General features: G+C 38.8%; 2 protein-coding genes across 2 annotated transcripts; one reads left to right on the top strand and one right to left on the bottom strand.

Annotated features, from left to right (window-relative positions):
• Positions 1 to 21,878: 21,878 nt before the first annotated feature.
• Positions 21,879 to 28,256, bottom strand: LOC120771891 (protein gooseberry). Its single transcript, XM_040100160.1, has 2 exons — positions 28,202 to 28,256; positions 21,879 to 23,386 (listed from the first exon to the last, which is right to left on the bottom strand). The coding sequence occupies exons 1-2, from the start codon at positions 28,254 to 28,256 to the stop codon at positions 21,879 to 21,881; spliced, it is 1,563 nt and encodes a 520-aa protein (XP_039956094.1).
• A 33,138-nt stretch (positions 28,257 to 61,394) lies between these two features.
• LOC120772780 (protein gooseberry-neuro) lies at positions 61,395 to 141,939 on the top strand. The gene is made up of 5 exons (XM_040101558.1): positions 61,395 to 61,554; positions 88,265 to 88,578; positions 108,553 to 108,664; positions 140,079 to 140,666; positions 140,733 to 141,939. Exons 1-5 carry the CDS (start codon positions 61,539 to 61,541, stop codon positions 141,083 to 141,085), a joined length of 1,383 nt encoding a protein of 460 aa, XP_039957492.1. The 5' UTR covers positions 61,395 to 61,538; the 3' UTR covers positions 141,086 to 141,939.
• The last annotated feature ends 2,240 nt before the right edge of the window (positions 141,940 to 144,179 follow it).

The raw sequence follows: 144,179 nt of genomic DNA, 5'->3' as shown, positions 1-144,179 counted from the left end.
TGTTCGTCTGAATCGTCGCATGTTCGTGAATTGGGCTGAGCAACAACTTGAAAATGATCCGGATTTTCATCGAAAAATCATTTTCAGTGATGAGGCTCATTTCTGGCTAAATGGCTAAGTCAATAAGCAAAATATGCGTTATTGATCAGACAGCAATCCTCACGTACTGTATGGGTCATCCCGAAAAAATTACGGTGTGGTGCGGTTTATGGGGTTATATACAGTTAGGAGGTCGAAAAAAGGCATTTTTCAAGAATTTTTTCTAAGCAAACTATTTAGTTTGTTGACTTGAAACCTGGCAAGTATATTATGACAACCTTAAACTATATTCACAAATTTTTTATTGCCGAAAATAATTATCGGGAACGTTGATATTGCAAATTTTGGAGAGGTCCGCAAAAAAGGCCTCTTGCGGTGAGCACGATATCTCTGGACTGGATCATCTAAAATGCAAAAACCAAATAAATTTCATTAACATAATAAATAATCTAGCGATTGATAGAAGGAATTAGCAAAAAAAATTGTTGACAAAATGGCGGCTACTCAAAGCAAAAGGTTCGATTTTCGACCAAAATGCGGGTCTTTAATTGTTTATAAAAATAAGAAATTTTCATCGGATGGGGAAATCCTTCGATTAGTTACTAAAAAATATAGTTTAGCCGCTTCTGAGAAATCATGCTCACCGACTTTGAAAACACCGTTTCGAGAAAAACGAGTTTAAAGTTTTGAAAGCACTTTACATGTAGTCGGCGCGCCTTCACTAATGTGTCTATAACTTCGAAAATATTCGTCGGATCGACTTGAAATTTTGTGCGATATATATATATTAAGAAAACGCAAAAAAAATTATTTTTGGAAAATCTTAAATGTACTTATATAACCCCTTATGGGCCGTACTTCTTCCATGATGATACCGAATATTTTTTGACCGAATTGGATGATATGGACTTGGACAATATGTGATTTGGTGAATGCGTTATCTCACGAAATGCCACAGTCAATTGGCCGCCTTGCTGGATATCGGAAGGATCAGTGAAACCCATTTTGAAAGATCATATGGGAGTAAGAAACTTGACTGCACGATTTTTTGAAACTTATTCAGGTCAAGTGATATAACTTCCATAGCAAAGAAATATCTTTCTTGGAAAATGGACAAAAATTAATGAAATTATGGCGCACAGTTCATGGAGCAAACGCCCGCTGAGTTATTAACTACCGAAGTTGACTTTGCATATGAATTGAGAATATGTACATACATATGTATGTATTTAGTAGATTGTGCAGAGATATATGCCTGGCTTAGCTCCACTGTTTGCTCACTCCGCCGCAAAGTTAATCTACAAATCCAATAAAACCAACTAAATATTGCCAAACTGTAACGCGCTGATCTGAACTGATCCTTTTGTCTGCGCGAGGATCAGACAAGATCAGTGCGAGTTGTCAGCAAAGCAAGCAACTTATCATATACCCTCTATGTGTCTGCTTTTATTTGAGCGATTCGGTGTGTTTTCGCAGAAATCAAAAAGTCACATTTTTGCAAAAATACCACCAACAAACATTATACAGACAAACAAACCGACAAAAAGTTGCTGTCATAAAGGAAATTGTGTCAAAAATGTATTGAAATTGAATTGCGGTAAACCGGGCCGAGCTGCTGAACTTCAAAGGATGCACACTGGCAGTTTATGGACAAATCCTCGTGGCAACATGACTGGCAGGCAATGTCGTCATTTCAATGTTTGCCTTTTTGCTTGCTGTGTTTGGTGCGGTGCTGCCACCTTCTCGATTGTGCTGTTGTATTTTTCGCACTGTAGGCGTTAACTCGACTTACCAACGGCTTTGGCATGTAATCCAAATTAAATCGGATCGCAAGCGAACAACGAGCGAGCAACAAAAATATGCAATACAATAACAAAAACTAAGCATACAACAACAAAAAGGCTGGTCAGCTGACAGCGGCGAGTCAACATGACACTTGCGCGCACACATAGAAACGCACCACACATGATCGGCCGCAAGTGACGCACTTGAGCCGAACTTGTGCAATATGCAACGGCCAACGAGCAGTGATGAGTTCATTTCTTGTTGTTGCGTGAACGATCCTGGGCGAATGCGCCTGTTGCGCCACGCTAAACCTGACTTTTGTGCACTGACCGCAAGGCAAACGGGCTGCGCAAGCGCACACTCACACAGCAAGTGCCTTCAGTTGACTATAGCGAATTGTTCTTGTTGTTGTTATGCTGCTGTGCAGCTAATCCACTTGTCGCTGTTTGATGCCAAAGTGTTCTTACGCTGGATGTGTAATCGGCTTGTTGCCCGTTCACAATGCCAGCAACCTCTCGCCGCAGCCGCTCCCACATGCGCAGCCTCCTTTGCTCTACATATTCGCACGAGCAGATCCTTGTGTTGCGTCGCAAACGTAAGTTGAGTAAATAAATAAATTATTATTTTGCTGTGTGTAATTTTGTAACAAAATTGAGCCACGCCCACTTGTCGACTGGCTTTTGCCGCCGCAACTGCAGGCGCACTTAGCCGATTACCAACTTGCCTCGAACGCGCAGCTTACATAATTACATACATATGCATATGTAGTGGTGCAGGCTCCTTGTTTCAGGCGAGTATCTTGCCACTGCGATCTGCGCTGGTGTCGTCTCCGCTGTGCTGATCGCATCTCGGCGCTGATCTCATTTCAACTGCTCACTAATCTTTGACATTTTTCTGCTCTGTTTCTGTTGTTGTTGTTCTGGCCTTGGGTAATTTTTGCGAGCACATTACATTGCTGTTGTTGTTGTGCAGCTTTGATGACTTGTTTTTGTTTTGTTGACAGTCGAAATTTGCGCATTTGACTGGTGTCGGCTTAAAGTGTTAGAGTTCGTGGTCTTCTAGAATTGCGGGAAATTGCGAAAATCACCGCATAGAAGGAATTAGAAGTTGAGAATTCTTCAAATATTTTGCTTCTTTTTGATTTTTGTGACAATTTAAGGATTAATTTTGCGATTTTTCACAACTTAGTTGATGGTTTAGTTGGTTACAGGGAGCACGTGCATAAAACTGTAGAATACTACCCGTTACTCTCAAGGTATTGTGAAGGTTGGTCCATTTCGAGATTCCGTACTTTTTTTTTAAGAAAAAACATAGAAACTTCAAGTTTAATGGAGAATGTTTGTTATCATTCGAAAGAAGATACTTTGGTACTTATTTTATGATGATTATCTATTTCAAATATTGGCCGTGGCTACGTCTCTGATGGTCCATCCGCTGAGTCTAATTTTCCATGACTCGTTCGAGCATTTCGACTGGTAGCTGGCGAATGACACGCGTGATGTTTCGCTCCAAGGTCTGCATCGAAGCGAAATTGTCCGCATAGATTTTAGACTTTACATATCCCCACAAGAAAAAGTCTAAGAGTGTGATATCACACGATCTTGGTGGCCCATCGATCGGCCCAAAACGTGAAATTATCTGCTTTCCGACGTGTTCTATCAACAAATCCATAGATTGATGCGATGTGTGGGAAATGACACCGACTTGTTGAAACCTAATGTCGTCGAGATCACGAGCTTCAATTCCAGGCTTCAAATAGTCGGTTATCATTGCGCGGTAACACTCGCCATTGACGGTTACGTTCTCATCGGCATCGGCATCGGAAACATCAAACATCTTCGAAGAAATATGGACCAATGATTCCACCGGCTTACAAATCTTTTTTCTTGATGAAATGGCGGCTCTTGAATCTCTTCAGCTTGCTCTTCGTCCAAATGATTCAATTTTGCTTGTTTACATACCCATTGAGCCAGAAATGAGTCTCATCGCTGAACAAATTTTGGCTCGAAAACGTCGGATCTTCTTGGAACTTTTCAAGAGCTTATAGAACGAAGCGTTGTTGCTTGGAATGTCGAACGGCTGCAGTTCTTGCGCAACCCTTTTTTTATACGCTTTTAGTTTAGGTTCTCGACGTAAAATGCGCCAAGTCGTTCCATGTGTCAATCCGAGTTGCTGCGAACGGCGCTGAATCGACTCTCCATGGTCTTCGTGTACACTCTCTGCTATATTGCTGGCTGCTATATTTTCTTCACTGCGTGTTGGACGTGGTCTATTCGGTTGAATATTATCCGAGACTGAATGCTGGATCTCAAGATGGGTGATGGTGTTGCGAATAGTTCGCTCAGTAGGCCGTTTATGTTGATCATCAATTGAGCGAAGCACGCGAAACACATTCTTTACAGAACGTGAATTTTCATAATAAAGTTGAACGACTTGGAAACGTTGTTCGGGCGTAGCTCTTTCCATGAAGTAATGCCAAACAATACTGAAGGAAAAAAACATGTCAGTTTGCAATGACTCACGCGTGATCTGTCACATAAAGGTCATTGAAAAAGGTACCTTCACTTGGATCACCCGTGATAACTATACAAACTTAAATTTGTTGGTAGAAGCTGAGAAGACCTTGATTTGGGGTAAAAGGTCTTCATAAATTTCCACAAAAAGTTCATTAAACGCATATGCGCACAAGACACTCTGGTCTGGGAATCAAAAGTGACTCAAATTAAACTCTCGGCGTGGACTCTTACTACCACAGCCATTTCCAACAATTATTTGGATTTATTTGTGCGATTCTTGAACAACAACAAACGTTCTTAAGACCTTAAATTCACTTGTCTAAAAACATAAATAGACGAATTCTAGAAATTTTTCGGAGATTGTAGAAATAAAAAGTTACTAAAAAATCTCAATAAAGCATTATAATTTATTTTAAACATTTTTTTTATATCTTCTGCATGAAATTGCAGACAATTAATGAAGTTTGTGGTTTTTCTAAACTTCTCAAAGCCATTTTGTGCCATTTACGGAATAATAGGTCTTTAAAGCTCAACTTGCATAATTTTTCCTGAGAAAACCATTGCAACAATTAAAGTGTAAACAAATGAAAAATCGGCAACAATTCGAATAAAATAACAAATCAAACTTTAGTAGACAAAAGCATAAAAAAACTTGAAGCTTTCGTCATCAAACGCAAAGCCTGGCTTGCATTTGCAGCAGCAATTGCCAGCATTGTTATTAATTTATTGTTGTTGACTGTTATTATTGTTGTAATTTTTTATTGTTAATCGAAGAAGAAGAAAAATATTTCACAATTACAAGTCGAGTAAGTAAAATGCGCAATGACAAGAAAAATGGAAATTAAACCAAGAAAAAATAAGTAAAAAATAAAAATAAATTATTATTTAATGAAAAATTTACAAAAAAAAAAATAAAAAAAATAAACGCACAATGAAATGAAATTACAATGTCAGCGGCGGCAATTGTTGTGCGGCGAAGATCAAACGGCTCGTAAGTAGCGCGAACGCACCACAAAGCCACACAACAACACCGCAACACATACATTCAACCAGCGAAGTCTGCTCGTGGTGGGTAAAAATGGCGAAGTGGCACCAGTGCCCGCCGAGAAAAAAGCCCATTCAAGGCAACAATGCAAAACGGAGTCATTTAGAAAGAGACGCACTGGGTTCGCACTCTTCGGCCGCGCTGAGTGTTGAGCAAGCTGGCGCAATTACAAGTACAATGGTGCAAAATGGTGAGACCAGCTTGAAAGCGTAGTGTTGACACGCATGCGCAAATCGTCAAGGTTGTGTAGCAATCGAATGGTTCGAATCTATGGAGAATGTAGATTTGATGATTTGCGAAATTGATCCGTATTTGCATAATGTTTTTCATGATACTCTCGGTATTTTAATGAAGGAAATCGATAGAAAAGTTAGAGAGTAGAGGCTCGACTGCAGACTCTCTAGAAAGATCGGCGCATTAGTCTCAAATGAAAACTAGTCATTTATTCAACTCAGTCTGATTTGAAGGAATACCACTATGTTTTGGAACCCATTGCTTGGTTTACTTAAAATAACCCTTAGATCCACTAAGAGACCAAGACATTCCTTCACTGTCTTCGACGACACTGAAAAGACTTTAGTGATTTTAAAGCAGCTTGGTTAGCTATATTATCTTAGAATTATTTGCGATGTACTTTTGACAAAACCTATCACTGGATTAGTCAATAAAGTTTTGAGATCGTATCTGCGCCGGGGATCCGATTTCCAATAAGACTTCATAAAACTAAAGTAACTGGTTCCTCAGCAACATCATCTCTCTTCGACTGCATCCCTGCTAACTTGGACCACTGCGTCACGGAAATTACTACTAGTAGCTACTTCTTCGGCGCAAATACCTCCGAGAGATATGTGGGTGGAACGGAGTCGCTGGAGAAGAGGCGCAGTGAGCTCACGGATTGATCGATGCACTTCTCCGAAGAGCGGCTTCTTTTAGAAAAGCATGCATCCACTCCTCACAGTGAGCTCAAAGCTAGTCAAGGAGTGCAGGAGCCCACCAGCAGAAGCATCGAGCTACTTCCATAGAAAACTTGTCTGGGTGTCTGCCCATAGCCGAATCGTTGGCCAGCAACCAGCACTTGTGAGGTTGGAGAGGCTTTATGGTCAAGCGTGGAACGGGAAAGTTGTATTGAACTGCTATCTCTTAGCAAGGCTCACATCGCCGCAAAGATAGACATCTCAACTGGATACTGTCCCATTGACACTGACGCGGCGAGTTTAACGAGTTTTGAGGAAGATGAATTGGAAATTCGTACACACTTTCTACTCCACTGTCTAGTTTTCACTAGACTAAGGTCGAGGAAACGCTTTTGTCATTCTGTTTCGAACCCGGCGAGTCGGCTGGCATAGAATTAGTCCCCTCAATTTATTTATGGCATGCTATAGGCGGTTTGTCGATATGCTACGACCCTTTTGATCCATACTTAGCAGTTCTGGACATCACAACGGATGAGACTATCCGTGGATTCACGAGATATGAGACTTTTTATCTAACCTAGTCTATAAGCGTGAGTTACCGATTTCGAGAATCAAGCTTAGCTACGTTAAATTTCGGGAGATGGTGCTTAATAGACGAGATCGGTTAGTTCAAACATGAAACATAGTACCGAGCAGAGAAAAAATAATGGGTTGGTTTGGTAAATGTTATATGAGATTCCGTAACTTGGAACAAGTGAACAAGAAATTGAGAGCTCAGCAACGTCAGTGACAATGTTTATGATTCTAAAATCATTTTACAATTTCCTGCATACAGGAGAGAGACCTCTTTCTCCGGAATCAAATATCTGTCATCGTTATAAATACTCGTATATACCCTAGAAAAGAGTTCTCCAAAGTTACTGAATACCGAAGCAAAATCTTTGAAACTTTTTGGAATAAAATTTTTAGTAAGTACTATCTCTAGTAGATTTTTCAGGCTTTAGCAATAAAAAGAGGTTCTATCAATGATCAAGGCTGGAAGGAATTTTCAGAGCAGATCCTGTTGTTGTATCGGGTACCTTATCCTCGTTAGAACGTTAAGGATTAGATAAGTTGTCATCGACGTCATCCAACGGTAGGTCCAGGAAACGTGCTGTTTCGACGGGGTCGGTACAAAGGGAAAAGCGTGTTAAATGAGTAGAGTCAGCAAGGCATGCAAAGAGGTAGCCAGTGTCATGCGGAGACTCATTGCACGCTGGACATAATTTGGTATGTTAGGGTCTATTCTAGATATGTAAAGTTTAAACCGCTGCAGTATCAAGAACGAAAGCAACTCCCACAACAGCCGGTTCTACGTTACCGGAATTGACCCGGATTTAATCCAGCTATGGGCTGTTATTTCGGAGATCTAACCACGAAACCACCACCTGCCTTTCGCTTCAGCTTCAAGTTTCGGTTACGGAGGTTAAGCGCTGAAGGTAAGGAAGCCTGTAGATGGAAACAAATGTGAAGTTCGGCTGGATCCGCCATAACTTTGAACCATAACTGTTATAGCAGAGATTTTGCCTATATGAACGGCTCTTCAAACCACTGTGTAAATATGCTAATTTCTTTAAAAGTCAAGCCACAGCGCTAATGCGACTCTTATGCAATTCAAAGCCAGCCAGTAATATATTGCAACAAAATGTTGCATAAATGTAACAAATAATTATGCATGATTTTTAATTAAAAATAATAATAAATTAAAGCCACATAAAAATGAAAAAAAAATGGAGAAAAATTATTAAAATGTACAAATATATTCATGTAACTGTGCGTATGTACACATACATATATGCATGTAACTGTGAGTGTATGTGTGTGTGTGTGTATGCAGCTGGCTCAATATGCAACCACATGGTGCGCTGAACTTTAGCAATCACACAGCGACAAAAACAACAAACAAATAAAATAAATCTAACTAAATAATATTAAATCAAATAAAAACAACACCAACAAACATAGATAATCATACATACAAACACACATATATAAAGAGCAACATGCAGTCACACAATGCAAATCATGCTGCGGCGGCAGGCAGTTAATGTTGCCTTCGGCAAGAACAAGTGCCACAAACCAAGCGTAAAATGATCAAAGAATCTTCGCGCGCTATAGCAGCCGCTGCGCTTGCGCATGAACAGCACAGCGGCCAAGCGGCTGCCGCCAAACTAACCAATCAAGCGTATGGGTGAGCAGCAAGTGAACCTTGCAAATTACACGCCACAATCCACAAGCCGCCAGCTTGCCAGCCGATCCGGCGAGGCGCGCGGCAGTGCACATCTCCCCCAACACCGGCGTTGCAAGCGTGTTGCCAGGCGCTGCCGCTGATGACATGGTGGCATTGCATTCAATTGCCGCAGCTGGGGAAGCCTCGCCGTCGAACGCTCAACTTTGTGTGCACAGCTCGCGTACGTTTGTTCGTTGCGCATGCGCGGTATTATTAGCCACAACAGCGGCCAGCCGCACAGTCTGCCTTGCAGCAGCACCTCCGAACAGCGCGCCTCCTTTAGCTGAGCATGAGCAACGGGCCTCCATGTCAGCGCGCCGGCAAGCTGTGCCCAGCCGAGCATCGCGCGGCAATGCACTTAGTCATGAAGGCGAGCGCTGACGGCCTGCCAGCCAAGCTGTCTACGTGTGCAGTTTGCAAAATAACAATCAATTTGTGATCCCTGATCAAGCAATTTCATCATATTTCAATATAATATAATCACAGTTGTAATCGTAATCGTAATCGGAATCGGAATCACAATGGCAATGCCACTCAGCGCGGTAATGGCGCAACGGTGCAATCGCCGCAAGTGTGCGTCTGTCTGTCCAAATCAACTATTTGCTCGTTGTTGTCCTGCCATTAGTGCGCTTATTCCATTTATACACGTATTTATGGTAAATAATAAACTAAGGAATTGTAATACGTGTAATAATACCGACTTTTTTCCGCTCTCTTAGAATTCTTGCCGCATTTTAAGCGTTGGCCAGCGTCCCAGCGCCCGTTCTGCGGCATTCCATTGAACGCTTTGATGTTGTTGTTTGTTGTTGATGTTGTTGTTATTGTTGATTGGCCCGTCATTGGGTGATCTCTTCAGCTTTGGCGGCATGACATCACTGCGCTTGCCTACAGTTGCCACGAACGAACGAGCGCGTTCTCGGCAATAATTGCACGTGGACCAGGCAATTGTTGGCGTACGTTGATGACAGTTATTGGTTAGTTGGTCAGTTTCCTCTATTTCATGTTGGCACTGCAGTCAATTGGTTCTGCTATCTTTTGTATTGGCTTGTGGTGTTTGTGTATGTGGCTACGAAATTAACTCGTTATATGAGAAATGTATGCTTAAGTGAATATTAGACACGCTGAGTGCTTTTCAATTAAACGAGCTTACTTTGTGCTAGCTGCTTCTAATTCTTGTTGTGTGTTCTTTTGACATTGCTGTGGTTGTCAGGATTGTATAGAAGCTTTAAAATCAAAAACTGGACATTAGACACAATAACAAGTTGGAAAAGCCATGTCTCTAATTTCTGTTGTGCGTTCTTTTGATATTACTTTGATTGTAAGGATTGTATAGGAGCTTTAGAGTCAAGAACTGCTAACTAGAATCTATAACGAGTTGAAGAACTCATGTTTCTAATTCTTGTTGTGTGTTCTTTTGACATTGCTGTGGTTGTAAGAATTGTATAGGAGGCTTATAGTCATGAAGCGGTTATTATACATAATAATGAGTTGGAAAAGCCATGTTTCTAATTCTTGTTGTGTGTTCTTTTGACATTCCTGTGGTTGTAAGGATTGTATAGGAGCTTTAGAATCAAGAACCGGTTGTTATATTCGATAACAAACTCGAAAACCCATGTAAACATTCATTCTGCTTCATCTAACAACTTACATACATAGATGTAACTTATTTCAGTTCCTGTCTTCAACGGCAAAAAGTCTTTGACAACTTTCTTCCAAGTCGAGCGTAAACGAATATAGTTTGTATTGTCTGTCTTAAAATTTTTTTGTGTGTTCTTTTCATATTGCTCGCGTTGAAAGGATTGTAAAGAAAGTTCAGAGTTAAGAACCAGTCGTTAGACTCTATAGCGAGTTCGAAAAATTATATTAATATTCAACCTACATCATCTAACAACTTAGAAGTAGCTTATTTCCTTTCCTGTCTCCAAACGGCAGTAAGTTCTTTACAACCGCATCTCGAGTTTTGTGTCTTCTTGTAAATGTAAGGTCTACTCGTATAGCTCGTTTTTTCTCAAGTCGAACGGAAACTAATATACTTTTGTTATCTGTTTCTTATTCTTGTTGTGTGTTCTTTTGATGTTAGCTGCGTTGAAAGGACTGTAATTGAAGTTTAGATTTAAGAACCGGTCGTTAGATTCTACAAAGAGTTTGAAAACTCCTGTTATTATTATTCTACCAACGTAAATGCAGCTTGTTTTCTATCTCCACCGGTAGCAGGCACTTGACAGCCGCAGCTAGAGCTTTTAGTCAACTCTTATAGCTGTTCTTTCTCTCTCCTCTATCAATCAGATCTCTGATTTTTGACTTCTCCGTTCTTCATTGATATTTTTAACAGTTCCTTAAAATAGTTTTCATGGAAAAGTTCATCAGAAGTTGGTCAACGAGTCTCCATCTGTAACACTAAATAAGGTGTCTGGTCGAGGACGGCGAGCTTTTTCCATTTTTTATTTTTATATAAGAAGTCCAACACTACCAGGATTGTCCTCTCGCAGCTCGCTCGCTAAGTGGTGGGGTGGTTATCTGCACTTTCCGGAAGCCATGCTGATGGTTTGTTTGGAGAAATTGTTCAGATCCATTCCCTATAGCATATAGCTGCCATACAAACCGCACAGATAACTACAAAAAGTGAAAGTCCAGCATTTAGCAATAAACGATTGATAGTATGATGGAAATTGATTAAAAAATTATAATAAAATTGAAAACCGAAAGCGTGTTCGCCCTTCAAAAATTATTTGCCATAAAATTTTTAATATGCGAGAATAAAAATTAAATAGTTTTCAAATGATAAATTCTACGAAATTAGTTAAATACGAAGACTAATTGATTTTCACTAATTCCGTGTTAAGTGGCATCCACACTTTCACTTCGCGTCAAGGAAATTTTTACGCATTAAGAAGGAAACCGAATAATTATCGACGAAAATTTTGAACGCCCATTTCGACGATGATTTAAGCACAAGCGCAACTAAAAAGCAAAAAACAACAATACAAATGTACATAAATACATACACATATATACTCGTATATTTGTATCTAAAACAAGCAATCAAACAATAATAATTATGCACATTAACGCGCTGGCAAGAATTTGGTGTAAAAATATGCTCTGAGCAGCGCAACAGGAAGTACACGCACACACACACACAGCGCAAATAGGATTGTGGCATGAAAAAACACGCATGCTCACACACACACACAGCGGCGGCGCTCGCTCGCCTTTCGTTTGCCCGTTTCGACGCACAAAATGAAGCGTTGATAAAACAACACGACCAATCTGATAAGGAACGCTTTAAATTCCATTACGTAACGCGAATTTAGAGCGTTAAATTGTGGCGTGGCACATGTGACGAAACGCACTCGCGCAGGAATCGCCGCACGGAAACGGGCCGCCGTACGGACATTGCCGACGCAACGCAAGGCAAAGTCGTGCAAATAAGACAGTGTTGTTGATATTGTTGTTGTAATGCATGTGCGTGTCGCCGGCAGCAGCGGAAATTCGCAGTGCATCGAATGTGGCAGAAGGTGCACTTATATGCATATTATTTAGATGTGTTTGTGGCCACTTTTTGCAAACTTTTAGCTAATTTGAAGCTTTGTTGTTGTACAAAAAAATTTGATTATGTGTCTGGCAGTTATGCATATTTTAGGGTGATTATTCATGCCATACTTTTCGAGTATTTACAGTTAAATTTATTAGCTCAGCAACTCACTTCGTGACCTTGAAGTTGTGAGAGAGGCGAAAGCCGACTTTTGGCTGTAGCAAAAACAGAGGTGAGCTTGTCAAAATTGCAACAAAATTCATGATTTTCAATGTATATTGTGAGTCATGTTGTGAATTCAAACGGCAGAGCATTTTTTGTTGCAAAACTGCATTGGTTTCAATGCCCGACGCTCAAAAACCGTTTCTCTTTCTGATTACACAATTCTTCTACCAAAACTTAGGAACCCAGAAGAAGACCGCTTTGGAATATAAATCGTACTTTGGAGCTTATATTCGAAGGCTTAGCTACGGGCAGACATGGAATGATGACTACATGGGACTCCGTAGAAGACTGGTACGTTAAGGCTTATAATAATCTAGAGCAAACAACTTTAATGTTTCCAAAACTTCAGGCAAATCTGTAAAAAAATAACCTGAAATTTTTCATATAAAAAATGGTAGCTCAGGACTCTCAGAAAGAACGGCCACGGGTTAAGTACGTTAGCTTTGTTATTAAGGAGAAGACAGTCGATTATATTCACTAACTGGACGAAGGAGTGCAGATTTAACCTTAATATTGCAGTCGATGAGATAAGACACTAGATAGCCTCTGCTTCTACACTCCTTACACCACCACAATTATTGTCAAAGTACAGAGACGCTACAAAATTCTCACGCGCTAGCCGGAAACATATGTGAAAAATACAAAGAAACGTTGTTGAGAACATACAAGGTAATCGGCTAGCCAGTTCTTAACTATGTCGCACCAATATGGTCACCTGGATGCAGTGAGACGCAGAGGAGGAAGCTACAGACATTTCATTACACTGCAATCCGGAATCCCGGATGTCTTCCATCAAGCACCTACCCAGTGAGGCTCGTATGCTTTCGCAGAAATAATCCCTGCTGTTATCTGCTTGGAATGGTACCACTTCCTAGAAGCATCAAATGAAAAGGCAGATGGGCTGTCACCATCTTACCATCCTTGAAACACAATTCCGCTAAACTGTCCCAGGCTATTCGGCTCCGGTCATGGAGCACAAACAACACAGGGCATACTACAAAGTCACTTTGGGGTAGTGTCGATGTGGGACAACGCAAAACGCTTCTACGTTTAGGCAGGGAGCTTAGTAACATTGTAGAGATCATCACCGGGCACCTACGCTTAAGAACCCTCATTCAGAAACTGGGAAAAGTGGATTAGGCGGAATTGGGAGCTTGCGCGGAGGATAATGAAACGCTGGAACATTAACTATGCGAATGCTCAGTTTTCAGTCGGTTGGGACGGAATATCTTCCCCGTTTTCACTTAAGAGACAGCAGCATTTGTGGAAAATAATTTGGTTATTTTTTACGAAATCCATCGAGTTGCTGGATAAGACTTAATTTGCCATCTGGGAGCAGAATAGGCCTTTTTTAAAGTAGGAAGAAGCGTCAAAAGCCGGAGTGTGGAACTTTAATCCGCTAAACCTAAGCTACGCTCAACTCATATCTGTCCCATGGAACCACCGGATTAAGTATTACTTCATTGGACTAATGATGGCCTAAATGTGGCCTCCAGCGGTCTGGCCCTCATGCGACTCCCTTTTCGAGCAACCATCCAACGATGCTTTCCAATAGATCGCAAGCTTCATGTTCTGCAAGATATATTGGGCTCGAGAAATCTCTAGGCGCATTCTCCGTTTACTCAATACAGATAACAGGTAAATCTGCGAGACGACTGCGCTGTAGTGTTTGACGAAGTTGAACTGAAATTCGAACGAGTTTCTGCGGCATTTCTTGGCCGCCATGGATGAATTGGCACTCATCAGAGCCTAAGCAACTGTGAGAAACATTTGACTTCATCCTGCGAACCAACTCCGAAGTAGATGAATACTGTTCTATCAACCAAAAATATTCCCAGACCCATAACCCAGAAGGTAATGACGGACGCACTGTAAAAGAGATCGTATTGAGGCATAAATGATCAGTCTGCAAGTATATATCCGAAATAGTAACTCAGTCTTTGAGTTATCAAACTGAAATTTTCCACACGTTCTTTATTTACTACGAAGCTGTTTATTTGTTGGAGCTGCTGATATCGGACTACAATAGCACATAGCTGCCATATGTACAAGCCGATCGTTCGAAATCAAGTTTTTATATGGAAAACTTTTTCATTTGAAAAGATATATTCATGAAATTTGGCACGGATTATTGCCTAAGGTAATAGTGTAATCTGTGAAGAAATTGTTCAGATCGGATCACTATAGCATATAGCTGCCATACAAACTGATTGGTAAAAATCAAGTCCTTGTACGGAAAACTTTTTTAGTTGACAAGTTACCCATGCGAAATTTGGTGTAGATTATTATCTATGGTAAGGGTATCATCTTCGAAAAAATGGTTGAGATCGGAACACTATAGCATATAGCTGCCATACAAACTAACTCATCAAAAAACCGTTTTTTAAGGAAACTGTTATTTTGCTTTTGTTTTTGTTTTGTTTTAGACTCTACTGGAATCATTTGTCATATTGAGCATTCTTCTTCTTCTTTTGCTACAATGTATATACATACCAAGTTTATATACCAAGTAGCTTCTTCAAGTCATCGATCACTTAGCCCTCCGCCGAAATTTGCTACCGAAATACCCAATATTCAGGGCTGCACTTCAACCACAAAATCATGCCACACACGCTGCTTAGAATTGCAACAATTAAGAAAGGCGAAATACAAGACAAGAAGTCAAAAGATTTTCGCATACACACACACACAGGCAAACACACACACACATGCAGTGGCCGAGAGGAAGTCGAACTATCAAAAACGAATAAATCAAACGAGCAGACAAAAGTGGCAAATCAACAATCGGCAGCCTTTCGACGGCTTTTTCAAACAACAACTAGCAGCTAGAGCAAGACAATAAAGTGGCTGCCACATAAATTTAATTTCTATAAAAATATCAAAGTTGGTGGCCAAAGATTACTCATTGAGGGCACCGAATATAAAAAGGCATTCAAAAAAAATACTGAAATAGACAGTTAAGCTGCTACTGTGTGTGCGTGAGTGTGCAACAACAACAAGAACAGTGTTGACAAAGTGACAAAACCGACAAGCGTTGAAAACGAAGCAGAGGACATGTAGTATATGCGCCACAGGAAGTGGCAAGATGGCAAGTTGCAAGCAAAACGCACGCACACAAATCCATTGAAATCTTGCAGGCGATCAATTACGTGCGTCCAGCTTCTTTTTATGTTGTTCCTCGTGTTTTTTTGTTTTTGGTTTTGTACTAGCAACGCCGTTGACATTCTATTATCGCGCGCCGCATGAGGATGCAAAGGACCTGTCCACACTACAGATAACTAATTGATGATTTTATTACAATACAATGCATGTCTATCTGCTACATGCCACACACTGCCAGCGTTGCAACAGTAGACAGTGTGCATGTGGAACTCTGCCGCCGTTGCTCCTGTTGTTGTTGTTGCCATTGCATGGCAGGGCTCATCATCATAGGTGGTAAGTATGACGCCCGCTGTGAACAAATAATTGCTACGCTCTCGGCGTTGCTCCCGTCCCATTGCCAAGTGCTTGTAGGCAGGCCCCTGAGCCTAAACGCATCTATCTTCATATCTTGCTATAGGCTCGCACACTATGATGAGCGCGATACTTGTAGATGCCGAAAGCTGATACTTATGTTACATCTAGCGACAAGTACTAGTTTCGAGTCGCCCAGAGATAACTATTTCAACTATTTGTGTTGCTTTTGTTATTGCTGGGCTTAAACGTTACAGTTACACCTACTTCGTAGCTGTTGTGTAGGTTGTACCTGCCAATTATACATTCTATTAGCACATGGAATCGTTGGAATGTCTTTCATAAAGTAAAGTCAGAAGCTGCTAGAATGAACTCAGTTTGGCTTGATTTTGTAGAGAAATATTCAATATACAGTTATATTAACTCCAAATGAGTTATATAACACTCGTATGAGACTAGATATTAGACTTAGAGGCTCAGTTCTTTTGTAAACTGCTAAGAAATTATTTGCTAGTTGCGAGTACAACCGGATGAAGAAAGAGGAGGAAACGCCGGAACGAACGCAGATTTTTATTCCGGGTTCAACCGGACGCTCCACAGTCGGTTCGAAGTAACCTGAACGAAATCTTATTTTTACTTCGGGGCCAACCAGTCGAAGAAAGATGAGGTTAGCTTGGAAGGGCATACAATGCGTGCCACGACAGTCTGGTCTAAGTACTAAGACAGTCCGGAAGGAACACTGGTTTTTATTCAGTGTCCAACCAGACGAAGAAAGAGGAGAAGAGGTTAGCTTGGGCTACAAAACAAAATGGTGGAAGGCACGGTGTATTATGCGTCCGACGGCAGTCTGGTCTAAGTAACCAAAACGAACCCTGATTTTTATCCGAGTCCAACCGGATGTAAAAAGAGAAGGAGAGGTTAGCTTGAGCTAAAGAAAAAAAGGTGAAAGGCCAGACGTACCATGTGTCCCACCACAGTCGGATTCATGTAAGCGGAACCAACCTTAATTTTTATTCCGGGTCCAACCGGACGAAGAAAGAAAAAGTGAAGTTAGCTTGGGCTACTGAAGAAAATAGTGGAAAGTAAAGCGTACTATGCATCCCACGATAGTCGGATCTAAGTAAATGGAGCGAACCCGTACTTTTATCCAACCAAGGATTGTTAACTCGCCACGTTTCTTTGAAATTACTTCGTGATTGTTTTCTGTCACTACAACAACAACAACATACTATCCGCTGAAAGCTAAACAGCGGGACCGGCAAATCGACCGAAGCGAAAGGACGAAAGTAGGACACTGTAAGGTCAAGCGACGAGCTCGAGTAAGAGAAATCCCCGTCGCCCTTGCCGGCAGCAATGGCCAGCGGGGTAGCCAAGAAGCACTTAATTATGGCGCACATTCGCTGGATCAGATTACGCAGGAGCAATGGAAAGCAGTGGAATTTGTGCTGTTAGATGCGCTCTTCGCTGAAATGGCTGACTGAAGGGAGCCAAAATCCTAAAATGTAAAAACTACTTCTCGAAGCTATGGATAAAGGAGGTAGTTGTGAAGCTTCAACATCTGTGAGAGGTCATCCCGAAAGCGAAGGTGCTAATACCTCGCACGGCGATTGCACTGTGACTCCTTCAAAGGTAAAATACTGATATACCGACGATAGACTGGAACCTTACCTATTAAAGTTCAATCCTTGAAAATACATGTATGAGCACTAAAGAGTTCTTGGTATATGTCTCTAGCCCGATAAGCCGACCTTAAGAGAGTTGTATTGTCTGTAAATACCACAAAATGGTCTTCCTGTACTCAAGGCAGTTACATCCAGTGCTCAAGACAGTTACATATCTACTAGTATATCGAATTAAATACGACGGGAAAAACAGATTCGTCTCATTATTAGCAACAAACTTGATTTACACACTCGAAGTATTGAAAATTTGTAAATGAATCGAAAGAACTTGAAATGTTTTCAGAACTTTTACCAAAGAGAAACCGAGCGAGGAGGAGAGAGTCACTGAATTCAAAAGGCATTTAAAAACGATCTTTGAATCTATCATAGTTCCAACTGTCTTGTGGTCCATTGTAACGTTGCGAGTTAGACAGTCTATTTTCTCTCCACTGCGACGCGGCACTCCTCATCGTTCCAGCAGTTTTTTTGCATATTCTGAAAACCAATGGTTTCCTGTGCAGCTGTACGCAATGAGCTTGAAATGCCGTCCCTCAGTTTCCTTATACCGAGTTGCTGGTCAGAGAACAGGAGTGCAAGTTGAGCAGAAAATCGTTCGGCTGTCTGTTGTGATTGCAAATTCTCGACGTGGAACCTTTCTTGAGTTTGTTGACGTTTGTTTTTTACTGCAGAGGGGCGTGCACGTATCTTCGGTGCAACAAGATTGTGGTCAGAGTCAATGCCAGAACTTCTACGTATAGGCACGTCTAAATTACTGGAGATGTGTCTTCCGTCTATCATAATATTTTCGACTTTTCGATCCGGAACCAGCCAGCTAGCTTGATGAATTTCCCTACGCTAGAATCTAGTACTACCGATAACCATACTTCGGAACACGGCGAAGTCGATCAGCTTTAATCCATTTGGGAAAGTTGCCTTATGGAGGCTGTGTTTACCAACCCAGAGACTGCTTTTCTAAAGCGATGAAGCTTTCATGCCGCAAGAGATCAGACTTCATAAACAATATTGCAATAAGAATATGTTTTGAGAAAAACTTAGCTCAATTTAATCTGAAGATAGCTTGATAAACTTCAAAGTTTCAAGTCGGCAACTTCAGCAGATTTGAGTTATATTGCTTAGAAGCAGTACAGAAGATGTAAAGAAGTCGCAAAACATGCAAATAAAATGCATTCTCTTCAACATAGTAGGATACATAAATCATTAATAGAGTCTCCGAAGCGGAAGAAAAGAGCAAATCTTTATAAAGGGTTACGAAGCACTGTGAGAAATATTTAAATTATATAAGATTTTAAATTAACCGCAAACTCATGCAATTTGGTTTAGAGGGGATTGAAATATAAATGTCATGTCTTCGTATAAGGCTTATGGCCATTTAAGGGTTTCCTAAATACCATTTTATCCCCATTTGATTATATAGAACCTCAAATGGTGTCTTATAAAGAAGATGACATCAAATATGACAAGTGCAAAACCCAGCATACAAGTTCACCACATCCAACCCCAGCAACTTGGGTGTTCCATGAGTGTTGTATTTTCCAAAAGACTAGCGCTCGCTTGGTACAAAAAACAAAAAAAAATTATGAAAAAACCAACAACAATGCCAACAAGATGATGCGCACACCAAAATGTCGTGTTAAAGCGAGCAAGAAACAATAAAATAATGACGAACAATTGGCAATTGTTGAAGGCACGTTTTCCAGGCATTTCGAAATTTTCCCACAAACAACAACACCAACTAAATAGAATTAGAAATAGAGTGGGAACAAGATTTGGCCCACATTGTTGTCGAAGAAAAACTGCTTTGTCAACAGATAGACGCGGCCAACCCCCAGCACACAATGCAACGCAGACACGATGGCTAAGGACCGATCGAACTCAAGCAACCGACAGTTCAATGATTATGAGAGAGGAGAGTCGCAATGTAGAGCACCGGGCCGATAATATGAAAATAATTTTCACCAAAATGCCATACAACTTGCTTAATTGTGTGTGTGTAATGGAATATGTTTTGTGAAAAGTTAAATAGACAACAACAAAAGGTGGCATAGGTGTGTCTGTGTGTGTGTGTGAAGCCAATTACAAAGAGCCTAAATACTTAGGCAGCTAATAACGGACGAGTGTGTGCTGTTGGAGGCGGAGAGCGATGTGCAAAAACAATATGACGACCACCAACGTATTTGTTGTTTGATCTTCGCCGCCTACGGCGAGTAGGAACCTTAGATGTGAGATGTGTGTATGCGCACTAGGTGTAAGTAGGCGGTAGGTGAAGTCGATATAGTACTTATTGTCGGCGCTCAATTGGGCAAAACGAATTAGTTTGATAAGTAAGTGAGTTAGCACTTCAATCGTTGCTTATAGACACAAGTGTTGATTTGATTATGTGAGAAATGTATATAAAGGAAGATAAATGAAAGATATGTGTATAAACATATGCATATATAGACTGAGTTAGATATATAGTATATGGCTCATAAAAAATATACATTTTTGTTTCTCAACAATCCCTCACAGATTTCCCTTAAATATCTTTTTCCTCAGAAATCTGAGGTTTATCAGACAGACTCAGACCAAAGGTATGAAGGAATGCCTCCATGAAGCCCCAAAATGGTCATTGCGACTAAAATTCTTATAGGTTTGTATAATATTGATAGAATTGAAATTATCGCTTTTGACTGATTGAGCTGGGCTGGCTAATAGTATGACCGAAGCGAAAGGATGAAGCTGTAGGACTCAATGGCAAGCTCAATCGTGAGAAATTCTCAAGGTGAGAGCAACTTCCATGGCCAAGAAGCACTGAATGGTGTCGCTAATTGACCGGATCAACACCCCCGATCAAAGCTGGAGTCGTGGAATAGATGCTGCTAGATCCGCTTCCCACAAAAGTGTTTGGAAACCTGTACATGCCAACATACGATGCTGCGGGCTGGCTGAAGGGGGTCAAAATCAAATGTAAAGTTGACTCCTCACAGCTATGGGTGAAGAAAGTGATTGTGAACCTTCAAGGCCTGTGGGGGACACTTAATTGTGGCGCTCACTGACCGGATCAACTCTCTGAGGTAGCACCAATTGAAAGCTATGGAATAGAAGCTGCTAGAACCGCTTTCCGAGACTTTTCAAGGCCTGTGGGAGAGTGAGATTTTGTTTTGCTCTGAAAGCTTTGCCCCACGAAAGGTTGCTTTACCTAGTGACTATGTGAGTAAAATTCTTTTTTCGGAAAGCTATGATGTGTGAAAGTTTGCTTTATTTAGAAAGCTTCGAAAGTTTCTTCGAAGTAACCATGCGGGAAAAAGTGGTTATTGTGAAAGTTTCGAGCATTGAAAGCTTGCTATACTCAGTGACTATGATTTTATTATGAAATCTTAGAGCGTTTAAAGCTGGCTTTAGCTACTAGCTATGTGAGATAAGTGGTTATGGAGAAATCTTCGATTTGTATAGTTTGCTTTACCTCAAATTTATGCCAGAATAAATTTTTATGAAAGCTTCAAAAACTCTACTCAAATTATTTGAGAAGAAGTTTTTAATATGAAAGCCTCGAGTATCCAAAGCTTGATTTACCTAGTGACCATGCGAAAACAAATTTTATTATGAAAGTTGCGTGCTTCAAAAGCTTACTTTACCTACTTTACCTAAGTAATATGCAGAAAAATTTTGTTCAAAAAAGCGTGGAAAATTTGTTATACTCAGTTACTAAGCAAGTTTTTATTATGAAAGTTTTGAGCTTTAAAAGTTTCTTACTATGTATGTGGAAGAGAGTTGTTATTATGACAGTTTCGAGCTTCAAAAGCTTCCACTAATGATGCGGAAGAGAGTCGTTATTATGAAAGCATCTAGCTTTGAAATTTTGCTTCAATTCAGAATATAAAATATGTGATTCTATGATCCGCAGTCCAGAGTCTCAGAGAAAGATTTAAATAGGAAAAATTTTGGTTAGAATATACAGAGGAAATATGTGTACTTCAAAATATATTCTGGGGACATTTGATTTCCAAAGTTAGAAAAGCAAAAAGTGAGATTGTTTACCCCTGAGATTTGACAAGTAAAAAGAGAACTAATACATGAATTTTATTTTTCAAAATTGATTTTATTGGTTTGACGAAATTTTCATAACTAAACAACCATTAATTACTTAAAATCTAATTAACTTAAATAGTAAATATCTTAAGAAATAACTAATACCAAAATAATTATAAAAAATACAACAAAAGTACTCAGTCTTGAGCTCTACAAAATGCCCATACTTCATATATATATTCAGATTGTCGAGGCACAGGTATAATTTAACAATTCAACTGGATGAGTGGTCCCGTAGTTTCTACACTATAATAATTATATAAGTTCTTAACTGATTTAGAGATGCTACAGTCTTACAATATAATTGCTAGAACTTCTTTGTTGCAGGATTTCCATTTATTTTCGACTTAGAAACCGAAATACGGATAGGCTGCTGCGCTGGCTGCCGTTTTGTGCTCGCTCATACCCTGCGTATAGCCACCCATGTGATTTGCGCCCGACGAGAAGAACGAGCCGGGGAAGTTGTACGAGTCCCATGACGACATAGCCGGATGATGGGAGCCCGAAGCAGCAGCCGAAGCGAATTGCGAGCGCAGCTGCTCAGCTGAAGTGGCAGCGGTGAAATTGCTGCTGGCGCCCAAGCCATAAGCTGTGGAGGATGTGGCATAAGCCGCCGAGTTGGTTGCGGCGGTGGCTGCTGCCGAGCTGCTATTGACAGCCGCCGATGTAGCTGAGCTGGTTGCGGTGGACGATGGCATGCCATAACTCGAGCTGTGGCTGTAATTGTTGTTGCCGACATCGTTGTTGTTGTTGCTGCTGACGGTAGCGCCTGCCTGATGCGCTGGACTCAGTGAAGCCGAACTGGCGGCGCTACTTGTTGGCGACATGGACGCCACCGAACCGCTTGAGTGAGCAAAATTCTGATGCGGTTCAAAGACATTGGTGGCGGCAGCAACGGCTGCGGCTTGTGTGGCAGCGCTACTGCCAAATGTATTCCAAGCTTGACTGTATAAGCCCATTTGATGCGTGTGATTGTGCGACAGCGCAGCGGCCGAAGCGGACATGGTGTGTGCAGCAGCAGCGGCGGCGGCATGGTGATGGTGATGCGCATGATGATGTGGATGATATGGTGAAGCAACGGCGGCGGCGCTAGCAAACCCGGCCGAGCTGAGTCCACTCGCGGTGCTAGCGGCAAAGCTTGATACTTGCTGTGTGGTGTTCAATTGTTTGCGCAAACGCGCACGTCTATTCGAGAACCACACCTGTACGCGCGCCTCTGTCAAGCCGGTGCTCTGAGCCAACTCTTCACGCGTATAAACATCTGGATATTGCGTGCGCGCAAATATGCGCTCCAATGCGTCGATCTGATCGTTCGAGAAGGTTGTGCGCGAACGACGCTGCTTGCGCTTCAACTGTACGCCCGGCTCGGCATCATCGTCACTCTCATCGCCAGAGCCATTCGATAAACCGCCAGCGCCGAGTATGCCATCTATGGAATGCGCTGAGCTACCGGACTCAGAGTGTGCGCCACTATGGCCGCCACGTAGCAAGCGACTGATTGAGCTTACGGAAGGCGCGGTATTCTTATCGCATAGACCGCACTCAATGAGCTTAGCGCGTATTTCCCAGCTGAAAATGTCGGGATTGGCATTACGCATCTCCTCAATTTTCGACTCAATATCCGGTGTGGCGACGCGCGGCTTGCTACCGCCAATAACGCCTGGACGTATGGAGCCGGTTTCCTGGTAGCGGTTCAGTATTTTCGAGACGCAGCCATGTGAGACGCGCAATTGGCGTGAGATGACGCACGGCCGTACGCCGGCAGCGGCCATTTCGACAATTTGACGACGTATGTGATTGGGTAGCGGGCGACCATTGATGAAGACCCCGCCAAGTTGGTTGACGCGTCCTTGTCCTGCAAGTAATGGTAGAGAAAATGTTTAAATTAGTTTTGTGATGAGTTTGGTGGGTATAATTGTTAGAGTGGTGTGTTTTAGTAAGCGTTACGGGCTGTAGAGATATGTTTAAATATTATTTGTTTACATTTTTTTATCGGTTTTATTATTGCTTTTGTTGTCTAAAGAAATCGTTAGCGTGTGGTGAGTTTGAGGTGAATTTTTTTTTTTCATTATGGGCGCAGCACTGTTGCCAGCGCGTTTAAGCAATTCATCTAACTATACGTTCATTTTGGTCATCTAATATTGAGTTATACAATGTGCTCAGGGCTTGCGCAAGCGCATGTGTGGTAGCCTGTCATGCCTTCCGTAGTTCAAGCACACAATGCAGCCAACTTAAGCGCGTTCATTTGCTTTGTGTGTGTGCTCTATTTACCATATGTTTAGACAGAGGCTATTACCTTTGTACCTTTGAACACGCCGCTAAGAGAATTGGACTTAGTGAGCGCGCTTACTGAAATTTCTGCTCAAACAAGCGACGCGCTCAGCAATGCTCTTAGACTTATGAGGCAATTGTGGCAACTCAATTAGTTGTGAAGTGGAGCATAACGGTATAATGCAATTATTTGCAAGACAATGCGAAATTTTCCTAGACAATCTGTCTGGTTTTGTTCTGCATATTTCTAATATTTTTCTTTATTTTTATTATTATTGTAGCAGCTCATCCGTGTGAGCGCGTGTGCTTTTGCACGAAATCTTAATACTCATTTATGCTATTGTGACGGCATAGGATTACTTTAAGCGCACTTGAGTGCCAGCGCATGCGTGTTTGCGTTTTCACGTGTGTATGCGCACGCTTGAGTCTATGATGCGATCAGTTCGCACGATCGAATTTAAATGCTAAAATGAATGCAAATTTCGCATTGTAAAATAATAATATTTGAATAATTTGCCAGGCGCACAGACAACAACAATTACAATACAAAAACAAATGCGGCAATGTAAGCCGCAAACAAAAAGCCAATTGCTGTGGTTACAGCGCGCGCCGGTGTAGTTGTTTATGCAACGCGCCAAGCGTATGCGAAAAACAAATCGAAATGAGCAACAAATTTAAATTGTATGGAAGTTAATGCGGCAGAGTGAAATCAAACGTGAACGAAATGCAAATGTAGTTTTGTTAAACCGACAGGCACAAGTTGTGAGCGTTTGACCAGCTGCGCGGTTGAGCGCTAATAACGAATGCGAAAATATAAGAAAATCATGCCACAAAAAAAATGTAAAATAAAGCAGCCGCAGATGCAGCGCTCATGTCAGAGGATCACTCAAACAAAGCGCGCTGCTTCCAAGTGACGTTAAAGCGCAGACTTGAAGGCTGCCTGCAAGGTGGGACTAATAACTCAAGCGCGGCCTGGCAGGTCTGCAGCGGTCGCTATGACTGCGCTACAATAAGCTTACAAAGCAAACTAATAAGTCGCGCGCCGCGCGCCGCCCGAAAAATTAAAGCGCTGCGCCGGTGCGTTTTGTTCTTTCACACTCCACACACTTTCAGCTCCAGCTGTGCGCACTAATAAAAATCCAGAAGAGCGCGCAAGCGACGCGCAACCACGCGAAATAAAAGTAAAAATCATAAAAAATATGAAAAACGGACAGCGCAAGCGCAAAAACGGCACAAATATTGGTAAATAAAAGTAAAAATAATGAAAAAAATTTACGAAAAAAATCAAAGTAAAAGCAATGCGGAAAAATATGGGCAAGCGCGGGCAATACATGCACACACGCGCGCGGTAATGTAGCTGAAGGCGCAGCCAACGCCACTGCTCTTGCTGATGAACGTGCTGGGCTGTTGCTATACACAACAACAGCAGCAGCAACAACACCAGCAAAAGCGTTGCAGCGTTGCTGGGGATCATTGCAAGTGTCGGCGGCATAGGCGACGCAAGAGCGCGCGATCGCTAGATCAAAGACTTTGCCGACGCGCCAAAACGTCTGCGTTGTACGCAAAGCAAAGAGCAAATCGTGTGGCACAACTTGCCAGCAACAGCTTAAGTTGGTGAAGAAAGCTGCCAGCACACGGTAGGTGCCAGTGGCGGAGGTTGTTGCTATGACAGGCCGGCGCAGACGCGGAACGGCAGCATGGCACAGCTGTGCGCGGCTAAATTGTTCTGTAGCCGCTGTGTCTTCTTACACTCATTTGATTTTTGATTTTCTCTCTTTGTGGTTCGTTTTTTCGACTTTGCTGCTGTTGTTGTTGTTGCGATCGCAATCAATAAGCCACAAAGCTGATCATGATTATTGGAATTTTAGTTGCTTCGCTGCGCTCGGCAAGCCACGCGCACCCACCGTATTGAGTGGTGTTGCTGGACAGCGGCAAAGCGGCGTAATGACGAACTGACTGCTAGTTGGCAGGTAAATTGCGTGTGTGTAGTAGTGTGGCGTAGTGTAGCGCGCTTGTCGGTAACTTGTCGCCGGCAAGAACGTATGAGTTTGTATGTGTTGCTTTCTGTTGTAGTTGTTTTGTTATCTGACTGAATTGGAGCGCATTTGCGCTGTTTGAGTTTTTTCGATTTTTTCGATTCTTTTTTCTCTTTTTTTTTAATTTTTTTCTATTTATTATTTTTCTCTGCTTTTTGTTGTTTAATGAAAATCGGTGTTTTAAGCTGCTCGCCTTTGCTATTGAAAAGCGACTTTCTTGAATGGTCGCAGCAGTGACTTGTCTAAAATTTTCTTCTACGATTACTCTTTGTTGCGCTTGTTGTTGTTGCTGTTATTATTATTACCCTTTTTTTGTTGCGTACATTCACTTGTATGGCATGAGTTGTGAAATAATAATGAAAATTAGTTAAAAATTGTTTATAATTGGAAATGGATGTTCACACCAGACCATTTGGCGCTGAGTATCGTCTGTGTATGCATGTGTGTGTGTGCGTAACTCTTTTGCAAAGCAGCCTTAGCACGAAAAAGTATTAAGTTTGACTTGTTGGTAAGTGCCATTGCTGGCTATGAAGCAGGTTTTTGAAGTGTAATAGAAAAAATTGTGTGTGTATTCAGCAAATTTTAGAATTATTTGAAGATTTTCGAAAATATTTGAATATCGTGAAATTAATTTTGACTTTTTTGACAAATAATTCAATATAATTTTTTTGTGTTTTAGTTGAGTTGTATGCATAAATTATTTTTTTTTATGTATAGGAAATATTTTTATTAGATTTGAGAGCATATAGATTTTAGGTTTCAAGCATTTTTTAAAGAATTAGAAATTTTCAAAAGAATTTTAGTAAACTTTTTTGAAGAAAATTTTCTTTCATATGCATTTTTGAGTTGAAAATATTTTTGTTTTAAGATTTATTTAAATTTTTTTTTTTTTCAAATTTATTTGTTGTTGTTTATTTTTGTTGTTTATTTTGATTTTCAGTTTTTTTTTTAATAATTTTTTTAATTTATTAATTATTAACTATTTGTAATTTTAATAAAATATTTTAATTTAAATTTTTATTAAAATATTCTTTTTTTAATTTTTTCTTAATGACCCATTTTAATTTATTATTTTTTATAACATTAAATGATTTTTTATTTTGAATATATATTATATAATATTTAATCAATTACTTAGAAAAAAATATTAGTTTTAATAAAAAAAAAAATATTAGAAAATATGTAGTCTTTTTCAAGAATTTTTATTTTAAAATTGAAAAAATATTTTTTTTTTCATTTAATTTTTTTTTAATTTTAAGTTTAAAAATATTTTTTTCGTTAACTTTACATCCAAAAATTTTGTTTTTTTTTTGTAATTTCTCATATATTATTTTTTTATATTATTTTTATGGAAAATGAATATCAGAAAATATTAAATTTATATGCAAGAAAATTGGTTGTGAGTATTGAAAAGTTATTATCTTTTCTATTTTAAACAATTAAAAATGAAAGAGAATTCTTTACTTTACGTTTCAAAATATTTTTTCTTTATTTTTTCCTTAATTATTATTTATTAAATTATTTGATATTCTAAATAAATATTTTTATGAAACTGAAAAAAAATTAATAAAACCAAAAACATGGCAAATTGTATTTTTTTTAATTAAACGAAAATAGATATTAGAAAATATGCGATTTTATATACATGAAATTTTGTTTTAAATATTGAAAAAAAAATTTTATTTTAAGTTTATTTATTTAAAATATTTTTTTTTTAATTTATATTAAAACATGATAGTATTTATTAGAAAATAGATCGGAAGAGCACATTTTTATTCAAGATATTTTGTTTTAAATATTTATTTTTTAATAAAACATTTTTTTTATTTAAATTAATTTTTATAAAAAGAAATTTCTTGCATATTACGAACAAAAATTTATTTATTTTTTTTTATTATTATTTGTTAAAATTAACGTCTTCCTTATTATTACTTAAGTTAAATTGAAAAAAAACTCATAACGTTATATTTTTAAATTAATAGTAGAAAAAATAAAAATTTTAAGTCAATATTTTTTAAGAGTATTAAAATTTTTTCGTATTAAATTTAGTTTTTTCATAAGTTTTTAGAAATATTGAAATTTTTTTTGTATCAAATTTAGTTTTTTCTTAATTTTTTAGGAATATTTAATTTTTTTATTTTATTTAGTTTTTTTTTAAATATTTTAAGTAAAAAAATCTGTTTTTATTTTATATTAATATAAATTTTTTAAATAGTATATTTTTTTATAAATTTTTTATTTTTCTTTAAATTTTTGTCTTATTTATTTAATTTTTTCTTTCAAAATTGCTACCACAACCGGCTTCGCTCACAACCAATAAAATTAATTTTTTAAAAAATAATAATAAAAACACGCATAATTACCTTGAAAGGGATATCCAGCAAAGTACGGTGTCATATTCAATGTTGAGACTGTCATTTTCTTATATTTCTCCAAATGTTTTTGTTTGTGTTAAATTTACTTAACAAAAATCACTCGCTTCAAGCAAAGTTGCGCATAAAATCTCCAAAAATTTATTATTTTTTTATCACTAAGTTTTTTCTTTTGTTTTTGTTGTACACAACACAATTTGTTAGCGGATTTTAGTACAAAAACGTTTTTTCGACTGTTATTTACAACAACTCACAACTTAAACGAGCGCAGAGTTCGTTTTATTTCGCCAAATCGAACACGTCACGTGCGCCACCCAATAAGCGTTTATATCAAATATTTGCACAGAAATTTCCAAAGCGAATTAGAGCAACAGACGACACTTTTCCTACGAACATATAAATTGTACTTTGATCTGCAGTCTATATATATATAACTATGTTTTTCCTAAGCTACTGAGAGCGTCGCAGTTGACTCGTGTGTGTTACTTGCTGAAAATTCACTACATCAAGTGTGTGACTCGTACGATTGCCAGCTTGAAACTGATTTTGAAACGGTCAGTCCGAGCACCAGCACGCTTTCTTGAGATTCTCAGACGCAGTTGTGCGCGGCCAGAAGACAGCAAACACACAATTTACAATGAGAAAGCAACAAGAGCTACGTGTGAAGCAATGAGCGGCCACTAAAGCAGCGCTTGTTGCTGTTGTACGCCAAACAGGTAAGTCAACACTCGCTCGCACTCAAACGCTCTCTGATGGTAGTTTGAGCGAGTGAGTGAGCAATAGTTTATGTTGTGCAACAACTACCAGTTAACCACAAGCAATTATATGGATGTGAAATCAACCCTGAAATGCATTCGTCGCACTGCGCGCTCAGTTCGCATGCTTGTTGTTGCTCACTTGCTTGCCGGCCGATCGTTGCACCCACCCACTGCGTAAAGTAACGGCGCATTGTGCAGACAGTGGAGTGGTGTATATGCTTGCTGTATGTGTGTATGTGTGTGTATGGGTTGCAAAAACAAATATACAACAGCCAATTGCCGCTCTCGGCAGTGAAAGCATTTATTGCTCTTAGCTGGCGCTCGTGTGTGGGGAAAAGAGCGCGCGCGATCGGCTATTGGCGCGCTGCTCGCACCACAATGGCTGCTTTTCGACGGAAATTTCTACAGCGATCCGGCTTATAGGCCACGCCCCTTGCTTGTAATTTCTGTATGTTTGCGCGTGCAACCGCTTGCGCCTTCACTGCCAGACTTGCTGGTGTCTCAGCGCTACTTTTGCTATACTTTCGTGCAACTACTTTGCTGTTGTTGTTTTTTTGTTTGGTTGTGTTAAAAAGCCTGCGCATTTGCATTTGCCGGCAAATCTAGTTTGCGTAAAAAAGTTGAGTTTGTTCACCATTCTTATGCATTGCCGCCGCGCTCCCCAGCGCTGCTGATTGCACACGCTAATCGCCGATCAGCGATCGCCGCGTTGCCTGGCGATAGGAAAATTGAGAAAATCTTTTCCATGCCATTCGCCACAGTTGCTTAACGTTTTGCCTGTCTTTTGATCTTGAGCCGCCAATATTTTGATTTAATTTTAATACTCCGTTTTGCTGTTATTTATCGCCTCGCGGTTGGCCCCGCGCGTTCGGCGATTTCTTCCAGAGCTTTTTTATTCATTTTGTTATATATTTCATTATTATTTGTTATTATTGTTGTTGTTGTTGTGTTGCAATCTATTCTGATTAGCTACTGCAGCGCGTCAGGCCGACCGACAATGAGCGCCTTTTGGGTTCGTGTGAAATTGAGGCGGTTGTATTGAGCCCTGGCTGCTTGGGAAATCCTTAAGCTTAACAAGAGTGAGGAATGAATATTGTTAGATTTTTGTTTGGTAAAATATTAAAAATTAATAAGTTAGTGTGAGATTGTTTTGAGCAATCGTTCGCCTCTTGTTAGACAACACCGAATTTCTAAACACATACAACATATATTTATGAGCTCTTCACAAAATCCAATACCTATTCAGAATATAGTTGTAGGCCTCACCAATTATCCGATACACACAGTACAGAACAAACGGGAGAAGATACCCGCTTGAAGTCCAGCAATATACCAAGCACTATTAGTATGTATGTATGTATGAAAAAACATAAAAATGTTGTTTTTCGTAGATACTTATCACATTTATTTACTATTTTCAATACAATTTTTATTTAAAAAATTTGTGTTGGTTCACGTAATTCATTCAAATACACAAAATATGTAAAGGAAACATTTTTGAGAATCTTTAATCCAACGTTGAGAATGTATCGTCCCTTAAAATGCAAAACAATGCATCTTCAGTAAAATCGAAATTGAGTTTTTTATTGCTTAAAATTCACTAAATCATACTACTTATATGTAGCTCAAAACTTTCAGCTGCCACTGCCAGATATATTTAATATATAACCATTTGATAACCAAAATTCAAACTTTGGTTTCAATATGAGTGGTTTCGATTATATCGTTTCATTACATCATATTACATTTATGTAGCATAAAATTTTCAGCTGCTGCTGTCAGATATATCTAATATATAACCATTTTATAACCAAAACTCAAATTGTGTTTCAATATGAGTTATTTCTATTATATCCTTTTTTCTAACTTATGATATGTGATGTGACATTATTTTGCATTTTAGGTGACGATATGTAAATATCTCCTATATATATTAGTAAGGTTTCTACATATAATCTCAATTAAGAATCCAGCACGGAATGGCAGGCTAAAATATGCATACAGATCCAATCGTTGTTAAAAGTGACAGCTGTCGAATTGATTAGAGAGCCTTAGCCAAGTCTAAACCAAGTTCTATCGATCATGACTGCAGAAAATGTCAAGGGAAACAAAGAGCATTTCGTGTACGATTGTCCCAAACTAACGAGACAACGGCATAAAACACAGGAAGAGTAGTCGATATTGAAACCGTGGAACTTGTTGAAATACACATCAAGCGCTGGAAGCTACTTTTCAAAAACTACGTAACGGCACTCCAACGGGCATCACTAGTTACCAAAACTGAACCCTACCTAAACTATACAGATATCAAAGACAACTGAAAACTTAAGAGAAAATTGTCTGAGTTTCAAATGTAAGGATTAAACTAAAAGTTTCAACGATGCCAGTAAGATCTCTGACTGTTATCGGCGATCCTCAAGCACCGATTCCTTATTTTATTGACGTATCGATCATCAGTTGATCTTGATGGCCGTCCTAGATATGATTTTTTGTCAGCGCGTTCTCGACTCTTTCTGAATGATTTGTAACAATTAAAAACAGTGGATCGCGACAAACAATTATCACCGAAGGCCAATATTCTGAACGTTTCGGCACCAGAAAATAGTAGTATATGACAAGTTAAAGTTGAGAAAAATAAATTTTCGTTCAAAGAATCTGCTCCTTTAGGGCGATAGAGACGCTTATGATTACATAGTCGTTAACTAAACAGGAAATGACTGCTCGGTTTTGATATATGTGTGTATATTGGTAGAGTATGCTACGAGTGATTCATGAGAGGAAGGTTGTGAGTGGCGTAAATATGTATATAAGAATGCCACTTTTGGATAAAAGGCTCCTATAAGAGTTTCGATATGATTACGAAAGTGTTTTCATACGCAGAAATATATCAATTGAGTATATTATAAAGCTCTAGAGATCATAGACTATACGATAAATATATATAGTATTTTCGCCTGGAGCGTAGGAACAAATCAACAATATCTTTTTTTCTCTGACACGAAGTCTTAGAGCCTTTTAAGTATCGGTAGTTAATAGTGTAAGAAGTAGAGTTCAAGCACGATAAAAGTTTCAATCCACAGAAAAATCAGTCATGTCGCAAATGGTTGAAAAAGTCCGCAAAGTATGCCGAAAGAATTTAAGGCAAATGTTTCAGACCACAAAATTCCGTACTCCAGCTTCATTAGCAGGTGCTGAAAGAGCTGAAAAAAAGCTTAACAGTTTCGAAACAGATTTTGGACAAAAACTGGTGATTTTGACAGGAAATGTTTCAATATTTCAACACTAAAGTACAGTGAAGTGCAGGATATGGTGCTTGAAAATCGCCAGGAAAGTGTTAGAAATAAGGCAAGGGAGCTCGACATATCTCGCGTTGATTTGGTGAATATTTTGGGTATGAGACACGTTCTTGCACAACTCATCACGATATTGCTGATTTTTTTTTCCAAAAAGAGCACAGTAAACAAGTCTCTTTGGGCATCATTAATCGCGCGATGAGGCATGAGTTTTTGAGTTTGACAGATAAACAAGTCAAGAGTCATCGGAATGGAACCGGCATTCATTCGATCGAAGAGATAAAACAAAATTCGCTAAAGAAGCTGAAAAAGTGCTTATGAAAAGTGTTTCGAGGAGTAGAACACATTTTTAAGGAAAAGTGTCTATGAATAAACTTATCAAACTGTTCTCGTGTGTATTTAAGTTTGAGATGTGGTTTAACAATCTTCTAAATACATGTCTAATCTATCATATTGACTAAACGCTTGTCAGGCAAATTGAAGAATTGATTATGTATTAATTTTCTTATGCTCAAGCGCTTGACACTTAAGATCAAATTTGACCCGGACTGGTCTATTTAAATAAATTTTTTTGTATATTTTTAACCATGTATCGGGTGATTTTTTAAGAGCTTGATAACTTTTTTTTAAAAAAAAACGCATAAAATTTGCAAAATCTCATCGGTTCTTTATTTGAAACGTTAGATTGGTTCATGACATTTACTTTTTGAAGATAATTTCATTTAAATGTTGACCGCGGCTGCGTCTTAGGTGGTCCATTCGGAAAGTCCAATTTTGGGCAACTTTTTCGAGCATTTCGGCCGGAATAGCCCGAATTTCTTCGGAAATGTTGTCTTCCAAAGCTGGAATAGTTGCTGGCTTATTTCTGTAGACTTTAGACTTGACGTAGCCCCACAAAAAATAGTCTAAAGGCGTTAAATCGCATGATCTTGGTGGCCAACTTACGGGTCCATTTCTTGAGATGAATTGTTCTCCGAAGTTTTCCCTCAAAATGGCCATAGAATCGCGAGCTGTGTGGCATGTAGCGCCATCTTGTTGAAACCACATGTCAACCAAGTTCAGTTCTTCCATTTTTGGCAACAAAAAGTTTGTTAGCATCGAACGATAGCGATCGCCATTCACCGTAACGTTGCGTCCAACAGCATCTTTGAAAAAATACGGTCCAATGATTCCACCAGCGTACAAACCACACCAAACAGTGCATTTTTCGGGATGCATGGGTAAGTTGGCCACCAAGATCATGCGATTTAACGCCTTTAGACTATTTTTTGTGGGGCTACGTCAAGTCTAAAGTCTACAGAAATAAGCCAGCAACTATTCCAGCTTTGGAAGACAACATTTCCGAAGAAATTCGGGCTATTCCGGCCGAAATGCTCGAAAAAGTTGCCCAAAATTGGACTTTCCGAATGGACCACCTAAGACGCAGCCGCGGTCAACATTTAAATGAAATTATCTTCAAAAAGTAAATGTCATGAACCAATCTAACGTTTCAAATAAAGAACCGATGAGATTTTGCAAATTTTATGCGTTTTTTTTTTAAAAAAAGTTATCAAGCTCTTAAAAAATCACCCGATATATATGCATACATATATGTATGTGTACATGCATTTAAGTACCAGGATCTGCTATAAATATTTATAAATATACTCTTAACTGCTGCTTCTGCAGCCACTTCTACATTCTATAGTTCTTCTATAGTTCCCTTGCCAGCACCTTTACTTCGTCAACTCGAGGCAAATCAATGCGAGAGTAGCCGCAGAAACTTTCGCTCAACCCTTTCGAAATACAGTTAATCACAATTTAAATATCACTAATTTGACATTGAGTTATGGCAGCGGTGGCAACAATGGCGTGGCGCGTGAGTTCATCATTTTCACACAAATAAGCGCGGCGAAGCTTAGGAATACGCTGCAGCTAGAGATGTAAGCGTATGTGTATTATAAATAATGCTATATGTGTTAAGATTTGTATACATACATGTGTATTTCTATGTGTGTGTGTATTGCTTGTAACGAATTCTATTAGTAAATACAGTAAAAATCCGATTGAAGTGCAGCGCTTGTGCTTACACACTGATACTATGTGGCTACTACATTGCTTCTATGCATTAAACGCTAAACATGCACATGTGTTTATGTGTGTGTCTCTAGCATTTCGAGTCATAAATAATAATGATGGTGTGCATTTTGGCTTCTAAACATTTTTGATTTATTCTCCAAAGCAAATGCAATTTCGTAATGCCTTTTAGTTATGCACAAACACACACAGTGATAGGAAAAACTGAGTGACAACAAGGCACACACAGGCAAACACATATACATACATACATATGGAGACATGTAAATAGTGTTAAATATGTATCTGGCTATAGATATGGGCACAAGTAGTGGTTAGGCAAACAATTTATTGAAATTTGGTTGGTTGTTGCAAGCCAAGCAGTGGAAAGTATGCGCATATGTATGTATATTTGTTTTCACTTATTTTTCTGCATATACATATGTGTGTGTCGTTGCATATGTGTAGCTGAAAGCACTTATTTGAGTAGAAAAGGCAGCGCTTGTAATATAAATATTCAAAGTGGAAAGTTGCATATGTAAGTATGTGTTAAAAAGCATATATACGTGTGTGCGTGTTGTTGCAGCGAGCGCAAGCCAAGTGAACGGCTTCTAAGTGTGATTAATACAACAAAAAAAGTTGATAACTAATAAATACCCTACACAGTTGCGTTTGTTTTAGCATAAAAAGGTGTAAAAATATTTTTTTTCATGATTTTCAGCGCTCAGTTTGTATGGCAGCTATATGTTATAGTGAGCCGATCCGAACGTTTTCTTCAGTGATTGTATTCTTGTCCAAAATAACAAGCCCTACTGAATTTCGCGAAGCTCACTCGTCAAATAAAAAAGTTTTTCATACAAGAACTTGATTTTCATGAATCTGTTTGTATGGCAGTTATATGTTATAGTTATCCGATTTGAATATTTTCTTCAGAGATTAAACTATTGTCTGAAATAATAAGCTGTGCCGAATTTCAAGGCAATACCTTGTGAAATAAAGAAGTTTTCCATACAAGGACTTGAGTTTGATCGATCAGTTTGTATGGCAGCTATATCCTATAGTGATCCGATCAGAACGATTGCTTTGGATATCATAGCATTCACTTAGAAAATAATTCACACCAAATTTTGTGAAGATAGCTTTGAACATGAAAATGTTTTCTATACAAGAGTTCGTTTTGGAACGGTCAGTTTGTATGGCAGCTATACTCTATGGTGATTCCATAAAAACGATTTGTTCGGAGATTATAGAATTGCTTTGGAAAATAACCCATGTTAAATTTTGCGAAGATATCTCGTCAAATAAAAACGTTTTCCATACAAGGACTTGAGTTTCATGGGTATGTTTGTATGACAGCTATATGCTATAGTAATCCGATCTGCACAATTTCTGGGAAAATTACATTGTGACCTTAGATAGTAAGCCATGCCAAATTTTGTGAAGCTAGCTAGTCAAATAAAAAAAATTTCCATACAAGCATTTGATACCGATCGTTCAATTTGTATGACAGCTATATGCTATAGTAGTTCGATATCAGCAATTTCATTATATGAAAAGCTTCTTATAGAGAAAAACGCGTGTGCGAAAGCTCAGCTGGATAACTCGAAAACTGAGGGTTTAGCTCGCGTATATAATGAAGGCCAGAGGGGCATGGGTAAAACTACGCCGATCGTCTGTTATAAGGTCCCCAACGTCACTTTTTAGGTAGTACACACTACGTGGCAATCTTAGTGCTATAAATACTATGCAGGGTATAGACATCTAGATGCTTGTGCTAGCAACAGAACACATTCAAACCTTCACAAGTAGATATATGTATGTACATTCATATATACATATGTTTATAGATACATACATACATATGTGTATGTGTGCGCGCATTAGCGCTGCTTAGTTGGCTTGTAAGCCGTTGCATTTTCCCTCCAATTAAAGCGCATTTCTTGCGACTACTTTGCTGCCGGCGCCCGTAAGCGTGTGCACACTGCGCATGCGCGCCAAGCCATTCGCCAGTTTTATGCGGTTTTTCTTTTGTTGTTGGTGTACATTATCTACTAATGAAAATTGATTTGCTACAATTTCATTTTTGTTGATTTAACGGCAATGATGTGGCCAAAATGTTACACAGCTACAACAGCAAAAGCGTTGAACAACAACAAATCATATATAACTTTAAGTAAATGCCGCCAAATGTGTCGGCCGCTAATAGTTAGTTTCCGCTGCGCATTGGCCAACAGTTAACAAGTTGACAACAAAAGCAAAGACCGTTTAAGACATCGCGTGCCACATGGGGCGGCACATGTCAAAGTGGCCAACTTCAAATTGGAACCTTTCTCGATTTGTTTTTTCTTGTAAAATCTTCTTCGCGGAAAAGCCTTGCGCTGCACCGTTAAAGCGGTTTCGGTTTTAGACAGATTTCTTTTACTTATTTTTTTTTAATGGCAACTCAGCTGTTGACAGTTTACGCTTGCAACATACACACATGCACAAACATTGCATTGTAAGCTCGGTATTTGATGCCACCGCAAGCAACATTAGCCGTGACTATAGTTGTTGTTTTTGTTTTTTTTAAATAATTTTTTGCTGACATGTGTTGCCTGTGGTATTTACACTATAATCGTCATGTTATCCGTTCATTAAATTAAATGCAATTGTTCATGCAATTAAATTACGTAGAATCGGGCATTAAACGGCGAACTTTCAAAGCGCTGATTTTCAGATTTTCAATGGCGATAAATAGAAACCGTTTGATTTTCTAATTACTATAAATTGTATTTAATTTTTAAAAACTCTTTAATTTTAAGCATCATTTTATTTTCTTATTATTTTTTTAGATTCATTCAACAATTTTTTTCTTAATTTTTTTTTTTAATTTTTTAAAAATAATTTTTCAAAAATATTTTAAATTATATTTCCATATAATGTAAAATTTTTATAATAAAAATGTTTTTTGTAATTATTTTTTTCAAAATTTTTATATTTTTTTTATATTATTTCAATTTTTTTTCTTTAACTTTTTATATTTTTATTCTTAATTTTTTCTATTTGTTTTTTTTTTTTTTTAATTATTAATTACAATTATCATTTTTTAATTAGTTTTAAATATTTTTTTATTTATTTTAAATGTCATTGTAATTTTTTCCTTTAAATTCTTATATTTTTATTTTTAATTTTTCTAATTATTTTCATTTAAATTATTATTTTTAACATCTTTTAATTTTATATAGACTATTTTATAATTTCTTTAAACTTTTTAAAAATTTTTATTGTTAAATTTTTATTATTTATTATGTTTTCTAAGTATGGATAAAGACATTTATATAAATATTTGCATATAAAATATTTTTTAATGCTTTTGTTTCTCTAAAATATTTTTTTAATTTTGGTTTTTTTTTTTTTAATTATGATTATTAAAAAAACATTAAAAGGATAATAAAAAAATAGCAAACAAAAAATTTTAAATGTAAAAACTTAAATAATTTATATAATTATATAAGTTTTCACATTTAAAATTTTTTTTAGTTTTTTATAATTTTTTTTTAAATAAATAATTTTTATAATTATGTTATATAAGTTTTTACATTTACTTTTTCTTATTTTTATATATTTTTTTAATTGTTTGTTATTTTTTATTATCCCTTTATAGTTTTCTTTCTAATTGTGTTAAATTTTTTAATTTAAAATGTTTTTTAAAGTTTTTTATTTTTAAAAATATTACTTTTGCTTTTCAATTCTTTTTTTTTCTTAATTATTTTTAACATTTTGTTACATATTTAAAATTTTTATAAATATACTTTTTAATATTTCTTTTCAACTTTTTAAAATTGGTTATTTTTAAATTTTTATGTTTTTTTATATTTTTTTAGTAAACATATTTTAATTTAAAATATTTTTTAATGTTGTTTTATTTTAAAAAATATTTTTTTTTTTACTTTTTAACTTTTTCTGAAAATTTTTATTAATTATATTTTCTAATTAATTAACATTTTACATTAAAAATGTTTTTGTATGTCTAACACATTTTTTATATATTTTTTTAAATTATTTTTAAATTGTTTTTTAATTTTTTGGTTTTATATTTATTATTTTTAATAGTACACAGATTACATTTTTACATATAATATGTTTTTTCTTTATGTCTTATATCTTAAAATATTTTTTTTAAGTTTTATTTATTTTTTTTTTAAATATTATTAATAACATTTTTTAATTTTTTTATATATTACTTTTATGTAGACATTTTTGAATATTTTGTATATCTTCAAATATTTTTATTACTTTTATTTTTAAATTGTATATATAATTTTATTTAAATTATTGTTTAATTTCTTAAATTTTTTATATACATACATATATGTATGTATAATACATGTATTTTTTTTGTTTGCTTTTAATTTCTTATTATTTTCATTATTAATTATATTTCATTATTATATAATATTTTTAATTTGAAAATATTTTTAAGGTTCTCATATTTCGTTAGCAATTTTTTTATTTTATAATTTTTTTTATTAACTAATTAAAAAAAAAATAATTTGTGTATGTAAAATATTTTTGTATTTTTAAAAATATTTTTTTTTATAATTTTAATTTTTTATAATATTTAAATTATTTTTTAACTCGTTTCAACATTTTTTTTTAATTATTTTGTTTTGTATGTCTAAAATATTATTTTTATTATATTTTTTAAGTTATTTTAAAATCTTTTGTTTCATATTTTTTATTATTTTTATTTCTTTAAAAACTTTGTTTTCAAAATTTATATACATACATACATATTCGATCTACTATTTCCCCTTGAAAAAGTAAAATAGTTAAACCTTTTTATTACAGTTAACGCTTCTAGTTGGATAAATGCATTTATTTGTTGTGCCACGAACATTTCATGGTGGCAATGCTGTCAATTGCTCATAAATGTAAAGTAATTATCGCCTATTGAGTTACGCTTAAATTCGGAATACTCATATTACCCACACATACAGACATAGATATGCATGTGTATATTGTATTTTTCCATACACTTAAGCTTCAAAGCTTCGTCGCCATCTTCCTACATTTAACAGTGTTGTATTGGTCATGCAGTACAGCAGCAACCACATAATTAAATACTAACCAATTACTATTGTCCTTAATGCAAAATTTCTAGTAAATTCTAAACTGCTCCTCTTTATAGCTTTTCTCATGCTAATTACATGTTTTAATGCAAAGTAATGTGATTGTAATGGAAAATGAAATTAAGGTTCAAACTGCATGTGATTTACTAAGCTCAGTGAAATATTTACTTTGAATATGCGCAAGCGTAATGGAAGTTATTAAATGTCACATTATCAATTTGCACTAAATAATTTTGATTACTTTTACGATTACTGCTGAAATATGAAAGCTGCTGCACAAAGTACTAAGAGCCCCAAATTTCGTTGACCTCAACAATTTTTGTAAATTTCTCTCAAAGAACATTCGTGGTCGTGTCAAGTGTCGAAATTTTAGCCAGGAAAACACGAAGTAGAAAAAAATCAGTGGAATTATTCCCATTAATGTCTACATCATCCTTAATTCACGGTCTTCATAATTTTCCTATGATTTTTTATTAAACTTTGGGGCTTCTGTCAAATCGCCCATCTTTCTCTTTCCTCTATTGTGAAATGGCATATACCATACATGAACATGCCTGTGAGTCGAGTGTCGAAATATTGACAAAAAATGCTCAGAAACTGTTCAGTGCTAAAACGAGTTTCTTAAAGTAAACATAATTTCCATAGGACTTAGTAGAGCAATCCAGTTTGCGGCAGAGCTTTGTTGGAAGTAAGCTTGGACTATGATTTAGCCCTATTAGAATGATCATAATATTATTGTAGAGGCAGAGCTCTAGATGTCGTTCGCTTCCGTTCTGTAAATTTCGATGTGAAAGACGCACCTCACTCTAGTCAACCTATCGTTGGAAAAGTCGATACAATTATGGAAAAGACTGACCAAGATCGTCACATAAGCAACCATGACATCGCTAAGAAACTTAACATTCATCATCAAATGGTGTTGAACCTTTGAATAAGGCTGGCTACAAAAAGAAGCTCGATGTTTGGGTGCCACATGAATTGTCTGTGGAAAATTTAATGAACCGAATTAACAGCTGCGATTCTTTGCTGAAACGAAATGAAATCGAACAATTTCCGAAGCGAATGGTAACAGGAGACGAAAAGTGGATCAAATACTGCAATAATGCGCGAAAAAGGTGGAAAATATGCAGATATTGCTAAGATTTCAAATTTCTTTAAAAAATCTTTATCTTTAAATATCGAAAATATTATTGCAGACATCATCTACTAATAAATCAAATAAAATCAAAGCAACAATGTCATATGTTTTGAGGCGTATCAGTTTAAGTATGAATGAAGAAATTAGCTGCCAACTTTGGAGAGAGATCAGTTTAAGTTGGCAAGTTTAGTTGGGGAACAACTTCATATCTTATATGTACCATAAAGAAATTCTAAGAAGCTTAAATCTTACTATCACGAATACTGGTCTTTCCACAAGTTCAGTTTGATACCGATCCACTATATTCTAAGTTATTTCTATTACAAGGGAACGTTTTGAGAATATTACAATGCTGAAGAAACCAAGACTTGATATATGTATATTCGCTTGTAAATAATAATAATAGAGGGAACTCTTTCCAAATACACAGGATCAGGTTGAAATTATTTAGACGCCCTCAACTATTAACTATCCAACACATATCACAACATAACATAATAAATACAGTTATTTTAAACTGTGAGAATTTTTAAGCAGTTAATCTGCTTACTTATGACTACTTAAAAGATCCCACAATAAATTTTCATCAATTTGATGACCTTCAATTTGGTATGCAGCCCTAAAACCAGCAAATTACATAATTAATCTAGCAAACAGGCAAAAGAACTCCAATGAATTATGCGCATTTAAGAGTGCTAAGCACGAAAAAGTGTTATGGGAATGCATATGAGTGCGGTTGGGACGTAATAACAGTGGTGTGAAAAATGTGGCAAACGCCCATATGTCAACCGGGATATGTGGCAGGGCCAGCAAAAGCCGGTAATGATGCGGACTTGGAGAAATTTCAAACACTTAATTGAATATGTGAGTGTGGCAAAGGTATTTGAATATGAGGCCGACCATATGGGAGAAAGAAATGTGAATCGCGAGCTGACTCATATTTTTCAAGCGTAGCAAGGGCACAAATCACACTTTTACGTCCGTCGAGCTGCTTTGGACGGCATAAGATTAATTAAGCCGCATTTAAAGAGAGAGAGCTCATCACAGTTGCTGCCGTGGCTGCCACAAAGCCAACAGTGGTTGCTACCACAATTCCCCGACAATGCCAACTGACGCTGTGTGGCAACAGCGACGTAGCGGAGAATGCGGTGCTACTCAAGCGCATGAAAGGTCAAAAATATTTGAGCAAATAAATCACTCCTTCATGTTTGCGCTGTTAAAACCAAATTAATTAACTGCATTCGAGCGCAATCTGTTAGCGCTTAGCGCTGTTGCATGTACGCTATTAGCCAAGTGTGATCGCCAACGCCTTCGCTTCACGGCTTTCGTGTGTTGCGCGAACGCAGCGGTCATTACAAAAGGTTAAGCGCAAGGGATCTGCTGTCGAAAGTAGAAGACCCCGGAGCGCTTAGCTAACGCCAGTTGGCCAATGCAAGTCAGCATGACAACGGTTACCAAGAACAACAGTAAGTAGTACAACAACAAGAGCAAGTAGTAGAACAACAACAAAAGCAATAATTACAACAACAACAACTGTAAATAGTACAACAAAAATACCAGCAAGGATAAAGTGCATTGATACCTGCGCAGAGCTCCGTGTGCGAAGGCGATCAACGCCATTGATCTAATTGACTTTAAATATGCGATAAAGGACACTTAAGGATAACGCGTTGGCGGTCCGTTCGTGTGATCTTCGGCGCTGTTGGTGTGCAGCGCTTTGTTGTTGGCATTAAAACATATATGTGTGGGCACGCGTTTCTCCACTGCCTGTGCGAGTGAAAGCAACGACAGGCACTTCGTTCTTCGTTGACACTTATTGCTGTAATTGCTGCCTGCTCGCTCACTCTCACACTCTCCTACGCATAAGTGCCTATTTATCTGCCACTTTTCGCCTTCATTTTTTACGGTTTCCCACAAGTACTTACAACTGCATGCCATTTGTTGCGGCAGACACTTTGGTGGCGCGCACTCACGCTTGATTGCAACGTTGCACGCCATTAAAATGTGAAAATGAGAGCGAAATGCAATGTCTTGGAAAACCGAAATTTGTCTTAAATGAGGCGAACGCATGTGTTGCATTATTGTGGTGTGAACTTTGTGTAGGAGTGTGTGTGTGTGCTTGCGGCAAGATCAACCGGCATCAGCGATGAATAGTCGAAAATTGCTGGCAATAAGCCGCGCTAAGGAAGAAAGGATTCTCATTATGCCAGCTGAGCATGATCGGCGTTTCTTCATTCCTTTTTGCTCGCTTTGTTTTATTACAGTTTTAATTTTTATTTTATTGCCGTTGAACCACACACGCAGCAGCGGCATTTGTGGCGTTATTCGCCGGCGCGTGAGTGTGTGTGCCTGTCGAAGTGTGAATTGTTGCGCATTTGTGGAGTATTTACCAATATTTACGTAGCTCTCAATTCTGTGTGTTTCGGGTGAAATGAAAATGATGACTGAATTCATGTTGAGACTGATTTTGATCGGCCAGTTCTTATGGCAGCTATATGCTATAATAATCCGATCTGAATTATTTGTTCGGAGATTACATCTTTGCCTTAGACATTAATCCTAAAGGAAATTCGTGAAGATATCTCGTCAGATGTAAAAGTTTTCCATAGAAGCACTAGATCCCTTTCGTTCAGTTTGTATGGAAGCTATATGCTATAGTAGTTCGATCTGAACAATTTCTTCGAAAATTGGTCTACTTTCTTGTGGAATAGTTCCTCAAAAAATTTCGTGAAGATATCTTGTCAAATGAAAATGTTTTTCTTACGAGTACCTGATTACGATTGTTCAGTTTGTATGGCAGCTATAAGATATGTTAGTCCAATCTGAACAATTTTTTCGGAAATTGTACGGTGACTTTAGATAATAGTTTCTGTCAAATTACATGAAGATATCTCGTCAAATGTAGAAGTTTCCCTTATAAGCACTTGAATTCGATCGTTCAGTTTGTATGGCAGCTATATGCTACAGTGGTCCAATATCGGCGGTTCCGATAAGTAAGCAGCTTTTTTGGAAGAAAAGAATGTGTGCAAAAGTTCAGATCGATATCTCGAAAACTGCGTCACTAAATCACGCATACAGACCGACGGACACTAAAACGGATTGATAAAACGTACCAATCTTCTAGAGCTACAATGTGGAAACACGATCTTGACTAAATTTTTCTTTGTTCTATATAATATGCTATCTAAACCAAAGAATATTTTTCAGACAATAAACTTAAAGGCGAAATTTTCTATATTTTTCGTCGATCATTTTCTCGCCGATACCGACAATAGATCCTAAAACTTATCTGCTTTTTTATAAGGCTGCTCCAGCTGTTGGTTTAAGCCGAATGTAAAATCTGGCAAATAAATCAACGTTCCCAAGGAAAATCTAAAAGGTTTTGAAACATAGACTATACAAAGCCGACTTATAGACGAACGCTTTAGTTTGTTTCTCAGGGTAAGCTTGCTATAGCTGAACACAACTAGTATGTATAAAAGAGAGACTTTTTAACGAAGAGCGGAAAATATGCTCGCTCTCCTTATATAATGATCTTTTGGTCCATTTCCAAGCAGTCATGTTTTACTATTTCTGTGATGGTGATCTCAAGTAGAAGCTTCGAAAACTAAGTTAGTTTAGACAAATATGATCGAAACCTAAGCTAACCTAACGAAGTATTATCTACATATATTTCTACAAACAAGGTCTCAGAGGAATAGTTATCCTTAAGGATGCCTGCGTTTGACGCGAAATTTAACAGACTCAGCGGCCTCACTATCGATACCTCCTCCAGTGTATCATATCGTGGCAACCCCTGATGCATACAACGCAGTCATACCAATGAGGGACAAGCGCACAAAAGATGATCCATTGTTTCCCTGTTGTCCTTCTCTAAATGATAAAAAAATGTTGAAAGTGGACTTAAAATTGGTTCAAAAATGGTTGTGGACGCCATGCACATGAAGTATGATATGATTTGAGTAGACATTCTGAAAATGTTTGTTTTTTTGTGCAAGCTTGGCGATTCCAAATCATTTGGTGAATGCCGAAATTTCGGGATTGTCCTACTTTATAGAAATATGACAGTTCAACATAAAAGCATGCAAGTACACGTTAACAGTATTTCGGAATCCCGAAAAAATTAAAATACTTTCGGGATCTCGAAATACATTTAGCGTGTACTTGCATGGTTTATGTTGAACTGTCATAAAAAAAAATTTCGGGACCCCGAAAATAATTAAAAAACTTTCGGGATCCCGAAAATATTTTGTTTTGTATTTGTATAAACTGCAAGCTTGACAATTTCAACCCATTTGGCGAGTCCCGAAATTTCATGATTGTGGTAACTGGAATATATATTTTTTAGATTTTTTTGGAGATTTCGAGATTGAGTTATTTTTCATGATTTGAGCATAGTTTTTAAATATACTCGGGATTTAATCGTTTTAGCTAGAGAACGCATATGATTTGCAATTGAACTCTGCTGCCTACTCTAAAAGTTTGGTCAGAGGTCATTCAATGAGAGCAAAACTCTGCCTAAATTGAAGGATATTTGCAGAATTGGTGAAGTTGAAATGAGTCTACGAAGTGAGTATAATTTCTGTCGATAGAACAAGATCAGCGGCGCTCGTAGCGATCGAATAAATTTTCAAAGGATGACTTTGAATTCAATTTTCATTTCACCTATCAAACACCTAAAAAAACGAAACGAATACACGTCCGGCGACATATGATATGACTATTAAAAATGCTGACTCCAGTTCACGACAGATGATCACTGGCGCCATATTTGATTAGACCCAAAATTCATTGTTAACTTATTTTGATAACGTATTGACTTCAATCTCTCAGCTTACATAGAAATAATACTTAAAAGTGAACAGCACACACACACTGATCCTGCCACAGTCAGACGCATTCAGACACATTGGAGCGCCACGATCGCCGCTGATCTTTATCGCCTCACACATACTCCACTAATTGCTTTATTAATTGAATTCGGTATTTCATTATTGGCTGCTTAAGCAAATACACACGGCTATAAATGCTATGCGTTGCATTTTACTGCCAACTTGAGTGGTGTTTTTATTTGTTTTATTGCCTTTTGACACCGCAAGTCCGTCCTAAGTAAATAATGAAAAAATGAAAACATGAAATATAGGCAGCCTTAGGCTTTGGTCGAACACCTGTAATTAAGCGCTTTTGGCGCCCGATGCGGTGTGTTGATTTCGGCGTGAATATTAACGCCTTCGCGTGTGACTTTTGACAGCTGCATGGCGGCGCATCGTGGCGCATGCGCAATTCAATTCGTACTCAAAGTGAAGGAGTGAACGCGCCGACATGCGTAAGATCAGTAGCACCGCTATATACATATAATATATGGGCTTGATTTATATGATACTCAAAATTATACATACAAATATATGTATATAATTGCGGGTTTTAGTGTTTTATTTGTGGCGTTAAGTCGTAAAATTAATGAAGACGTCGACTTTTGGAGCAAAATAGAGTTAAGATTATTTTTTTGGTGATTGCTTGTTGGACTTTTCGAAAGAAATCGAGAGAACTGGCTGAAAAAGTAGGTGAACAGAGAAATTTTGATAAGGTTTTGGGTTTCTAGAAATTAGTCATGAGCCTATACATGTAGTCCTTAGACCAAGTTGTCAAAGTTTCTTCAAAAGTTGAAAAAACTCTATCATTCACCTCTTTAAAATTTTAAAACTATTAAAGTTTTTGCCACATATACATACATATGTATGTAGGTAATAAGAAAATATAACCCTAATTGCTGCTCGCAATTACGCCCTCATCCCACAGCAGCCATTTTAAAGTTGTGCTGCCACATTTTCAACGCGGAAATTCATAAATGTGGCACAAAAACGCACTAATGTGCTAAAAACTCCCACAAATTTATATACATATGTACATATTTGTGGATACTTAAATGCGCAGCACGAAAAAACTTCAGCGAATGCGTTGCAAATGCAAATTGCTACATGATTCCGACTACATTTGCGCAAATTGCTTGCAACGCAATGCGGGTGCCACGCAAGAGAAGAACATAAATATAGTATATGTACATATGTATGTTTGTGTGAATTTATGCGCATAAAACCATATGTTCTGAAATTGTTTGACTTTTTGTGCAAGCTTGGCAGTTCCAAACCATGTGGTAAGTCCCGAAATGTCGGGTTTGTCTTAATTTTTCTTAGAAATATGATAGTCACACGTAATGGCATGCAATTACACGTTGACAGTATTTCGGGATCCCGAAATCTTTTTGATTTTTTTCGGGATCCCGAAAATTTTTATTTATTTTATTTTGTGTTTAACTTGTGTTTGCAAGCTTGCAAATTTCAAACCATTTCGCGAGTCCCGAAATTTCAGGATTGTGTTAAGTGGAATATGTATTTTTTAGTTTTTTAGAAATTTCGGGATCGTCTTATTTTATTTATAGAAATATGAACATATGTTGAACATATTAACATGCAAGTATACATTAAAAGTATTTCGAGATTCTGAAAACTTTATGATTTTTTCCGGGATCCCGAAAATATTTTCTTTTAATTTGTTTTTATGTACATACATATGTTCTTGTGTCCCGAAATTCAGAATTGAAGTAACTGAATTATGTACTTTTTAAATTTTTTGAAAATATAATAACTTAAGCCAATAGCAATTAGTTACGCATTTAGTGTAATTCGTGGTCTTCGGAATCCCGAATTTGTTTCAATTTAATTTCGGGATTCCGACAAAATTTTATTTTATTTTGTGTTTTTGTACTAAGGCTCACATGTACAATGTAAACATGGCAGTTTCATCCGTTTGTTAAATCCCGAGTTTTCGGTACTGTGTAATTTTTAGACTTTTGTGTAAATATAATAGGTTAAGCTAATTGAAATTAGTTATACGCTTAGTGTAATTCGGGGTCTTTGGAGTGCCGAATTTGTTTAAATATTTTTCGGGATCCCGAAAATATTTTATTTAATTTTATTGGATATATGATATTTTAATATAATAGCAAGCAAGAAAACGTTTACAGTATTTCGGTATTTTTTTTCGTAATCCCGAAAATATTTTTTTTTATTTTGTGCTTTAGTACTAGAATAATGTAACTAGCGATTTTTTGTACATAACATACATACATGCACGCATTGTTATAAACTAAATGTCACAAGCAAAAGTTGTACATACATATGTATGTACATATGTTAGTACGTACAATATGTATATAAGTATGCATGTATGTATGTATATACATATGCATATATGTAAATATATATATTATATTCATATGTACAAGAGACAACAGTTTGCATTTGTGCGCTGGCTGGAATCTGAATTCGCACGCGTATAATTAAGTGGGATTTGCGCAATGCAAACAGCACATACATACTATGCCGCGCACATACACACTCAAGTATATTTCAATCGGAAAACAGAAGGCAAAGCATATTCCGTGAGCCACAGCAGTTCCAGCCGCCACCACGACCAACTCACCACACCGACATAGGTGGAACACAGCGAACCGCGAGTAACAACAATGCGTTGAGTAAAACATGCAAATGCCGCTCCACACGCCACATACATACCGTTACTTGTAGACCCAGCCAAGTATCATAAGCTGCTCTACGACATTTCCCGCCATTACCAGGTTACGCTGTGTGTTGCAAATGTCCATGTGTCTGTGTGTGTGCACATTTATATTTGCACAGCGCAAATACTTGGCATTGCAACGCCCACACTTTGGGGCAACTAGTCGCTTGCGTGCTACATTTCCGTGTTCTTAGCTATGTTTGTAAAGTATGCACTTGTATGTGTGCGTGTGTTTTGCATGCACTACTGCTTTGCCACATATGTATGTATATGTTGCCGTTGCCTGTGAGGATAGCAACAAATTCATGGTAATTTATTTTGTCGCCCAGTTTGTTAGTTGCCCGAGCAAATGCCAAATGTTAAATGATGTAACAAATGGCCGAAATGACGTTGCAGCCGTTTAACTAACAACTACCATGTGCCGTAATGTTGCAAGTATGCTGGCGGTGCTGAACATAAATAGCCTTGAGTGGCTAGTGTTGACTATTACTTGTAGTTTTGATTACCTAGTGTAATATGGGAAATTAGACCAGGTAACTAAAGAGGTAGTGAGATGTGGGTATAAGACGAGGCGAACTCGAATGGGGAAACAGAGTTCGTGCGTGGAAGGGTTTTCAAATATGCGTATTTGCTGCGTAGATGAAAGCCTGTTGATATCTCGAGGTAATATTATTTGCTCAAGTGATAGAAATAGAAAGCCGTTCCCACTTTAAAATCAATATCAAGTCACATATTCCGCTGTCATAACCTTAATTTTGCATGATTTAGGTTCCAGACCACCTTCCATTTGATTCTATACAACAAATGTGAACCTCTCCTACTATCGTCGACCAGCGCCTGCACAGTGCAAGGGGTCCAATGATTCAGTGTTAGAACGTAAGACGCCAATGGAGCTTCAACTCGCCTCATTCCGATGTGATCGGCGCATGAGTACTTTTTCTGGCTAGCTCATTGGCTTTGCAGTTACCAGAGATTCCGCTGTGACCAGACATCCAAACAAATCTGATGATGGAGTAGCTTGATGCTATTTCTAGTGAGGACGTATCTCCTTTATTTGCCGCTCTGCTGTCGGAATCAATTCTCGCGCCTATTTGAACGTTGCTTCTTTTGATAGCAGCCACTTCTGCCTGAAAAATACTATTTTGGTCCGGTTGCCTAAATCGGGGAGGAAACTCCCACCTCTACATTATTTCCTAACATTCACCCATCTGTGAAAAAACTCACTCGCTTATTCTCCAGCGACTTCTCTCCATCCACATCTCCCTCGTCGGTATGTGAGCAGAGAAACGTGCTATTGTTGGTGTAGTACGTAGTGCATCGGAGATGTCGATGATATCCGCCCTTTGGACATGTACGGGCTTTTTAGCAAGTGTAACGTTTCAGACTCAAAATCCAACGCAAAATAACTCTTGCCAACAAGAGCTACTTCGGACTGAGTAGGGAATGCTGACAATGACATCTGCTGATGAGTCGGCGTTACGAGTTTTCGAGAGAAAAGTTCTGCCGAAGATTTATGGTCCTTTGCGGGTTGGCCACGGCAAATATCGCATTCGATGGAACGATAAGCTGTATGAGACATGCGACAACATTGACATACATAGTTCAGCGAATTAAGAGACAACGGCTACGCTGACAAGGTCATGCCTTCCGAATGGATGAAAACACTCCAGCTCTGAGGAAGCAGACGAAGAGGAAGATCTCCATTCCGTTGGAAATATCAGGTGGAGAGGGACCTGGTTACACATGGAATCTACAACTGGCTCCAATTGAAAAGGAAGAACGGCTGGCATCAGTTCAGCGAGCATTCTTTTGAGGTCTGAATAGAAAAAGCCTTTCGGGTTTACATCGGAAGAATACTGTTGACGCGTAAGTAGATCGAAGCCAAATTCCTAAAATTTTTTTCAGATTTCCATGATTTGTAATTTGAATACTTCGTCTTTTGTGATCTCACGAATCAGCCTCCTTGAATAGAGCTTTAGCATACCTACATTTTCATTAATTATATGTCCAACATTGTTCCCTTAATACCTATAGAGTGTCACCCATCCCTATCTACCTTATTTTATGACGATCTAAAATAACGGAATTTTTGTCCGTAGCAGTCGCTTTGAGTCCACTGAAAGTAGTGTTTCATATCCACATTCTATCCAATTCTTTCAAAAGTTGAAAATTTTCGTCATTTTGATTTCAGGAACACAACTGGTTCTTAGGCTTTTCGAGTTTAGGTTTAACTATGAAACATATGGTTCCGATTATATCTCTAAGGGTCTCTTACAAAGAAACGATACGAACTTTTCCAGCTGTTGAATTTAAGCTGACCATGCCCTACCTCATGACCTAGTATTCAAGTTCAAAAATTTAATTCCGTAATGTTTTCGCACCACCCGTTACTCTCAATTTAAATAAGTCGTTAAGCAGCTGTTAATGTTATGTTGCTCAAAAGATTAATAAACAATAAAAAACATAAATAGGTGTGGAGTAATTGACAATAGGATATTGGCTTCTAGAGTTGTGCGATTATTTCTACATTTCCCCAAAAAAAAATAAATAAATAAAATTGTATAAGTAGTATTTTGTATACAGCAAGTCAGCTATTTGAAAACCTGTATGCATATATCTAGATGTATGTAAGCTACAATTTTTGCTCGTTTCTGTTACTTGCAATATTTATTTGACAGCTCGGCGCGATCTTTCGAAAGCAATTTGTACGAAAATTCCCACCAAAACATCTAAGAAGCTGCCGACCGGCCAATATTCAAAGCAAGCAATTCATCTTCCAGTGATATATGTACAAAGCCATACATACATACCGACTTATATATGGTTAAAAATATAACAGCGCACTCGCGGATGTGTCCGAGTGCCTCTCTAGATAACTGCTTTAGTGGGTATGTGTGTGATCGCCTTTTATTTGTTCATTTTTTTTTTCAAATCAGCCGGAGGCAAACACCAGTACACAGAGAATTACAAGTACGAAATCCAATTGTTTACTGATTTATCAAAAGTCAAGTCGAGTCATAACGGATCGAGAAACTGCTACCGGAATTTTTTCCCTAACACCTATACAGACGCACATGTGTGTTATTGTTTCCATTTGGCAACAAAAGTACGCATTGGCGAAGGTGTTTGGGTGAATTGTAACGCCATTGCGAAATCTATGTGAACACTGCCAACAGACAAGCAATAAAAATAAATATTGTACAACAACATAAGCGAAATAGCTGAGAGCATAACGCTGAATAGCTGTGTGAGGCAGGCGTGCGCAACAATGCCTGCGAAACGACACTTGTGCATTAGTTATTTTTATATGGATCGATTGGCAACAAGCAGTGGGAAAACCCATAACAATAACGGTATTGACAATGCCAGGCTCACACAAGAGCAATGAGCAATGATCGTCAATGAGCGCACCACAAATGGCACACTGACGTTGCGACAATTAAATGGCGAAAGCGAAGGACGAGACTCCGTGCATTGTTCGAGGTGGGACAATTAAGAAAATACACTTTAAGTCGCTGAGAACGACGGGTCAAGGCTAGTTGGCAAATATTGTGCGCAAATAGTTGGGCACTTGACCGCAACGGTAGCAGTGTTGGCACGTTTTCTGGGAAAACTAACCTTCAAATCATTTCCAATTGTGTACGAAGTACGAGTAATGATATGTATTGGACTACGAGGGTTTAGGGGATAGCTTTCAAATGTAAAAATTGTGTTAGTTTACTGGGTTTTAAGACGCATCAATTTTCGTTCAAACCTACGACTAGGAGCGAAGACGCGATCAAGTCCACCTTTCCAAAGATAAGCTCATTAATTCGTCTTGCATCGTCTCAAAAGTTTATGTTAGTTTACTCGCCTCAGCAACCAAGCAATAAATGTTTGAAAAAAATCACCTCAACGAACTTTATGCCGTTTTCACAAAATAGACACGAAAAGGCTAGGACTGTTCCTGGTTGTTGTAGCGACAGAACCCTGCCGAATTGACTGTCCTTGGCCCGATAAAAATTCGGGTCCGTTCCAGTTACGTAGACCCGACTGTCGTGGTGCTCCGACTGTTTCTTTGAAGGTTAGGTAATGTTTCAGAGCTGATCTCCGCAGAAGAAGGCTGCGACTGTTTCTTATCAGGTTAGGACACGATTCAGAGCTGATCTCCACATTAGGAGGACTACAACTGTGTCTTCGCAGATTAGGTTACCTTCCAGAGCTGATCTCCACAGAGGAAGACGACGACTGTTCCTTCGCAGGTTAGGTTACGTTGCAACGGAAGTCGCGGATATCTCACATGGAAAGTTCAAAAACTGGTTATTTGTAAAGTCAATACAAGAAAATTTGTGAAGAAACCCTTGTGTATCTATGAAGCGCTTTGAGTTTATCACAGATCCGTTGAGATAGAAATATAATTTCCAGCTCGTTTGTCCTGTTTACCGAAGCTGTGACTTCCTCAGTCTATCATAAACCGCACCGTCAAGGTGGAGATACTGAGCTGTCCTCTAGACGCCTTCCTCTAGACAATTGATAAGTGGCGTCCTTCATAATGTGGTTAATATGATTTTAAACTGCTCGATAGAGTCCGATAAAAGATGGTCTTGCTAGACTTTCGGTTAGTTCTATAAACAAACACAGAGAAACATCTTCGTCCACGAAACATTTATTCTTTAGTACACCCCGGGTTTTCAGTGCAGTATAACACAATCTTTTTCATGTATCCGAGCTTCAGCTGAGTGGTTTCAAATGAGTGTTTCTAAAGTATCTAAAAAAGGAAACTTAATCTACCCACTACCTGGTATTCTAATTGATATCGTGGATACAGATTTCTGAATGCTCTGTTGTTCGACTTCTTTCGACTCCAAAGTAAGTTAGTTTCCTGGTATTTCCAGCGGAGTGAATGTCTTCCACCGGCGGGTATTGCGTCGAATACTCTCAGCGCTGGAGGGTTTTCATCCATAGGGACGACATGACCTAGTCAGCGTAGCCGTTGTCTCTTAATTCGCTGAACTATCTCAATGTCGTCGTACATTTCGTACAGCTCATCGTTCCACCACGAGCGGTATTCGCCGTTGCCAATGCGCAAAGGACCATAAATCTTTTGCAAAACCTTTCTATCGAAAACTCGTAACGTTGTCATATGTTGTCATCGCCCATGACTCTGCACCTATAGCAGGGCGGGTTGATGAGTGACTTGTAGAGTTTGGTCTTTGTTCGTCAAGAGAGGACTTTATTTCTCTATCGCCTACTCACTGCGGAGTAGGATCTGTTGGCAAGAGTTATTCTGCGTTGGATTTCGAGGCTGATATTCTTGTTGATTTTTATGCTGGTTCCAAGTTCACTACCAGCCCATTTGCTTCGGTTCTTTTGTCCAACCTGGAGTTGGGTTGACCAATGATGTCTCTATTCAGTTCTGCAGCTCGAATTATCACCTCCAGAAGCTGATTAAAGAAGATTATTTAATTAAGAAAAAATCGCATTTTTTTAACTAAGAAACTAATAAATCGAAACACTGTGCAGCGCACAAACCGCAGCAGTGCCAGCAGCTCAATAATGTTCGGTAGCACTTTGAGTTGTCATAATTTTTGAATGATTGCCCTATTGTCAGCTGCGATTCGCAGTGGGTGAGTAAACATATCTTAATATACAGTTGTATATATTTGAAGCTTAATGTATATGAAAGTGATAGATGTGCACACACATATATGTATGTACATATATATATTTATATATATGATATGTTATTGAGCAGCTCGAGTGCGGCAATTGAATGATTGCTTACAATTTACGATTGTGCGAACACCCACAGTGTTTCATATTGTTTACCCTGCGGCCATTTGATATTCGATTATTCATCCGTACGTCCGTCCTAACATCCCTTGAAGTGTCTATCTAACTCTGAAAAATGGCAAGTTTCTTTGATATCGCAGAAGTAAATGATTATTATTGACAAAAGGCAGAGCTCGACTTCTGTTTATAGCGGATATGTGGCTGAAATCAAGGCTTTGAGCCGCACTAATGATAAAAGAATTAACGGTTACAGCAAAGCAAAGCGGAAGTTAAGCAGGCGAGATGAATTGCAAAGAAAAAAAGCTTGAGAAACATACTATATTATGGTGTATTTATTTCTATGTTGGTATTGCAGAGCTCTTTTGAGTGTTGGCTATAATAGACAAAGGGAATCGAGACGCAGAGGTTTTCATAGCATGATCGGCTGTATTGAAACATATATTTAATTATTCATCTATAGAGATTCCAATGGCTAGAGTCAGGTGCAGGTACAAATATGGTCAAAGTTTTCAGTTCTTCTTGGTCTTTCCAATGGTGTGAATGTCTTCCTCTTCCTCTGCTTCTCCCGGCAGGTGCTCCGTCGAATTCTTTCAAAACCGGAGTGCTTTCATTCATTCGGACGACATGACCTAGCCAGCGTAGCCGCTGTCTTTTAATCTTTCCATCGACTGTGGTATTCGCCTTTGCCAATGGGCAAAAGACCATAAATCTTCAGCAGAATCTTGCTCTCGAAAACTCATAATATCGACTCATCAGATCTCATCGTCCATGCCTCTGCGCTTGTAGTATTTGGTCTGTGTTAGATGAGAGAAAAATCTGTGACCGACAGACTACAAAATTTGCCGTTGTGACACAGATCTTTAAAAGATAAATGCTTTCTGCCGCCTCAAATTCTGCGATGCAAAGAAAGATCTATAAGAATTTGTAACATATTGTAAGCCATGAGCTGAGCTTACAGAAGTGTGAACCGATCTTTGATATGTTTTACTATTGATCTGTAGTGTTTCTAATGGCCGAGGTTGGTTGGAGGTGAAAATATTGTCGAAATTTTCAGTTAAGTGAAATAAGTTATGAAATCCACCTGTCATCCATAGGAAGATACATTCAAATGCATATCTCTCGTCAGGTTCTTGTCAAGTATGAACGTCTGACTGATCATTGGAAATGATGCCGAGTTAAATTTTCAAATCATTTTAAGAAGAATTTAGATTTCTGTAATTGATTTACGGCATATATACATACGTTATCTCCACTCAGCATTTTATCGTTTTGGCGCTGCTTGAGAATAACTTTACGTTCCTCGCCTACAGTTTATGCTCGGCTAACCATAATATGGCTTAACTCTACGACTTCTGCCAGTAACGCAATTCTTAGTTGATATTCCTACGGCTAGCGTACCTCTTATCTCATCAAGTAAAAGGAATATAAGCAGACTTCGCTTGAACTCCATTGTGCTGCCTATAATTCTCAGCAAGTTTATATAAAAGTATTTTCGAGCTCTAGCTCAGTATCTGCCGGTCATCAAGTCCTCCCCATGGGGACCAGCAATGCAAAATAAGCCATACGTCAAGAAAGCAAGATCTCTGACTCACCTTAACGCTATATGAGTTATTTGTGGATTCCGCACGGTGTCGCAGGAAGCGGCTGGAGTCATAGCGGGTATCATAGCGGGAAAAGGCAAAATAGCTGCTTTTATTGTGAGAAATCGTTATTAACTGCATTTCTCATCCGGCTTATGCTACTTTCTTAACTAGTACAGCATGTTTCAATAAAGTAGTGGCCCTGCTGAGCGCAAATTGTGCGATGTGGTTGGTGAATTTCGAGTACGGAAATAAGTTTTTATAAATTTCTGAAGAAAATAACATTTTTCAAAAATTATATGGTATTATCAGTTTCTTTATATACCTACTTCGCTTTAATTGTGTATGTTAAATCTGAAAAAAAAATTATCTCAGAAACTTCATCCAAATAATCCAGTATAAATCAATCGATAAATGATAGATGATAAGCAATTAAGTCAGTAAATAATATTTGATTAGCTTTTGTGGCATTTATTGACATGGAAATTGGCATCACATTATGCTAAGTTGGTATGACTAAAGCTTGATTAAAGATGTGAACTTGAGTGGTTTGAAGCTTTAGTGCATTCGTCACACACAGCGAGGCAAAACAACAACAACAAAAATTTACAAAAATAAATAAAAGCTAGCAACAATAATTAGAAGTCAGAACAACAAACAAGGGGATAACAACAAATAGCAACAACCACATTTAAACAGCTATGAAGTCAAAAATACGAAAAAAAATTGAAAAAAATTAAAAACTAAAAAAAAAAATATTGAAAAAAAATAAAAAATGTCCAATGACACAAAAAGAACTTGAAACAAGCAAATTCCGCAAAATCTCAGTAATCACTGGAAAGAACAACAACTTGACGATGTTGTGCTTTTGTTGTAAGCGCTGTTGATATTCCCCAGCGCTAGAGTCGGCTTCGTCAAGTGCTGTCTATGCGTCAAAGCCGGCCTGTACAATAGCGCTAAGACAAAGAGCGGCTTGTAACAGCAACTATGCATAGCAGACAACAATTGTGGTAACAAAACACAACAACAACAACAATGCAAATATCGACAAATGCTTAGCACGGACAAAGGCATATTTTTGCAATTAAGTCTGCATTTGTTTGTTTGCTTTCGCGCTGCCAACTGCATTCAATGACAACAAAAAACAACAACAACAACAATAACATATGAGCATAAAAAAATTTCAATTTCATTTGTCATTTCGTCACGTTCAGTTTTTTGTTGGCCATAAAAACCAATGAAACGACGAGCTTACGAGGCACTTTGATGGACGCGATGTGCCGCTGGACGGACGGCGGACGGTGGACGCTTGAATGGCGGCACAGCGTTGAGCTAAAGTTAAATACATATCGGTGGATGGTCAGCGGGTTGGTTAGGTGGTTGGTTGGCGGTTGGTTAGCGGTTGTTTGGGCGGCATGGCGGTTGGTTGCATGTAAGCGCTCGCTTTAGCTGTTCGCGACATGAGCTGTAAAGCAACAACAACCAATGCGCATGCACACACCAAAAGGTTAGGCTTTGCAAACAGTGAATCCTGGCTTCATAAGCGGCCAGTGGAGCCAAATTCGCGCAAGGGCTTAGGAGTTACGAGCGTCTGGGGTAGGTAAGAAGGGCTCATGAAAATCGCTTGCATATATAAATTTATACACATGTGTGCGTGTATATAGACTTTTACACAAGAAACTATATATAGTATGTATCTATATATATAGTTTTAAAGGCTGCTTGCGCGCTTTCGAAAGCGCTTTTATTGGACTCGTCTCGTCACGCCTTAATGAAGTACCAAAAACTCAATTTATTTGCAATTAAATTGTGTGTGTATGTGTGTGTGTAGTTGCTTATTGTTGCTGCGTTGTAAGATTTTAAGTTTATTACTGATACCTTTCGATATTTCTTGGTTCATTTTATTGTTATTATTTTTTTGATTTTTTACAAATATAGTTATTTTGTAGTAAATATTTGAATATGGTAGTGATTTTGGTTGGCACTAACCAATTAATGTCCAATTATAAAAGAAATCAAGAAATAGTACCTTTATCATAGCCCAACTTAGTTCACACGCTCAGAAGCCTCGTTGAATGGATGTAAAAGGATGTAAAAGACCGTTGAGTGCCATAGTTGGAGTGGCCCTTAATACATTATACATGCTGATGAGCACAGCTCGTTGAACGCAATCGTGTTTTCTTGCAAGTGTTTTAGTCTGTTTTAGATCCCTTCCCTCTCTGCTACACAAGGACTCCATAACAGGTAATTGTCTTGACTATATTGTCGCAAAATCGGAGTACCATTTTCAGTGAAAGACCCTACCTATTGCCAATGGTTCCTCTGGCTTCCATGAAAGCTTCCTCGTTAGGGCCTCTTCGCCCTCCACCGAACCAGGATTCCATAGGACGTAATGTGCTCGACTTTAGTGTCGTAGAATCAGAGGACCACTTTCAGTTAGAGACCATACCGTTTACCAATGACTCCTCTGCAGCAGTCTTAGGTAATCAAAGCCTTCTTGCGCCTTTCTGCGATATTAGGCTTCTATGAAAGCTTCCTATTTAAGACGAGCTCTTCTTTCCATTCGCCGCAGTGGTGCCTGCGATATCTTGTATCTCCTGTTAAATAAAACCATCTCAATTTATTTTGGGTTGAGACGAGCCAGGTTTCGGATAAGTTACGATACAGAGATACCCTTGCGTCAGCTCGTACATGGTACTCAAGAAGAAGATGTAAGGTCAAGCTTTGGCTCAACTTCTGGCTACAGAAGCTGTTCAGTCGAAATCTATATTGTATCATCTTCCTCTCGTAATACTGGTTCAGCTGTTGTTGCTGTAGAAGAATAAATCAGCTGCTGGTAGTCGTAGGTGGGATATAAACCGACTTTCTTGGGAATGGACCAAGCTCAGTTGCAACAGCTCAGTTCTTATAAAAACTATCCTCTAAAGACTGTGAAAACTTAATGGATAATTAGTAGAAGCTCTTTAAATTTAGAAGTGATCGCCAGGGTTTCAATTTAGCCTTCATTTATTCATCATATTTCAAAAAAGTACAATAAAAACCATTGAAAAAAGATTTTTAGTTGAGTATATTAGAGACGATCCAAGCCGGTTGCAAGCAGAGAGCTCGCCACCTTGATTTCGAAGATGTTAGGAAGACTTTGTTCACGAATCGGAGTCATCTCACGCCTGCCATCTTTGACTGAAGAGCTGGACACTTAAAGTCTTAAATAAACTATTCATCTTTGCCTGCTTAAGTACACCAGTCGCTGTCAAATTGAAAAAAAGCTATACCTTGTAGCCCATAGGGTTCTGAGTTTATGGTTGGCGTATCGACATGCAACACTGCAAGATCTGCAAAAAGACTTTGTTGACTCTTGTTTATATGTATTTACATAGACGAAGGACTTTCAGTGCCTAAGCTCACTAGTATTTGCCAAAAATGTTTTCTACTACCCACAATAGTCAATAACGAGCTCCTGTGCGACAGCGAGATCCTTCTGGCCTAGTGTAGAACGCATGAGATTTACTGAACTATTTGCGCTGAGCAAAGTTAATCTTACCGCAATCGTAAGAGCTTTTAGTATATGCTGTCCAATAGGCATTCATGCGGTGAGTCTTGACGGACGCTAGTCTTGAAGGTTGAGGTGGAAATACACAGATACCTCCTCCTTCATTGTACAGGCTTTGCAAGGCTGAGGCTGAAACATCGAGATTACCTTCAGCAAACCAGAAGAAAAAGCCGAAACTCACATTAGCCGTCTCAACAAATCTTTTACAGGCTCAAAGCGCTTGGTCGATCTGTAAGAGGCTTGTGAACCAGTAGATAGGAGTTTTAAGACATTAGAATGGACCGGCGTTTTAGGCTGTCCAAAAGATATTTCTCTTTGGATCGACTACTAAATTTAACCTAACCCACAAATGAGGCAAGCTCAATGCAAAAACAACACGATTGAAGATTCTTCATGCTAAGTTTGAAAATCTGCTAAGCGGTGGCAGACAGTTAGAGATGAAGACCAACATTTATGTTTTTGCATGAGCTTGAATATTTGAAGTTTACTGGATAGCGGCATATGTACCGCTTCGTTGACCACAACCACCTATGGTAACTATGGTTGGTTAGACTCAGCGGCAGCAGAGACAAGGCGGCGCAGCGCTTTTGATCTTTTGCGCTCGAGCGCTAGGAACAAAAGAAAAATAAGAAATCAACAAGCGATATTGTACAAAAAGAATACAATTTCAAAGTGCCTTGTTGGCAACGCGGCTATTTGGGTGTTAATTTTATTTCACTTCATTTCATTTGTAGCAACGCGCATTCACAACTTGCCAGCGTCCACGCTGCCTGCGCCACAAATCTGCATTTCAACTTCAGCGCAAGTCTAGAGTTGCTGATGTTGCTGTTGTTGTGGCAGCGGCTATATGTCATTGTAACATAAAAGTTCACTTTTTAATTGCCCGCCTGACGCGTTCAAAAGACATTGGACTGGCATTTTTACGAGCGGCTTTGGTAAATGCGCGCGCTCAATGCCGCAACCGCCGCGCCCGGACGCTGTTTCGCGCCCAGTGCGATTTCGTGTTAAAGTAAGCAGGCGCAGGAAAAGAGCTCGCAGCCAAAGCTGGTCAGGGTCGTATGCGTTGTTGTTGTCATAATTTTATTCTCTTTCAACTGACCCAGCTAAAGGCGCGTACCGGCGCGCAACTCATTTCGCGTTCGGTCAGTCAAATTCAATTCCATAAACCAGTGCGTATGCAGATGCGCGCCTTACCGCGTGTAGCTTTCGTTTTTGAACTTTGCAATATTTGATTCTCATTTTGGTTTTTGTGTTCTGACATATTCACTCATTCTCACTCTCCGTGCGTCCGCGGATTTTGCTGCCAAAAGCATAATTTGCCACAGTTGTAAAGCAAATGCGTCCAACAAAGCGCAACTCATTGACATTGATGACAAGCCAGCGCGCGTACACTCTGACTCACTTAGGTTCAAATGAGTTTTTTCCCACACTTAACTCAGCTGCGCGCTATCAGTATCGAAGGCGTTGTGAGCTGTGTGCGTCTGCGCAATGTTAGCGTCTCTTGGTGTCTATCAAGCGATGTGTTTAACCTGTCGTAAGATCCACGCTGTGGGTCAACTGCGTGTGCTGCGTTGTGGCGTGGTTCGAAAATGCCCTAAAAGCAACTAAACTGATCGATTAAGACCACAGTATTCAAATTTTCCACCTTTTTTTAACTTTTGATTTTCTTTTTTTGTATTTTTTTGTTATAGTTGAGTTTTCCAACTCAAGACTCTCCCATGGAACCACCAGTTAAGGTATTGCTTCATAGGAGTGACAAGACATTTTAAGTAATTTGTATAGATAGCCTCTGAAGCACCCATGCCCATATTTGGGTCAGGTGGAAATCCAGGTCGCCATGTTTTCTACTTATCCACCATGGATGTCAGGTATAAGTCTGTGGGTCCATCGTCCTTTAGTTGAGGTTTGCCACCGTTGCTGCCATATAGTTATGCTCTTCTTTCTCTCTTCTCTCTTTTGGATTTCTGTAATTGGCGCTGATAGCTCATATAATCTCGTGAGCTCGACACCCTGGATGTCTATGGGCGGCATACTAGCTAGTACTTCAGCTGCTTCGCTGTGGTACTCCACTTGAAGCATCGATAGTGTACCTCTATTTTCTGAAGCCTCTCAAAACTTTTCGAATTCCTCCGAAAAGGATTCTCAGGTGTACACCAAACTATTTTCAGAGGCCATACCTCTGCCAGAAAATAGTTTGGAACACCTATCAATGGGTATGTTCAGTCCTTTGTTCTTACACCTTAGTTGCTTTTTTTAATGGCTGGCAATGCCGTAACCAAAGGCAAAGCGAAGAAGGAGAAACGAAAAAAGGAGAAACAGCTGATCGAACAAAACAAAACGGCAGATTAAAATTAAGTGCACGTTTTGATTCGCTGTTATATGGGGAAACATCTAATTTAAGTTTTATTTTGGGGGGGCGACTAAGTAAACATAAAATTTTTAATACAAATAAGATTTTGTTTATCTGTTTACTAGGTTCAGTATCCTAATTGAATGATCGAGTTACCCGGTAAGTCTTTAACTAAACTATGACACTTTCAATAATTAGTATATAATTAAGAGATTTCGCAAAATGTTTGAGGACTACAAAGAAACCCGTCTACTTCACTCAAACTCTCTTCTGTATCATCTGGGTAACTCTGTGGGTCTGTTGAGGGTCCTCAGTACTTGGTAGGATATTGTTTGAATGGGTGTTTTTGGTCTTTGGAATAATCCAGTAGTTCACAAAACACATTATGGTCACAGTAGATCAAGTTCGCCACCAACGCGGGCTTCTTTAACTTCTGGGTATATATAAGGATCTCTTGAGAGTCCTCAGTTCTTGATAGGTTCTTCTCCTAATGGATGTGTTTGGTCTTCGGAATAATCCAGTAGGTCACAAAAATACTAAGATCGGTATGTTTCAAGAAAATAGTATGGTCAATGGATCTAATGGACGCTATTAGTATCAAAAACCCGACTACAGGTTCTTTTTTAAAACGACAAAGTCTTTAAGGAAATCGAATTTGTTTAGCAAATCCAGTCAATATTTGACGCCTTGAGAGCTACCAACTAAAAAATGAAAAGCATAATCAGTCAGACGAAGGAAACTGTGGATCAAAAGGAGTCTCTATTGAGGGTGAGAAAGTTGTGAAATAGGAACGAAAAGCATTATCAGACAGACGAAGGAGAGTCTGTGTCAGAAGTGGTCTCTATTCTTGGAGAGAGCGCTTTTCCCTGACTTAACCAAAACTCCTTCTCCGGAAAATAATCTTTTTTGGCTACTAGACAATGAGAAAACCGTCCGTAGTTTTTTATGCTTAAAAGTATTTTCCAGAAATCCGTTAATTTTTGCACCGGACTTTTAAACCACCCCTTCTTTTGTGTATCCGTTTCCCTTTCGAGCTCCTTCGAATCGCTAAAACTGTCAGACTGCATGTCTCGCAAATAAACAAACGTCGCACTTCCCGCAAGTGTCCGCAACGCAAGCCAATATTTTCAAAGAACGCGTACATATGTATGTACATTTATCGGATATATAGTACATATGTATGTACCTACACGTATTCCCTGTCAGCGCTGTCCGCCAAGACACCAAAACTCCGCCAGACGCACTGACGACTTGCTTGCCTGGCTTTTACCGTCATTGCAGCCAGCGCGAGCTGACGACAAGGCCAATTTGTTTGCACCAATTTTGCCACAACAAACCCTACACCAACAACAAACAGTAAGCAAGGGCCGACGAGTGCCTTAAAGACTCACCGTCCAGCTCGGCGGCTGGCCGTTGCGTTATAATTTATTTAATGACGCCTTTTTGTTGTGCCTGATCAGCGATCAGCGATCAGCTAGCGATCAACTGCAATCGGCGATCGCACAGTTCGCTCGTTCACCACCAAGCAGTGGCAGGCGACAGCGGCGGCATCGTTCAATGCTGATGATTTCTGCCACAGTTGTTGAGTAATTTTCGTTTTTATTATTTTGCTGTTTCCTTAAGTATTCCATCAGCGCGGTGGGATCGAATGCTGTCAGTGGGATGTTGATGCAAATTTATGATCTACATTTGCTGCCTTGCAATGCTGCGTTTGTGCGCTGTGGCCTGGTGTTGGCGGTGTCTTGCAGTTGGCGGCTGTCGGTGTGTTTTGTTTGATACTTTTTTCTTCTGAGTTTTTACTTCTGATCTCCGTTCAATAGCAATAATCATAAAATGTTGTAAATGCATTTTTAAATAGTGCGATTAAAATAAAATATTGCTGCGTTTTTGACGTTTGGGCGAAAGGAGTTCAATTTTGTGTGGAAAAGTTGCTTTCGAACTCTTTTGAGGAATATGTAAGTATAACTTGGTTGCGCGGCGAAGTAAGGCAGAAAAATGTAGCTGGTGCTGGCTTTTTTTAATATCATGAGCTAAGGATTCTCTTGTATTCAAAACTTTTTAAGCAACCCCACAAGTCGGTGAGCATTGCTTCGTTCGTTTTTCCAAATGAACTCTGAATTTTTAATAAGGAGACTTTATCTTAGTTTTGTTAGAATATTGTACTAATTGGCCCCTTATAGGTTAAATTCGCAGTTAGAATTAACTTTTCTGGCTTATTATTTCAATAAATGTCGATATTTCAGCCCAAAACCTTTGAAGGTTTTGAGTTTTTATCAGCGTAGTCTCTTCTTAAAATAGGGACTGAACTGAAAAATCTCATCAAATCAACAAAGTTATTTTGTTGAATTTTTCTATTACGTTTTAAATGAATTGAAATTACCTGTCTTATCTCCGATTCTCAAAACAGTTGGGTCTAGGTAAGCGGCTCGGACCACGATTTGTACTCGGTCTTCGTTTTTATTATTTTTCTGGCTTTAAGGGGCTATACCAGTGTGACACTTTCAAAAAAAAAAATTTTTTTTTGCTTTTTTCCGTAGCTTATATATTCGAAAATATCCTGTGAAATCGGCGAGGTCGTATTTTAAATAGTTTTTGAATGGCAGCGTTCTAAATAGCGACCGCTCAGAGGTGCAAACATATATAAGTGAAACTTTAAACGCGTTTTTCTCGAAACGACATTTTTCAAATTTGCTGACATTATAACTCAACGAGAAATTAACCGATCGACTTCAAATTAAACTGGATATAGTTGAATACATTTGCTATACAATAGACTACGATCTTTTTGATTGGCTGAAAATTGTCAATTTGGCATTAAAAAAACGACAATTTTTTCGTAAAAAACGATTTTTTTTTCAAAATGGCGCCATTTTCTTAATTTTTGATATTTTTCAAAGATCGTAGTCCATTGTATAGAAAATTATTTAAGTTTAATAAACATTTTGAATTTTTTTGTTTCAGCTACTCAATCGACCGGAATCATGCCAGCAGTTGAGGCACTTTTTTTTTTTTGGCATTTCCGCAGACAGCACATTACTTCGTTATTTTTCAATATTTTTGTAAAATTTTTTTTAATATAGCTAAAAATATACTTTATTACGTCCATAGAACGTCGAAACATTCAATCTAGTACTTTCTTTTAAAAAAATTCACGAAAATCGCCTAATTTTTCATGCGTCACACTGGTATAGCCCCTTAAAATGGCAGGCATAACACATTTCCGAATTCGCACAAATTTAGCCACTGACTATCTGTCAGAAGTGGCCTGGCTATTGACCCAAATAAAACATAGATGTTTTTACCTGTATTTATTAGGATATCAAAATACCGGATTCACCATAGCGTGAATGGGAAAAATCCGCCTAGAACCTGTAGATACATTAAAGTATTTAGCGCCGTCCTAGAAAAGAGGGTTTCATAGAAGTCTAATATTGAGGATAGAGCAAAGAAGAAGAAGAAAGTCCTCTGGATCTACGATACCTTAGTCAAGGCCCATATGTTGTATGGGGTCTTTGTGTGACGAAGGGCTCTAGAAAATACCACATATGCATGGAAACTCGAGATCATTCAACGGACGGCGCTCATCAGCATGCAGGATGTACTAAGGGTCAGTCCAACCATGGAACCTCATATCCTTCAACATATAGTGGCCATCTACACATATCGGTGGAACGTGTATGGCCGCGAATTAATATCAGATTCAGAGAATCTGGGTTTCTAAATGAAAATCTGTCTGAATATTCGGAACTACTGGTACCTTTTGAGTCATGCAGTCGCCAAACCGAACTCCAGGGCTTTTTCTCTGTCCACACACCGCTAGGTAATTGTGGGCGGTTACCATCCTTTGGAGGTGAGGGGCTGATTTTATTGCTCCTTTACGGATGGGTCAATGCTGGGAACTATGGTTGATGGATGGTCATATTATCAAAAACTCTCTATCAAGTTCAGTTTGAGACTTCTCGACTATTTGAGTGTTTTTTAAGAAGAGGTTGCTGCGAGAGGTTGAGGTTGCACCTGCCGATTTACACGTCCGGAGGGGTTATAACAGGTCATTATCGAGCAAAGAATTAGTCTCAAATTTTGTATTTATAACCAAATTTCGGAATCGTTGAAAATGTTGTAAAAGACTAACGGCGATTAAATTTTATCAAAAACACAAGAATACGTGTGATACAAAAACTTCAAAGACGGCCGAGAAATCGCTGAAGATATGCCTGGTTCTAGACGAGCTCTTCAATTGATGGAAATATTACAACTCGTGCTCGAAAATCATCAAGCAAGCGTTAGACAGATAGCAGGAGAGTTCAACATCTTTCGCGAGTCCATTCGAATGATTTTGGCGGATATTTTGGACATGCTAAAACGCGTTCTGGTTCAACTCGTATCGATAAAGCTGCATTTTTTTCGAAAAGAGTACCCTAAGCAGATCTCTTTAGGCATGTTGATCGTGCGAACTCCGACGCTACATTCATGGAGAGCATTATAAGTTTCAGCACTTTCTATAACTGCCGATGAGTAATGGGTTTATGAGTTTGATATGCAACCACGTCAACATTCATCGGAATGGAGGGAAAAAACGAGCCTACGCTAGAAAAACGACGCAAAAGCCGCTCAAAAATCAAAGTGATTCTCTCTTTTTTTGATATTCGTGGTTTGGTATATCATGAATTTGTTCCGGAGGGATAGACGTTCAGTAAGGATTTCTATTTGGCCTTATTGAGGCGCACCATCACATCGAGCTACGATTACGATCGAATTTAAAGCCGAAAACGCAATGAAACCGTTTTTAGTCGATCGTAGGCATAAAAAAAATCGCTGAAGGAGCTGAAGGCCATCCCAAAAGATGCTTATAAATTTTGTTTCGAGGACTGGAAAAATCGTTGGCATAAGTGTATTACATCTGATGGGGATTACTTTGAAGGCGACGAAATGAAAATTGATGAATAATGAAATATTTTGCGCTTTGTTTATAATTTCCGGGTGCTTTTTGTATACAATAAACTGATTCCTTGAAATTCATACGTGTCTATAACCGCTCAAAGCGACACATTTATGTTAATTGCTTCCTCAGTCAGTCGCCCTGTCTTCCCTTCGTCTTTGTTGAGAGAGTTATTTAGGTTAATGGAACGTGGTAATAATTCTAAAATCATAATGCTCAACAAGTTATGCTCTTGATTGGTTTACACAGTCAATAAATGAGCAACATAAATGTTATGTGCATTAAGCATTTAATTGAGCTATTAAGTTTAGGGAAATCAACACAGTAATTTAGACCACAGTGTATAATCGCCGGCAGCAGAGGCAGCTGCTTGCCAAGCAAATATTTAGCTGCCATAAGCATGTATGAGTGTCACATTAAGGACACACACAAACTTAGATACACATATATATATATATATTTGCAATATATATATGGATATATTCACACTGCCAATTTAAGGACACTGTGCAACACATCGCAATGTCACGGCAACAAACAATTAACACCAGAACCACAAAATGAGTAGCAAACAACGCTTGTAAAGCAAAGCATGCATGCCACAGCACACACACACGCAGGTAGGACATGCTAACGGCATTTAAGATATTTTGGACCACCTACATGCCACCCCCACAGGCACTAATAGGCATAAATAGTTGGCCGAATTTACATCTCGTGACGACAAATGAGCGCAAACAAGCGCTGCTACAACAAAAACTGAAAACAAAAACAAATAACAACAACAACAGTCGAAATATGGGCCAAAGGACGCAAAAACTGCCAGTTGGTCACAGCATGTGCGGGCATTGCAACGCAGCAGCATGCAACACAAGCGGCCGTTGTATGAGCCGCTAGGACAGTTATGTTGTCGCCTGATTATGCCGCAACGAATCATACAGTTCCGCTATGTTTAGCTGTCATTTGTGCGAAAATTGAGTCAAGCGTTGCTGGATGGTGCGAAAGAAGGCGGTCTAAAAAGTTGTTGTTTTTGTTTTTTCGTGCACTGTATTGCTGCACTTTGTAGTGTGTTGTGTTGTTGTTGCACGGCTAGTGACATCCCGGCGCGTCCTTGCCACCCAGTAGTACATTCACAGGCATTTGTTTGCAACTGTTGCAAGCAACCTGCTGTTCCAGCGCTGACTGTGCGTTCTTCCGTCACTTGGCTGCGCTGCTGGTGAATGCGCGTACGTATGTCTGCTTGTATGTGTGAGTGTGTGTGGCAAATCGATGAAGACATCAAACTGCGCGTTGTGATCGATTGGCAACGCATTTTATTCCATTGCTTCACATTCTCAACGCGCACATGTTGTTGTTGTCGTATCAACTGGCAATGATAGTCAAAAGTCAAATACGCACACACACACACACACACACACACAAGTACACAAGCAGCATCGCAGTGTCCTGCCGTGTTGGCGTTGCCAATTCGATTTCGTAGCGCTTCAGCTGGCAGCAGCGGCGCGCACCTGCGCCCGACGCGATCACCTTCGATCCGCAGCTGAATCGGAATCGGAACCCCTCGCAACGGTGGCTGTGCGCGTAGCTACCAAAATTATCCGTTTGCATGTGTGTGTTGCTTGGCGAATTTAATTAAATCCGTTTTGCGTTGAGCACCGAAGTCTCGCTTGTTGCTGTTGTTCTTGTGTTTATTTACCTTATAATTCGCTGGTGATCAGCTTGGTGATCTGCCTGTTAGTTGTTTGTGTTGTGCGAAGTAGGTGGACGCGGTTTGGTGCTATTGGTTTTGCTTCGTTAGCTACAAAATTGAGAGGTTCGAGCGAAATTAGCAGAAGATTAGGTTATAATTATGGCGTAGAAATGCATTAGCTACTCTAATTAGCTGCTAGGTGTTAGGCGGTTTTGTGCGGAAATAGGTTATACGCCTTGTAGTTAAGTCGGAACTTTCAGCTTAATGAGCGCACAGTTCACGACACTGACTTTCACCGCTATCTGCTTGTTACCTGAAGAAACGTTTTAATTCGGGTTCGTGTTACACGAGGACACGCCGATTTATGTGCCGTTCTGAATTCAATGGTCGGCGTTTTCGAGATTTGGATGCCATGGCTAAAAAGTTTAAACTCTTTATCTTGATTTTCATCCGAATATTTTGAAGAATTTCTTTAAGGGGTTGTACACTCGAGTTCTATCAAATATCTCGTTCTGTCCAAAACAAAAAAATATGCTGAATAGAACACACTGTGAGCACGGCTTCCAAAGCACTTCGAATGTCGTACTCCTACTTAAGAGCCATTGCCCCAAAGTGGTGCTTACGGCCCCATAAAAACCATGCATCCCATACTAAAATATGTAAATTGCGGTGGTATGATGGATGACATTATCGAAAAAGTGCCGTATTAAACTCCTAGAACTGGTGCAATGCCCTGCTTGCTAGAGATTACCGGTGCAATGAAAACTACTTCAACTAAGAGTCTGAAGGCTATCCTTTATATTCAGTGTATATGTGTATGAGGCAATGCTTAGCACAAGCTGGCTTTTAGGCCATTGGAGTCAGACGCCGCGGCATCATTGTTAAATAACACGATATAAATTGGCGCTGCAAGTCAGAAAGGAAAACCCATAAGGGAATACATAAACACAACATTTTCATTCCCCAATAGAGAAGACCGTTGATTCGGTTCTATGATTGGCAGTTCCAACGGCTAAATTTACATATTCACCGGCAGATCAAATGATGAAATAGGAACAAGAGCGTGATTCCTCTGTAGTAAACCATAAACAGTAGATGGTTTCATACGAAAGGACTAAATTAAGTCTTTCTGGTGGAAACTGTGGGCATAACAGATGACGCCAAGTGGGTATCTGCTTTAATCAGCAAGTCCATGAACCGTATAGTGGAAAACCAGCAGCCATTCAGGAGTAGTAGTGCCAATACTAAGTCACACTGCGTTAAGTTATGCCAGCAAACAATAACTGAACTCTCAGGTAGCTCGTTTAACATCATCCGTGTACCGGTTATATAAAAATAGAAGGAAGTGAAAAGGTAGGCGAAATGGCCCTTTAGGGAGTAGCTGGAGATACAATACACCTAAGTAGTCCCAGGCCATTCTACTCCTTCATGAGTTGATTGGAGCATTGTGCCCTAGAGCATCACTTTAAACCAAACAGCTCCTAAAAGATAGTTAAATAAATTGTAGAGGTCATCACTAGGCACCTAACCTTAAGGACTCAACTTCAAAAAAGTGAGAAAAGTGGAGTTGGCTGAGTGCAGAGCATGTGTGGAGTATGATGAGATGCTTATCTATGCGAATACCCAGCCTTCAGCCGTGTGAGACAGAACAGATTCCACGGCTCCCAATGCTTCAGCTTAAGATATAGGAAAAATTTGTATATCACACGCGAGCACAATGCTTCAGGGTGTAAAAAATCTGCTACTGAGCTTGCGTATAGCTTTCAAATCGTCTTGTGATGAAAGGCAGCTCTACACATTTTAAAATAGTCAATGTAATACCAGCTGTTGATATCAAAAAAAGGAATAATCAGCTTACAAATGCCAAGATCTGCAAAGAAAACTTTTCTTTTCTTTATATATATTTAGAATTCTGATGTAGCATTGTCATAATTCGCCTGCTGAGAGATTAAAGAATGAAGGAAGTATCAGCTTCGATACTTTGATCTTAAATGACCTAGGGTATACTTTTTGCAGAGAATCCTGCTGGATTCCAAGAAATATACATCGGGTTCGTGGCAGAGTTGGGTACTCGCAGAAGAGGTGTAGACCCGTTTTCTTTCTTATTTTTTGTTGTTATTGTGTATTTAGCTCCCTTTTGACCGTATCCTCCCGTAGTTCTTCAGTAGAACCTTACAAGCCTTCCCTATACTTACTACTTCCGCTTGGAAGTTGCTAGTTGAGTTTGGTAGACGGGTAGAGAGCGAAAGCTATCAAGATCAACGAAGTATTTCATTTCAGATTCGTCAACATACACAGATTAAGATAGTCTTCTCCTTCCCTACTTAACTACTTTGAAGATTATCGCTTTCAAATGTTGGCCGCGGACGGTCGCCATTGGCGGTTACGTTCTCATCGGCATCATTTTTGAAGAAATACGAACCGATGATTCCACCGGCCCACAAACCACACCAAACTGTTGTGGTTTTCTGCATGGAATTTGGCGTTTGAACTTCTTGGAACTTTTCAAGAGAACATAGGGCAAAGCGTTGTCGCTTAGGAAGGTCGAGCAGCTGCAGTTCTTGCAAAGGCTGTATTTTTGATACGACTTACGCGTGATCTGTCAAAAAAAGCCATTGAAAAAGTACTTGGATCACCCATTAGAACCATATTCATTAATCATCATTAAACTATGATCTTATTTAGCTGGATTTTCATAACGGTTTCTCGAACGAAGCATTGAAAGTATTTTAATTAAAATCAATTGTAATAACAAAATTAATTAACTGATAAATTTATTAGGTCTGCAAATTTTGAATTTTTACATATTTGAAGTACTTACTTAGAACAACAAATACATAAAAATAGACATCCGCACATCTCAGCTTACTTGGCTCTTGAAAGAAATTTGCTGGAACAATATTGTTAAGTAATTTCTTGAAAGTAATCGTGTGAAATTGCCATTAACCCTTTACTCAATTCCCGGCTATTTATACCGTTAAGCTGCTACTTTTCTACCCACACATGCACACATACATACGTACATACAATCGTAATTATGCAAAGAGTGAATAATTCAGCAGAATTATGGAATTGAGCAATGCATTTACCGCCATATTTGCATGCATGTGTGTTCTTCGAAGGGCAAGAAGTCTGGTAATCAATCAAACTATGCAGAATCTTAAGCGAAAATTATTGGCAACAAACTCGAAAATTGTGCACAATAAGCAAATACGCGGAATCGGTGGCAAACGGTAGCAGGCGACAAAGGAGAGACAAGGGATACAGGGAGACAGGTATTTTAAATGATTTTCATTGAAAATTTGCAAAACAAATCGGGGAAACAAATATTGAATAATGAAAATAATTTATGCGCTTGACTGTGTGGGTGCATGTATGCACGAGTATATGTGTGTATGAGTGTTTGAGCGCTTTTAGCTGTGTATGTGTGTGTGCTTGAATTCGAGCAGTCAACAAGTGTCCCACACAGATCCATCATCAGACAGATCGATCGCTCTCCATGGACCAGTGCACACAGCAGCAACAACAACAACAAAGTCAAGCACATAATAATGATGACAATGGTGGGCAGCAGTGGACATTTGCGGACATTTGTGGAGAGCGTTTGCCGCTGCTGTGACGATAGAGTTATAAGTGACAGCAAGAATGTGGCAATGCAATTGTTAGGCAAATTTTCACTCCTTCATGGTAAATTTGACGAGCAGCAGCAGCGGCTGCCTTCGCGCTGAAAATTCCTTAAGGACACTGAATGATCTCGCTTTGTATGTATGTATGCTGGCCTGTTGGTGGGTACGTGCAACAATAAATGAAACAATAAAATGTGTGCTGGCTACCGGGAAGACGACACCCGCGCACCGGCACCCGCAGGGCTGAGCTACTGCTGCAGCGCGCCAGGATGTCTGGCGGCTAAACGAGCCACCATTGTCTGTGCTCCTACACAAAGTGTTAGGCTTGTAAGGAATGTGCCACTGTATGTGTGCGACGTGTGTGTACAGCAGGATATTAGCTAGTCTTTTACTAACCATTCAGTAGTCGTAAAATCACAAAAAGAGACGACTTGTGCATATTTTACTGACACTTGACAAGGCAAGCAACTGTGTCAAGCGATCATAAATGCAACTTATGTGAATATGTAATATAAGTGGTTGGGTAAAGGTATAAATACTGCAGAGATGTGAAAAATTATAGTTTCTGAAAGATTTGTAACTTGGTGGCAACTAGTTCTCTTGGGACTAGTATAGGACTAGTTGGTAACGGTGTGGTTGTTTTTATTTTTGTGTAATAATTTCAGTACATATTAAGGAAATTGAGATGTTAATGAAAAATTTTTGTTTTAGAGAGATTTGCAACTTGGTAGTAACTAGTTCCGTTGAGTCTAGTTACGGACTAGTTGAAAAAGATGTTCTTAATTTTATATTTGTGTGAGAACTTCAGTAGCTACTAAGCCTTTTTACTTTATTTTTCACGCATTAAAAATGTACTCGCAATTACGAAATTCCAAAAATTTTAAAAATCTATGGCCTTTGTATAAACGAGAACTTGTCTCTCGGTTTTTGAGATATTCATCTGAAATTTTGCACACGTACTTTTCTTCCTATGTAGTTGCTCATTTAATGAAACCATCGATATCGGATTACTAGAACATATAGCTGCCGTACAAACTGAACGATCTCATAAGAAAAACTTTTTTATTTAAAAATATATCTTCTTGAAACTTGGCAGCATGATTACCCATATAATCTCGGAATATATGGATCGAATTGGACTACTATAACCTATAGCTGCCATACAAACTGATCGAATCAAGCCCTTATATGAAAAACTTGTTTGTTTGAGAAGATATCCGCACGAAATTTGGTACGGATTATTATCCAAGTCATGGATATAATCTCCGAAGGTCTGGTTCTAGTCGGACTACTATAGCTTATAGCTTCCGTACAAACCGATCGATCAAAATCAAATTCTTCTATGTAAGTTTTTCAATTGTAATGGGTATATAGCAAGGGCATAAGGGGATAGCTGCGATCCAACCGAAGTTATCGTTTTTTTTATAATTTTGGAGCATCTGCAATAATTTAGCACTAAAAATAGTCCACCGATCTCGGACGAACCTTGAATTTTCGAGCTAAAAGACTGGAGCAATAGATCACATCAGAGCGGATCCGCTTAAAATATATATACAATAGCAAGCAACCTTCGATATAAAAAATAATGTTGAGACCTCATAACTCTTCGCGGTAATCGTGCTCACACAATCCTCTCTTTTTATACGATTCTCCATCATTTCCTCTCTTTGAGTTATGAAATTCATCTAATGATCTTCAGTTGAGCTGCGGTAGAAGACTTTCTCTGTGCTCACACATTCCCTCTTTATATACGATCCTCCATCATATCCTCTCTTTGAGGTGTGATCTTCGATCATTTTCTCTGAAATTTTGAAAGCAACTTGTTGAAGTACTTTAACTCTTGCTTAGTTAAGAATCATCAGTTTTCTAGCTCGAGTTAATTTCGTCGTTGGCCATCAGGAAAATCAAGAGCTTCCCATTTCTCGAAGTATACAGAAGTGTTTTCCAGTCAACTTTAGTATTAGGAGAAAGCCACAAGAATGCGTGAGCGTCTACGCATCTCAAAAAAGGATGATACTTCCTAATCTATTCAATTTCTTACAGGGTTATTTCTAACTCGAAACTTAGAAATCTGCTGACAGTTTTGAGAAGTCCAACTCACACCAAAGTGCGAAATATTGGAAACTCTGATGCGAGCTGTGACTTCTAATGAAAACTGGCGACACACAAGAAAATCGTCACAGCTCCTTATACTAAAAATTCTTGTGAACGTGTTATTGCCGCTCAATTTTATGGCCATGCGTAAAGTCCAACCGGCCAATAAAGAGTAGCCACTTGCCGACTTGCGCTCACATTTGATTTTCCAGCAATAAAATGAAATAAAGGCGATTTTTAACGACCCTGAAACTATGTGGCATGCACATTCATAGTTTAAAGTTCACAAATATGTGCCAAGCCGCTACTGACACCCGCCTCGTTAGCTGTCAAGTTGACGCTGTCGATTGGTGGCGTTGTTTGCTGTCAGCGCTTTATGACAGCTCTAAATCACTTTATGCTGCTTTTTATGCTGAAATATTAATATGAACACTGCTTTCAGTATGTTGCCAACATAAATGAGCCGAAATGCGATCGCTTTATGTAAAAGTTAGCACCTCATTTGAGTAAATGCTCATAAATACAAGCAACTGTCGAAACTAAGTGGTTGATGGTAAAAAAGGGAAGAATGTTTTCTTCAGCATTTAGTTCTAAAAAATAAAATAATGTTTCCTCCAACATTTTGCTCTAAAAAAACACCAGAACAATCGCGTGCTGCCGTTCACTCAGCGCTACTCACTCTTCATCCTCAGCGCTGCGCTGAGCCTCGCTGATCGACACCATGTGATCTTCGTTTTTATAACCTGCTTGTGTTCTTTATTGAATATTTTATTTTATGCTCACTAAATTGGGGGCTTTGTGTAGCTTCTATTTAACTCAGCTTGCGTTTAGTGCTTCCTTCTCTTTGTTTGCATTTTTTGTAGAATTGTCATATTTATGTGCGATCATTGTATCGTCGATTAAGCGGTCTTGTTTATCGACAAGTTTACGGCCGCTGAAATGATGATTGTAAATTTGAAAATCGGCGGGTGTTGACTTTTAAGTGCTGTCTTCACAGTATTATGGTTCGAAATGTTGTAGGAGGTTTCCGCGTAAGGATGTGTGAATTTATAGTAATTTTGTGTTTGAATTTTTGGAGCATGTTTTGGGTATACGATTTGAGTATTCGAGTGTTGATGTGACAGATGTTTAATAAATAAAGAAATATTCTTGCTTATGGTTTCTTTAGATAAAAACGATACACATTTGTTTTTCTAGAAGTATTTTTAAGCTTAGAGGTCTAGTCTTTTGAGGTTCCAGGCTTTTCTTTTATCTTCTGTATCTACATACTACTTCTTGTTGAACCGACAAGAAGACTCAGGTTGTTTTCTGCTAAATTTCAACAAGTGTGAAGAGATCCAAATTTGACCTAGATCTATTTTTCACCAGCATTAAATTGAAAGCTTGTTATGGGTTTCTAAGCTTTACAAAACCAAACCCTTTAATGTATGTAAGGGAGTCTTGTAGTAGAGCTATCTGATTGGATTTTCAACACGAAAATGAAATATATATGAATTTAAAGGCTGAAGGGGTTATACTATACAGTTTTCCGTCGAAACTATTTAAACTTTCTGATCAGTGGCGGATCCAGAATTTCCGAAATGACTGTTATTTGGAAGAGAATTTTGTGACAGCAGATGTTGATAAAAATATGGAATAGTATTATTATTTTTGTGTAGAGCAGGTTGCTTCCAAGTTGGTGCATCCTGAATAACGCTAATTGACCTGCCTTCACAGCAATAAAACTCCTGGACGACTTAGCTTTGGAAATGGATTATGAGTAGCATCAGCTCTATAGCATTTTGGTAGAGGCCTGTGCTGATGGTTGCGGCATTCTGACACCTGTGTATAATAGAGTGACACTTATCAGAAATAGCTGACGGGCTTATGTCGCAACCGTCCCTGTCAAGTTAAAACTCTGGCAGGCCTCAGAGTACGTTCTACCTGTGGTCGTTAAGTTGGCTTGATAAGTGTAAGTTGAGCGGATTCCTTCCTAGCGCTGGCCGGCTATGAACATATAGCCCCATAAGGGCGTGCGTCGCCTTGGCCTTGTTACCGAAAAAAAATTGGGACAATTCAAGGCGACTATCTTTTCAAAGGACGATAAAAGCTCTAAGTGGGGACCCAGTTTGCATGGAAAAGAATTGAAAATACATAGACTCTGACAGAAAGGCGACGATGGGAAGTGAGTGAAGGAAGTGATGCTCAGATCTGTCCCGGGTGGTAGTGCTGCTCCTGGAGCGACGAAACCGTTGCTGGCGAAATGCAGTAACAAGACCGATACCCTGGTAGGAAGTTTTACATAAGAGCCTTCAAAAGCGGCCAAATCGCCAGCACTAAGACCGGGCGCAACTGAAGCTTAACCAGCGTTTAAGCGACAAATGTAGTATGAGGGAGAAGCCTCCCTCGCTAAAAAAGCTGGCTCAATAGATCTTGGCGTGTTCGACCGCAGTAGATGGTGCCCATCCCCCTGAGGAATGTAAGAGAGTGATTCGGTCATCTTCTCAGTCTTCCTAAAAGTGGTCAGAGGAAACCCTGGGCTACCCCCAAAGTTTGAGAGTGTCAGATGACACCATGGGCTTCATTAGATCATCAAATGTGTCAGATTGCAGAAGTTTGGTTGCAAGCTGAACCTTCCGTGGCGATAGAGCCAGAGAAAATCCTTAATTATTATAACCCTTCTCTACCTTCGCATGACTGGAGGGTAATAAGGCTGGATAGAACAGAGGAACCATATCGGCAAGCGCTGATTCTGATAAATGCTGAGTCCATCCGTCCTCTCAGTGAAACCAAGGAAGCCATGAGCTATTGGTTTGAAAGAATGGTCCTTAGGAGACTGCCGACAGATGGCAAAGTAGATGGCGCTCAGGCTACAGATGCGGTAGGTACGATAGAAGGAGATGGTCAAATGACCATGGAGATCGGCTCGAACCTTTCGGAGACGCTTATTCCAAAGGCAGGTAGTGGTCAGGAAACGGAGTGCAGACGGTTCTGCATTCGAAACTTCAATAAGTGATGAGCTGATGTTTGCTTTGTAGATATTCAACGGCTTTTCTGTATACGCTTTCAGAATCTCAGAGACTTTAAATGATTGAAAAAGTTTTTATCATGAAGTTATTGGACGAATATTAGGAGAATTCGGTAGGACGATCCAAAGAGAGCGCTCTAAGGGTGCCATATGTTATATTATTAACTATTTTTTGAGAGTAAATGCCTTCAACTGCCCACAAGTCAAGGTGCTGGATCCCGCAATGAACGACAGCGCGAGCGAAATGCCGAACAAAAAGTACAACAAAGCCAACAAACGATTACTCATCGCGAACGCAGTGTTAAATGATCTGCCTTTTTGCAAAGGCAATAAGCACAACTAATTGCAACATATGCACACATACACACACACACATGTTAGAGGAAAGTAATAGTCACATACCAAACGTTATTAACTGACATACAAGAGAACAACAAAACTAATCATTAAACATCTAATGCATCTAATGAAATTTCGTACACCTGGTGCCGCTAGACCACACAATTCTCCAGTACAAACAATACTTTTGCCACATTGTAAAACTACAAAATTTACAATAACTACAACAGCAACAAAAACAACGAATTCAATATTACTATCAATTAACAAAAGCGCAAACGGCAAAAGGACATCAAAGTAATAATGTAAAAAAATTAAGCGTGAACTTTACGCATATTAAGAGGGGCACGCATGCGCAGTGGCAAACGAGCGCACAAACACAGGGCAATGCAGCTCTTATACATATATGAGTGTGTGTGTGTGTGTTAACACTGATAATCTGTCTGATCTACGCACACATAGACATATATATATATATATATATATATATATATATATATATGTAAATATATATAAACCGCTGTAAAGAATTTCTAAGTCCTACGGAGCTGGCTTTCCGCGCGCCACTATGCTCTACTGCCGACGGATTGACTCGGACTGTGCGAGCTCAGCTGTCAACTAGATTGTTTAGCGTCGGCGGCAATAATTTTTACTTAACTGTTTTTTTATAAATATTTTATTGTTTTTTTTATTATTTATTGTACTCTTAACAGGCTCCATTAATTTTGACGGGGTTGAGGGTATTATAACCCTCGGTTTTTGAGATATCACGCTGAAATTTCGCAATTGTTGTTTTCTCTTCTAGCAGTTAGCTATATGTCGAAATCGTTAATATCGGACCACTATAGCATATAGCTGCCATACAAACTGAACGATCGGAATCATGTGCTTGTATGGAAAACTTTTTTGTTTGACGAGATATCATTCCGAAATTTTGCATAAATTGTTTTCCAAGACAAAGCTCTAACTTTGGAACAAATTGTTTGGATCGGATCACCATAGCATATAGCTGCCATGCAAACAGATCCATCAAAACCAAGTTCTTGTAAGGAAAACTTTTTTATTTTACAAGATAACATCCTGAAATTTCGTAATGCTTATTATCGTAGACAAAGCTATGATTTGCTAAGAAATTGTTAAGATCGGTTAACTAAAGCATATAGCTGCCATACAAACAGGCCGATTAAACCCGAGTCTTTATCTGGGAAACTCTTTAGTTTGATGAGATATCTTCACGAAATTTAGCCAAAATTAGTAACCAAAGCTAAGCTACAATCTTAGAAGAAATGGTTCAGATCGTTTGACTATAGCATGTAGCTGCCATACAAAATGAACGGTCAAAATCAAGATAAATATCATTTTTGCTATAAGAAATGCCTCTGAAAGGGTTATTTTTGCTTCTGTGCAGCCAAATTTAATGGTATTTATTTCAAGCCAAACATAAAATTTCAAATTACTTTTTTTTCCAAATCAAACTAAAAATTTCAAATTACTTTTCCTTCTCCGAAATTTACACTCAAAATTTTCATTCAGTTTTCCCAAAAAATTTAGAAATTTCTCAGCCGCTGTAAATCAGCAGAAAATACTATACTAATGAAGCATATACCAGCACTGGCGTGCAAAATCGTTGTAGTATATGTGAAGTGCTCCACTTTAAAGTCCTCCAAGTTCGTGTCTGTGTGTGAGTGTGTGCGTGTGCGTTGCTCAGTTCACTCAACTACTCATTCATATTCAAAATTCCAATTAATTTTTTGGCCACATTTAATGTGCTTATGACAGTTAGTACGATTAGTATGTCGAATGGTCGATCCGTTTGCCGCAGGATGTGGCATGTCGTTGCTGTTGGCCATTTTGTTGGACGCAGCGGGCAACCACAACTAAATATTTCGTTGACAGGATATGCATAAATGTATGCTCAACTGTCAATGTATGTGCTCTATCCTGAAAGTGTGTCTGTGTGTGTGCTTGTTATTATCATGTGTAATAGCTGTCAATAGGCACATACTTGCTTATGGCCTCCAGCGCGCATGTGCAAATGTAAATAGTTGTTTATACATATGTATATATGAGTATGTGTATGTGTGAGTAGCTTAGTGATTATTAGTTCAATATGTCGCTTAAAGCGTTTACGCTCTTCTAACCATAATTTGCTCAATGACACTTTTCAATTATCGTTCTCACTGAAGCATGCGATTTTCACACATAAATATATGGTCATTCATATACATAATAGTTACCGTTACGCATATAAAAATTTCCATGTATTCTTATCGGAACGTCAATTATTCTAAGTGATTATACTTCTCTAGTGGAGTCCAGCGGAAGTGCAGTAATTTTGTGTTGAGATTAAGGCAATATGTTAAATTTGACCTGACAAAACCTATAATTTTAGTTTATCACTTACTTATATGTATATCGAAGTAATATTTTAATATCTTTAGCTGGCCACCGATATTGAGCCCTATTTTGTTCAAAATATTCTAGTTTGCACACTGTGGTGGGTTTCTTGGTAGGACTTCCGGTAACGTAAAGAGCGACGACGAATCAAACATGCCATGAGAATATTTGTGGGGCACTCACCAGCGTAAGAACGCGTTATCGGATGAGTGAAAGGAAACTCGGGCAAACCAAAAACAGCTTTGATTTTGCAATATTGGATTTTTCGGATACTGGATTTTAAGATTAGTCATCTCAATCAGCTGAAATTAGCGTTCTATTAAAAGTAAGATATTATCATGCTATTCCCCTATCCTTTGAACTATTTGCCTTAAGCTGTATTTATAGTTATTGTTTATCTTTTGCAGTCCTCGAAGGCTCTCGATGGTCGGTGTTGACTTTTTATCACTATTGCTTTTTCTATATAACAATGCTTGAACACATTGCTCACCCTGTATTTTGCATTGATATTAGAGGTTAAATACACAGCTCAGCGCTTGATGAGCTCATCTACTTCATAGGTTATGAGTCGTGACTGTTTTATTGTTTCAAGAACTAAATTTTAAATTTACTAAATCTTAGCCAAATTGGATAAGACTGAATCCGGCATAATCCACGCTGCCGTTTTGATTTGAATTAAACAAAAAACGATTGGCCTGCTCTAAGAAAATAAAGTAAGAGTTCATCAGAGCCATTATGATAAAGTATAAATCATTGAGGGCTCATCTTGAAACACTCATATAGTCGACTGCTGATTACTTTCGGGCCATCTGCTCAGTCACAACGTCTCACATAGCCCAAATACATTGATAAATTCCAATATACCGCTGAGTGCTATTGAGCCGATGTGATCCTTATCCAGAAACATGGATCAAAGGGCTTTAATACGGCGTCTGCATCATCTTCTATCATCAGGTCCGGCTCCATGTCGTAGAACCGGTAATTTTCACAACAAGCTAAGTCCATGTTGAATAAGTGTTGCTTGAGCTTAGAATGGCCAGTGTAAAATGCGGTCAGTAGCCGAAATTTGTTTTTCGAGATGTTGATTACCTTTATAAGCATTGTAACCACCGATTAGCAATTTGGCGTGGCACATGCCTTGGAGTTGTTGCCAACACTTTTCTGCCTACTTTTTCCTTATTTAAAGGGAGGCTTTTTCATGGTATGAGGACCAACATCAATACGCGGTTCTGGTCCTACTATTCTAGTGGAAGCAGCAAAGTGGGTAAGCTCGTCAACCAGTTCATTTCAGGCTATACTCTTTCGATCTGGCATACAGAAAAAAATACACTTAGTTACGACCTGGTGGGCTATTCAGTCGTTATATGCACTCCAGCGCCAGCAACGATATTCTTTCAAATTGATTCTGTACTCACGTCAGTCGGGTCTAAGTAACTGAAGCGGACCCGGATTTTTATTCGGCCAAGGACTGTCAACGGTTCGGAAATTAATTTAGAATTTATTTCTTCCGCTACAACAACAACAGCAACATCTTATCTCATAAGCAGAGTTCACAAGTGCCTATTGGCTATCGCAAAATGTAGCGATACTTTACGATAGCTGCACTGGAGACTTATGTATATAGATATATATATTATAGCAAAGACCTCTGCTTGGAAAATACTCGAAAAACTTCCCATGGGTATGAAGAGTTTGGTCCTGCGACGGCTGTACCAGTTCTCTGCGACATTTTCGAGCCGTCTGTATACTACTTGATTTTATTACCTCTTAATAGTGGGTCAAGCGTGGAGTCATCAGCTTGCTTACAGGGCTGACTTTAAACTTTCTTTGTCAAGTTTATCATTTTGGTAATGCTGTCCTTTGGCAGAAGAGGACGATGTCCAACCAACGGACCAAATAACTTTTTCAATAGCCTTTTTTGACAGATCACGCGTGAGTCGCAGCCGTAGCTTAGAGTGTACACGAAGACCGTGGAGAGTCCATTCGGTGCCGTTCCCAGAAACTCGGATTGACATATGGACCGACTTGACGCATTTCCCAAAATACAGCTTGTGCGGGAACTAAAGCTGCTCGACCTTCCCAAGCGACATCGCTTTGCTTTATGGACTACTTAAAAGTTCCAAGAAGATCCGGCTCAATCTGGGTATAGCTCAATGGGTATGTAAGCGAGCAAAATAGCCAGCACTTGGGACGAAGAACAACCTGAGAACATTCAAGAGCTGCCATTTTATTAGGAAAACACAACGGTTTAGTGTGGTTTGTCAGCTGGTGGAATCATGGGTCCATATTTCTTAAAAAATGTTGCCTGAGAGAACGTAACCGTCAATGGCTCCCGTATCGCGCTATGATAACCAAAATTAAAGCTCGAGATCTCGGCGACATTTGGTTTTAACAAGATGGCGCCACTTCCCATATATCGCATCAATTAAAGGATTTAATGAGAGAACACTTCGGTGAGCAGATAATTTCAAGTTTTGGGCCGGTCGATTGGCCACCCAGATCGTTTGATATCATACCGTTAGGCTTTTTCCTGTGGGGACATGTTAAGTCTAAAGTCAATGCAGACAATTCCGCTTCGATTCATGCCAAATCATCATGGGTGTCATTCGCCACTTATCAGTCGAAATGCTCGAACGAGTCACCGAAAATAGAACTCAACGGATAAACCATCTGAGACGTAGCCGCGGCCAACATTTAAAAGAGATAATTTTTAAGAACTAAATGCTAAAGAGCGTTCTTTCGGAAAACATTCCCCATCAGCTCTGCGTTTTTTCTTCAAAAAAAGTAGAGAAACTCGAAATGGATCACTCTTTATTTGACCTTGCTAAAAAATGTATGTTTAGTCGTACATATGCATATAAATGTTATATTACTGCGCCAAACAGCTCAATGAGAGTTTCAAAAAGGTGGTGGGCGCAATAACCAGTATATAACCGGTATAAATATATGCTGTACTTTAAATAAATTGAATGAATCCTCCATCAAAAATTGAAAAGCAAACAGTAACACACGTGCTGGCCAACAGTATAATAAATAAGTACATATGTATGTACATATGTATATCTACGAGTGTATCTTCATTGTTGTTAAGAGAGATAGCGGCACAGCTAGCCTTCACGCTTTAATTGACTGCAAACGACGTACGACGGTGACGACAAATGTCATGCCTTTGTGCGAATGTCAAATTAAAAGCCAAAATGCAAAACACACACACGCACGCACACATATTTATGGCAAAACACGCATCGGCCGGAAACAAAGCGAAATGCACAGGAGCAGCAACAACGAATCGGCCATTGCGAAAAGTTTTAGTAACACTAATATTGTTGTTGTTGTTGATTTTGGTGTTGTTGATTTTACATTACAAACATTACGCACATGGCAAACGGCAGCTGCTTCGTTAGCGCTCGCATTGAAGCGATCGAATGAAGGACATTACAAGATTACAACCAAAACTCTCTATAAAACAAACATATGTAGTTGTTGTTGTTGTTGATAAATTGTCAACGCATAAAAATACCAACAAGCATGCACGCAGCGCAACAATGGGAATGGCAGAGGAGAACGACCGGTAGGGGAGGGTTGTGCGGGCAAAGTGGGATATCGGCTACAACGGCTACAACAATAAACAATCGGCAACCAATCAACGCTGCCGAAAGCAAATAAACTAGTCGCTATAATTCGCATTGCGTACACCGCTTTACTCGCTAGTTTCTACTACAGTTTATCGGTGGTCCGACTGCTTTTTGCCTTACCAACTGCAGTTAAGTTCGTTGTGAAGCTGAGTAGGCGTGGCTCTTTAGCCATTGCACTCCATTAAACTAGCGCTGATTATCTACAGAAAAGCACTTGAGCAGACTGCGCAAGCACAACAACAATAACATGTCAAGCAACTGCTAATACAATACAATGATATGCTGTGAGCAAATGAGTGGATCAAAAGCTTAAGTAAGCTCGTGCGCTCTCTCACTTAGCATTTTATGCAGTTTTGTGCTGTGTGTCTGTTCGTAATTCTCATTTTCATATTAGAAAGTCGCACCAAAAGCGGAAACGAAACCAATATGAATATATCTTGTTCCCAAAACCCGACTTTCTCTCAGAATTCGCTTCATATCAAAAGCTGGTAGCAAGAGATCTCGTTTTTCTGTTTACTATTTATCGATCTGTCTGCATATGAGAACTTTTTTGTCTTATAAAATCCCATCAAAGAGAGAAAACAATAAAAAATGAAAGCTAGAAGAATATATCTTGATCCAAAACTTGACTTTCTCTTAGAATAAGCTTCATTTTCAAAGCTAGAGCTGTTTTGCTGATTAAATAATTTGGACTATTTGACGGGTCGGTCTGCAACTATGTCGTCTTATAAAATCGCATCAAAGCGAGAAAATAGCTGAAAATGAAAGCGATTTGAATATATCTTGGTCCGAAACTTGACTTTTTCTAGGAATAATAAAGCTTCTTTAATCAACAAAAGCTAGGAGCAATAATTCTCGTATTCCCAGTTAATTAAATGGCGCTGACTCTTTGTTTTCGGTCCTTTCCGCGTTTGAGAACACTATCTGCTCACACTTTAAAGAGTGCTTCATATTCTCCGAAGGTGCCTAACTATAGTTGCGTCCTCGAAATAAAAAAAATAATCCATATTCACAGAAGGAACTAGTATTGGTCTCTAAATTGCACGCTCTATGTCATGTCGAACTTCGAAACAATAAAAAAAATCAATTTTCTTAGCAGGAACTGGTATTGGTCTCTCTATTTCATGGTCGTTGTCATGTTGTACCTCGAAATAAGAAAAAATTATTCATTTTCGTAGAAGAAGATACTAGTTCCATTGGCCTCTTAATTTCCTGCTTGATGGGTTGTCCAACCAATCGTGAATGAACCACTCTACCAAATTGTCTATGAAAACCATTTAATATATGTTAAGAACTAAGTCCCTAAGCGGAATAATTTTGAGGTAAAAAGGTTCTTGAGAGTCTTCGGGTCTACCAGATTCTAAAGAAGGTCCCGGGAAGATATATTTGCACAACGATAAAGGTTGAGGTAAAAATTCTTTGAGAATAATTACTCGAAATGTGAGAGAAGACAAGAGCTTACTGTGCGTGTATGAGAGCGAGAGAGAGAGAGAGAAGTCAATGACAGTTTGCTCAACAAAAGCAGCTTAGACTGGTTTTAAGGGTTCATAAATTGTTTGTTCATAGTTCTAGGGTCTGCCAGGTTCTAACGAAGGTCTCTGGAAGATATTTGCTCGACGGAACATTTTTGAGCTGAAAATTCTTAGAGAATAGTCACTTTAAATGTGAGGAAAAAAGATAGCAAACTGTCTGGGTGTATGATAGAGAGAGAGAGAGAAAGAGAGGGAGTGAAAAAGAGAGAAAGATAGAGAGTAAGAGACAGAAAGACAGAAAGTCAGTGACAGTTTGCTCAACAAAAGCAAAGGGCAACTATGGACTGGCTTTAGAGTTAAAAAATAGTTTCCTGAAACTTTAAGATCCACCAGATGCTAATAACAGTCTTGAGAAGATATATTTGTACAAAATTTCTTGGAAGCAAGAATCTTAACACAAAATGATGCATAAAATAAAATGCCATATTAAATATAAATTATTCTTAAATTAAAAATTTGGTATCGGAAGCGTCCCATTCCTTTCTAGAACTCAAACACATGACTTACGGAAACACACTACTTCAAATAAAAAATAAAATAAAATAAAATTTACTAAGCTAATTTTTAATACAATAAAAATGCATTACCATCCCTGCTTTACAACGTGGTAAAAATATTCCGATCCCTGCTATATTATTTCGTATGACATTTTATAGCCAATGTGCCGCAGCCACAGCACTGTGCGCCACGATAAATGAGCGGCTGTGCAGCGCGCTCTCCAACTAGCACACGCTTAACAACGACGCGCTCACTACCATTTGGCCGCGCCTCACTTTTGATCGTTGCCATTGCTAGCTGCTGTTGTTGCGCGCACACAAACCCAATCGCAAACACAATCGCACACAACAAACCACCACGAACGCTGTGAACGTGAGTATTCTTTTGTTGCTAGTTTTCCTCTCATTAATACAGCGACCGCGACTTTGATATCAAACCGGTTAGTTACAGCTACCCGTTCTCAGACGCGTATGGTTAGTTTTGTTCAGCGCGCAACAACAAATATATTGACCAATTAACAATGGCCCGCCTCCTTGCACACACACGCAAACAAAGCCTGCTTTTATAAATATTGTTGTTGTTGTTGCTTATTGAAATGTGCGCGCCAAGCATTGCTTTAACACCACCACCATCACATGCAACCACAGCAAGCATAACAACAACACGCGCATACTAATGCACCAACTGTATTCAAACCAAAAGCGACGCGGCGATTCGCCAGCGCGGCGTTCTGCTTATTGCCATACATTAGCGCCTGTTTTTGTAGCTTTTGTTTGTTTGTATGTTTTTCCTGCCTATTTGTTGTTGTTTGCTTAATTTTATTTCACATGTATTTGTATTGGGAAACGGCGCGCTTTGTTGTTGTCGTCAGCGTTTTTTGTTCTTTTGTTTTGGCTGCGCCGCGCAAACCAGTTCCGGACTGTGGCTGTTGATCGCGCGCGCGTTTCAACTTTTGCGCGCAACGCGACTTCGTTAATTTATGCTCGCGCGCTCTTTTAGTTGTGTACCGAATGTCGCGCGGCCTGATCGCCCTGCTTGTGACGCGAGTTACTCCATCCAACCCAACGTAAATAGCATTATTTGGCGTATTTTCTTGTGCAACGGCAAACGAATTGGACCGCAAAGCGGGCGTTTAAGACCAGTTCGCCGTTTGTGTGGACTTCCGTCGGATGTTGTGTATTTGTGCAAACGCGCGCGCTCGGCTCCAATAGTACGTGTTTCGGGCGATTGTTATTGTATTACTTTAAAGGGCAGCTGGCGCACCTTTTGAACTGTTTCCGCGTCGCTCCATTAACCAGCGTTTACCGGCGCGGTGAAGCAATGTGTATTAAGGCGCCAAAGTGTTTGACAAATTAACTGATTTTTAACCGATATTTATGTGTGCTTGAAAGTAAATATTTGTATCAAAAATATCAACAAAGTGTGACTAGTAACAGTGAGGATTAATTAGTTGGCGTAGCAAGTAATAAACCCAGTGCAATTTAGACCAAAAACCAAAGTGTTGACTTCATACGAAATACATCAATTTTTTATCGAAGTTTAAGCTATTATATTTTCATATTCATACATATATTTATATATCATATTACACTAAGTTCCTATAAGACCCCTAGTACTATATACTTTGACAAAAATGGATATGACCAGCGCAAATTCGTTAAATATGCGGCCTTTTTTCTCCGGATACCCATTCCAAGGTAAATATTTTATTTATTTGTCATTTTTTTCGTAAAAGAATTCTCAAAAATTCCAACTGCTTCATTGTATTACTCTTTCTCTGAAAATAGTCCAGCCAAACTTAATAGTATTGGGTAGTCGAAAAAGTCTTTTCGTATTTCTAATCAAACTTCAACTTATTTTTTATATTTATAATGAACTTTAATGAAGAAAATATGTACCAATTGCTCGACCACTTTTTGCCATTTTTCCGCTAGAGACATTTATCCACCAGCGTAAAACTTTTCTGGTTTCTCGGCGAAAAACTGCGACAAGTATTTTTCACAGGTTTCTCGTGAAGCCAACCTTACTACATTAAGGGAGTTCTGCATTGACCGAAACAAATGGTAGTCCGATGGTGCAAGGCCAGGGCTATAAGGTGTATCATGCATCAAAACTTCCCAGCCAAGCTCTCACAGTTTTTGCTGAGTCATCAAATTTTTTTTGTGTCTAGCGTTGTTCTGATGGAAGACCTTTTGTTGATCAGTTCTGGCAGTTTTTTTCGATTGCTTGCTTCAATCTCATCAGTTGTTGACAGTAAAATGTAGAATAAATCATTCGACCAGGCTGGATGATTTCTTTTCAGTCCCATCAAACACTCAGCATTTCAGGCGTCAATCCTGGCTTTTCGACCATTTGTTGAGTTTCACCCCGCTTGGACCATGATCTTTTTCGCACATTATTGTCGTATTTGATCCTCTTTTCATCACCTGTTCTCATTCGCTTCAAAAATTTTTCGATTTCATTTCGTTTTAGCAAAGAATCTCAGATGTTAATAGGGTCCATTAAATTTTTCAGAGACAATTCTTGTGGAACCCAATTATCGAGCTTCATATTGTAGCCAGCCTTTTTTAAATGGCTCGGAACCGTTTGGCAATGAATGTTAAGTTTCTTAGCGATGTTATGACTGCTTATGTAATGGTCCTGGTCAATCTTATTTCATAATTTCATCGACTTTTTCAACAATAGGTCGATCAGAGCGATGTGCATCTTTCACATCGAAATTTCCCGAACGGAAGCGAGCGAAAAATTGTTGTGCCACACCAACTGATATAGCAACTTTCAAAATATAGCGAATTTCTTCATTATTTTCACTCATTTTTGAACAGCGACTACCCAATAACTGTTCCCACTTTGGAAGAAAAGCAATCTCTTTGTATACTTTGAGTCAATTTGTCAACAAAACCTAGATTTAATTGATCTACAGAGAATAACTTTCTTTTGGATTCATCTTACTCTTCTATCCTAGATATTCAGAGTAAAAACTTTCTCAGTCACTGAATATAATGTTAAGTTATACTTTAAGTCCTTAAGAATACGAGTACTAAGAGATCTAGCACCAACTAACCTAAAATTATCCACAAACTAACTAATATAACTACTTTTCTAACCACAGGTCAGGGCCGCGTCAATCAACTCGGCGGTGTCTTCATCAACGGTCGACCGCTACCGAATCATATACGTTTGAAAATTGTCGAAATGGCCGCTAATGGCATAAGACCTTGTGTGATCTCACGTCAGCTACGCGTCTCGCATGGTTGTGTATCGAAAATACTAAATCGTTACCAGGAAACCGGTTCAATACGACCGGGTGTGATAGGCGGTTCGAAACCGAAAGTTACATCGCCGGAAATCGAAGCGCGCATTGAGGAGTTGCGCAAGGCCAATCCGGGCATATTCAGTTGGGAGATACGCGAGAAGTTGATCAAGGTGAGTAAATGTTTAGAAGGACTTAAGGAAGAACATGCAAAGTCGTTGGTTCGGATATATCATAAGAAAGATGTTGAATATGGATTGTTTCGGATATATTTTATGTATTTATGTTTTGTAAGGGAATGCAATTGATTCAAATGCATAAAATGTGTGCTTGGAGATTTTAATGTGCTAAGTTCGCAGTATTATTATTCTTCTACTTTGGTATGTCTATGAAGACCTTGTTACTTTAGGTCCTTTCGAAAAACCGAATGCATTAAAGCTTTGGTCGAAAAGTTTGTACCAATATAGAAAGTTTTTTCCGTAGCTCACGATTGACATAAAATGTTTTGTGTTCGACACTTCAAGTATACCAAAGTTCCGCTCTTTCTTAAACAATTTTTTGAAAGTAATATCAGCTATGGGACTATTATACTGTTTCTTTATAGTTTGAATTCCTTATTTAATGCTTTTACGACATTTGGACAGCTTTAAATTCAGTCCTCGTCCTGATATGTTCAGCGGATCTCTCGAATTCCAAGAAGAAATCTAACTTTTCGGCTATGCAGTCCGGGCTACTTTGGAAAATGTCTTCAGATCTCTAGGTTTCATGCTCTTTCTTTCTCGTTTTGTTTATACTTGGGCAGAGAACTCGCGCTTTTTTGTGTATTCAACATAGTTACCTTCAAAGGTGATACGTTGGTTATAGCGACACTCCGGGTTAGGTTAGGTTGGAAGACTGATCAAAGATCACAGGTGGACTGTTACATATACTAGTTCTTTGTGCTGCCATAGAAAGAAGAACTCTTGTTTTCGAACTATAAATTAGTAAAGCGCTTAGTAGCCATTTTGCACAGGCATTTAATTTCCACACTCGCCAGCTCGGTGGGATGTCTGAATGTATGTTTAAGTCTTGACCTCCCAAACGGGGGACAATCAAGAGGGACGTCTTGAGTTGATTCCACCTCATTTTCTTCCACACAGCTTCTGAACATGGCGTCTGGTAGGATTTCCAGCCTTACTACGTGGACGCCAATAGAGCAATGGTCCGTAAACATTTCCATAGCTACCATAAAGCGACTTTCTAACTTTTGGTTAACATTTTTGTGTTAGGATTCGTTCTTTGCTTCAAAAGAGGCCTCAGGTTCAGCGGTTACCTTTTTATACCATGAAAATTTCTTACCAGCGAGCATTCGTTTGAGACCTGAGAACAGAAAATAGTGGCTGGGGGCCAAATCTGAAGAATACAGCGGATGTGGAACCAATTTGAAGCCCAATCCATGATTTATAGCCAACGTTTTCACTGACTAATGATACGCTGCATTGATTTTGTTTAAAATCAACGATTTTGTCCTTCAAATGTTTCAATAACAATATATAATAGTCGCTGTTAATGGTCCTTCTTTTTTCAAGATAGTCAATAAATATTATTGAATGCGCATTCAGACGCCTTAACCTTGCTAGCCGGCTGTTGCGTTTTTCCACCGGGTTTTCGTGTGCAGTCCACTCGGATGACTGTCGTTTGAACTTCGGAGTAAAATTGAGGAGCCATGTCTCATCCTTTGTCACATATCGATACAAAAACTCAGATTTATTACGCTTGAACATCTCGAAACACTGCCCTTAATCGTCAACTTGTCATTAATTTTGGTCAAAAGTGAGCTCGCGCGATACTCACTTGGAATAGAGCTTTCTCATACCAAAATATTTGTGAATGAAGTGATGTAAACTTCCAGTTAATATCTTTGGATCACCTACTATCTCGAACAACTTCACTTTACGGTCCTCCAAAATTATTTTGTGGACGTTTTTGATGTTTTGATCGGTAACAACCTCTTTTGTGCGTCCACTGCGTTCTTCGTCTTCAGTGCTCATTTCACCACGTCTGAACTTAGGAAATCAATCTTTGGTTGTTTATTTTCCTGGGGCAGTGTCCGAAAACTAGTCAAGCTTTTGCTTCAATTGCTTAAAAAATACATTTCTTATCAACAGCGAATTTTATTTTTATCGATTTTTCTTTCATAATAATAAATAATCACTCAAAATAATAAATTTACAAACAATGATCCGGCAGCTGTCAAATTTATACACGCGCCTTTTGAAAGTTAGGAGTAACTAAAGATCATATGGATTTAATTCTAGTATCCATATATGTGTCAGGCCGGGGATTTTACAATTTATTCAATAATGTTTAGGAAATTAATATTAGATTATTGTGAATCCACACAGCCGTTTCACTTCCTTTTCAAGGTAAAAGATCATCATTATTGTTTAGCATTCCTTGAAGTTATATCATAATTTTGAGAGGGTACTGAGGCATTCTATATCCACAGGAGTAGAAGTATCTTTTAAGCAAACTAAGAAACCTCAGACAAATATTATGTTATATTTAAGAACCTTATTTAGGATCATGTCTGAGCAACATGGGTAAAGCAGAAGGTCTTATATGTATTTAAGGAGTTGAACCATTAGACGACGCAAACCATACAATTTTTATTAAAATGAGTCAATAGAAGCTGAGTCAAGTAGCTTGATGCTGGGTACAAAGTCGTAGATATCCCTGAACACAGGGAGAGTAGAAACTGACTTGTAATCGAGCCATCTTGGAAACCTTGCTCTGAAGTAATGGGAAAGCGGTCACGGAGCAAGGAACAAATACAGGATAGACGAGAGGAGTGCTTTATTGTGTGTACCACTCACGTACTATGACGATCCTTAGAGGGTGTGAAGACATTTTAAACCCTTCTTACGGCCTAAAAAAACAAAAAGAAAGACTTAAAAGTTGTGGGTATTATTTGATTAGGATTCTTTGGAAAAATTCGAAGTTAATCACTATTTGCAAGTAAAAGTCTCTATCTCATTAGTTTTTAGTTTCCGATAGTTGTTTTTAGAAACTATCTGAAAACAAATTTGGAGTTATATGTCAACGGCGAACTTTTCACCTTAGAATCACTTGAGACTGCACGCTGTTGTCATTAGAGGCCGCCATGAAACCGGAAGACAATAGACAACAAAGTAATTACATAATTTGCTAAAGTAATGATTAGTACGCATCACTTCGTGCACTCGTAAAAAGTTCCCATGAAAGCAACGAAAGCGCAAAACTTTATTAGCAAAAGAGTTGTTACATATACACGAGCATTTATGCGCACAAACACCCACAACAACAATACAAAAAGGCGCTTAAGCTTATTTAATATTTATTTCATGAATTTGCTTGCCACGCACTCCCACGACTGGCGGAAGGCGTTAAAAAACGAACGACACAAATTGAAATACTCCCGCGAAAGGGCGTTTGCCCCCAAGGCGGTCGTTGTGTGAGTTGTGGGCTCTGTGTGTTTGCGAATGTTGCGAAAAAGTAGACCGGAAGTGCTGGTCATAACACAACACACACACACACGTCTTTGTAGGCATTTGCGTTTGCTTGTGTCTATAAATATTGACGTATACTGTTTGCACCTTGCCAGCGCTGTTGCCGACTTTACGCTGCTCGGTGTCGTAGGACGCGTTTCGGTATATAATCGATTACCCAACGCTATCAATGCCTGGAGGCGACATGCGGATATAAATACACACACATATATACACAAACGTATATATTTTTATTTATACATACATATGTATATATAGTATATATGTATAACTCAAAAGAAGTCCAGCATTTGTGTGGTACGTGCGTTTCTCCTGCCTTGCTCTCCTTCTCCGTTTGTGTCGTCTTATTGTCCATGCAATTTTTTCTGCTTCTTCTTCTTCGCCGCCGCCTATGCTCCTTCTTCTTTAATGCTCTTAACGGCGTTGTCGTACATTTTTGTCAATGAGTGCCGTTTCGTTCCGTTTCACTCGTGTTTTTTGTGTGTTTTTGTGTGTATTTGTTGCACGCACCGACGGCAAGGTGGCAAGGCAAACTCGGCAATGCTCCGACGCATGTTGTTGTGTCAACCGACAACGTGCCAACAAACAAAGGCAGCGGGTGCCTTTACGTCGTATGGTAGGCGGTTATCTTCAAGGACATGCAGCAGCTACAAAACACCGGTGAAATTACCGCATGCCACGTGACTTTTTGGAATTTCGGAAGTCACTCGCTCGCTGCTCGTTCTGTCTCAAAGTTGTTACTTTATGCGGTTTCTAGCCACCGCTGATCTTTTGTCCGCCATTGTGTGACATTTAACTGCCTCCATTGTTCGTTTAGTGCCGAGTTTTGCATGTCCTTGCGCTGGTTTATTGCAGTCTCTCGCTGTCTACTAGGTATTTATGGCAGATAACCCCACCACATGCAGTTACTTTGTCTTTGCTTTGCAAATTAGCTGTTTGTCCTTCGTAGCTTCTGTTGGTCATGGCATTTGATTTAATGAAAGCAATTTTTAGTTTTTCTAATGCCGATTTTATTGCTTCCGGCACACCTGCGCAGTGCGCTTTGGTACTTTTTAGGAAGTGCCCTTGCTAGTGGCGGTGTGCCAAAGGAATTTTGCATCTGGCGGTACTTTCTCAAAGCATGAGTTCTGATTGGCTTTAAGATTCCAAGACATGCGTCAAAACTGAGAATATCTACAGGCCAGTAATAACTTTAAAATTTCCCTATCTTCCGCTTTGATGAGGATTGTGGCTTGACGTTCATCCACCGAATGAATGCCAGGACTCGGCGACGGAGTCTCTCTCCCACCACGAATCCCACACCGAATTTGCGCTCCTTTATATGACCACTATAGTAAGTGCAACAAGTACCTACTTGTTGCAGTCCTTGTACCGCCCATCGCACTTCTTGGGCGACGCAATAACTGAAAATTTCATGGGTAGCCAGGTCCTTCTCCACCTAGTCTTTCCAACGGAGTGGGGGTCTTTGTCCCCTTCTGCTTCCACTGGCGGATATTCCGTCAAATACTCTCCGAGCTGGAGTATTTTCATCTATTCGGACGACATGACCTAGCAAACCGCTAACGGCTACCGCTGTCTGAATTCGCTGAACTATGTCAATGTCGTCCTATATCTCGTACAGCTCATCGTTTCATCGAGTGCGGTATTCGCCGTTACCAAGGACCATAAATCTTAAGAAGAACCTTTCTCTCGTAAGCTCGTAAGTCGACTTAGATGTTGTCATCGTCCATGCCTCTGCACCATATAGCAGGACGGGGATGATGAGCGACTTAAAGAGTTTTGTGTTTGTTCGTCGAGAGATAACTTTACTTCTAAATTCCCTACTCAGTCCGAAGTAGCACCTGCTGGCAAAAGTGATTCTGCTTTGGATTTCGAGGATGACATATGTAGCTGTTGGTGTTAAAACTGGTGTTAAAACAGTGACGTTTGTTTGATGGCAGGTGGTATTTCGTCTTGTCCTGGTTCACACCCAGACCTTCACTTCGCTTTCTTATCCAGTCTGGAGAAAGCGGAACTAACGCCGCAGTGGTTGGTGCCAATCTGCAGCTCATATTGTTTTCTCCAGCAATAGATTGAAGAAGTCACACGGTAGGTAGTCTCCTTGTCTGGAAGCTCGCTTGGTTTCGAATGGCTAGGAGAGATGCTTCCCGATCCTGACGCAGCTTATGGTGTTGATCAATGTCAGCTCTTGCAGCCGAAAGACACGGTCTGCTGAAGTTTATAATCTGGCCTTACCGCTTTTAAATGTATCCTTAATTAGCATATTCATCTGTTGTATCCATAATGTCGACGATCCTAAAACCACTGAAATGTGATTCAAAAGATTTTTGTTTTTCTGTGCTCTTGAGCACAAAAGTCAAAGGCTGTAAGCCTGTGGTTGGAATTAGTCGATTAGGAAGAGATATGAGCAAAAATAAAAGTTGAAAGAGCTTGTAGCTGAGTCTACAGATGTGTATTGGTATTTGTGTTGAGTTCTCAGTAGAGTTGCTTGAGTTATGAAACTTTCTCGGCGGTCTTACCGTATGAGACACTGGTAGCTGTATCGTTAGTGAGGCCGCAGAACTTATTGAAACTTGCTTCAAGCGCTGGCATCCTGAAACCTAGCGATTAGTTCTGCATGAAGTACGTAACGGCACTCAGTCTGGGATCGCTAAGGATATAAGCTGCTCTATACGGGGCTCACCAGCTTACTGGTATGGCGCTGGTTAGGCCATATTATTCGCATGGAAGAGGATCTGCTTCGTTTAGAGATCCATTGGTGATCAATGGAAGCAAGGTCACCCGTATAATTAATGAAAGTACCAAGTGCAAAGCGACCTGTCTGCATTTGGAGTTTACAACTCATTTGAACACAAAAAGGATATAGCAAACTGTCGATTTTTGTGTTCTCGATCCTGACCGACTCATTATTGTACAGCCAAGGAAGAATATGAAGAAGTTTGCCCTCAAGAATATTTCTGGGATATTCCAATGTAGATCGGTGCTCTATACCAAATAGCTGCCATACAAACGGACCGCTCAAAATCAAGATACATATCTTTTTATACTCCTTTATGCTCTAAAAAAAAAACCAACCTGTGAAGGGTATTATTCGGTGCAGATGAAGTTAACGTATTTTCTCTTATTTTTTGAATGTTTGACAACCCTGCTAAGCTCATACCTATGACATTGGCAACTTTTGCAACGAAGTTATCAAATTTAATGGCGGCACATCTAAACGCCATTCATATATGTATGTATGTATAGTATATGTATGTATATTTCTATAAACATCATTATGCGCTTGTGTGTGTGTGCTCAATGTCAAATCCTATAACTTCACATTCGCTCGTATTTCATTTCATCATTTTATTGCCATGTGTCTGCGCTGGCGCGGAGTCGAAGGCAGTCGGCTTCACTTACAACCACAATTAGTTACACTTTATATGTGTCGATAACGTGGTGACGATGCCAATCCATCCAAGCAAGTCAGCCGTCGATGCGAAGGCAACCCTCCGCCGTTGCCCGCCCGTTGCAGCCCTTAAAGCGCGCAAGCATTCGGGCAGCGATGCGTGCAACGGCAAGAGAAATCAACGCTGGTAGCCGAACAGCCAACCGCTGGACAGGGCAAATGTGCAGCGATGTGCCAGGGATACATATGTATACATACTCATATACATACATATGTATATGTAAGTATATAGCTGAGCGCATTAGAACATTATATATTGATCGTGTGTGATCGTGTGTGATCGTGCTGATACTTTGATCGCTGCCACAGATGTACATTGATTGCCATGCGTGGCTTATATGCCCATTGTTAGTGTTGTTGGTTTGTTGTTTTTGGTTGTTGTGTGGCAGTTGGGCGCGTAGTGGCTGCACAAAAGCGCCTCCAGGTGCGCTTCACGCTTAATTAGAATATGATGCCGCAATGGCAACACAACAACACTCACACATATATGTTGCTAATTGTTGTTGCTAACATTTATTGTTGTTGTTTCGATTTTTTCTCGCATTTATTGTGTTGGCACATGTTCCTTTTTATTATTTTCACTAACTTAATGCACTTCTTATATTTATTTATTGACTCGCCAGCGCCGGTCTTCTGCAAGACTCTTGCTTTTGTTTTATTTGTTGTTTTATTTGTTGGTGCATGAAGTGTTATAGGTTCGAGTTCGCTTGTGGCGGTCACTTTTCAGTTTTCTTGTGATGTCATTGTGGTGTAAATAGTTAAATAAACCCATCTAAGCACAGATGCTCATACATTTTTAGTAATACATTTTAATAGAATCAGTTATTTCTGGATATCTCGCAGAAATATATATTTCTATAACTGCTTTCTTCCCAATAATAGTCAATATAGCTCAGAGCTTCGTTAATTAAAGTTACATCAAGATATCTCCGACTGTTTCAGTAGTTCTAAATTCAGAAAACCAAAGCTTGTAGAATCCAGGTTTCGATCTTTCTGTAGGGCTATACTCATGCTAAGTTTTCCTATAATAATAGACTATAGTTTCAACGCTATATCAACATTGTTTCCTTACTCTCCCTCTCTATCTGTCTCCGTTAAAAGATATTGCCAGCTGATCTTCAGATAGTTCACTGCTTAGTGAAATCTACAAATGTCTAGACAATTTTTTGGCGAAAAACTTTCCGATAGTTTCGACGATAGTTTTCAGCGCTTCATCAACATTGCGTCCGGTCTATCTCTCTCTTCATCTCTTTCTGCCTTTATCTCTCTCTCTCTCAAAAGACATTGCTCTGACTGGTCTTCAAATACCTAGCCTTTCGTGAGCGGACTTTTCGATAATTTTGTTGATAGCATCACTCAAGGATAAGTCCGAAAATTTCACTCGAAAATGCTTCCACCTCTCAATGGTTAATACTCATAAAAAGAAGTTTAAATTTTCTTTAAGTATAGACTATAGCATATATAAACATTACTTCCCACTCTCTCTATCTCTCTCTGTTAAAAGACATTGCCAGCTGATACTTAAATAGTTCACTGCTTAGCTTAGGTCTATAAATGTGTAGCTCATTTTTTGGTAAAAAGGACAAATTGGAAATCAAGTTCACATTTTTAGACTAGGACACATATCAGACTCTGTGCAAGAGCTCACAATTGACAGGAGTTATTGCGGAAAACTATGGAGCTTGTGTTCTTGAATCAAGAAAAGTACAATATCTTCTGCCGAGTACCTCTTGTGAAGGATCGCAGCTAAAGTAATCATCAATTTATCAGTATTTCGATTACTGCCTGAAAGTATTAACAAATACTGGAAGAATTTTAAGTCTTCTGAAACTAATATTTGCGGCAGAATTGGAATTAAACAGTTCATAGCACGAATATACAGTGTCCGACAAATCTAAGGATACCCCACCACACTTTCTACTTTTCTTTGAATATTTATTCCAACAGTTCAACAATCAATAAATTGCACAAACTATTAGTACTATGACTAAGGCTAGGAAGGGCAACTGTTTCCCATTTCATCCAATAGAAAGTGAGTCGACTTTCTAATATCCTCTCACGTTCTGTCGTTGGACCTTCGGATCTAAAGGAGGCTCTGTGAAACACGATATCACATCACATCACATCAAGTTTTATTGAAGCGAATTTCAATAAATACTGAACAACTTACAGTGATTTTGAATAGAAAACGCATCAAGTATACCATAAATTAAATCAAGAGATATACATATATAGAAATACAGAAAGCTTTAAAAAAGCTTAAAAAGCTCTTTAGCCATATAAAAGCTTGCAAGTATCCTACTATCTCATCCTAAAAATCGAATGAGAGTGCATTAAAATCAAAAAATCTACATCGAACCAGCGCCGATATTGAGTCATTTGAAGTAGAGTTTTGCTAAGAGAAGCGCAAAAAGTAAGCTTTTTTTGCCAACGCAGGCGTAGTAAAAATCAGCTACGTCTTACTGACTGACCAATATGCGTCCGAACAACCGGCCAAAAAGGGCGAAATCCAACTCCAACAACGTGTGGCGATATCGTGATGGTCTACGCCCTCAACGCCTCCAAACCACAAAGAGGCATGCACAAGCTGACTAAGCGCTCAAGCAGTAGAGCAACAGACCGCAGACGCTTACAAAACCACACACGGCAGCAACAATAAAGTAAAGAACATGTCAGCAACATATTAACTTGTAGTATTTAGCCGGAGGTGATTTACTAGGTACAAACATTACGAAAAAAAATATTTCGGCGAGGCAGCCAAGCAGCCAAGCAGGCGGGATTGTTGTTCTTCTAAGGCACTAGCGGCTTAAAGGCGCGTACAGCGCTAAAGAGTTGCCGTGTACTTGCGGTGTCTTGTCTACTTGACCGCGCACTTACGAAATGACAGTATGAAGGATGAGTCCTTTGTTTATGGTAGCTATAAAGTCGGTCTGTCCATGCTCCACTTTCGAAGTAGATCATAACACCACAAGCCGCGTCATGTGGCCGGGCCGTTTCTTTTTTTTTGGACACTACAAATCACATAACTAACACATCAATTGATTGATCGCTGGCATTGAATGGATTGAATGGACAATGCATTTTATTGGGAAATTAAATGTGAAAACAAAAATAATTTTTATTTGATTTCTACACACGAAAACGATTTAAGATCGATCGTAAGCTACACAACTGGACCACACCTGCCTTAGGTGGGATTTTTATACATACATACATACAAAGCAACACACAGACAAGTCAACCAATCGATACACGAATCGAAACACACTCGCCAAAGTCGTGCAACACGATCCCCAGCTACCCCTCGGAATTCTTGGAAAACTCGCGCTCACTCGGACAGCAACCAAGTGTCAGTCCAACTGTCAACTAATTAATTAAATTTCAATTGAATTCATTATTAGCTGCAGTCAAGCTCCGCGCCAACGACATGCTGTCCCAAAACCACCAAGTCAAAGTAGTATCTCCGATAGCAACAACGCCACCACCACCAACAATAATGTTAAGCAAACTGCAAGCAAGTAGCCCAACAGCGGCAGCTTGTCTCATACAAAACGACAATGTCGCCGTCGCCGTCGGCAAAGGCAAATGTTAGAAGTAAGTATCATAAAACTACAGCAACAACACGCGCACAAAAAGAGATTTGAAACAGGCTTGTCAGTGGCTACAAGATAAGCTGTCACACATTACACGAAAAAGAACAAAACAACAACGCCAACAACAGTAAAGCGCTAACGCTTAGTAGTAACACTAAAAAATGCCAACAAAATGCGGTAAGAACTACTGTATTTGCCACCGTCCGAATAAAGAGCGACGGCCGAGGCGGCAAACAGCAGCCGCACTGGCAGCGCACAACAACAAACAGGCGATAAAACGTCCAAGTATTGGACCACTTGGCGTTGACGACATAGCTTGCGGTATCCAACTCGTTTGCGGGACAGTGTTTCACTCATTGGCTGGGAGTGCTGAAAAATTGAGGGCATTTGAGGATTTCGGAAACCTTTCGAGAATGCAGTAAGATTGGAGTTTGACACACCTTTCATGATGTCTGCATAGAGGAGACGTGCAAAGTCTTGTCACTCCCATGAAGTAATACCCTATCTGGTGGTTCTGAGGGAGAGTCTTAAGTTGGGAGCAGGTTAGGTTTAGCGGATTAAATTTCCGCCCTCCGGCTTTCGATGCTTCACCCTACTATATAAAAAAAAAAACAAAAAAAAAGCATCTCTCATGATCCAAGACGGGCGTAGGGGTACACTGTATATAATCTTATTTTAGTAGAATTTTTGGGATTCTTTTTTAAATCGCGAACGCTACAAGACTGGAAAATTGTTAATCCGAAGCATTCGTGAAAGGCCTTTTAAAACAAAAAAGGTCTACGAGTTCTGGAAGGCTTTTTGGGGGAGAATTTTTCGGTTTTCTTAAATCTATCGCAACTTCAGTAAAAGTAGCGCCTACTAGTTTTAAGACGTTTCTGAAATTTCGAAGGATTCGTGAAAAGTAACAAAAAAGTTCTACGAGTTCTGGAAGGCTTCCCTGGGAGGATTTTTAGGTTTAAGAAAGCCATCTATCACAACTTCGGTGGAACGTGAACTGGGTCGCTTATACAGCATGAAAATTTATGATCCCTTGACGTGGGCTAATACAGGTACAGATGAATTTCTTTATCACTATTTTTGGGATACTCCATCCATTCCATTTTGACATGCAAATTCGGATTTGTTTGCATTTGCTGACGCTTCAAGATTGAAAAATTGTAGGGATTGCTAGTTTTGAAGCGTCTCTGAACTTCCGCATTAGCTCGCGATATATCACTCAAGCTCCAAAACGGCGGGTAGGTTCAGCTTCGATACGATCTTATGCCAGAAGAACGAAAAATTGTGCAACCTGTTAGTTCCAAGACGTCCGTGAAGTTTCAAAGGATTCGTGAGAGGTTTTTTCATAACAACAAAACACGTTGAGTTTAAGCAAGTTTTGCCGGGGATCCAAAACGGCGGTATAGGTAACCTTGTGTACGATCTTATGCCAGAGGAACGAAAAATTGTGCGACTTGTTAGTTCTAAGACGTCTCTGAAATTCTGAAGGATTCAAGAGGTATTTTTTATAGCAAAAAAGCACTTTGGGCTTGGCAAGGCTTGCTGGAGATCTATTAGAAATTATTTTGCTTCAGTATAGAAAATTCCTGAACAGTAAACCACTGAATTATACTCCCACACAGACAGCTAAAGTTTGGAAGTTTGAAAGAGGCGTCATTCAAATTCCTATGAGTTAGCCCTTTTCCTTTAACGAGATCTTATTTTGCAACGTTTACCTTAAGAAGAAGGTCGATGGAAGAGCATAGGTGCAAAGACAAGTGATTAAAAAAACTTTATGCTCTGTCAAACTGGAAAATTCATAACTACCCAGTACCTATAAATATTCAGATAGTTGGAATTGCTTACCAGCAGTCGAAAACGAAAACCGCATCTAGAGTTTAGACAAATAAGATAGATCGGCTTAGAAATAAAAAAGCTTGGAAGTTTTTTTGGTTTCGCTGTTTCTTCAACAAGCTCATCTTATGAAACTTTGCTCTTATGGTCTGTGAAAGATCATACGTGTTTCAGAAGGCGAGAGCTTAAAAAATTGTATTGTACTTCCAATCTGGGAAGGGCATAGCTTCTACCCAAGTCTATGGTCGGGTCTATGTAACTGAAACGGAACCGGCCAAGGACTGTCAACTCGGCAGTTTTCTGCCGCTACAACAACGACAACAACAAAACTTGTATACCATATAGTCAATTACTGAAAAATCAGGTAGGGTTCTTGGTATCATTAGCAATCTAAGAAGTTAACCTTATTCTTTGCCTTCAACGTTTTCAACAAAACTGAGACACTGTACCACAGCATTAAGCTTAAGCAATGCCAAATCCCAACAAATAAACGTGGGTATTTACACGCAAAAATCCAAATACGCGACTCGCGCTCGAGTGGAAATATATAAATCCAAATCATATCAATTTAATAAGTGAAATTCAATAAAGCCCAAGACAGGCGGCCCTACATACGCGCACTTCCTAGCAAGAAGAGAGACGGCAGTAAGAAGCAAATAGGCAATAATATGGCTGACACTAGTCCAAATAGGTTGGCAATGCCAAACGCTTGCCGTGCACCCAGCGGCAATAGGCACTGCGGCATAGCGCGTTTGCAGCCACGCTGGGTGCTCTATTGAGGTGCCAGTTGTGCCACCTAATAATGACGCACGGGGCGCACGGAAAAAATTGCCTTTGGAATTAACAGGAATAAGTAACAAAAAAGCATTAATCACTGAAAGGCTGCAGGCAAACAAACATACTGACATTTATTTAGATATATGCCAGATGCAACAACGGTTGTTTATATGCGCGTATGATGGCAGCGCATGCGCACACGCCACTCACTTTAGATTAGAAATGATCAGCTGACGTGTGGGGAGACCGGCAGCTAAGCACCATCGCGCTGAGTTGCGGCGCAGGCGTTCGAGGCATCAATGTGGCGGTTAACACCAACTGATTGGCCTGCCTGTCCGACTGTCTACCGTTCTGTCGGTGTCTGTCCGGACGTATTTACTTTACTTTATTTGGCGGGGACTCTTAATAAGAACTGACACTTTCGGACAGTCTCTAGTAGATTTGTATTTATGTTTGTATGTCGTGTTTTGTCGTGCGTCACATGTCATTAAGACAGCCACGTACAAAATATGTGGTTAGAAATAAAGTTTATTTGACAAGCTAGAAATGAGTATTGAGTACGATCTTCTAGGAAGGTTGGATGATGTGTTGGGTTCGTCGATTAGCGGGTGATGCTACTAGCAAAGTCGAGAGCTCGGTATTGGTATGTTAAGACGCAGCTCAAGGGAGATGCATAGTGGGCTGCGGACGTCAGTTGACGAGAGAATTCGTCAATGCTTCATGAGATCTCAAGACAAAGTAGAGAGCTCGGTCTTGGCATGTTAAGACGCATCTCAAAGATGAGAAAAAGTGGGCTGTGGGCGTCAGTTGATGATGGAATTCGGCAATGATTCAGGAGATCTCAAGATTTGATGAGCAAACTTCGTTAAACAGAGAACGGAGTTTCCAATAGAAGCTTTGGCTGCCTTAGTATTGGCCGTCGGTTCCGTCAGTTGAGCACGTGGCAACTAAAGGAGATCCTCTGGAATTGGATACAACTTTTATATTTGTATTTTTTGGTACAATGAGTTCTTGAGTAATATAAGACTACAGTTGGCGATCGACAAAGTAAACCTCGTTTTAATGAGTGATCTTTTACGTACTAACCGGTATATAACCGGTATCTAACCGATTATAATATAACAGCATCAAAGAAGGCAAAGTCTGAAGTGACAAATAAAAAGATTCTGGTGAAGGTCTTTTCGCAAGGGAAACGTCAAAAGTCGGCAACTTGATCCTCTAAAGAATTCCTTTTGAATTCGAAAGACGAAGCAGAGAAGAACTTGCTTTCACATTTAAGGGAAAACCATGAGCTCGCTCCAAATCTCAAAGCGAAATAATAAATTGTTTCAATATTAATTTATTCTTTCAACGATCACAAGCGAATCAGCCGCGTCACACCCACCTTCCCAGCCCACAACACGCGTAGCTAGCTTATTCCCACTACATATGAAAGAAATAAGCAATAAAAGAGCTGGAAATCAGTCAAGAAACCTGCGCAGGTGAGCAGGCGGCAAACTGCAATGCGCAGAACCGCACAGTCTTAGCTGCAATTGCCGCGACGCGGATCTAAGTCCGCGCGTGAGTTGTGCGCACGCGCTAGCACCTGTGGCACGGCTGTTTCTGCGCTGGTCGTTCGGTTTAAGCGTCAGCATTAAGCGCGTGTTTGACATGTCTTTGCGGTTGCGCAGTGCGCGGTCATGCGTTAAAACAACGGCAAGCGGACAAACATACACATGTGTATGTGTGTGTGTTGTCAGAAGCCGCGTCCAAAACACCAGGCGATTATGCATTTCGATTTCGTTTTTGTAGAGATTACACGTTTTTGCCTTCCTTCTCGCCGTTTTTACTTCTCTCTTATTGTTCAACTGCTGGGCTGCGGCGCGCTGATGAATGTCTGTATGTAGATGCGTGTGTACTTTTTAATTGGATTAATCCATCCATCAAAATTGTGTACATTTAAATGCGATTGCATTAGTGTCACACTTTTGCGCATTGCTCGGAAAGGTGTTTGTAATTTTTTTTTTGTAAGAAATTCAGGTGTGGAATGAAGTGACGGGAAGTTCATAAAATTTGTTGTGCGAATTGGAAAAGAAATAACAAAAGAAACTGAAGTAAAATGCGAAATACTAACCTGTTTGGGTGCCACTAAGCCTAGCGCTCCGACGGGTTGATATGGCAACTATGCAAGATTCCCAAGCCAATTCCAAAGCCGAAGACTCAGATATTCGATGGAAACCAATCTACTTAGAATGAGGTCATTTAAGAAGCAATATCCACTCAAAAGTCGGCTAAAACTCATTATCTTTCTTTGGATCATTACCTCACAACCACCTCATCTTCATGAAAACAGCGCGTATAGCTGCCGTGATACGCGCCCACTTCTTGTGGGAGTTGGCAGCATATTCCCTGCTCCGAACGCATGCTCCCAGTTCTATTGAGTCAGCCCATTTAACGATATCGCTGAATTTTGCTGCTACTCTCGGAACACTACATTCTTACCGAACAAGGATGCAAGTGACCTCTGTATCTTAAATGTGAGTTGGAACTCTCTCGAGCCCACTGATCCGCCGTCCTTGGCACCAACAAGCCCTCTTCTAGCCCACTTGAGTGTATTGAGATGCTGCTCAGACTCCTAAACAGTCCGACAATCACCGTAGCGAGCCATAACTTTTGCTGCCCTCCAACCTTAGTTTCCTGTTGTTATTGTTATCCGGTTATCTAGTCTCCGTTAGGGTGGTAAGGTTCAGATAATTTGTCCTCGAGGTCCAGGAAAGGTGCTGTTTCGACAGGGTCGGACCATAGGGAGAGGGGTGTCAGATGTGTAGGGTTATGTGAGCATGCAATTGCGGAGACTTGTTACTTGATGGACATACATATATTTGATGTGTCGAGGTCGATTCTGGCTAAGTAGAAGTTTAATCTGTTACAGTATCCAGAACGAAGCTGTGCAAGGGTACTTTAGCTTCCCAGCTGCCGTCGCCTACATTTTATTGTGTCTTTTAGTGTTGCCGGTGGCCCTCCAAGACACAATTAACCTTACTCCTTCCGCCTATCTACATATAGAGCTGGCAGACTGCTGCTAACTGACTTATGCACCCTAGCCGGATATCCACGCATTCAAAAGGGACAGTTTTCCGCTTCCTGGAACGTTCAGACCTATCCACAACACGGTCCAATTGTAAGGCCGGTGCCAACCTGCATCCAACCTATTGCGTCTCCACTCAGAGTCGTTTGCCAACTTTCGAAGGAAGTTGCCTTTAATTAACCCAAGGTTATCACTGTTAAGAGGTTAAGGCAAGGATTAACGCAGGACCTTGCTGAGTAAAGCGCTCAGAGCCGACAGTGAAAAAAGCATATCCTCTTAAACTCAACTTAATGATGACGGAAGAGGAACGTACTTCGAGGCCTGTCAGGGTTTCAACTGGATGAAAACAGCCTCAGCATTAACCCGCCAGCCATTTCAGCAGAGTGTCGCTCCTACATACTCAGGTGACGAAATACCTCGACCATCGGTCCAGGATTCACACAGACTCAATAGCTTCACTTCTGAAATCGTAGTCCGAGTCAACATCCGAGGTCGAGGTATATAAAATAATCAGTAGGAGGACATTGCATAATAATTAACAACATGTATACATACATAAGTATATTATATATCTATATATGTATGTATATGTGCTTCAAAAATTATCAACAAATTTACTTCACTCAGCAATTAACGGTAATGCTAACGGTCATAACGCTTTAAAAAGCAATTTACGCCGCTAAGCAAGCTTCACCTTTGTGACTAACGGTCAATATCAAGGACTGCAACGAATCCGGCGATTTCGCTGGCAATTTCTCAAAATTGCTACACCTACAGCTTCTCGCTTAACGAGCTTGCATTTAAGCATATTTGCACTTATGTCGTTTTTATTGTAAACGGTTAATTATAAGTAATTTCGGTAGTTGGTGCAAATATTGCTTTTGGTCTTTATTAACGGATAACGAAGCTCGGGGCAGAAATCAATTCGCACTGCAATTAATGGCGTTAATTTTTTGAATTTTATAGAGACTTCTTTATTTTATGATTTTTAATGAACCCAAAATGGACGAAAAATCAGAAAAATAATAAACGACAATAGAAGAAGAAGAGTAGGCATTTAAAACGCCATAACTGTTTTATTTGTTGTTTGTTTGTCACACGAAACTGCTGTTTTGACCACAATTCTGCAGCTGAAACTTTCCAACTTTGTTGCTGCCAAGTTCGCTCTTGACATTTAAATTTATTCTAAGTTTGACAACAATTGCCGGAAGTTGGCAATACTGTCCAACTACATTTATTTGTATAAACTACGAAATGCTCTTTGCTAAGCTGTGAGTGTTGCGAAAAGCAATAACAAAACGAACATTCAAAGATTAAAGTGGAGGAATAACTGAATTATAAGATTTTCAGGACTAAAGCGAAAGGAAAAAAGAAAAGAGAGGAAATTAAAAGAATCGAAAAAATAAAAAGAAAGAAGTATAAAAAGAAATAAGTTAAAAGGTTTCAAATATTAAAATGGAAAAAAAACTAACCAACAGACAGCTGATGCTAACTAGAGAAGACTTTTGTAGAAAGAAGTTATAATATGTAAGTCATAAAAATTTGTAATTTATTTTAAGAATATTAAACAAAAATTAATTTTGTATAAAAATATTGTTAATGCTGAAAAATTCAACCCAGAACCTTTAAATATTAGGCTAGGTTAGGTGCGGTTAGATTGCTGATCCCCCAGCATGACCGAGGGATCACATTTCCACTGTTATGTTCAGTCAATTGTGGAGCCAGACGAAAAAAAAAACTACTGCACTGAGCTAACATCCAACTACAGGTGGTCGGCAAAGCACCCTGAACCTATCATAGAACTCTTTAGGTGTTTTATTTCAATTTTCCCGAATTCACTTGGATGTACATATATAAGTATGACATCCGAACTGTTTAAGCCTTGATCTATCTCATCTTGTTCCAAACAGCTGATGTATCTGGCATGCCATAAGATTTTCATTTTATTTGCTTGAATCCTGGTAGGAAAGTGTTCAGTTGGAACTTTTTCAACCTTTGAAAGGTGGACTTTGCTGAGAACGAAAGGCTCTCTTGACCTCTTCCACTTTACGCTGGATGAGAAGGAACTTGCGACTGCACGCCTGCTGGTACTAACGCTTCCTTAGCTGGTCTGAGTCCCAACAGTTAAATAGTAGACCACAATAAGCCAAAAAATGGAACTGATGGAAAGTTCACGATAGTGTATTTCTCCACCAACCCACACCGCAAGCTTTGATCCATCCGAAAAAGCTCACCGCCACTCTCCTCAAGCGAGGGTATACATATATATGTAGGCATTAAAAAAAAAAGTTGAAGTTTGATTAGAAATTGCTCACTTTTGGAAAATACTTTTTCGACTATCCAATATATTTATAGTCCATCAAATTTTATTTTTAGCTCTTAATTAAGCACGAAAATTTAAAAAAAATGCGCAGGTTATATGTACATATGTATATGCTTTCAACTAGAATCAACAAGTCTATTATTTATTATGGAATAAACAAAGCTAATCAAAGGAAAGAAGAGAAAGAACATTCGGTAGAAGCCTAAATGGGGCTTCTCTAGAATGGTATTCGCATTGATTTATTTGTGTGAACAAAGTGAGCGCACATAAATTCATACGAAGTGCAAAATATGATTCTATGTATGTATGTATTTATGTATCTGTAACCATATATTTGCTTGAGTGTGCGTCACACATAAATTTAGTTTACTTTGAAATTTCGGTTAGTTTTTAAGGTATTTTTAGTATGCTTTGCATGACTGTAGTGCAAAATTGCTCACTTTTTGGCTCAATTAAGTGACAATTTGTTTAATTGAGGAAACTACTTATTTAACAAAACAAAACTGCCAAAGGAAAACTTAACTTAACTTAACTTAATTTAACCTAACTTAACTTAATTTAATTTAATTTAATTTAATTTAACTTAACTTAACTTAACTCAACTTATCTTAACTTAACTTAATTTAACTTTAACTTTAACTTTAACTTTAACTTTAACTTTAACTTTAACTTTAACTTTAACTTTAACTTTAACTTTAACTTTAACTTTAACTTTAACTTTAACTTTAACTTTAACTTTAACTTTAACTTTAACTTTAACTTTAACTTTAACTTTAACTTTAACTTTAACTTTAACTTTAACTTTAACTTCAACTTCAACTTCAACTTTAACTTTAACTTTAACTTTAACTTATCTTTAACTTTAACTTTAACTTCAACTTAAACTTAAACTTAAACTTAAACTTAAACTTAAATTAAAACTTAAACTTAACTTATACTTAAACTTAAACTCAAACTTAAACTCAAACTTAAACTTAAACTCAAACTTAAACTTAAACTTAAATTTAAAGTTAAACTTAAACTTAACTTAAACTTAAACTTAAATTTAAACTTAATATAAACTTAAACTTAACTTAAACTTAAACTTAAATTAAAACTTAAACTTAAACCTAAACTTAAACTTAGACTTAAACTTAAACTAGAATTTAAACTTAAACTCAAACTTAAACTTAAACTTTAACTCAAACTTAAACTTAAACTTAAATTTAAACTTAATATAAACTTAAACTTAACTTAAACTTAAACTTAAATTAAAACTTAAACTTAACTTATACTTAAACTTAAACTTAAACTCAAACTTAAACTTAAACTTAAATTTAAAGTTAAACTTAAACTTAACTTAAACTTAAACTTAATCTTTAACTTAAATTAAAGCTTAAACTTAACTTATACATAAACTTAAACTCAAACTTAAACTCAAACTCAAACTTAAACTTAAACTTAACTGAGTCCATCGAAGAAAATTCTTATAAATTATCCGAGTTGTCTACAGTTGTAAATACATATTTTCTATTATTCATACAAACTCTAAATTCCTGCCTTTTTGATACAAAAATATTTTCAAAATCTGTACTTTCAGGAGGGCTTCACCGATCCGCCATCCACATCGTCCATCAGTCGTCTATTGCGAGGTAATGATCGTACCAGTGAAGACGGACGCAAGGATTATAGTATACACGGCATTTTAGGTGGTAAGTGATGTGTGGTAGAAAGGAATTTGTAGCTCAATAGAAAGCAAATTGAAATGCACAACTGCAAAGTGGGCAGAACAAATCTAGACCGTAAAATTTCCAAAAAAAAAAAAATTAAAATTGTGACCAAAAAATAGAGACAAGCTAGCGGTGCAAGCAAGCGCCGCCTAACTAACCATCCGACTATCGCTTGATCTCTCCATCAATGCCGCGCTGGTCCAATTAAGAGAAATTGACGTACAAATTTCACTACGGCTTTAATGTGACACATTAAGCGACAAATTAGTTGCTACTAAGTAGTCGTGCCGACCTTTCGTCTGGCTTGCATGGTAGCCGCAAGCAACCAAGCATTTGTTAAAGTCATCGATTGGAAATGAAAGAGTTGCCGCCGCCGCAGCCGCCAGTAAGACTAACTAATGAACGGTTGACAGTTAGTCACCCCTGCCGTGCGGCAAGTCCACTAACGCGCTACTACTATGAAGTTAGTTAATGCGGCCCAAAGAAGCGACAGCAGCAAAACACTTGCCGCACTCGCTCGCTCTTTCTTCAGACGGCATTTCCGTCTACTCATCGTGTCTGTGTTGAACGATCGGCTTTCGATTTTCTTCTATGTATATAATTGTACAGGTTGAAAAGATTACCAAAAATTACAGATCATTTATTTGATAATTTGAAAATCATCATCAAATCATTTGTTGGACTCAAATCAACCAACTGATTTTATTTGGCGGCATTTTCACTTTGATCCGACTTAGTAAGCAAGCGAACGAGCGAGCGAGCGAGAGACGAAGCTATCCAACTAACCAAGTATACCACGAATACATTCGTGTGTGTGTTGTTTGCCTTACGTTCTAACGATCGTTTGATCGTTGCTGGCATTAGAGGGCGCAAGAGTTCACAACTCTTCATAATTGTCGATCAATGTTACTTACAAATACAAATAATGTACGAGTATTACAATAGATCGTCGCTGTGATAACGATCTTGATATTAAGCTTGTTGTACGACAGCGAGTAATAGCAATATGACGAAGATTACATCAAAGAAGGCCTAGACCTGTTGAAAGTTGAAAGTGTATAGTGGAGCAAAAGACCAAGAGGCAATGTGTTGACGATGACACCTGAAAATCAAAATCATTAAACGCGTTCGGCATCAAAAGATCGGCGATGTGTCGGCGTATTTTTTTTTTCGTTTCTAATTTTCATCTTCTTTTTGTTTATTTTGGGTAGACTTGTGTTTTTAATCACTGAAAGTAATAGCTAATAAGTAGAAATCTTTGCTAGACCAACAGGTTCTTGGGACAGAATACGATTTTCTTGTTTAAAGGGTGGCTGAAGATCGTTTTGGGTTAAGAGCTTGGAAGTGCTTAGAATTTATGATCAGAACTAGCGTTATACTAAGTTTTTCGAGAAACTTTGGGTTCTGGAGTCGTTTAGTGATTAATTAGGTATCTAGGTAGGAATGCTGCCATTTCGAGCTCAATAAGCCCTGCACATGCCGACGTCGTACCCCGAGAAAATCCTCTCATCGGATCAAGATTATAGTTAATTCGTTTCCTCTTTGCGTTTCTATTGTTTGTTGGTCTCAATGAAACTACTTAGGTACGCTAGGCTTTTTGTAGACAGCCAATCAAGTTTTGATGTCTGATGCATTCCCAGTATGCGGTGTCTGGCTTGTTTCCTTAGAAGCTAGGTAGCTCCATTTTTAGCGCATGGTTTCCAAAGGCTATAGGTCTTCGTTATGTTGCTTTTTGTTGTTTCCATCTACCCCGAACTACTTGTTCAAACTGAGTATAAAGCTCTCTTCACACCTTTCCCAGCGGACATGGAATCAAATCCACTTCGGATTCATCTAAAGAAGCACCTATTTGGGTCAACTCGTCTGCTTTTTTGTAATGAAAATTCTGTGAGAAAATCCTGTGACTGAGAAACCAAATAAAGGACAATTGGAGTTGACCTGCCAGTGAGCTTAAAGCCTTTCTACAATTCTTAACTAAGCTGAAACTAATAAGTGGCATCGACTAAGCTGTCCATGTATTTGGTAGCTTTCTGTATCCTTCCGTATCTGCACTTGTCAAAATTCAATAGAACTTCACAAGTAACCTCTATACCTAGTATTTTCGCTTGGAAGATGCTGGCTGAGTTTGATAGTCGGATAAAGAGAGAGAGAGAGATAGTTCGAGATCTTCAGAGTTCTCAACCGGCCCTACTTCGTAGTCTATTTCGGACCCATCGGTATAGAAAGGGGCTGTATCATCCTCTCCGACTAAACCTCTTCTCCATTCATATCTGGAGAACATCCTAACCCGGAAGTGGCTATTGAAATACAAGCTTTAGAGAATTTAGTCTGATTTACTTACGATTAGCCGGTACCGGATGACACTTTCTTATTCCAAGCACCTAATTACAGTATTCTTAGAGCAGAACTGTTACTCTTCGAGTAAAGTCATCTGTAAAGACAGCTGATGCAGGAGTATATTGAGCGCATCAAGACAAGACTTATCAGCCTTGGAAACTCTTGTAGTGCTTTCTGAACTAGATTTTTAGTACGTTCAATGAGTTTTTTATCAACGAAAATTTCGAACTTCGTCAACGTGTTATACAATATCAACATATTATTTTTGGGTGACAGTATCGGGAGTACCTTTGGGTCTACTTCGAAGTACTCTACGTAAATTCGGTATTAAAGAAAGGTTAGTACACTCCAAAGATACTATTCCCACGACATTCGGGTCAAAGTAACCGGATTGCACCCGGAATTTTAAACGGGAAAAGACGGTCAACTCTATACGGTTCCTTGAAGTTACTTCAGGATTGCTCTCTGCAGTTACAACAGCAACAGGTTATGATTTCTAGGAAGTCAAAATGGGTTACAACGGTTTTTAAGACTTTTCGGGAGTAGGCGATCGAATTTTATGAAGAGGGTGCTTTAATCAAACTTTAGTTATAGAAAATAAAATTTTACAAGATCTTTTGGGATCAGTTAGGATCGAAACAGATTGCTTAAATCATTTTTAACGTTTCCATAAAACAAAATATGTTTTTACAAATTAAAGCACCCTTTATTTGCATGCTGACCTCCATATGCAGCCTACACGTTTCAGCGAGTCTCGTGAGTCGAGGAGCTACAAACTGTTCGTCGAAATTCTACACCGGCTAATCACTAAATATGCAAAGTCATGCGATAAATGATCCAGTAAAGAGGAAATAAATATGTGTGAGGAAAACCTAAAGCAATGCCGAACATGCGAGCAAAGCAGATTACACAAAAGTAGGAAGAGCTGTCTGAGTCCGACTTAGGCGACGTTGGCTTGAGTAGAAAATTACGTTTGTAGTGAAAATGCGATCGTTTAAATAATTTGTTGAGAAATTATACAAATAAGCAAAGGCAATAAAATTAATTATTTTAGTAGTTTCAACTTCATCTCGGCAACTGGACATTTCTTCAGATAGAAAAACGGAATGTGGTAGCCGTTATGTGTGAGTCATTAAAGTAAAGGTATTGCTATGGCATGAGATTTTCCTCAATTGAGTAGAATCGGCTTAATCTTTGATCTCTAACAAATGCACCACAGCGGCAAGATATCAAAGATCAGGTGAGAATAGAGTCTCACTTACAACAAACACTTTGACAGTAACTGTTGCATTTTTTATTGTTTTTTGTTGACAAAGTCGAACCTAATGCACCGCAACACATATAAACAAATAAACAAGTGAATATGCCTCGCTTTGCTGTTGTTTTTGCCAAAAGAGAGTGTCACGAATAGGCAAAAATATGCAACAAAGGCTGATGAGCAAAGCCGCAAGGCTCGAATACACTGTTGTTGTGCGCATAAACAGTTAGTTATGCCGGTAGAATGCAGTAACACACACACCGCTGCAGCGAAAGTTGACTTCAGGGTCGGCATTGGCTCTGCCTGCCTGTTTATTGTGACACAGCCGGACAGGATAATAGGCAGCGGCTCATTGATGTCCTGTGACAATGAGAGAAAAAACGTCAATGAAGGCTCGGCGAAAATGAGCAAAAAACATCAGACAATTGATCTGTTTATGACTTTGCATCAATGAGTTGCGTATAAGCTGGCATTGTGTGGCGTATTTGTAAGCCTTGGCAGGACATTTGCGTAATTTTATTCATTAATTTTTATAAAAATATAAACAAAAACAAGGTTCGACATGACTGTCAAGTGTCCTGCTATAATATTATGATCGATGCGTATTTAGTGTCCAAAAACTGTGGAGTTAATAGTTTTGAGGCTTTGAAAATTCGTTAAACTCCGTGTGGCAATGAGCGCGGCGTCCTTTGAAGCGGTCGGAGATCTGATTGGTTTTGTGAGGAGTGTCATACATAAGAGCCTAGAATCCAAAAAGGAACGAAAGCATTAAAATATTATTAGCAGCCAAATATGGTGCTCTTTTCGTAGACTTAGTAAAGACGTGATAATCCATGAGCAAAAAAAAAAAACAAAAATGAAAACAAAATATGAGCTCGTGGTTCCAAGAGGCAACTGAGGAATAATGCCCTGGAAGAAGCCAAAACTGGTTCCTAATTAGATTTTGGAACTCTGTGGAGCAAATTAGAAACAAGAGAGAACGTTAGGTTCGGTTGTCCTGAAATGCATTACTAGAACTTCTTTCCGATCATACAGTTATGGCAGCTTTTTTTCGGACCTTGGATAATAGCCCATTTTGAATTATGTGAAGATATCTTGTCAAATAAAAAAGAAATCAATACCAGAAATCGATTCTGATCGGCCAGTTTGTATGACAGCTATATCGACGATTCCGACAAATGGACAGCTATGTACTTCTGGCGAAAAGGTACGATATCTTAAAAACTAAGAGACTAATTCGTATTTATACGGACAGACGGACGGAATGCTAAATCGACTCTTCATATGTATCTATATATTTTATAGGGTCTCCGACATTTCCTTCTTGGTGCTACAAACTTCGTGGTAAACTTAATTTTCACTGTTCAGGGAACTTGAAATTTCGAAATCGTTCTGCCTTTGAATTTAAACCCTCAATCCAGTGATGTATCTTTTGAAAGCTAGAAAAAAGTTCCGAAGGCTTCGATGAAAGGAGTAGCAATGAGTTTTGATATATATGTTATACAGGGTCAGAAGATCTACAGTAGATAAGTGTATTAACTAGAAGGACACATGCTATAAAAGATAATTGGAGGAAACAGCGAGTTCGACGATGGCGTTGAATCTGCAAAATTCACAACAAATATACTGAACCGGAAACGACCTGGAGACAATAAACCTCGATGGTAGTACCAGGATCTCTTTGGTTTAGAAAGTCAGTGGATTATGAAGCTAAACCTCCCACTAGTATGTATTCGATGGAGATATCTCCTGAGCTGTGGTGGAGTTATCTGTCGGGAGATTTCCATCAACTCTAGTATCAGGCTACCAAACCAGTGTAGCGTTTTTCAAGCGGAGTTGGCTGCAATCAAGGTAGAGGAATCAGCGGTACTGCTCCGAAGTAAAGTCTTTTTCCGAGAGGTGTGAATCTGATAGCCTGGTGGCTTTGGTCTCGCTGACTGTGCGCTCAAAACTGGTCAAGGGATGCCACTAGTTCTTAGCAACAGCTTCAAGCTTTTTCATTGCATTTTTATGGGAGCCCAGTCACAGCGGAATCGCCGGAAACGGCAAAGCCTTGGAGTTTTTTAGAGAGGGAACTCTTACTCGATTTCATCCGATTGGAAGCGAGTCGGTTATTCGATGTTCTGTTGCACTCTAACGTTGGAGCAATGGACCTCCAATGAGCTTGGTAGGCGCTGTTCAACAACCAAAACTTGTACGACTGCGATTTGCTTCTGGCGCAAACTTTGCCATAAGTTGTCCACCGTACTACTTCCACTTGGTAAGGCCAAACTCGCCGTTGTTCTGACTGGACATTGTTTAAAAGATGCACACCTTGTACGACTAAATATTTTGTAGGACGCTCTTTGCCCGGCTTCTGCCTGCCTGACTGAGAATGAAATATCTCGGTCGGTAGACACAACTTTGGAATGGAGCTTGGTCTGAGAAACTTGACTGATTTCCAGCCTTTTTTGCCAATATATTACTGTTACATCATGAATTGAGGGTTCAAATAAAGCATCGACTCAATTAAGTTAGAGATTTAATCTCCCAGTTAGCTTCAAATGTAATTAAATAACTCCAGCGCCTGTACGTTATCCAGGCGAACGAAATATCATCATTGCTAAATTTATATTTAAAGTATCTACTTATAAAAGAAACTTCTCCCCAATCTACAATCTGCATCTAAACGATAATATAATTAAAATTTTAACAAAATATTACTGCAAAAAAATAATAATAATAATTGAGAACAGTTTCTTAACTTCTTAACTTTAAAAGCACCACCCACATATTTAAATCTCCACCCCAATAAGTAAAGCTCTGCTACTTTTCAATTATTCCAACGCTCCTGCGGCCAAAACTACTTACGAGTCCACTTAACCACCCGCTTGGCGATCCCGTCCTACTCATGGCAACACGAAAATGGCGGCAAAATGCTTTTATTGTTTCAATATTTGCGTTGCCAAAAAAGTTTCGCTTGTAACTTGCTCGATGGCGGCTGCTTTTTAATAGCCACATATACATTGCCTTATCAACGAAACATGAAGAGCGCACAACAACAACAAAGTGGGAAATAATTACAAAATGACATTGCGAACAATAATGCGAACGCAGCAACAAGTGGTCGCCGCCACCGGCGAATTGACGACAATGGCAGTGGACAGCCCACCGCCGAAAGCCGACAGCCGCCAGCAAGCAGCAACTGGTAACCAGTGAGCGAGCAACAAGCAGCGGCAGGCAACGCTGTCATCTTGCCAAACATGTTATATATGTAGTATGGAGGCTTTAGTAGCTTTGGTGGGTTTGGTGTCGAGTGCTGGGCGTTGGGTGTGGGGGCAAACGTCAGTAGGCTGCTTGCTGTGTGTAACAGCGGGAAGCAGATGGCAGCTGGCAATGTGAAAAAGCATACAATGGACTCATGCGGGTTAAGTGAAGTGTAGTAAGGTGGCCAGCTTGAAAATTATGAGATGAAGACTTAACTTTTATTTGGCTGATTTAAAATATTGGTAAAAAAAAAATAATAACTTTTGGGTCATTTTGAAAAACAAAATTTTTTTAAAAAATATTTTTTGGAAATTATAGGAAAAAGTTTCTTTAATATTTGGTTTTATAGTAGCTATAAAAAAATAATTATTTTTGGGGTATTAAAAAATATTAAATTATAAAAAAAATTCTTTTTGTAAATTTTGTACCAAAATATACTTATATCAGTATTATTAAAAAAATATATAAAGTTAAAAAAAATTATTCATATCATTGATAAAAAAACATTGGAAAAAAACTTATTTTTCGAAAACAGAAAATATTTTGTTTGATTTTTGATTTCGCTAATTTTGAATAATATAAAAAATATAATTTATTCGATAAAAATTCAAATTAATTTAAAAAATATTAAAACTAATTTTTAAGGATATCTTTTTTTAGAAAAATTCTTTTCCAAAAAGTTTTTTTAGGAAATTTTGCAAATAAGATATTTAAAAAAATTTTTACCGATGATTTTTAAAAGAAAATATATTTTATGAAAAAACTGATATTAATTTTTTCCGTTCCTAAAAAGATTAATTTCAATAACAACCTAATAATTTTTTATTAATGTAAGCTTTATTTTATTATTAATTTAAAATATTAAAAAAAAAGTTTTCAGCAATAAAAAAAAGTAATAATAATTTTTAAAACTTTTTGAAAAAATGTGGAAAAAATATTTTTTTTTGTATATTTGGGAAAAATTGTTAGGGTAATTTTTCATTAATTTTGAAAAAAAAAAATATTAAAAAAATTTAAATTCATTTCTACATACATTTTTTTTTTAATTATTATAAAATTATTTAGAATTAGAATATAAATTGTTATTCATTTTAGATTTAAAAATTGCAAAAAAAGTATTTTTCGAAAATTAAAAAGGTTAAAATTTGCAAAAAAAACTTTTTCAAACAAATTATTAAAAATATGTAGATATGTTTTTTAATAATTTACCGCCAAAATATTTGTTTTTCAAATTTTAACTTTTTTTAGTTTTCGAAAACTAAGATTTTTTTAGCAATTTTTAATTTTTTTTTGTTAAAAAAAAATAATAAAAATAAATTTAAAAAAGTACAATTTTTTTATTTTTGTTTCAATTTAATAAATAATTTTCATTTAATTTTTTTTTTTATTAAAAAAAAATAAATTTCCTTCGATTTAAAAAAAAATTAATTTTGTTTAATTTTTATGCAAATTTTTCCTCACCTACCGCCTGGTCACCTTATTTTCGAGGTGCCATACGGTTAGTGTTAATAATTTTTTGGACAACGCGGACAACAGACAAAATGCGTTCAAGATCAAAGTGCGCCGCCACATGATTTCAAAGTCCAAATCACAATCACAATCAAAATCAAAAAATCAAATGAAATTATATGAGAAATAAAATGAAATGGAAATGAAAAAATAATAAATATCAGAAAAGGAACAAAAAAAAGAATATTTTAATGAAGTACAATGGTCAGGGAAAACTCAGCCAGCGACTGATGCTTTAAAAAACAACAACAACAATAGCAAAAACACAGCGCAGCTGAAAAGAGAGTCAAACGTGGCAGAAGGCAACAGGCAAGAGAATGTGGAGGAGGCGGTGGCTTGGTGGTTGTAGGAAACTATGTACATATATGCATTTATATGCATGTATATGTGTTTATATGTATGTGTGTATGTTTGTTTGCACGTGTATGAGTTAGTAAGGCAGTCAAATGGTAAAACAGCGAATGAGTTGAAACGTAATAAACGTTGATTATGATGCTGATGACGCTTATTATTCGCTTTGCCACCATAATAATGACACCAAAACTGCTGTGCGCTCGCCAGCAACCTAATAACCAGCGCACAACCTACAACAGCAACAACAAAAAGAACAACAAGTGCAGAGCAATTACCACAAAGCACAGCGCACAATTCAAATATGAAGTGGCCGACGGAGACTGCGGCCAAATGGAATGACAGACTGACAGGCGCACTGCTGCTTCACAACAACAACAATAACCACATGGTGATATGGAGGAGCGCAAGCGCTGTTGCAAAATCACTAATATCGGCAGTGTCGGTGGCTATGATTAGGGTCATAATCTGCAATTTGATTTGGAAAAATGTTGCATTTAATGCCGCAGAGCAGACGTGCACACATAAAGTATATATACAGGCGTACCTTATACTCATAGTTGTTCGCTTATAAAATGGAATTTGGAAATTAAATATATTTTGTTTGCCTTTAATAGTTTTATTTTCATATCTTTTACTTTTTTGTATTGTCTTTTGCCATCCGCTTTGTAGTCGCCCATGCATTATTATGTTGAGAATATATTTTATGAACATTTGGAACACTATTACTTCTGCGATAATGAGTAAGCGCCACCATTTGTGGCAGTCAAATTTCCAAAAACACGATTGAATATTCATGAAATGTTATATGGGTTGATTCTGACTAGTAGATACGAGGGTTACCCTATATTTCGAGATTAGCGAACAAAAACCAATATTAATCATCGAAAACCGCTTTATTGTTTTTCAACATATTCGCCAATAAAATCTTTTGAATGCGTCTGATGTAAAGACAACTGGCAAATAAGTAGTTGTGCACCACTCAGAAATTACTGTTCTGCCTGGTTCAAGTGGCATGGTTGCGATATGTACAGTTTTACCAAAAAGACAGGCAGCCATTTGCTTGGAAGTCTTCATGTGCAAACAACGCTTATTGGATTCGGCTCATCCTGAGATACCCATACAGTTGACTGCTGTTTACTTTCGGGCTCATACATTCAAAGTAGTCTCCACCAGATGTAATACACCTATGCCAACAATTTTTCAAGTTCTCGAAACACTTTTCATAAGCACTTTTTGGGATGGCTTTCAACTCTTTCAGAAAATTTTGTTGTTCATCTCTTCGATCAACTGAAAACGTGTTCCACAGGGAAGAAATTTCAGTTCGGTGAACAAGAAAAAATAACACGGAGCCCAGTGTAGTGAATACGGCGATTGATCGACGGTATTCAGTGGGTTTTTGGTCGCAAACGTACTCTTTTTGGAAAAAAATTCAGCTTTCTCAGGACGAGTCGAGCAAAAACGCGTTTCATACCCATGATATCCACCAAAGTCATACGGACGGACTCGAGAGAGATGTCGAGCTCTCTTCCCATCTCTCTAACACTTGCCTGATGATTTTCAAGCATTATGTTCTTCACTTTTTTAATATTTTCATCAGTTGAAACGATCGAAGGTCGTCCACAACGAGGCATATCTTCAAGGATCTCTCGGCCCTCTTTGAAGGACTTCTACAACTCGTAGGCTTGTGTTTTTGGCTAACAGTGGGCCTATTCTATGTTCGCGATGTAATGCCATTTTTTGACCGAAATGAATATTTTAAGTTACTGTAAACAACATAAATCGCGGCATACGCCAAAATGTTGTATCTAAGCATGACATCAAAAATGTCAAACTTTAAGATGAAGTTGTGAGTTGCCAGATTGCAGCACTAGGTTGCCAAATCCCAGACAAAGACAAACTACATATTTGTTTAGTAAGGAAGTCTAAATTTTTTCAGATTAATCTGAATAATAAGTGTATCATACCTTAGCTGGCGTGGTAATCCAGCGGATCACAGCAGCTATTTTCGTTTCCTGGAACGGCCTTGTGGCCTGCTTTCTGGCAGCCGCTATATCTCGTCCCACTACATATATCTATATACTGTCTCCATGCTTCTAAACACATTCTCTGACCTTTTGCGTTGTGAAATTATTGCTTTAATTGCCGCTTGGCTATATAAGTATGTATGTATATTGCTATTTTTTATGTTGTTTTCTGTGTTCTTTGCTATCTGAGCAGCTTTACTGACCGCAAAAACTTTTGAATGGAAGATACTGCAGTATTTCGACAGCTTGTAGGGTCGCCTGAGATCCAGCTCCACGCTATAGATCCCGGCGCTCATCAGCCATTTTTGATCCATCCGTGAAAATGTTGAAAGTTCCGCTGGTGGGTCGTATGCCCCTGCGCCATCCACTCGCTTTCAGCGTAACTTGATATCTTCTCTGCCAGATAAAGCATGAGCAAAGTATGCGGTCTATTAAGCCCACCGACTCCCTGCCAATCGAGGTATGTCCGAAGGTTCTTGTGGAATACTCACCTATCCTCGCCAATTTTTCAGCTGATTTCACGACAAAGCCTTCCAATGCAGTGTCAAATGGTGGCCGGTTGAGTAACCTTTCATGTACATTTGTTGGAAGGTTTTTACTATTCCCGTGTTGCGGAAGCAGCGATCCACTTTATTCGCTCCAATGGTTTCTTGATTGACATTTTACAGCCAGCGAACCAAAACGACAAAGCAAAAGAGTATAAAATTACTGCAGACGGGTCTAAGGTCCTTTTCATCGAGCCAAGGACTGTCAAATCGACATCATTCCTCGAAATTACTTCAGGAATGTTTCTTGCCGCTATAAAAAAATTAGTTTGCAGCGACTTATTTTAAGTTTATTTGTTTATTATTTATGTTCAAGGTGGGCTCTAATCTCTCACACAGTACGCTCGATGGAACCTTATATGCGATGTAGAGAAGGCTTATCTGGTAGTTGGGGCAGATTGTGGGGTCTCCCGTTTTGTGGATTTGGCAGAGGAAACTTAAATTCAAATCGTTGGGCATGATTTCGCTTAACCAAATTCTTTAAAGAAGCTGATGCATGCGCCTTATCAGTTTTTCGCGGCGAATTTGAATAGCCGGCAATCCATCGGCCACCGCCGTTTATTTGTTCTTCAGGCGAATAATTGCTATTCAAACTTCTTCATTGTCGGGCAGTGGAACGTTTGCTCCATCTTCATCGATGGGCGAATTGGGTTCACCATCTCCTGATGTTATTCTTTCACTGCCATTCAGCAGGCTTGAGAAGTGTTCACTCCATAATTTCAGTATGCTCTGGGCTTCAGTCACTAGATCACCTCAGGAGGTTCTAGAGGAGTATGCTTAGGTCTTGAAACCTTCTGTTAGTCGCCGCTTCCTTTCATAGAACATCACGAAAACTGCCGTATATTTATTATCTTTCTTTCAGAGATTACAAAAGACGTAGGATATAAATTTCGGTTGAAATTTTTGCTAGCACATCTTAATAGATCATGAATAAATATTCTTGAAAAATTCAAATTTTTTTTTCCTTTTAATAATTTCACATAATTTCATATTTTCAACGAGAGCTTGCCACGCCAAGCTGTCTGGCCGTCTGGCTAGCCACCAGCGCTTTGTTGCTCTCTCACACGCGCAATATACAACACAAAGCCCAGCTTAAATGCGCTGTAAATAAAAAAAGCAAATTTAGAAAACTTTAAGAAATTAAAAACAACAAAAAAGTAAAACTCAAAAAACAAAAACAAAAAAAGAAACGAATTACTTGACATCAACGCCGCGCTCAATATGTAAGAACGAAAAGCCGAGAAATTGACTGACAGCTTAACATGCCTCAACTTTTTTGTTTTTGTTCCTGTTGTTGCTGTTGTTGCTATTACCCATATTTCTTAATGCATTGTCAGTAGCCAGCAAGATCAATTACCTCTTTCAATTTCAATTTCAGTAGAGTTTGCAGGCAAACACATACGATTATGTGGGTATGTATGTATAGAATGTATGCTTGTGTGTCTAACTATCAGCGTGTCCATATATATGTTTGTTGGCGTACATTTTTAATTTTCTAATAAAGCGCGTCAAACAAAAAAATAATCAAAGCAATGTGGGGGCAACTCCAATTGTCATCAATCAACGTAATCTCACCGTCAGCAGCACAGCCGCATACAGTCGCCGCCAGAAGTATGCATACGGCAATGTTGTTGGCTATCGATTTGTGGTTGGGAATGTATGTTTGTGTGCTACACAAAGGAGTGTAATTTAAACTGGTTCGCTTAAGATTTTTGTGGCTTGTTTTTGGTTTTTTGGCATTTATTTCACTTTTTTATTTTATTTATTTTTTGTCTTGCTGTGATTTACTCAGAGCACTTCACCACACGTTTTCAGTTTTTAGTAAAACACGGAATTCAATTATAATTTTTATTGGTATTTATGTGAGCAATCAAAATTTGGTTGTCAAATATAATTTTTGATGAATTTTAAGAGCGGGTAAATGTTGTTTGTCGTTTGAGGAACTACATTATGTGGGTAGTTGTTGTTTTGAGTGGGATATTAGGTTATATATTGATAAAATACGGTTCTGTTTTACAGACATATTCTTAACCCAATTTATTACACTTTCACTGGTTTCTAAAAGCTTTTCGTATGTTTACACGTATTAGGGGTTAAGTGAAATACCCCTAATAAACAGACATGTAGAACATATGGATTCTAAAAATTTAAATAATTGAAGCTTCATATCATCTAACCACACACTTTTTGAAAAAATTTTAAAAGCATTTCCAAACTTTCAGTCCCTCTAAAGACCAAGCGATGAGCAAATATGAAGGAAACTCCCAGCAAATGCAAATCAGAGGTTCTAACCATCTTCACTTGATGGTACCTTCTCAATTTAGTTCTGCAGCTGGAATTATTTACTCCAGCAGAAGTCGCACGATAGGAAGTCGCCTTGTCTACAACCTCGTTTGGTATCGAACGACTCGAAAAGCTGCTTCTCGAACCTGACAGAGTTTTCAGCACTGCTCAACGTCAGTTTACAGCCGTATTAGTTTTGCGGGGAAACCAAATTCAGACATCGCGACATAAAGACAGCTCCTTCGTGTTTTCGAAATCAGTTTTGAAATCGACATAGAGGTGTTGTGTGTCGATCCACTTTTCAAGGGTCTTTTCCAAGATTTGACGCAAGGAGATTATCTGGTCAGTTGTTGATTTTACAGGCCTAAAACCACACTGATAAGGTCCAATCAGTTTGTTAACGGTGGGCTTTAATCTTGCACAGTACGCTCGATCGAAACTTATACGCGTTGTTGAGGAGGCTTATTCCATGGTAGTTGGCGATTGTGGGGTCTCCTTTTTTGTGGATTGGGTAAAGCACACTTAAATATCAATCGACGGGCATGCTTTCGACCGACCATATTCTACAAAGAAGCGGAGCATGTTCCTTATCAGTTATTAGCCTATGTTAGGTTAGATTAATTTGGTAGGCTTGTGAGCCACGCATAGACCAGTTATGGTTCTTAGCGATGCCAATATAGCCAGTGTTAAATAGGCACGGAATTTCATGTATTTTTTGCAACAATGAAGAAACTAAACCTAACTTTTTCAAATGATCTTTACTTTTCCTTGTTTTGTAGGGTATTTGGAAAGCTAAACAGCGTAATTAAGTCTTATATCCGATGCTTCACGCACTCATTATTAAACTCACTTTTTGGTTTTTGTTTTATGTTTTATCAAGCTTCGGCTCCGAATATTTTACTATACAGATATATTATACAGTTATAATGCCTCAGCCTCATATAAAAAAAGCCCTTACTTCAAAAGCACTCGAGGAATAGAAATGCTGATAACACTTAGACCGACCATTGAACTGTCAACTGTGTGTGGACAAACAGTTGGAAAGACTTCCATAAAAGAAAAGTAAAAAAAAATATAGACATCCCCTGATCAAATTTGACCCGGACTAACAAATTTTCAGGAAATTTATTTTTTCGCGACCACTACTCGACATTGTTTTTGAAAAAGGGGTTTCATAAAAGTAAAGCACAAATATATAGACATCACCTGATCAAAAATGACCCGGACTGACAAAAAAAAATCAATATTATTTTGATAAGACTTTAAACCCTAAATGATTCCTATCCAAAATATTAACCAAAATATTTTGAGTCGATCCTTAGGAGATGTTGAGCTATTCTGATATATCTTTGCTGCCAACATGCCGAGCTCAAAGCACGGTTTCTTTAACTTTTTCGCCGTTATCTGATAAATGATTATGTGGAAGGACGTCTCACATGTGGCAAGTTTTCTATGGCCTCATGATCTCACGGAATGCTTTGAGATATGAGATATCTGATCACTTATTTAACATTATAATAGTTAGTACCTTCTCTCAATCCTGTCAGTGAATTATGAAAAAAATAACCATAAGAAAAAATCGGAAAGTGAAAAACGGAGGATTTTTGTAATTAATATTCAGAGCTCATATTTCAAGAGAGTTTGTTTATCAATCAATTTTTCGGAGTACAAAAAAAGTTATCAGTTTCTTTTTCATAACCTGTAAAATACCAAAAATTTGTATTTGTGTAGAGAAAGTAAGACATAAAACCAGATAAGTCTCGCGCTTAGCTGTCAGACTCTGACCATTTAGCTAAATTCGTGGCATTTTTTGTTGAAAGTGAACTACAAAATGTGGGTCTAAATTTAGCTTTAACTTTTCGATTACCAGAAATATTTCGGATAACTTAACTAATAGAATACCAGTTAGTACTGCATTCGTCCCTTATAAAATACAAAAATATTTTTGTTTAATTTCAATAAAAATGACAAATCACGGGCAATTAATTAAAACTAAACGAGTCTAAATAGGGAAGTGATGAATGGAGGTATATTAAGACGCTTATATAGCCGAAAGTAAAAGGTGCGATTAGTGGCACGATGAAGCTTCAGGCGCATTAGTTGTAATTGTAATAGTGGTTTTAATTGTAGTTGTACTTCTGGTTGTAATTTTTGTTGTAATTAAAGTCGTAGTTGTAATAGCGTTATTAAAAACAATAACAGTATAGCCAATCAATGCCTAAAGTTATTTAAATACGCTAATGATCGCCACTGCCATTGCTACCCACAACGCCAACCCTTGCCTTCCAACATTGTGAATGTCTTAAGCCCGCCGTCTGCCAGTATAACTCACTAAAATAACGCTTAAATAGTGAGGTTAAATAGTCATTTGATAAATCATGCATTTAAAATGGCATATCAAAACTTTTACTGCCCATTTTCAACACCTATCAAGCCGCCAGCCGACCAACCAACCAAGCGACCGGTCAACCGTTGAACCAGCGGCACTTAACCAGCCAACGGTGGCCGACGTAGCCCAAGCGTATGGCGATTAATCTCAGCAAACGCTCAAACAATACGCAACAATAACTCTTAATTAAAAGAGCGACGTGTGAGTGTGGCTAACCAGCGCGGCCGACAGCTAATATCCCGTCAAAGCCGAGCTCCAAGCGCACAAATGAGCAATACAACAAACGCGCTGAACCAAACAGCCAACTGATACAACATTTTAGGTAGCTAAACGGTTATGTGAGTGAATATGAATGTGTAGCGATAACAAAGCAGAAATTCAATTAGTTTTTTAAATGTTAGACAATATATTAATTTGTTATTACCGCAAACATTATTAATGTGCGGCGCGCTGGAATGATATCTACGCTTATGAGTCGTGGCATTCCGCAGCTATTTTTGTGTCAGCTGTTGTTATTGTTATGCACAAGTGTCTAGCTCAGCTGTGTGGTTGCGTAACACTGTTGGCTATCAACCGCAGGGTCATGCGGTTTTGATTGACTCTCCTAATGACGGTGGCAGTAACAGATTACACTGCCAATAATATGCGGCTACTGTGGAGAGTTACCCAGTGTAATATAGGGTGGTTCGTGCATGAAGTTTTTGTGCGAGCATATATACTATATCGGCTACAAAAATTGGGGAACTTGCAACTGATCACTTGTAAGGCAGATTTCATTTTAGGGAGAAAAAGTCTTGAGAGTCTCTTGCCACACTCAAGTCGGAATGAGATCGAGTTCGATCTCCATTGAACTCTTGTGTTCTAGCACTGGACCAACTCTATGTATAACTGGTACATCCTTTTGAGGTAGAATAAAACGCAGGATTGTCGCAATCGTAGGGGTTCTTACTGGATACTGTCCAATAGGCATTCACGCAGTAAGGCTAAAAATCTTGTCGGACGCTAGTTGCCATGGTTTTAGAACTTTGGATAAGGGTGAAGTGAAAACATCCATTTACTTTCTCATATATTCTTCAGGCTTTGCAAACTGAGGCGAAAACATCTCGATAGTCTTAGCTTCGGTGAAGCAGTAGACATAGACGAAACTGACATCAGCCGTCTCAACAAATTTGTGATAAGCCTAAAGAGCTTTACCGATTTCTAGGTATCTTATATTCCAGTATATAGGATGTACCACAACGGACCGTGGTTCTAAGCTCTTTCAATGAGATCCCTGTTAGTATTGACCTATTAAGCTTCTTCCTCTTCTTTACTGGCGTAGAGACTGTTTACGTGGTTATAGCCGAGTTAACAACAGCGCTCCAGTCGTTTCTTCTTTTTGTTATTTGGCGCCAACTCGAGATACCAAGTGCAGTTAGGTTCTTATTAACCTGATCTCTCCAACAGAGTGGAGGTCTTTCTCTTCCTCTGCTTCCACCGATGAGTACTGAATCGAAAACCCTCATTTGTGTAGTGTTCTCTTCCATCTGACAATATGACCTAGCCAGCGCATTCGCTATCTCTTGCTCTTTGCTGAACTAAGTTGATGTCGTCGTATATATCAGCTAGATCATCGTTTCAGTAACTGCGGAACTCACTGTTGCCAATACGCAAAGACCCAAAAATCTTCCTCTTTCCATCTTTCCCTCGGACACTCCTTAGGCCGAGTCTTCAGATGATGTCCATGCCTCCGCATCACATAAGAGGACGGGAACAGGAAATTGTAGAGTTTTTCTTTGTTCGTCGAGAGAGGACTTTACTTTTCAATTGCCTACTCAGTCCAAAGTAGCACCTGTTGGAAAGAGGTGTACACTCTTGCCGACCCCTTAACCTAACCTAACCTAAAAAGTGATACTCGCTAAGGGCTTTTGGCACAAAAATTGAAAGAATGGAATCGGAAGCTTTTGGGTTTTCGCAAATGCTATGGCAGGGATTTTATGTTCGACAAGTTCGTTGACCATATAAAACGGAGATTCAGATTCCATGATTTCATTCGGCTACCTCAGAGTAAATATGATCTTTTGTAGGATTCCGCGAGCTATCGATGAGAAATTGAGGTTCTTAAGGCAAATTCTGGAGAGCTAACAATGAAATAGTGCCGGAAAGTGACAGCATATTCTCAGAAGACTAGTACAACAATATTGGCTATTAATTTAGCGAATAATCCTTGAGAGTTTCAGGCCACTCTGGCAAATATTAAGAGTGCTATCAGCAAAATGAGGACAGAAAAAGACATAAACCACTTGAAAGACTGTTCTAAAAGTTTATCTGAAGCTAGTAGAGGCGGCAAAATAAATGAAATAAATCTCTCCAACTTGTGCTCGGGAATGGTATTGGAAGTATTGTGATGTAGAACCCACTACACGGACCACCCTTTATGTCCTCACGCATTTCTAAGCAATGCTATTCAGCTCTTTTATTTTATAAGCTTTTTTATTTTATTCTCCAATATTTTTATTTCCTCTACACTTACGCCACGCTGTGCTATCGCTTGCCATATGCGCGCGCTGTTGTTGTGTCCCCACGGCGGCTTCTTTTCACACTTCTGCGTGGCACCGCACGCCGCCATGTGAGTTTTTGATAAATTGTTTTCCGAAATATCGGCCATTTGGCGGATTTTTCATAACAAGTAAAGGAAAAAAATAAAACAAAATAAAAAAAAATTAAACAAAAAAATTTTGAAAATGTACAGCAAAAATTTAGCAAATTTTGTTCGACCGTTTTGTAAGCTTGTGACCCGTGGCGCGCCAAAGTTCATCGTGAGCCGGAAAATTACACTTCACACCGCACAAAGCGCACTTTATAACTGTCCAATTAACCGCAAATTTACGAAATCGCCGAAAAACCGTAAAATAGCTGAGAGTGAGAGCGTGTGCGAGAGAGTTGGCCACCATAGAAATACAACGCTGCGTAACTAAAACACTCGCTTCGTTGCCCCATGCGCACAAATTGGCTATTTTCGTAACTAACGGCTTGTATAATTGGCGCTTTTTCCGAAATATAAAATGGAGGCAGTTGAAATCATCGGCTCAAGCCGAGCGTGTGAACTTTGATTTGCTACGAATTGATGTGCCAATTACCGCCTATTTCGACGTATTTCGACGTATAGTTAATTATTTCATTGTAAATAGCTAATTATCGCCTAAAATCGTTTAACCGGTTGTTGTTGTTGTAAATGGCAAAAGCTGTCTTATTGCTTAGGTTTGGCTAATTGTGCTGGTCGAACGGAAATATCGTGTGGCGTTAACTGTTTTGGAAAATATAGAATCATATATTTCTGTGTTATGTAAGCCGGTGCTCTTAAGTGGCGGAAAATCATACTTCCTATGAGCTGTGGTTTAAACGCTCTCGGATGTGGCAATTACTTGTGGATGATTACTTAATTACTCTATTTACTTGTACCGAAGCATTACACGTTTATTAAGTTCGCTGGCAAATGCGAACAAGTGTTTGCTTTGGAAGTTCTTCAAACGTTGTGCGGTTACATTTTTATGGTTTAGAACTTTCTTCTTTCTTTTTAATTGCATTTTCGACTTCCGTCATTTTTATGGAATCATTATCTGACGGAAGTAAATTTTGAAACCGTTTTACATTTATGCTGTATTTTTAAGAAAAAAATTAAACAAATTTTACAAATATACCGTTAGATTATATGCAAGTCCTTCTGGACTTCTAAAATTTAAAGCTCGCTAACTTGCAAGAGCTTTCTCGACCTTTTCAAGAAAGATGAAGTTAGCTAAGTTATGTTTTCAGCACACCAGTTAAGAACGTGGGTTCAAGCTGTCCGATATCATCTTCCAATTGGTGAAACGGACGCTTTAACGTCGCCAGAACTTTTCGAGTCTGTACTATTCACAGCTGCTTTTGACAGCTCGAGCTTTTTGGTGCTATGTCTGAATTAGGTATCCCCGCAAAACTAATATGGCTGTGTAATATGACGTTGAGCAATACCAAAAGCTCCGTCAGGATCGGGAGGGACCTCTCCGAGCCGTTCGGTACCAAACGAAGTTTCAAACAAGGCGATTCCCTTTCTTGCGACTTCTTGAGTCCAACGCTCATAGAACAATATTTAAGGACGGTATCCCTATCTTTCCAAAAGTCTCACTTGCGCCCATTTACATGGTTTGTTTAGTAGACATTGCTTAACTAGACAGTCAAGCTGAAGTACAGTCTTCAATAAGTGATAAGACATCCGTAGCATTGTAGAAAAATATCTTTAGATTTTATATCATCAACTTTAACCAAACTCTGGCGGTTTTTTGTCTCTCCACATATCCGCAAGGAAGTTGTGGCTGGGTAGAAAAAGATGGATGTGATCAGCAGTGATCATCTTTACTGATGGTTAAAGCTTGAAGGGAAGATTGTTGGATATGTTGTCAGAAACTCTTTCTTAACTCCAGTTACAGACTGCCTGACTATTGCAGTGTTTTTCGAGCCGAGATTGTAGCCATTAGATAGTGGTCAACTCACCGCTCCAGAGTGCAGCGTCCTTCAGAGAAGTACTATCTACTCTAATGGCATGACAGCGATACTAGCCTTCAACTCTCTTATCGGACTTGTTAAGGCATGCCTTACCTTGTTATTAATAGTAGCGAGTCACTTTGTGACAAGATAGTATGAGTGTAGTATGAGGCCACAGCGGAATCGTAGGCAACTGCAAAGCTGATACTACTGTATAGCTTGCCTTCACGGCTACTTGGCTAACGCTGGGCTATCGTTTAATGCGCTGTCGCAGGACCTTTTTTGCTCCCCAAGATCGATTGTAAGAAATTCAGTGATCTCTTTGCTCTCATCAAGGCTAGCGGGTACCTAGTTGTGGAGTTTTAACAGGTCCTAGTCTTATAGACGTCCATGCTGAGAGGTTAGGAATCTTACCGGACGCCAGCTGCAGAAGCTACATAGAAGAAGACGAGGTGAAAATACTTCCTTCTTGATCAATTCTAAGGCTCTTCGGAGCTCCCACTTTCAGGGCTTATTTATCACAAGATGGAGTTATATTTTTATAGCTTTAGAAAGGACTGCGTATTGTAGTCTCTGGACGGCTCTGGATTAGCCATCAAACTTAAGAGTACTTCAACTTCAAATTATGGACTCAGAGCTTCCATTACAGAAAAAGTCGCTTGTCTCACACGGATTTTAGCTGATAGTGAGCCATCTTGTACGCTGCCGATTACTGGTGGCTCTCAGATCTCAAATCATAAATCTCTCCTCTTTAGTTAAGTTCCGAAGCTCTGTTTGAATTGGCTACCGCGTCTATCAACTGCTCCAGATCTCAGTTGACTTTCGAAAATCTCAAATCTCTCTCTATCAGTTAAGTCTCGAGACTCTACTCGAATTGGCTACCACGTCTATCAGAATCCGAACGTGTCAGATGCCACGTTTACCCTTACTGTGAAGATATTACCGGGTTTCAAAGATAATTCGGGTTTCAGTCTGATTGCATTGTGAGTTTGAAAGCGGATTGTGTTGATTTATAATAATTTCAATTCCTTTAAGCCCACTGCCTTATAAATCATTGGACTCTTTTCCAAATCCGTCAACTTCGCAATCATAATTTGAAAGTGAAAGAGTGCAATTAGTATTACATAAGGTTTGTTTAGAGACAGTTTTCAGATAGTTTCGGAATAACGTTCGATGGCATCCTCAGCGTCTTTCCTTAGAACTTATTTCTACAGAATCTGCTATCATATCTACAAATTGACTGTTTCAATTTAGGGGTTTTAAGATTTTCTGGTCGAAAAATTTCTAACCCAAAAAACTAACTGCCGCTTAAAAATAATATCATTACCACGCCCTCCGTCATACAATAGACAAAGTGTCTAAATCCTGATAAATATTACAGTAATTTGTAAAACATCTGGCAAGTCCCACAACACGGAGGTCCATTTGAAAGAGGTGTAGGCGCTTTAACCGCACAATCAAAAGACCAAAGCAATTTCGCCGCAGACAAGAAGTCAAAAATCACTTGAGCCAATTAATAATTACAAGGTAAAGCGAAAAAAACGAAGTCGGTTATAAAAATCCACAGAAGACCACAAAAAAAAATAAACAAAAAATGGTTGGACAGGGGAAGACGCTGCAGATATTTACAAAACACGCAGCGGAGCAGACAGAATGGCAGCTATTGTTACATAAAAAGTCGGACAACTTGCTTGCATTGTTTGGGCGAAGATCAAACGCGGACAGACTATGCGCCGACAACGCACCAAATGCCGAACTTTGGCTTCTATTTTGACTCCGATTCTTTTATTAACGCACTGCCTGTGTGCGAAACTGAAATGAGGCGAGAATGTTTTTGTTTATTATCCTTGAGGTGAGCGGCGCGCATGCAAACAGGTTCACAGGCTCAAACATTCAGCAACAAACGACCTATACACCATTGTCCTTAAAGGCTGCGCTGGTTGGGCACAGGTGAGCGGCAATGCCAAAAAAAGCAAATTGCACAGTGTTCTCACTTCAAAGACCGGCTGACGCCCGTAACTCATTGCTTTGGGTTTTTGTTTTTGCGCACACACCGTCGCATTGCCTGTCTCTGGTAGAGCCACTGATCCTTTTGTCCGCTCATTAAGCGTGTGTAAATTATTTCACACCTCCTCCTAATGATTCACACAAATGCCCAATGTCGTGGCGATTCATTAATCTTCATGTACGTATGTATACGCTCTCATGCGCGCGCTCTCTCTCTCTCGCTCTCACACATACCCAGTCACTTCTGCTTGCTCATGCGCCGCCATCCTGTCACAAGACAAATGACCGCTCGCTGACCAACATGATTGCGCAAATTCGCTCACGTAGCGGCAGTGGCATGACTCTCACACGTCATATGCGCTCTCTCCGCAGGAATTGCACTTGCTTCACCGCACTCGTTCACCGCCTGTGTGTGCGGTCCGATCTGGTCTTGGCTACACAATTAGCCTTTTGTGCCTTCGTCTTCGTCTTCCTTTATTTTCTGCCACCGTCACGACAGGCTCATATGTCATTTGTGGTGGTCGTGCTCATAAGCGGAGTTGTATATGCTCGATGCCGTAGGCGCATCCCACAACGCCCAGGCCTCTTTCACTCTGCACAAAAGTTGTATAGCAGACAAATCGCCCGCGTGTGTGTGTGTGTGAATTTGGAGCATTCAGCGGCGCAATAGTTGTGCCTCACACTGTTGGCTGCCGTTCGACACCGGCATTGACAGCAAATTCGTTCATGCCCGAAAAAAAGTGTCAACCAAACAAAAGCAAAGGCCGCACTTCAAACGCACCGCTCCGGTGCGGCATCTTTAATACGCGACGGGGTGTCCTGTGTGCGGTGGTTTTCATCTCTTGGCTCACATTTACTCGAGGCAACGCCGCCAACTCAATGTGGCCGTTGATGAGTTACAAAATATTCTTTATTAATGTATTATCACACTTTAGTTTGTTTGTTGTTGTTGTACATAGTTTCGGTGTTAGTTCGGTTTGTTTAGTCCGTTGAGAAAAAATTAGTTTTGTGTCGAGCGTCGAGAGTCGAACTTTGTGTGAGTGCGTGTGTGGCGTTTGTAGGTGTCTCTTGGGGAATTTTGTTGTGATCAAGTACCTCGCTGTGTTAAATAGGTTTTCGTTATTCAAATTTTTATCTTTTTTTACGAAAATCTTATGTAATTAAGTTAAATTGACAGTAATTAGTACGCTGTGGAATTTAGTTGATGGGAAAATTGGTTGCCTTGGAGATACATTTGTGGGCGAAACTTATTAATGCGGCACAGATTAAAATGTAAATATCAGTCATATTAACTGAAGGTCCTAAATAGTTTAGAGAGTACTTAAGCCTATAAAAAATATAGTCTACAGAAACTTTTGAAGCAGGAAAACTATAAAAATTTTGACCCATCCTCCTTAAAAGCGGAAAAACGAAAGCTGTCATGAACTGTTTAACACATTAGTTCTTGCATTTGCACTTCTACAAATCTTCACATGTCTCTCACAGAAAATCTTTGTAGAATGATAAAAAGATCCACAATTTCACACATGTCCTGCCCATCTTTTTTCAGCCCGTAAAAGGTACGGCTTCCTAATTTCAATATTTTGAATTTTCTTATTGATCATACGAGGCTTTCATTGGGGGCGTATGTGCTGGATTTCAAACCCAGCGCATAACCCTGTGGGGGTGATTTTTCGCCTTCTCACTTTAGCTCGCCTTCAAACGGATGTTCTTTGGCTACCCAGAGGATACTTGGTCTAGGACCGGAAGTCTTGAGCTGTAATGTATGTATGTAAAGGAATCGTTTCTGGTCACTCCCAAGTTAATGGCAATCAGAGAAGTTTCTTCACCTGCGTGTTCCTCTAAACATGACTACATCCTCCGGTTATATTTTTCACACCATAGATTGAAGAGTCCGCTATATGGTAGAAGAACACAACAAGTTTAATTATGTATGTATATTAGCTAAGCAAAGACCCTGTTATCGAAAATGGTCTTTCCAACAAGTAGATACTTGACTTACCTTTAACTTCAGTTGTCTATAATAATCCTATTGCGCCGTCGGATTTTCAAAGCATTTGTCTCAAGTCGGACTGAAATCTTGTACTAAATGTTTGTACTTTGGAGACTCCCAAAGCTTTTGTCTCAAGTCGAAGTGAGGCCACGATTTGAAAGATCGGGATTGTTTATTGGAAGCTCTGAACCGTGAACTACCCAACAACTCCTTTTGTCTGAAGTTGAAAAGAGTTCATGGATGTATATTTCGGACTAAGAGATTCCACACGTTTTTGTCTTAAATCGATCTACATATAGATTGAAAGCCCGGACTAAGAGATTTCCCAAGATTTTGTCATGTCCAAATTGTGATTGGAAGCTCTGACTAACGAATTCCCTAAGCTTATGTCTCAATTCGAAGTGGAATCATGGAATCAAAACTCGGAACTCTTGCTTCCCGAAGCTTTTGTCTCACGGCAGACTGTGACATGTATTGGAAGCTCAGAATTAGGGATTTCACAAGTTTTTGTCTCAAGTTCAACTGAGATCATGGATTGTTAGCTCTGACTAAGAGATTATGTCTGACAAGTGTTACTGATTGGAAACGTGGAGTTCGGGGTTTCTAAGCCTTTGTCTCAAATCGAATTGAGATCATTGATTGTAAGCTAAGATTTAGGGATTCCACAAGTTTTTGTCTCAAGTTGAACTAAGTTCATGGATTATTAGCTCTAACTAAGTGATTCCTCGAAATTTCGGCTGACTGGCATTATTAATTGAAAGCTGGACTTAGGGACCTCCAAACTTTTCTCTCAAGTCGAATGGGGATCACAGATTGAAAGCCGGAGTTTTGGTTGAAAGGTTTGACTTAGAAACTCCCTAAACTTTTGTCTCAAGTCGAACTGAGATCATGGAACCAAAGCTAGAACTTCGTGATTTCTAAAGCTATTGTCTCACGGCACACTTGTAGAGAAATAAAAGCTCGGACTTAGTGACTTCCAAATTTTCTCTCAAGTTGAACTAAGATCACATATGAAAAAGTCTGCCTTAGGGATTCGCGAAGTGTTAGCATAAAATCAGGCAGGGATCATGGATTGAAAGTTCGGACTTAGCGATTTCTCACGTTTTGTCTCAGTTCGTACTGGCTGGCGCAGATGAAGTCGTCGAACTTGAACTCTAGCGATAAGAAGGGTCGATTTCGGCGAAACTACTAGCTGGTTTAAGAGTTACCAGCCGACAGCTAAATGTCTATTAATATTATTGGTGAAGCATATCACAGGAAACTTCAGACAGAGCGAAAAAGTTCCATTGTCAGTCATAATGATCTAATCTAAACTATTTAACTACATATTATAAAAATCACGAGTCTGAAATTCAGCGAAGAACATTCCCATCTTTTAAAAACTAGATATCGGACAATAATCGGATGACTTTGCAGGTATTGAAAATAATTCATTGTAATAAGCGAACTCTCAAGAACCTTGAAGTAAAAGTCTTGGGTGGATCTGGTTATTCTTAACACTTTATCTCATTAAACCCAGCCAAAGTAGCCACAAACAGAGCTCCGTTAATTTCAGAATAACGTCATTTATATCCAAAAAATATTACGGTTTCACTCTGTGGTTCCGTTTCTCATATCTTCAAGAGAAAAAGATAACCACATTCTCATTTTATCCTAAAAATTTAAGTTCTACTACTTGTAAGCCAGGATTATGTCTGACAAATTTCTTTACCAATGAATATTTGACTTCCATCGTACCTTCTACTTTGAAGAGTTTAACCTGATCAAAAGCATTAGTAGATTTTCGGCGTCGAATATCATCCAACATTCGGTCTTATGCCTTTGGTCACATCAAAGCCAAATTTGCCAAACAAAAATTAGTATTTTCAACGAAAGCAGTAAATATACTAGAAGCGTGCGTACCGAGAAATGTCTTTTCATTTTTCTTTCATGATATCGGTATTTCACTATACATGGTTCTAAGGTGTCCTTTCAAGGATAATCGTCATTAAATTGCGGAAGTGGTAGCATTTTTTATTTTAAGCCGCAAGTGCATAAATTCGGAAGCAACACACAATTTCCGGCAAAATCAAAGAAATCGAGAACAATACCTAACATACATATAAGTCAATGGGACTTTTGGAGACAATAGAAGGATTACGCAAGTGAAACCATTAATGAACGTGCAACGCTAAGGACCACACAGTGAAAGATAACACATGAGCAAAGACACACGACTTTTCGTTTGTAAATAAACGAAGTACATCGATACTACGACAACTGCAAGTCTGCCGGAGGTGTTTCAGTGTTTCATAAGTTCATAAATGTGCTTGTCTGCAAGCATTTAGTAGAATTGTGGCACCAAGTGTCAAAAACACGGCGATGCGACCATGTCAAATTGCACAAATGGCAAAACCACGAAAATACACGCTATTTAACGGCATTTATGTTGCACCATGACCACTTCTAATTCATACAATTGCTTTGCCGAACACCGGCTGGCACTTTAGTGCCTGAAAAATGAGCTTGCGATCTCGTTGAATAATTTCCCAAACTGCCTATACCACCGTCGGCCTTTTCACTTTTATCTAACAGGGAAAACGCGAAGGAGTTGCACACACGGATTACTCGTCTTCAGCTTAAGTAAGTGTCGTTTGTGTGTGTGCCTTTTTATGACACTATTTTGTAATGAGCTCTCTAAATAATTTGCCATGATCTTCGGCGCATAACCGACATTGACAACCACGCCCACAAATCTCTTGCCAACTCAAATAGAACACACTGCGGTGAGCAACAACGCCATTAGCTGTGGCTGCGGCGTGGCGGTGGTAAGAACCGACACATGGGAACACCCGCACGCTTCATGCGCGATTTGAGCGCGGCACTTTTGAGAGTCAACCAACCAGTTACTCGTCGGCTCGCCCGTCGCTGGCGGCTTGTTATGTGACATTGTCATGAAAGCAGACAAGTGAACGGACGACAACTATGAGATCGTGTTTGCCGAAAAAAAAAACCAACAACTAAATAGTGTGTTACTAGTTTTATGTATGTTGTTTATTTATGGACCTGGTTGGTGTGTGATATTTGTGTTGTTGTTCTGCGCCCGAACTGTAAGTGGATACTCAATTAAATTTGGCATTTGGTTTAGTGCATATTTAACATTCGTTTTTGTTTTTTTTTCTTCACGGTTTCGCTATTTTGCATCTGACATGTGACAGCTCTTTGACATTTGTCGTTGTTATGTAATGAAATCCGTTGTAACAGCTGTCAACTACTGTGCGCAGATTGTCATTTTTATGTTATGCTGATTTGAAGTGTAATGAAACTGTCACAATGAATTCTTTTCACGAAAGTGTTAAGATGTGGACAGATAAATGCGAAGGTGTTTGACAGCGCGTGCACTGAGAAAAATATATAGCTGATTCGTGGAAGTAAACAATTTGACATAAAAACTCCACTTTAAAAGTGCAATGCTACGGGAATACAGGAATTGACATCGTAGGCCCTAAAAACCGATTGTTAGAGCAGCCTTTTATTGCCTAGAGAAAAAAGCGATGGAAGTTGGTTTTGTGATGAATGAGGACCGAAAAGTACTTGGAGACCACACGCAAAGATTGCTCGCGTCTTGGGAACTACGTGACTATTGACACAACTGGAGATTCCAAAGGTAGCCAGGTCCTTCTCAACCTTCCAACGGAGCGCTTCCCCCGGCGGGTACTGCGTCGAATACTTTCAGAGCTTTCATCCATTCGGACGACATAACCTAGCCAGCGAAGCCGCTGTCTCTTAAACCGCGGAACTATGTCAATGCCTTCGTATATCTCATAAAGCTCACCGTTCAATCGATTGCGGTATTCGCCGTTGCCAAAGCGCAAAGAACCATAAATCTTCCGCAGAACCTTTCTCTCTAAAATTCGCAAAGTCGACTCATCAGATGCTGTCATCCCCTATGCCCCTGCACTATATAGCAAGACGGGAACAATGAGTGAGCATAATTTAAGCCTGAAGATCAAGCGTAGAAGAACTCCAGTCAACAGGTGGTACTTTGGGATCCGTTTGCAGTTGAGAAGCTTATTCCTAGTTCGACGAACAAAAACTACGCTATTAGTCGCTGTCATTGTCGTATAACAGACGCAGAAACTAGTCGATATCGAAGTTGGAGCCATCGAGAGAATCGTTCTCCGCAAGGTTTTTGTAACCATCCATGTGAGTGATCTTATCAGTAGTCGAATGGACATAATGGCTCGAAAGCTCGGACTAAGGTATTCCCCAAGTTTTTGTCCTGCCGAGATTATGGTTGGAAGCGTTGACTTAGAAAATCAAGCTCTATGGCGAGTGCATACCAATCCAGGCCATTACTTACGGAAGGAAGACGATATTCGAACAAAGCTCCTTTGATTCGATACTCATAGGTGGACAACGGAAGCAAGAGTACCCACGCATCTAATGTAAGGACCAATAGATAAGGAGTCGAGTTCACTTGTAACAGTCGCAAGCTCGTAAAGGATAGACGCAATTGGCGAAGCTTTGTGTTCTTAGCTTGCCGAAATTAGCGAAACATTAGAGCCAGTCAATATCTATACCGATGTTATTGGAAGCCTCAACCCAGAAAGGACGGTTATACTGGACTACTACCGGTTCGAGTAGTATTTTCTTTTGGGTTGTTTATCCATGAGAAATCCGTTGTGCCTATGAGCGGTAAGGTTAAAAAAGATCCGTTTCATTTTCTATAACAAAGTCCTAGCGGACATAAACTTTATCCGTCTTAGACTTTTCGCAAGACATCTTTGTGAAGGAACTTAAACTAGTAAGTAGTTTTTATGAATGAGCGAAGATAACACCAGTTCCGATAATAACTGAGCTCTACAGACAGAAATATAGTTGGAACTCCGACTTCAATCAAAGTTGCCAAACTCCAAATACAAGATGAATCTGAACTGGCAAAGCCGAAACGCTGATCTCTTGCGGTAAACTATTGATTACTAGGGGCCCAATAGACCTAGGGTCGGGTGCATTGCTCGTCTATTTACTGATCACTATCGAACGGCTCTTTCAAAGGCAGCAGGAGGGAAAGTTGTGATGCCAAATAATTCCTCGTTTGTATGACCATCAGAGAGCATCGCAAATTTGTGTGCCAATTTCAGCCAAGTTAACTGTTCAAATGGCTGAACAGGCAACATAATTAAGTTGTAGTGAAACTCTTTAAACATTTCATGCAAGCTAAAGCCCTCAGAGTATTTAACACGGCATAATTTCCCACTTAGCTTATGGACACCAAATGAGTACTAGCAAGCACCAATTTAAGCAGCTGAACCATATGCCGCGGAAGGCGGCGAGGGCTGAGGTTAAGCGTTAGACAATTGGCGGCGGCTGTGACTGCAACTGCGACGGCGACGGCGACAGCGAAGGCGGCGAGTTCTTTTGACAGATTTGCGACGCTTTTTGACGTTTGAATTCAAATGCAATGGAGCATTAATTGTCTGCACACCCAGCCACACTGTGGCCACCAGAGCAATGCGGCTCGTTGGGCAGGGAAGCTGACGAGCCGTAACGCTGAGAAAATCTGCTTATGGTTGACTGTTGGCTTCGCGGTTCATTTTGTAAAGCATCTGCATATGTCTATATGTATTTCCAAATGTCTCTCTATGCTTGTGAAGGCATGGTGGTCGTACAGATATAGAGCTCCCTCATTCAAAAGCACTTGCGGAACGCGGTATTTTATAGTGTATAATAAGTCTTAATAGTCAAGAGTCATAAGCGAGTTAATTTCTTTGCTTATTAGTTTATATTCTTTTTATTAGAGAATAGCTGTGTGTCGACTCCAATCATTATGCTTTCTGGCTTTACCTGAATCGCTACAAAATCTTTGGTGGCCGCATTATCTCGTGTATATGCCCCGCTATAGAATTTAAGCAAGTGAAATGGTTTACATGCCTTTATTAGCTGCTTAAGTGTGGAGCATTCCGCTACTTGCATGTCTGCATATGTTCTTGTTCTCTTGCTTGTGTGGGGTGTGTGTGGAAATCTATTAATTTTTACGAGGTGTGAATAATTTCGGGTTACATTTCAATAATTCCGCTCGGGCGGGCTCCGCAATTGGATGCGGGAGCGTTCAATATGTTTATTTCCCAGGAAGAGATGATAAGGGAAATGCAACCGCAATTCGTGGATATACATATATTCACACAAAAAATAGTGACACCTGACTCTGATTTTCATGCTGTATCTGTATGCCAGATTTTGGTTAGTGCTTTGGTTAGTCATTCTCATAGAAGGTGGCAGGTCTTCAAATAGTTCGTCATATGAATTGAAATTGAAGCTGAAAGACTTGGCAGCGTCTGTAGGACTACTCAAAGGTTAGGCTATCACCAAAAGACAGATTAGGGAAAAAGGTCGACGGTCGAAGGTCTTCAAATAGTTCGTCATATCAGCTGAGGCCGAAACTTGGTGCCTTTTCAGCGTCTGAAGGACTAACCAAAGAATAGGTTATCCAAAAGTACTCATAAGAAGTCTTAATGAATGTCTTCTTAGAAAAATTTATTGAAGGAAACTGTTATGAGAACAGGATTACATATGAATATTCTCAATCGTAGGCGGAAAACTGCCTTCCTAAAGCACTTTTACAAGGCACTGGTATCTAGTAACACATAAAAATAAAAATAGTTCAAGCTATGTTTACTTCGAGGTCAGTTGTCGTACTGTTTTTACTTGTAGCGGGGTTTCTGAGCCTGCTCTGTGGAAGAAGCATTTGGTCGAACAGTGTATACTTTTATTCAGCTTAAAAGTAATATAACATATATAGACCTTTTGCATAGAAAATATCCAAAAAAAAAAATCCAGTTTAGAAAGGCTGGGATTACACTTATGTAGACAACAGAGTTCGGATTCTCAAATAGCAATAATTAGCTTGAAACCCTCCTAACACTTCATCAAGACCAAAATATTACAACGTTACATCCACTCTCCTTTCAGGACGCGACTCAGATATCAGCGATACCGAATCGGAGCCTGGCATACCGTTGAAACGTAAACAGCGTCGTTCGCGCACCACCTTTACGGCCGAACAGTTGGAGGCGCTCGAACGCGCCTTCACACGCACACAGTATCCAGATGTATATACACGCGAGGAACTCGCACAGACCACGGGCCTCACCGAAGCGCGCATACAAGTGTGGTTTAGTAATCGGCGCGCGCGTCTACGCAAACATTCCGGCGGCTCCGGCACCGGACTCTCACCCATGAATGGGGGCGGCAGTGGCGCTGGTGTGCCGGGTGGCGTGGGCGGCGGTGCGGCTGGCACAGCGCCACTCGGTTTCGGGCCACTAGCCGCAGTCGGTTCCATGGCGGGCTATAGTCCCGCCGCTGCCAGTACAGCCAGCGCGGGCATGAATGAGAATCATGCGGCGCATGCAGCGGCGGCTGCAGCTGCAGCAGCTGCGCATCATCCACATCATCATACGCAGATGGGCGGTTATGATTTGGTGGCGCAGTCTGCGCAACATGGTTTCGCCAGCAGTTTTCAACATGGACACTTCGGCGGACAAAATTACTATCATCAAGGTGGGTAGAAGATAGTGAGGTGTAAAATATTGAAATATTGTTTTTAATTGTCTCTTTCATTTGCAGATTACTCCAAGCTCTCAATCGATGACTTCTCTAAGCTGACGCTAGAGAATGCTTCGAAAATTTCACCATCACTCTCACATCTAACCGGCGAAAACTACTCGAAACTGGACTCCACCACGAATTGGTCACAAGCCGCTTACCATCTGAATCAGTCGGCAGCAGCGGCCGCCAATTACAATGCTGCCGCCGCTCATCACGCGCATGCGGCTGTCGCTCAACACACGCTCAATGATTATGCGGCGGCAGGCGCTGCTGCAGCGGCGCACAACAATCAGCTGAACAGCGCGGCAGCAGTCGCCGCGGCGGCTTATAATCATCCGCTGCCCACGCAGGCGCAGGCAAAGTATTGGTAGTGCATTTGTGGCGGTGTATAATTGTAGTGGAAGGTAGTAGTTTTTGGATGATAAGCTGGAGGTTAACTGCAAGTTTTGGAATGTAAAATTTGGTGAAATATTTGTATGTAAAATTCAGGGTTTCTCACCAGCTTAGAATGATTTTTACGTTTCGTGCACCTCTAGCATATTTTTGGTGCTCACTTTATGCCATTGACAAAAATTTCGTAAAAACTTATTAGTTGATTTGACAAGCTTATAAGTAAAGTTTGATTAAGAGGACGATCTAAGAGGGATCTCACTTACGCAGCTTAGATAGTCGCACCGTCGTGGTATCTAAAACTCTTAAAAAGTAGATCATAAGAGCCTTACAGTTCGACAAGGTGCTTTGAGTCCATCATAAAATTCTTTAAACGCTTAATGTCAGTTTCGGCTATGTCTACTGGTTCTTCGAAGATAAGACTGCCGAGATGTTTCAGCCTCAGTCTTGCAAAGGCTGTACAATAGACGTAAAAGTGCCGGGATGTTTCCACCTCACCCTCCTTCATACAACTTTGACAACTAGCGTCAGACAAGGTTTTAGGCTTCACCGCATGAATATCTATTGTCCAATAAGAACTCCTACGATAGCCGCAAGTTTAACTTTGCTCTGGACAAGTTATTCAGTAGATCACTTACATTCTACGAGCTTGTAAGTTCAATCGATTTTGTTAGCTTCCTGTAGCTTTTTGAATTTTCTTGTTACAAAGAGATACTTTTGCTCTGACAGGACATCAAAATTCATGAAGTATTATTGAAATGAAGCCTCTTGCTCTGAATATCGTCGCATAAGTTTACAGACCAAGGAAAAACGATATAATAGAAACCAATCATATTGAAACAAAATTTGAGTTTTGGTTATAAAATGGTTATATATGGGTTATATATGGGTTGTATATGGGTTATATATTGGTTATTGGTCTGACAGCGGCAGCAAATCGTAAGCAATAAAAAACTCAGTTTCGACTTTTATGATGATATGTTTAGGTTCGATAATGCTCTATTAAAATTTGATGCTGATAACAAGAAAAATATATTGGGTAACTTAACTCTCTCATTTCGAGTGCTGATTTATATCTCCTTCTGTAATTCTTAAAATTTAAGAGTGTAGGCAATAAACGTTTCAAAAACCTTAAAATTAAAACTTTAACCAGTAACCAGTAAATTTTACCAGTAACCAGTAAATTTAACCGTTAAGATAACCGTTTTGCTTAACTGGTTGGTTAATATGACTGAAATTAGTGAGTTGAGACCGCTAAGTTGGGTAATTTGAGATCCGCTGGTGAAGGAAACATTATGGAGACCTTTTTTGTTGACAGAAAAAATCTAAAAAATCCGTTTAGCCATGCTGAAGCCTCTTTAAAATTGTTAGACCCTCCATTAAAAGTATTATGACAACTTGCTGAAATAAAAGAAAAACTCAAATTTGTCATTAGCTGTCTTCGATTCGCCATTTAACTGCACGCATTCGTCACAAAACATGCGCAGGTTTGATTAAAAATTGCTGCCCGTTTGTTTGAGCATTTGGTTTATTCGGTAGTCGAAGAAGTCTTTTCGTATTTCTAATCAAACTTCAAATAGGTCGTTCGTTTGGCTGGTGAGTAACGCTTGGCGCATCGAAAATACCAACAAAATCTACTTTTCATCATTCAAAAAAAAAAAGAAAAACTCATTCTAATGAAAAAATCTCAAAAAAAAAAATTAAAAATGTACAGTAGCTAGCATAAGCAGTTTACAGCATATATGTATGTAGCAAAGGTTTACAAACTCCTCACTTGTATACACACTATTATTGCCCACTGTGTTAATTAAAATGTTTGTTAAACTGTCAATTCAACACTTTAATTTAATTTGTATTCATTACTTAAGCAGAATTGCATAAGAAATAATTATGTAAGTGCATAAATAAGTAAAAAATTGTACAATATTATTGTCTGCTGCATATTTGTCCCATTAATTTATAAATCAAGTGTAATTAAAATTCAATTAACATTTTATTAGTTAAGTCAAGTGTAACTTATGGCCAAGGCCAAGCAGTTTGCAAATAAAGGTCGCAATAAAAGTGCTGCAGCCGAGGCGGTGAGGTTGCTAGGCTCATTGGAGGCCGTTTGCGCCACCCTGTGTTAGCCGCTGCCGCATTGCTTGAGCTAAGTGAGCCTGATCACAAATATACATGCATTTGTAAGTAAATTTATTGGTAATTTATTTATAAGCAACAGCAAAAACAAAAAAAAAACATATTTACATATATACAAACACACATGCATACAACTACATTTAATGTAAGAAAGTTAATAAAGCAGTAAAGTGTTTTTGCAAGTACTATAAACAAAATTGCATTTGGACTGGTGATTATGTAAGTAAGTATTTTTTTACATAAATATATATGTAGTATATATATGTATGTATATATTTTTTGTCATATGTTTATATGCGCTTCATGTGCCATTTGCCATTTTGCTTTCATAAGCATCTCGATAATTCAAGGACGTGTAGGCACTTACAATTTTTATTAGCTAAAAACTTATGTGACCATGCGCACACACGTGCATACTTAAAGGTACACATACATATGTGTATGTTTGTGTACTTTGTGCTTTATGTACCATTTTGCATGCATTTTTGCAATCATAAATTTTTTAGCACTGGAGTTCTAACTAATGCTTGGCATGCAAGTGGAAAAAGCGATAGTAAAATAAAATAGAATTGAATAAAATATAAAATAAATTTTTACAAAAAATGATTAGATGAATTTTAGTAAGGAAAATATTTATTAACGAGCGATCCAAGTAGAGGTACTTTTTCCAATAGCTTTTGTTTGACAGATCACGCGAGAGACGGGCTCTTGAGAAGGTTCTTTTTAGAGCCAAATTTTGCTCAGCGAGGAGACCCATTTTTGGCTCAATGGATAAGTAAACAATCTAAAATGACGCATTTGGAACGAATAGCAACCTGAAGTGATTCAAAGAGCTGTCATTTCATCAAAAACAAAACTAAAAAACCAACAGTTTGATGTGGTTTGTGGGCCTGTGGAGTCTATATTTTTTCAAAAATTGTGCCAGTGAGAAGGTAACCG

The sequence above is a fragment of the Bactrocera tryoni genome, chromosome 3 (genome assembly GCF_016617805.1).
Source record: "Bactrocera tryoni isolate S06 chromosome 3, CSIRO_BtryS06_freeze2, whole genome shotgun sequence".
Lineage (NCBI taxonomy): Eukaryota > Metazoa > Arthropoda > Insecta > Diptera > Tephritidae > Bactrocera > Bactrocera tryoni.
Note: the sequence above shows the minus strand (reverse complement) of the source record. Positions and strands in the feature narration are given on the sequence as shown.

What these genes read in the sequence shown, in the direction of transcription:
- LOC120771891 (XM_040100160.1), bottom strand. Translation starts at nt 28,256, where the DNA reads ATGACAGTCTCAACATTGAATATGACACCGTACTTTGCTGGATATCCC. An exon ending in TGCTGGATATCCCTTTCAAG is followed by an intron (nt 23,387 to 28,201) that starts GTAATTATGCGT and finishes CATTACTTGCAG; the next exon opens with GACAAGGACGCGTCAACCAA.
- LOC120772780 (XM_040101558.1), top strand. An exon ending in TACGCGAGAAGTTGATCAAG is followed by an intron (nt 88,579 to 108,552) that starts GTGAGTAAATGT and finishes CTGTACTTTCAG; the next exon opens with GAGGGCTTCACCGATCCGCC. An exon ending in TATACACGGCATTTTAGGTG is followed by an intron (nt 108,665 to 140,078) that starts GTAAGTGATGTG and finishes CTCTCCTTTCAG; the next exon opens with GACGCGACTCAGATATCAGC.